This window comes from Lithobates pipiens, unplaced genomic scaffold, assembly GCF_037356315.1.
Source record: "Lithobates pipiens isolate NorthernLeopardFrog02 unplaced genomic scaffold, aLitPip1_a1.2 Scaffold_1, whole genome shotgun sequence".
Lineage (NCBI taxonomy): Eukaryota > Metazoa > Chordata > Amphibia > Anura > Ranidae > Lithobates > Lithobates pipiens.
In genome coordinates, this window is record NW_027507685.1 from 137,500,399 (window position 1) to 137,607,644 (window position 107,246).

At 43.0% G+C, this 107,246-nt stretch overlaps 2 protein-coding genes across 5 annotated transcripts; both read left to right on the plus strand.

Moving 5' to 3' along the window:
- Nucleotides 1-3,593: 3,593 nt before the first annotated feature.
- LOC143988434 (olfactory receptor 1M1-like) lies at nt 3,594-4,919 on the plus strand. Its single transcript, XM_077488018.1, has one exon. It carries the CDS (start codon nt 3,594-3,596, stop codon nt 4,533-4,535), a length of 942 nt encoding a protein of 313 aa, XP_077344144.1. The 3' UTR covers nt 4,536-4,919.
- A 20,013-nt stretch (nt 4,920-24,932) lies between these two features.
- Nucleotides 24,933-88,220, plus strand: LOC143975226 (HEPACAM family member 2-like). Of its 4 annotated transcripts, none has more exons than XM_077477399.1 (5): nt 24,935-25,115; nt 43,393-43,770; nt 75,385-75,412; nt 80,818-80,846; nt 87,850-88,220. In XM_077477399.1, exons 1-5 carry the CDS (start codon nt 25,067-25,069, stop codon nt 87,954-87,956), a joined length of 591 nt encoding a protein of 196 aa, XP_077333525.1. In that variant the 5' UTR covers nt 24,935-25,066; the 3' UTR covers nt 87,957-88,220. The 4 variants fall into 4 exon arrangements, with proteins under 4 accessions (XP_077333535.1, XP_077333553.1, XP_077333525.1 ...); XM_077477418.1 differs by having other exon boundaries at nt 87,895-88,220; XM_077477409.1 differs by lacking the exon at nt 75,385-75,412 and having other exon boundaries at nt 24,933-25,115.
- The last annotated feature ends 19,026 nt before the right edge of the window (nt 88,221-107,246 follow it).

The following is a 107,246-nucleotide window of genomic DNA, read 5'->3' on the forward strand; positions in this document are numbered from 1 at the left end:
CAGGCCTTTCTCATATTTTTAAGTGGGAGAACTTGCACGATTGGTGGCTGACTAGATACTTTTTTGCCCCACTGTATCAGATTGTTACTGATTGAAGTATTAAATAGTAAATAAATTATGTGGTGCTACCTATCTGATAGATAAATAATGAAGATAAGCATACATTAATACCAATAAAAATGTGCTATATAAGCAAAATGCAATATTAAATAAAGTGCAAAGTGCAATTATCAAAAAGGTGCAATATTACAGTGCAAATAAATTTGACATGCAAAAAACTCCAAATAGACAGTGCTACAAATGAGTCCAAAAAAATCCAAAATAAATAAATAAAAGTCCTTGATCACAATCAAGCAAACGTGCTGTTCAAAGTGAAATAATTATGATAGTCCAAATTCATAAGGTCTTCATGCAGTGAAATTCCAAATGGCAACATCCACCAAAATAGTGACCATCCACCACTAGCAGTAAACTTCAGTGCACCCCTTATTTCCCCCAGCCTCTCACCTCACATCTGAACCCCTTAGGGTCATATAGCGCTGTGTATGACCTGATATTCTTTCCAATCTTTGTTTACTCCACTCAGCAATGTAATCACCACAGCGAAAAAATCTCATAGAAATGGAAGCAAAAGAGGGGGGGGGGAGGGGGTGTAGTGTAGTATTAAAATATAGATTTTATTTAAATAATATCCACACTTACATATCAGACTCAAAACTTTTGTATAAACAAATGAAATTCCAGTATTGGCCACGACCAGAAGTGACGATTGTAACACCTGGCTCCTCCCTGATGCGTTGCGTCACAACGTCGTGACTTTTTCAAATGGCTTCAGTCAAACACTAAACATGAGTGAAAGAAATGTTTTTGTGTTGTCATGCATATTCTCTAAAAAATTACCAAGAAATCATAAGTTCTGCCAGGGTGTGTAAACTTATGAGCACAACTGTATATACAGTAGGATCTTCTTACTTTTCATGCTGCCCTTGGCTGAGGACCAGTTTAAATCACTGTGTACATATCGCACAATGCTTTTATAGGATGCTTTTGCATTGTTTGTTTCTCTCTTTCAGGTACATCTTCCTAGGCTAAGGAGAGACGGATCTATCCGGATAACAACACTAACCATTTGTACATTGTTACAACTGTATATATTAGATAGTCAGGGAGCAATGCTATTGCTTTACTGCCTTGAAATGTAAATAATTATTTTTGATATCTAAATGTCATACGTGACTAACTATTTTCTGTTCATTATAATGTTTATTTATGTGGTACGCCACATATGCTTGTGGTCTTGTTATACTGTTAACCCTTTCCTGTTTCCCTACCCATCCCAGTTTTTGCCAGGACATCTGATCTCAGGCTTGGGAGCTGACATTTTTATTTTTTTATGCAAACTCTGAGATGTTGTTTCTTGGGCTGGGGGAGGATGTAGCACCCTGGGGTTTAGTCAGAGAGCTCCTTTCCAAATTCCTTGTCAAGAATAGCTACTGTAGTAGCTACTGTAGCTATTGTAGTGGCTACTGTAGCTACTGTAGTTAATTACAAGGAATCCATTGACTTCTCCCTAAGTTTGACCTGGTTGTACTTTACTCTTCTACCACCAGGTGGCCAGGTACTTGGAGGTATTAAATTGAGAAGGACAACTCAAGGCCAGTTTATGGGTATATGGGGTATCTCAGTCAATGGGCATGGATTTTGTTGAATCCCTTGGCCTGCTGGGAGAGCCTATAAATGCGGGTGAGGTCAGGTGATTAAGGTTCTTGTGTGCCATCCAGACCGCCATCTGAATAAATGTGTGTCATTTGCCCCAGGCTGCTAGGTTGAAAAATGGGCTTATCCCAGGGGCATCAGGCTGCCAGGTTGTGTGAGGGCCTATACAGGAGTAAGAGGGCAGCACAGGGTTGAGACTGCGGCTTGCAGTCAAAACAAAAGTGACAGTTCTTTCGGCCGGAGAACCTGTCGTGGTTGGGGGTAAAAGGGAAGCTGTCGCCACTAAGGGGCAAACCATCTTTACCAGGGACCACAGTGAGTAACTGAAGCAAGTACCAGAGCAGTATTCTCGGCAAACGGGCAGGGTGGAGAATCAGGAAACTTCAGGTGGTGATCAAGTCAGGGACCTCTTTCCCTTCCGAAATATAAAAACGACTGTCAGAGAAATAAAACCTCTTTTACATCTAAGAATTGCCTGGTGCCCAATAACTTTTACCACCTTTGCACCCACTATGCCTCACAACCCACCACATATTGAAGGATTTCAGCTATTTTTGGCCTTGAAGGTTCTCATTAGACTGGAAGAGGTCAGATATTCTGTATCGCACCTCTGCTAGGAACTGCATTTATTTAGAATTACATAGATCCTTCAAAAACCCGGAGAATTTGGCATATCTTTGAATTACAGAGAAATATAAGCACTAAAGATTTAGTTCTAAGGTAGCTCTATATTAGTCTATAGCCTGTAGCAACATTTGAGTGGGGAAAATCCAACAGGATGGTTGTACAGAAGTCGATTGTTGAACCAGCCAAGTTTCAATCCATGTATGGGCAGCTTAAAAGAGAAGTGGGGCCAAAGCTCTTTTGGCTCTATATCTCCTATGGATCACAGAAATGCAGTTCACGCTACACTCCCGTGACTCATTTTCAGCTATCGGCTGACATTACTCAGCTGATCCGGGCTCTAGATTTATCCCGATTTTACAGTCTGGATCCACCCAGATGCATGGAATGGAAGCTTGATCAGCCTCTCAGTGAGCAGATGGGAGACTGAGACAGCCACTCCCGCCCTTTCCACAGTACAGGGCTTTAGTGAGCACTGGAGGGGCAGAGCAGAGAGTTGGTGACTGACAGTCCTCGGCTCTCTGCAGGCTGAAGTCCGAGAGCTTAGCAATTAGCAGTGTGTGATCGCTCAGTTTTTGATCTTAGAATTTGCAGGGGGCAGATGCAGCATCCACCTAGGTGAGTATAATTTTTTTTTTCTGTTAAACCCATACTTCTCTTTTAAGGGAGTGCAGCAGGAAAGAGTCCCAGTCTTAGAAAGGGTCCCTTCACACAGGTGATCAAACCATGGACTCTGTTTCGCTCAGAGGGGGATCGCTCCGCTGATCCTCACTGAGCAGGCGGATGACAGGTCCGTGTCCATACACTGAGCAGAGGTGGAATTGTCAGAGCCCCACTCTCCTCTATGGGGAGATCGGATAAAAACATTGTCATCCGATTCCATCTGATCTGCCATATGGATGGAAAATAGGGTTTCCATTCGTCTAGATTTCAGACAGGATCGGATTGGATAGCAGTGGGTGTCAGCGGACATGTAACCACTGACATCCGCTGCCCCATAGAAGTGAATGGAGTGTCCGATCAGGTTTGCCTGAAAAACTGACAGGTGGACCTAATCAGAAAGCACGCATGACAGGGGCCTAACATTTAAGGCTAAATGGTCTGGGTCTTTTACAGCCAGTATTGCCCCTGTGGACAAGCAAGATTGATTGTGACAAATTGTCTGTGTCTAAAGGAACAACAAATGTATTTAAAACCTGAAGTATTTATTTTCTTTGTGGTTCTTTAAGATAAGAAACAAGAAATCTGAAAGGATGTGTAATGCCAATGAAACTGGGTTTTCAGAGTTCCTCTTGCTTGGATTTCATGAGTTCCACGACCTTAAAGTTCTGTTGTTCTTCCTTTTCCTTGTCTTTTATCTTTTGATGGTGACTGAAAACTGTTTGATTATCACACTTGTGTCATCTTGCCCCCACCTTCATGTCCCCATGTACATCCTTCTCCGGAACCTGGCACTGGCGGACCTTCTTTTAACTTCTAACATCATGCCAAAATTGTTAGAGGTGACTTGGTTAGGTGGGACAGTCATCTCCAAAACAAGCTGCTTCCTACAATTCTACTTCCATTGCGCTGCAACCTATATACAATCTTTGGTTCTTACAGCCATGGCTTTTGACAGATACCTAGCCATTTGTCACCCTCTCCAATATTCCTCTACTATGAACCAGAAACTCTGCTTCCACTTGGCATTTTGGCCTTGGGCCATCCCCATCATCCTGCTTATAAGTGAAACAGTTTCAGTAATCCAGATGGGTTTTTGTGGTTCCAAAGTCCTAGACCATTTCTTCTGTGATGTTGTTCCCATTTTGGAAATTGCCTCCACAGACACTTCCGAAGCGAAATTCGAAGACTTTTTAATGACAGTTCTTTTATCTTTTATACCCTTTGTTTTTGTTGTTATATCCTATATATGTATAGTAAACGCTATCATCAAGATCAAGTCAAGTGACAATAGACGGAAAGCCATCTCAACAAGCAGTTCCCATCTTGCGGCTGTGTGTACCTATTTTGGACCTATAATCACCATCTATATGTTTCCAGTAGGGGGGAGCTCACCTTATGAAAATAAAATGAAATCTTTTCTATATACAACCATAACCCCTTTAATTAACCCAATGCTTTATAGCATGAGAAACCATGAGATCAAGAGAGCAGCACGGCTACTATTTCAGAACAAAGTGCTTTTCTCAAAGTGATTCTAAAGAACCACCCAGGAAGAGGAGGTTCAGGTCTGTTCTGCGCAAAACCATTGAAACCAATTTTTGACTTTACAATCACTTTAACACATTGCTTCACCACTTTTAGTTACAAAAGTAACAATTTTAGATGTCACCTGCCACCTGCTTGTGAAATCAGGCAATGTGGATCCCCTCAGTCACATATAATGGCAAAGTATGAATGTGGTTGAGTTAGACTCAAATGGTACTTGTTAATTTATTCTGTTTACCATTCAGGACAAAGAGACAGATTTTGTTGAATCCCACCCTCATTCACTAATACTTCCCTTTGCTGAGCTTACCCTTCTGGTTTATTTTTCTGCTAGAGCAGTGGTTCTCAACCCTGTCCTCAAGTACCCCCAATAGGCCATGTTTGCAGGTTTTCCTTTATCGTGCACAGATGCAGAGTCAAAGGCTTGCTATTTTGGAAAGCTATTTTATCTAAGAGAAAACATGGCCTGTTGGGGGTACTTGAGGACAGGGTTGAGAACCACTGTGCTAGAGCATTCAGAAATACTTTGTACTTCAAGGTAAAGGGAGCATGTGTTCTAATTCTCTGCCTCACATGGCTCTTGGCCCAGGCCTGAGTGGACAATTGCCAGGTCTGTAAAATGTCAAGTGCAAGGTAAGACAGCCCCAGACCGCTCAGGTCTGTAAATTGCCACATGAGGTTGGGGAGCAGATCATTAGTCCTGTGTTGCTATAAAAATACTAACCCCCCCCCAAAAAAATATATATTTTAACAAAGCAAAGTCCATGGAAAATAAAATGGTGGGTGTTACAATTTTTTATGTCACATGATATCTGCACAGTGGTTTATCAAATGCAAATTTCCAGGGAAAAAAAACACTAAACAAATTTTTAGTACACAATATATAGTGATATATAAAAGATTATGTCACACAAGTAAATAGATACCTAACATGTCAAGCTTTAAAATTGGGTGGAACGGCGACAAACTACAATACCTAAAAATCTCCATAGGTGATGCTTTAAAAGCCTTTACAGGGTACCACTTTAGAGTTATGCCCCATGCACACGAGCGGCATTTCCGACAGAAAAAGTCAGACGGGAGCTTCTCATCGTATATTCCGACCGTCTGTATGCCCCATCGGACTTTTTATGCCGAAAAATTCTGACGGACCTAGAAAGAGAATATGTTCTATATCTTTCCGACGGAACCAATTCCTATCGGGAAAATTGCTTGTCCATATGCTGTTCCAACAGAACAAAAACTACGCATGCTCTGAAGCAAGTACGAGACGGAAGCTATTGGCTACTGGCTATTGAACTTTACGTTTTCTAGTCCCGTCGTACGTATTGTACGTCACCGCGTTCTTGACGGCCTGACTTTGGTGTGACCGTGTGCACGCGAGACAGCTTGAGCGGAATTCCGTCAGAACTCCATTGGAAAAACCTTCAGAGTTTATTCCGACGGGAAAACCGGTTGTGTGTACAGGGCATTACACAGAAGGTCTAGCACTATAATTATTGTTCTCATTTTGATGTTCATGACAAAACCTCACATGTGTGGTGTGATCATCGTTTACAAATGCGTGCACATTTGCAGAGTATGGGGTACAAGGGTGCTTTACATTTTTTTTCTTTACATTTATTTTAATTGAAATTTATTGCTATCACAAGTAAGTGATGACCAACATCCCTTTTGATAAAAAAAATAACCAAATTCCCTCTGCATAATTACCAATGTGTTCGCACACCTCAAATGGTATTATGCATTCTGAAAATGCTGCACAACCAAACTATATAATTGCATATCATCTGTATTAATACACCATTATATACATAAAAAAAACTGAAATAAAGTGACCTGCGTGCTGGCAATTATATAAAACATTTATAAATATATATATATATATATATATATATATATATATATATATATACACATATGCGACCAAAATGTTTTTCTCCTTTTATTCAGATTGACAAATTATGTAAATACATTTAATTTATTACTATACATTCAATATATAGTACCTTAAAAACTATTCATACCCCTTGAAAATTTCCACATTTTGTGATGTTACAACCAAAAACCTAAATGTATTTTATTGGGATTTTATGTGATAGACCAACACAAAATGGCAGATAATTGTGAAGTGGAAGGAAAATGATAAATGGTTTTCAAATTATTTTACAAATAAATATGTGAAAAGTGTGACGTGCATTTGTATTCAGCCCCATTTACTCTGATATCCCTAACTAAAATCTATTGGAACAAACTGTCTTCAGAAGTCACCTAATTAGTAAATAGAGTCCACCTGTGTATAATTTAATCTACAGTGGTGTGAAAAAGTGTTTGCCCCCTTCCTCATTTCCTGTTCCTTTGCATGTTTGTCACACTTAAGTGTTTCGGAACATAAAACCAATTTAAACAATAGTCAAGGACAACACAAGTAAACACAAAATGCAATTTGTAAATGAAGGTGTTTATTATTAAAGGTGAAAAAAAATCCAAACCATCATGGCCCTTTGTGAAAAAGTGATTGCCCCCAAACTTAATAACTGGTTGGGCCACCCTTAGCAGCAACAACTGCAACCAAGCGTTTGCGATAACGTGCAATGAGGCTTTTACAGCGTCCTGGAGGAATTTTGGCCCACTCATCTTTGCAGAATTGTCCTAATTCAGTTACATTAGAGGGTTTTCGAGCATGAATGGCCTTTTTAAGGTCATACCACAACATCTCAATAGGATTCAGGTCAGGACTTTGGCTAGGCCACTCCAAAGTCTTCATTTTGTTTTTCTTCAGCCATTCAGTGGTGGACTTGCTGGTGTGTTTAGGATCATTGTCCTGCTGCAGAACCCAAGTTCGTTTCAGCTTGAGTACATGAACAGATGGTCGGACATTCTCCTTCAGGATCTCTTGGTAGACAGCAGAATTCATAGTTCCTTTTATCACGGCAAGTCTTCCAGGTCCTGAAGCAGCAAAACAGCCCCAGACCATCACACTACCACCACCATATTTTACTGTTGGTATAATGTTCTTTTTATGAAATGCAGTGTTCCTTCTACGCCAGATATACTTGGACACACACCTTCCAAAGAGTTCCACTTTTGTCTCATCGGTCCACAGAATGTTGTCCCAAAAGTCTTGGGGATCATCAAGATGTGTTGTGGAGAAATTGAGACGAGCTTTGATGTTCTTTTTGCTCAGCAGTGGTTTTCTCCTTGGAACTCTGCCATGCAGGCCATTTTTGTCCAGTCTTTTCCTGATGGTGGAGGCATGAACGCTGACCTTAACTGAGGCAAGTGAGGCCTGCAGTTCCTTGGACGTTGTTGTGGGGTCTTTTGTGACCTCTTGGATGAGTCGTCGCTGCGCTCTTGGGGTAATTTTGGGCGGCGGGCCACTCCTGGGAAGGTTCACCACTGTTCCATGTCTTAGCCATTTGTGGATAATGGCTCTCACTGTGGTTCGCTGGATTCCCAAAGCTTTGGAAATGGCTTTATAACCCTTTCCAGACTGATAGATCTCAATTACTTTCTTTCTCAATTGTTCCTGAATTTCTTTGGGTCTCGGCATGATGTGTAGCTTTTAAGGATCTTCTGGTGGACCTTACTGTGTCAAGCAGCTCCTATTTAAGTGATGCCTTGATTGTGAACAGGTGTGGCAATAATCAGGCCTGGGTGTGGCTATAGAAATTGAACTCAGGTGTGGACAACCACAGTTATAGTATGTTTTAACAAGGGGGGCAATCACTTTTTCACACAGGGCCATGATGGTTTGGATTTTTTTTCACCTTTAATAATAAACACCTTCATTTACAAATTGCATTTTGTGTTTACTTGTGTTGTCCTTGACTATTGTTTAAATTGGTTTTATGTTCCGAAACACTTAAGTGTGACAAACATGCAAAGGAACAGGAAATGAGGAAGGGGGCAAACACTTTTTCACACCACTGTAAGTATAAATACAGCTGTTCTGTGAAGCCTTTAGAGGTTTCTTAGAGAACCTTAGTGAACAAACAGCATCATGAAGGCCAAGGAACACACCAGACAGGTCAGGGATAAAGTTGTGGAGAAGTTTAAAGCAGGGTTAGGTTATAAAAAAAATACCCCAAGGTTTGAACATCTCATGAAGAACTGTTCAATCCATCATATGAAAATGGAAAGAGTATGGCACAACTGCAAACCTATCAAGACATGGCCGTCCACCTAAACTGACAGGCAGTGCAAGAAGAGGAGGTGCAGAGATCCACAGCTCAGGTGGGAGAATCTGTCCACAGGACAACTATTAGTCGTGCACTCCACAAATCTGGCCTTTATGGAAGAGTGGCAAGAAGAAAGCCATTTTTAAAAGAAAGCCATAAGAGGTCCTGCTTGCAGTTTTCCAGAAGCCATGTGGGGGACACAGCAAACATGTGGAAGAAGGTGCTCGCAGGGGCGGGCTGGGCCGGGGGGCAGGGATGCAATTTCCCCCAGGCTGCTCTCTAAATCCCCGTAAAAAGGCCGATGTGCTGCCAGCTGAGAACTGTGCATGTGCAGTTGGCCGAGTGTTACTGCTCGGGTGACTCTGGAGGGAGTTTAGCAGGGCTGGATAACAGCCCAGAAGCATGCAGGAACGTTAGCGCTGTGAGAGGACATCTGTCATGTCAGAGTGCTGTTCCCTGCTTCTGAGCTGACAGTCTTTGTCCATTCCATTCAGATTGAGCACGGCCGAATGGAAGAGGGTGGATCCGCTCTGCCTCCTCCAGCCCCCTCTCTCACTGTGCCCGCCCACACTCTGGGCAACCTGTGTGCTGCGTCTGTGAATCGGACGTGTGGGTGGGAACATTCAACCTGAGATCCGTCGGTGATCTGTATGGGAAGCTCTGATAACCGAGCCTTCTGCCTGCTGGGTCCTTCCTTCCAAGTGAGTAAGCTGTGACCGGTGTTCTGGCAGATAGTGTCCTGCCATCATATAGTGTCCGCAGAAGAAGCTTCGGAAAATCTCCGAAGCTGAACGGCGCCTGCGCCGTGAGTGGAGGTGGTAGCCCCACCATCCAAGCGGACATAGGGTTGTGAAAATTAGATGGCCTCGCTGCGCTCGGCTCTTTTTTATTCCTACTCTATGTCAACTTGGATGGTGGGGCTAGAACCTGGACTCATGGCGCAGGCACCGTTCATCCTCGGCTATTTTCGGAATCTGTGTTGCTGTGTACTGCGCATGCGCAGTACACAGCGGACACTATCTGATGGGGGACCTTATATGATGGGACACTGGCCTCTCCCCACTTTCTCTCCCAAATTCCTCTACCCCTCTCTCTGCAGATAAGAAGCTTTCTTTCAGCAGCCTGTGTAGTACCTACTCCTATGTACTATGATATGGGCTCACACTGGTCTGTTGGTGATCTCACTGTCTTCCTGCATGTCCCATAGACACTATTAGTTTGCACATTTTTGCTGCATTTTCTCAACACACTGAGCACAAAAACGGCTGCATCTTTGGTGCACTATAAAAAAAAAAACTGCAGCAAAAACGCACAACTTAAAATAAGCCTATGAGACTGCGGCTAAGGAAAACTGTGTACATAAGCACTGCGGCTAAACTGCAGCAAACCAGTGTGTGCCAAAGGCTTGCACACACTTGCAGCAGGCACTGCCACTCCAATGAAAAGTGAACAATGCTCAGGTTACTTTTGCTCATGCTCAGCAGCTCCAACCAGAGCTGTCAGTTTTTTTTTTTTTTTTGTTTTTTTTTTTTGTTCAGCTTGCTGGATTGAGCAAAAAAATAAAAAATATTGGTGTGTACAATCTGTACTATGTTGATAAAGGAATCAAGAAGCAATTTTCTTGAGGAGTGGTCTCTCTGTGCGGACAATTTGGAGCGATGTCTCTCCTTGTCTGGTGGCTGGTACTCAAAATATTTTTTTTTTGGGGGGGGGGGGGGGGGTGAAAACTAAACCCCATCAATTGCAGCCTCACTGTGCACCATCAAATGCAGCCTCACTGTGCCCCATCTAATTCAGCCTCACTGTGCCCTGTCAAATGCAGCCTCACTGTGCCCCATCAGTTGCAGCCTCACTCTGCCATTAAATGCAGCCTCACTGTGCCCCATCAAATGCAGCCAATGTTACCCCCCGCCATCAGAATTTAACAGGCTCCCCACCTCCCCCGCTGTCTGACCAGAACATACCCCCTCTTGGTGGTGGGTCAGGCAGCGAGTGATGGCAGGGAGCTGTGGGACAGGCAGCGGCTCCTGTGTTCTCTGTGCTTACTCCTTGCTTTTCCTCCTGCAAGACATCCAATAGGAGCGCCTGTCCTTTCAGCCAATCAGGTGACGAATATCAGACCCACTCTTCCTGGCAGAGAGGCGGTTCAGGGTAAGAAAAGCAAATATTCATTTGCTTTTCGAACATGCCTGGGTGGGCTCTGAGCACAATGCTCTGTGCTCCGAGTCCACCCTATTTTGATGCCTATTAGACCCTATGGTCAAGCTGAGGTGAGGTTGGGAGAAGTGAATGAATTAGAACATACGTGTGTCATGGGAGCATGAGCCGGCAGCAGAGGAGGAGACCACATCCTTAAATCTCAGCCAGGGTTCATGCTGGGACTTGTAGTCCTTTAATTTTTGGGATGTAACACCCCGAAAGTGAAGGACTAAAGGTCCCAGCATAAACCCCTCAGAGCTCAGGATGTGTCACACACCCCTGCCCCCCCCCCCCCCCAACTAGTGAAGGACTACAGGGCACAGCATGAACCCGTGGGATCTAATGGGACACATCCTTATATCTCAGGGGTTAATGCTCGGACTTGTAGTTTGTCCAGTTGCAAGGGGGGCGGGGTCAGGTGCTCAGCTCTGAGGGATTCATACAGGGATTTGCTTGCCGTTTAGTTCCTGGTGGCCATGGTAGTACAGGTCCCCCACAGGCCCTGGAGGGCCACATTGTCCTCCCTGCCCCCCCCCCCCCCCGCCTTTGTGATCATTAAAAACTTTAGAGACTGTTTTCCTGATCCATCACTTTGCCACCACCAGTTCTATGGGCCACATGAATGGACTTGCCCACCAGGCCTAAGGCTGCCAGCCCTCCCCTGCTCTGGTCAGATGAGACCAAAATGTTACCTTTTGGTCTAAAAGCAAAGCACTATGTGTGGTAGAAAACTAAGGCTCGGTTCACACAGGGGGCGACACGACTTGCCGCGCCGCGACCTGCCGCGACCTCAGCGGCGACTTACAAATGACTTCTGTATAGAAGTCAATGCAAGTCGCCCGAGGTCGCCCAAAAGTAGTACAGGAACCTTTTTTCTAAGTCGGAGTGACTTGAGTCGCTCCTCTTAGAACGGTTCCGTAGTACAGAACGGGGGCGACTTGTCAGGTCGCGGCGCGGCAAGTCGTGTCGCCCCCTGTGTGAACCGAGCCTAACACTGCACATCACTCTGAACACATTATGCCCACCATGAAACATAGTGGTGGCAGCATCATGTTCTGGGGATGCTTTTCTTCAGCAGGGACAGGGAAGCTGGTCAGAGGTGATGGGGCGACGAATGGAGCCAAAAACAGGGCAATCTTAGAAGAAAACCTGCTAGAATCTGAAAAAGATTATACACTGGGGTGGAGGTTCACCTTCCAGCAGGACAATAACCCTAAATATACAGCCAGAGATACAATGGAGTGGTTTAGATCAAAGCATATTCATGTCTTAGCCCCTGTACACACGGTCGGAGATTTCGACAACCAAATCCATCGGATTTTGTCCATCGGATCTTGTCCGAAACTGTTGCATACACACGGTCGGACAAAGTTGTGGAAAAATCTGATCTTTCAGAACGTGATGATGTAATTTCGTTACGATGGGACTACATTCAGGCTAGTAGCCAATAGCTTTGATGTAGGAATTTGATCTGAGCATGCGTGGCACTTGGTCTGATCAAAATTCTCTATACATGATCGGAGTATGTCCGATCGGACCAGTTTGTCGGAAAATATTTCCAACAAGTTGGAAAAGTGGGTCCGACGGATATTCCGACGGAATCAGTCCGATGCATACCACACACATTCGGATTATCCGACAACGCGGTCCGAAAGGACACATTCCTACGGGTTCTCCGACCGTGTGTACAAGGGCTAAGAATGGTCCAGTCAAAGTCCAGACCTAAATCTAATTGAGAATCTGTGCCAAGACTTGAAAATTGCTGTTCACAGATGCTCTTCATCCAAGCTGGCAAAGCTTGAGCTATTTTGCAAAGAAGAATGGGTCACTCTCTAGATGTGCAAAGCTGGTAGAGACATCCCGAAAAAGACTTGCAGCTGTAATTTCAGCGAAACGTGGTTCTACAAAGTATTGACTGCGCACCACACTTTTCACATATTTATTTAAAAAATGTTAGTGTTTGTCTATTTTATTTTTTATTTTTACAATTTAACCTTTTAAATATTTATTACAATTGTTAATTTTTTTTCATGTATTTTTTTTTTTAATCAGCCCTGTTGGGGGGCTTTGGTGAGATATCAGGGGTCTAAACCAGCCTTTCTCAACCATTTTAGCCCAGGGGAACCCTTACATTTTCAGGTCTCAGGGAACCCCTGATAAAACCTATTCATTGAGGGTCAGTGGGAGCAATGCCCCTTACTTTGGTGGTCAGTGTAAGAATAGCCCCCTTGCAGAGAGCTATAAAGAACATTGGTGTCATACCACTGGCTCCTCCAAGTGGCATTGGCTCAAAACTATGTAGTCACCAACAAACTGGAGGTAAATTAGCCACAGCTCAAGGAACCCTGTTTGAGAATGGCTGGTCTAAACAGTCCCCTGACATCTCCCTTTTGAGACCGGGAGAGGCACTGAAGACATAGACTCCCCAGTCCTTTTCTCTGCAGTCTCAGCTGCACTGAAGATGAATGGACATGAGACAAAGGCTCCTGTTCATTCGTAAACTGAAACACTGTAAACACAGTTTTCGATGCTCAGTGACAGTTATGAATGGACATTCAATAATCACTGACTCGGGACCTGGGGAGTCGGAGGAGGACACAGGGGACAGTCGGGATGATCGGTGGGGGCAGTTACAAGCACCGATCTCCCTGTGTGGCTTTCAATAAAGCAGATGACAGCCATGGGAGAGAGAGGAGGAGAGGCGTCTGTCAGCTGCTTTATTAAAAGCCACACAGGGAGATTGGTGCCTATAACTGCCCCCACCGATCATCTGTGAGGCTGCCCGGGGCTCCCTGCTAGCTGAGGAAACAGGTATCGGATTAGGCATTGGAGCATTTGCATGAGTACAAGTTCTCATGCAAATGCTCAGTATCGGCACCCATACTAGTATGGTGCAACCCTAGTGCATGTGTGTGTGTGTGTATGTGTGTTTGTGTGTGTGTGTATAGGACAATACCAAGATTATCTTTCTTCATTCTTGTCTCAGTGCTCAAAGCACAGAAAGAAACAGGATTTCCTAATAAAGCCACATGCAGCTCAAAGGGACCTCAAAAACTTTTTCACTTTCAAGGAGAGAAATGAGAGAGAGAGACTATGTCTCAGCCACATGTCCTGCCCATGTTACTAATACCAGATCAGAAGAGATGATTAATAAATAAATAAAGTCGCGCTATGGAAAAATCAAATCTCCTAAGTGATAGAAATATGTGAAATAAATTGAAATTAAAAAATGGAGAGAGAAAAGGAAATATACTGGGTTAGAGCTGCCTGTGCCTGAAGCCCTCACTTCCTTATTGGGGAGGAGAGGGAAATGAAAAATGTGAAATAAAAAGGTTATGGCGCTAAACCCTATTAGTGATGAGATGAGTTAACTTATCAAATCCTAGTGTTTAATTTTTTATATAAAAGGAAAAAGAAAAAGAAAAAAACTGTTGGTGATACCGTGCAGAGATATCCTAAAGCAATTTTATCCAAAACAAATTGTGTGTGATTAATGTGGAGTCAGCATTCATGTTCCATTATAATTAAAACCAAAAATGGGTATTAAATTATCCTATACGTATCAACCTACTAAAAACATGTAAACCTTCATTAAATGTGCAAAATAGTGAAAATAATGTTAATATTCGACAATATGTTAGTGTAAAACAGATTGTGCAAACATGTGCAAAAAATGTGCAAAAAAGCAACTAAAGGTCAGAACAACCAAGGATCAAAAATAATTCAACCATAAAATCGCATGAAGGCGCTAAATGTGCGAATAGACAATATTTTCAACCAATAATCGCATGAAGACGCATCTGTGTCCAATATAAGTCCAAAATTAATATTTGGCTTGATAGTACTGCCTCTTCAGACTATTGTTGTAATTGTTACAAAAAGTCAATGGGGGGTATTTGATTCACTCGTGCAAATAGTGCGGGCTTTCAATTAGAGAACTTCATCCCCGGTGCGCCACTCTGTGCTATAGTATATGAATGCTCTCACCAGAGTTAATGCCCCTGTGGGGCTGGATGGACCTTCACAATGTAAGCCACTGTGTCGCTCTCTGGCTGCTGCTGGTGCACTGGGTGAAGCTTCGTTATTCCGTCCGTATGGTATTCAACGTTAATTATATAAGGGAAGACATATCCATAGTGTAATACGTTCTTAACCAAATCGTTCGTTTATTAATATTAAAATCTACTCACATTTTACATTAAAAGCATGTGCATATAGTAAAAACTCCGCCGTTCGTCTCAAACGAGTGCACACAACGTGGCCACGCCCTACGCGTTTCGTCACTACGACGTCCTCTGGAGCCTTTACTATATGCACATGCTTTTAATGTAAAATGTGAGTAGATTTTAATATTAATAAACGAACGATTTGGTTAAGAACGTATTACACTATGGATATGTCTTCCCTTATATAATTAACGTTGAATACCATACGGACGGAATAACGAAGCTTCACCCAGTGCACCAGCAGCAGCCAGAGAGCGACACAGTGGCTTACATTGTGAAGGTCCATCCAGCCCCACAGGGGCATTAACTCTGGTGAGAGCATTCATATACTATAGCACAGAGTGGCGCACCGGGGATAAAGTTCTCTAATTGAAAGCCTGCACTATTTGCACAAGTGAATCAAATACCCCCCATTGACTTTTTGTAACAATTACAACAATAGTCTGAAGAGGCAGTACTATCAAGCCAAATATTAATTTTGGACTTATATTGGACACAGATGCGTCTTCATGCGATTATTGGTTGAAAATATTGTCTATTCGCACATTTAGCGCCTTCATGCGATTTTATGGTTGAATTATTTTTGATCCTTGGTTGTTCTGACCTTTAGTTGCTTTTTTGCACATTTTTTGCACATGTTTGCACAATCTGTTTTACACTAACATATTGTCGAATATTAACATTATTTTCACTATTTTGCACATTTAATGAAGGTTTACATGTTTTTAGTAGGTTGATACGTATAGGATAATTTAATACCCATTTTTGGTTTTAAATATAATGGAACATGAATGCTGACTCCACATTAATCACACACAATTTGTTTTGGATAAAATTGCTTTAGGATATCTCTGCACGGTATCACCAACAGTTTTTTTCTTTTTTTTTTTCCTTTTATATAAAAAATTAAACACTAGGATTTGATAAGTTAACTCATCTCATCACTAATAGGGTTTAGCGCCATAACCTTTTTATTTCACATTTTTCACAGAAGAGATGATTATTGACAGATAAATAGGACTCAATTCCTGGTTGGCTGGGTAATAGCTGGAGGGTCTCCTCATCATCACAGATCTTGTCTTCAGGTCTCTGACACAAAGACAAATGCTGCATCATCCTCAGGAGCCTCTGCAACGGGACTTTGCTGTAACATTCATCTAGAGGCATTTCTATTAATAACTATATATATATTATACAGTATATATATATATATATACCGTATATACTCGAGTATAGGCCGACCCGAATATAAGCCGAGGCCCCCAATTTACCCCCAAAAAAACTGGCAAACTTATTGACTCGTGTATAAGCCGAGGGTGAGACATGCCTGTCCATCCCTGTGTGTGTGTCCGTCCATCCCTGTGTGTCCGTCCATCCCTGTGTGTCCGTCCATCCCTGTGTGTCCGTCCATCCATCCCTGTGTGTGTGTGTGTCCATCCATCCATCCATCCCTGTGTGTGTGTGTCTCCATCCATCCATCCATCCATCCATCCCTGTGTGTGTGTGTCTCCATCCATCCATCCATCCATCCCTGTGTGTGTGTGTCTCCATCCATCCATCCATCCCTGTGTGTGTGTGTATCCATCCATCCCTGTGTGTGTGTGTGTGTCTCCATCCATCCATCCATCCGTGTGTGTGTGTCTCCATCCGTGTGTGTGTGTGTGTGTGTGTGTGTGTGTGTGTGTGTGTGTGTGTGTCCAGCCTACCTGTGTCCCGAGCCTTTGTCCCGAGCCTCCGTCCCGTGTCGTGCCTTGCCTTCGTCCCGTCCCGTCCCGTCCCGTCCTGTCCCGTGCCGTGCCTTGCCTTGCCTCCGTCCCGTGCCCTCTTCGTCGGCGGCCATTGTAAAATTCAAAAGCCGCGCCTCCTCCTTCGCCTGTGATAGGCGGAACACTGAATTTCCCAGCAGCCTGTGTTCCGCCTATCACGGACGTCGTATCATCCTCGTCCGTAGTACGAGGATGAGACGATGCCCGTGATAGGCGGAACACAGGCTGCTGGGAAATTCAGTGTTCCGCCTATCACAGGCGAAGGCGGAGCCGGAGGCGCGGCTTTTGAATCATAGAATGGCCGCTGTCTGTCTGCTCGACACGCTGATCGAGCGGGCAGACAGCGATGACTCGAGTATAAGCCGAGGGGGGCACTTTCAGCCTCAAAAAAGAGGCTGAAAATCTCGGCTTATACTCGAGTATATACGGTATATATATATATATATATATATATATATATATATATATACACACGCACACACACAGTGCCTTGCAAAAGTATTCACCCCCTTGGCTTTTTAGCTATTTTGTTACATTACATCCTTTAGTTCAATGTTTTTTTTTAAAATCTGAATTATATTTCATGGATCAGAACACAATAGTCTAATGCCGCGCACACACGACCTGACTTTTTGATGGACTAGGTCCGACGGTCTTCCCGACTGACTTTTGGCGGAGTTCTAACAGACTTTCCAAATGAACGGACTTGGCCACACACAATCACACCAAAGTCAGACGGATTCGAACATGATGACGTGATGACCGGACTAGAATAAGGAAGTTCATAACCAGTAGCCAATAGCTGCCCTAGCGTTGGTTTTTGTCCATCAGACTAGCATACACACGAAAGCATTTCTCTATAGGAACTGGGTCCGGTGGATTTCCGGGCGAAAATTTTTAAACATGTTCTATTTCTAAAGTCCGTCAGATTTTTGGACAGCAAAGGTCCGATGGAGCCCACACACGATTGAATTGTCCGTCTGACCTTTGCTGTGGAAAAAAGTCCTATCATGTGTACACGGCATAAGTTGGTGAAGTAAAATTAGAAAAATATATACATAAAACTATTTTTCAGAAATAAAAGACTGATAATTGGCATGTGCGAATGTTATGAAGCCCATAAAAAGCTCTGGTGCAACCAATTACCTTCAGAAGTCACATAATTAGTGAGATGATGTCCACCTGTGTGCAATCTAAGTGTCACATGATCTGGCATTCCATATACACACCTTTTTGAAAGGCTCTAGAGGCTGCAACACCTAAGCAAGAGGCACCACTAATCAAATACTGCCATGAAGACCAAGGAACTCTCCAAACAAGTAAAGGACAATGTTGTTGTGAAGTACAAGTCAGGGTTAGTTTATAAAAAAATATCCAAATCTTTGATGATCCCTAGGAGCACCATCAAATCTATCAAAACCAAATGGAAAGAACATGGCACAACAGCAAACCTGGCAAGAGACGGCCGCACACCAAAATCCACGGACCGGGCAAGGAGGGCATTAATCAGAGAGGCAGCACAGAGACCTAAGGTAACCTTGGAGGAGCTGCAGAGTTCCACAGCAAAGACTGGAGTATCTGTACATAGGATGACAACAAGTTGTATGCTCCATAGAGTTGGGCTTTATGGCAGAGTGGTCAGAAGAAAGCCATTACTTTCAGCAAAAAACAAAATGGCTCATTTTGAGTTTGCGAAAAGGCATGTGGGAGACTCCCAAAATGTATGGAGGAAGGTGCTCTGGTTTGATGAGACTAAATTTGAACCTTTTGGCCATCAAAGAAAATGCTATGTCTGGCGCAAACCCAACACATCACATTACCCAAAGAACACCATCCCCACAGTGAAACATGGTTACGATCGTCACTTCTGGCCGCAGCCGAGACCGGAAGTTCTTATGTTTACAAGCGCAATATTCGAAATTTCATGTGAGTGGATATTTTTTATTATTTAAATAAATGATATGATTTTACATATGAAAGTCCCCTTTCTTCCCTTACGATTACTGGCACTGGATCACCTTGTGAGATTACCCTGTGAGATTATCTTGTGAGGAATACTGAGAAGGAGCCATATCATCTATTTCCCCTACATGTGTATTTGACCCTGCGGGGTCGACCATTGAGGTGAGAGGCTGGGGGAAACGGGGGGTGCACTGGTGGAGCACTGAAGGTGGTTTGTGTAGCACGTTTTCATCTGAGTGAATACGGCATGTTTTCATCAGCACGTTTGGATATTGAATTCATTTATTAAGCACTGGAACATCAGTTTGAACATTTTATTGGACATTTTATTGGACACTTTGTTTCTTATATTTTTTAGCGATTTTTACACACTATACTGCGATTTTTTGCACATGATATGCGATTTTTTGCACATTTTATGCGATTTGTATTTATCACATTGCTATAGGTGATTTGCACTTTTCAGTCATTATACACATTTGTGTTGTGCATGTGTATGTAAGTATAGAGCTTTGCTATTTGCACATTTATTTTGATCATCTTAGTTTGTTTTTTCACATATTTTGGTATTTATTTTAAAGGTAGCGCCACACACTTTTATATGCAATTGCTTAGATAGTGTTGAGAACATTATTTGTGTTGGCAGCTTCCTCTGTTCCTTAGTTACCAATTAGGCATTTGTTAGAAATTAGTTAATTTTTAGGGGTTGTGCGCACTAGTATCTTACTTTTTTCGGAGACCTAAGGTAACCTTGGAGGAGCTGCAGAGTTCCACAGCAAAGACTGGAGTATCTGTACATAGGATGACAACAAGCCGTATGCTCCATAGAGTTGGGCTTTATGGCAGAGTGGTCAGAAGAAAGCCATTACTTTCAGCAAAAAACAAAATGGCTCATTTTGAGTTTGCGAAAAGGCATGTGGGAGACTCCCAAAATGTACGGAGGAAGGTGCTCTGGTTTGATGAGACTAAATTTGAACCTTTTGGCCATCAAAGAAAATGCTATGTCACATTATACATTATATCACATTACCCAAAGAACACCATCCCCACAGTGAAACATGGTGGTGGCAGCATCATGCTGTGGTGATGTTTTTCTGCAGTCAGGACTGGGAAACTGAGTTGAGGGAAAGATGGATAGTGCTAAATACAGGGATATTCCTGAGCAAAACCTGTACCACTCTGTGTGTGATTTGAGGCTAGGATGGAAGGTCACCTTCCAGCAGGACAATGACCCTAAACACATTGTTAAAGCAACACTTGAGTGGTTTAAGGGGAAACACGTAAATGTGTTGGAATGGCCTAATCAAAGCCAAGACCTCAATCCAATAGAAAATCTGTGGTCAGACTTAAAGATTGCTGTTCACAAGTGCAAACCATCCAACTTGAAGGAGCTGGAGACTCCTATTTCTATATTTCTGACAATAACTGAATCTCATTCTATATCATTGAGGTATGACTCCATTCAGGGAACTTTTGCTAGTGGGGGGGGAGATGTATTCATGTATTTATTCTCATAGTCTTTGATATGCATAGTGATTGTATTTATTGATATGATAATCTATGCACTTTTTCTAATTGACTTTTGCTCATTCATATAGTAGCTACGCTTGTCTCTGAGGAAGCCATATAGCGAAACATGTAGAACTAAACATGTGGGAACAACTATAGGAGCTACAAAAATATGCCTTGAATGACCATGAAGCTGTTCATGTATTGTACAAATAGTTTTTTATATGTGTATTTGTGAATTTAATAAATTGTGGTTTTATTGAGAATACTTTATGTCATAGTACTAATTGCACCTATAAAATACCATCCCCTCTACCCTGTATGTTCTATGTTATCATGGGGACATTGGTGGCCCCATGATAAGACAAGATTCTAGACAACACAAGAAACCTGTTATTAAAATATAGTTTTGGGTCAGTTGTATTTTTATTACTTTGTTTTCTAAACTGTTTTATATATTTTTACAAATAAACTTTACATTTAATACAGGTTGCACTCATGATGTAGGATTACCATTTCTAAAGAAAGAACACATCATATGCCACATACACACGATTGGAATTATGGTGGCCCCAAAAAGTGGCCCCAAACATCTTAAAATGACTAAATCTCATCCACAAGGGAACAGATCATGGTAAGATGCTGCATACCTACTCTCACTTTATCACTGGTGTCAGGCTCCCTTGGATTACCACAAAATGGCCACCATCATGTGGGTCCTTATATACTGCTCCCTATCCTGCTGCAGCGTATGACGTCACAGCATTATGCGGACGAGGGGATCAGCATGCAGGGCTGTCCCAGATAAACCTCCACAGCAAAAACTGCCAGTCCGTAGATCAAAACCAGCATGTGGGGTTGATGTCCATGGTCAGGTCTGCCCATAGGGCAGGACCATGCCCGGGGAAGTCTCCACAGCCATAGGAATGATCAAAAAAGGAAGGCAGAAATGCCAAGGGGCCACCACAGACAGACACCTCCGCAAGCAGGAGCCACTCCAATGTGGGTGTACCCAGGGGCCTGCAGACCACGGTCACCATCACCCAGATTTTGGCAGGATAGGGCACATAGGGCCTCACCAATGTCCCAAATGGGCACCCTCGGACGTCAGTACTGGCCAATGGGCAGTACAATCATCCAGACAACTCAGGCCAATCAGGACAAGACTCCTATAGTGAAAATGTAAAAAAAAAAAAAAAAACACAGAAAAGACCCAAAAACAGAATGCATGATATACAAACTTAAAACCCTGCCAGATGGGTGGATGCATTCATATCTGCAACAGAAAACAAAAGAGGAAAAACAATATTATAAACAATTGCTTATACTACTACTAATACTATACAATACAATAATACATACATCAGTTAACAATCCTTACAAATAATCAACCAAATAGATAACAAAACACAGCTGTAATGATGCTAAAATATGTATATACCACCCCACAGGCAGTACAGCAAGATTTTCTCTATTTAAAATCAACCATATCATAACTGAAAGTTGCTGTAAGGAAGTTTATAAATGATATTTAGTGTCTGTTGTTTCTTTATGACTCAGATGAGGGCTGTACAGCTAAAAACCACAGATGAGCTTTTTCCATTACAAAAGTGACTGCAGCAAACCGTAATATACATGGATTGAAATTCAGCCAGTCCCTGCTGAACCATACATGGATTGACTTCTATACAACTATCCTGTTTGGTTTTATCCCATCAATCAGTGCTGCAGGCTAAAGCCAGCAGCCCTGATCAGTGTGTTCTGGCAGTGGGGGAAGTTTCCGCTGCCAGAATATAATTACTCAGCATGAAGGATTCGGGGTAATCAGATCATTGTTGTTCCATTCAAACCCGCTGCAGTTGTACTAATGCTCAGTGGACAGGACCAGATCTATTATATTGTATAATGTATTATACAGTAAGTAGTAAGCGTTTTATTTTATTACTAACTTATTTAATTAAAGCTGTGGGATTTAATTAAAGTGGGAGGAAAATCCCACTGGTGTTTTGTACCTACAGGTAAGCTTATAAAAAGATAGAAAATAATTAATAAAAAAAAAATGAATTAAACCGCACTCTCTATAGAGTTTGACATTTAAAGTGAAAGTGCTCAAAAGCAATAAGCAATATCTACATTCAAATATATATATATATATATATATATATAAACTCAACATCAGATATACCAATGTGTAATATAGATTGTATGTGACATCACAAAAAAGTGATCAATTACATTATTACAGTGTGATAAAAGTTAATTCAATTTTTTGTGATTTATTCCTGTGATTGTCCAAACACATGGATGTGTCAGCTGCTAGGAAATGTTTGATTTTAAACTTTTTTACTTGTTTCTATTGGAATTTTTTGTAATAAATCACAACATACTTCATTATGGAAACCCTATCTTTTTTTATTTTCCACCTGGATACCTGCTGAAGGGTATGGTAAATATTATCCATCTTGAGAATACCCATTTAACATCCTCTGTAAGCTGCCGATTGTATCCCGTTTGATCATCCACTTGGACCAGTGTTGAGGTTGTAAGGAATTCCAATCTGGATTGTCGTTTAAGCGTATATGACTTCCTGTAATGGGTGTCATGGGATTTCGGTGGGTAGGATGTGTGGCGGGTAGTGATGGTGATGAAAAGATCCTTGTTTTACCAGGACCCGGAATGAATCACAGGAATAAATCACAGAAAATTCAATGAAATTTTTATCACACTGTATATGGACGTGATCACTTTTTTGTGACATCACATACAATCTATATTACACATTGGTATATCTGATGTTGAGTTTATATATATATATTTTTGAATGTAGAGCTTGCTTATTGCTTTTGAGCAATTGAACTTTAAATCTCAAACTCTTTATAGAGAGTGCATTTTTTATTTAATTTTTATTAATTATTTTCCATATTTATTTCTGCTTACACCGAGCTGCTCTCACTTTGTTTGATTATTTATCACCAATTGGGCAGGTTGAGTGCTATCTTCACTTATTGTTATATAATAAGCTTATAAAAAGGCTTACCTGAAAGTACATTAAATATCTCCTAAACATGCACTGTTTAGGAGATATTTACATGTGTAGCAACCAGTGATGTCACGGGTGCATGCTGGCTGTGCTCTCAATGGATGGCATTCCGACCATTGAGACAGTCGTGCTATGGCTGTGACTCCTGAACATTCAAACAGCTGCAGCCCACAAACCTGGAAGGGAGACAGGTTGAAGATGGATTCCCTATCAGCGGTGACTGGGCACCATTGGAGGGATCCATTTTTTAGTTAGTATGTCATAATGTGCTAGTATGGAGTCCTTCCCAGCCAGTGTCATTAGTACAGTGTCAGTGTACAGTATTATCACTGTATTAGTGTCACTAGCAACATCAATGTCAGTTAGTGACCCTCCCAGATAGCGTCTGTTAGTGCCAGATTGCCCTACCTGATCACCACCACTAGAGTATAGTGTATATAGCGGGGTAATTTCCAGTATATAAGTATATCATAGCTTGTATTCGCTATAACGTATACACAAACCAATTAATATACACTTATTGGGATTTATTTTCTTACCAAAGACATGTAGCAGAATATATTCTCGCCTCAATTTATGAAGAAATTTGATTTTTTTTTATTGGATATGTTTTATAATAGAAATTACAAAATTTCTTTGGTTTATATAATGAAAAACCCAGTGGTGATCAAACACCACAAAAAAACTCTATTTTTGTTGTAAAGTGGTTTACAACCACTTTAAACTCCAAAAATATCAAAAATTTACCCTTGTGGTAGGGTCCCCCCCCCCACAGCAAGGGTTAAATACCTGGTAAAGAAGGTTTCTCTAGCAGCCTGTCATTAAACGTGCATGTGTCAGGTGAGACAGCTTCTTGCAGCGAGGGAGATGTTCTTGGCACTCCTTCAGCAGTGATCTGTCTCTCACAGCAACAGGAGCAAATCTGCACCACCGGGGCCTTGATCCTGTACACAGGTATGGAATAGAAAGAGTTAAGTGAAGTGCACGCATGGAGTCCACGCTAGGTGCGGTGCTAGGTGGGACTCTGTACCATTACTGGGAGTGAGGTAGCGGTGGAGAGGGCATTGGCTCTATGTGTCCCTCCTAAATCCATGGTGATGTACAGTATATTATATCAAGAGAGTTTATTAGAGTTCAGTCAGCTGTTCAAGTAAAGATACCCCATTTGTGAGACGGTAACCCTAACCAAAGGGTTTAGTGTAGCCCAGAAGAACCCACCCTGGGGTAAGCCTCTCCTTGGTGCCCAATGAGGAGGAAAACATGGAGGACATGACATCCACCACAAAACCTCTACCATACAAGTCTTTGGACACTGTGGGAGCGACTGACAATATTCGTGCGACACCTTTATGAGTGCTAGCTAAAACTATCATTTTGTTATATTCGTTTTTTCTAATTGATGCTTTACAGAGCATAACTTTTTCAGGTAAAATATGTGTGAAGTTTTACTTCCTGTCCTAAACGCCCACACTGAGTTTGGCATCCTGTTTGTACACTTATTATAGCTGAGTCCTTTGTTTTACAGAATAAAAATTTTCAAGGTAACAGAAGCGTAAAGTTTAAGTTTGTGCCAAAACTGCCCAAGCTGAGCTACTCATCCTCTATGTCCACGTATCGCTCTAACGGAGTCTGGTCATGAAACATCTAATCTGCGCTTTCATTCTCATCCAGATCCTGATATTGGGTAAATATCTAAAAGATAGAACAAAAACTGACAATGTCTACCTTCAAATTTTTTTTTATTGTATTGCCTAGTATGCAGCCTTATGCAACTTTTCTAAACATATATAATTGTTAACCATCAGTGCCTTTTTTCCTTGTCTTTCGGACCTTAACTGTTCTTTCCATTTCTATCACTATGACTTGGTAGCTGCTCCTGAGTAATATAAAAATCTGTACAGAAAGCACAACAGTCTCATCGGTATTAAAAAAAACAAAAACAATGAAACCCGGTTATTCAGATTTTTTTTATTAATGCATACAACAATAATAGAAAAAAATCAAACAAACTTTCAGTTCTCTGGATTTGTTTTATTCAAATGTAAAATGTGTATGTAAAACCCCAACTTTTTGGGTTTAGATAAGATAGGAATAGGTTTAAAACGATTATCAAGTTATTTTTTGTTGCCCGTGTCTTGATTGATAATAATAAATATGTTTCTAATGCAGACAGGGATTTCCACTATACCTATATATCGTTCCACAATCCATACTAAAATCCTTTATTGGGACTTTCAAGGCATCCAAACAAACTTCATAGTGTGAAAAAAGAGGAAAACTGGCAATAAAATTACAACAATCACCTTGTGGCGCTTAAAGAAAAAAACTGCTAGAATAACAGTGTACTAAAGTGTTCAAAAATAAACCACGTGAAAATGATAAACACATGTGCATAAATAAAGTACAATAAACGTTGAAGTAAATTGTGATTAAATATCCAAAAATAATACTAAGCAATTACATATGGATAATTTGATTGTTTTTTTTGTTTGATTATTGAACCTTGGGATTTTTTTGGGACTTTGATCACTATTGCTCACACCGATATTAGATCACTATTAGAGGATATTATTCATCTTTTGTATTCATTTTTTGTTACATATATTTTTTTACATTTTATTATCCATATGTAATTGCTTAGTATTATTTTTGGATATTTAATCACAATTTACTTCAACGTTTATTGTACTTTATTTATGCACATGTGTTTATAATTTTCACGTGGTTTATTTTTGAACACTTTAGTACACTGTTATTCTAGCAGTTTTTTTCTTTAAACGCCACAAGGTGATTGTTGTAATTTTATTGCCAGTTTTCCTCTTTTTTTCACCTTCTGTGATATATATTCAAACATTTAAGTGGCAGCTGGGGGGAGGGGTGATTGAGCGCTGTGATGATATACTAGAGGGGAGGCCATTAATAGTGTATCTTGAGTTTTACTAAACTTCATAGTGTATTGGCTGAAATGTACATTCGCATAGATGGTACTTCCCAACTCATTTTAATTTATTTTTCTTGGTCTTCCTCAGTGGGGAGGATGTACAATTCTGAAATTTAACAAAGAAGCAAATTCAAAATCTAATAACATAGCGTATAATTAATTTTACAAAACATCCCCTAACACTGTTGTACATATAAAATGATGACAACTATGGTATATTACCAATTTGGTGGCCTTCAAAGTCTCAACAGAGGATTTTTGTATAGATTGAGTTTTGATTGGGAGATTCTCACTGTCCTAAAGGATGCATCAGAAAATGAGATGAAATCTCCCCAAAGTGAACAGAATTTCCATCTTGGAGAATTGTCATAGGATGGATTGTACTTCACCTCTTGCTCTGATGACAACCCAGAATTTTTGAATTTCCTATCAATATCTCAGCGACAATGATCAGCAGGGCAAAAAAAGGGTAAGCCTCCAAACAAATAATAGAAACCCAACTGGCGATCTAACCCTTCTCTAAACTATCCAAAATGTAGAAAATGTATTTTTACTTGCAAATATTTTAATTAATCTTTATATAGATTTTAACCTAAAAGAATGTAGCAGGTGAAGCTCAGATGGCTAAAGTCATCTACAGTGGTGTGAAAAAGTGTTTGCCCCCTTCCTCATTTCCTGTTCCTTTGCATGTTTGTCACACTTAAGTGTTTCGGAACATCAAACCAATTTAAACAATAGTCAAGGACAACACAAGTAAACACAAAATGCAATTTGTAAATGAAGGTGTTTATTATTAAAGGTGAAAAAAAATCCAAACCATCATGGCCCTGTGTGAAAAAGTGATTGCCCCCCTTGTTAAAACATACTATAACTGTGGTTGTCCACACCTGAGTTCAATTTCTCTAGCCACACCCAGGCCTGATTATTGCCACACCTGTTCACAATCAAGGCATCACTTAAATAGGAGCTGCTTGACACAGTAAGGTCCACCAGAAGATCCTTAAAAGCTACACATCATGCCGAGACCCAAAGAAATTCAGGAACAATTGAGAAAGAAAGTAATTGAGATCTATCAGTCTGGAAAGGGTTATAAAGCCATTTCCAAAGCTTTGGGAATCCAGCGAACCACAGTGAGAGCCATTATCCACAAATGGCGAAGACATGGAACAGTGGTGAACCTTCCCAGGAATGGCCGGCCGCCCAAAATTACCCCAAGAGCGCAGCGACGACTCATCCAAGAGGTCACAAAAGACCCCACAACAACGTCCAAGGAACTGCAGGCCTCACTTGCCTCAGTTAAGGTCAGCGTTCATGCCTCCACCATCAGGAAAAGACTGGGCAAAAATGGCCTGCATGGCAGAGTTCCAAGGAGAAAACCACTGCTGAGCAAAAAGAACATCAAAGCTCGTCTCAATTTCTCCACAACACATCTTGATGATCCCCAAGACTTTTGGGACAACATTCTGTGGACCGATGAGACAAAAATGGAACTCTTTGGAAGGTGTGTGTCCAAGTATATCTGGCGTAGAAGGAACACTGCATTTCATAAAAAGAACATTATACCAACAGTAAAATATGGTGGTGGTAGTGTGATGGTCTGGGGCTGTTTTGCTGCTTCAGGACCTGGAAGACTTGCCGTGATAAAAGGAACTATGAATTCTGCTGTCTACCAAGAGATCCTGAAGGAGAATGTCCGACCATCTGTTCGTGTACTCAAGCTGAAACGAACTTGGGTTCTGCAGCAGGACAATGATCCTAAACACACCAGCAAGTCCACCACCGAATGGCTGAAGAAAAACAAAATGAAGACTTTGGAGTGGCCTAGCCAAAGTCCTGACCTGAATCCTATTGAGATGTTGTGGTATGACCTTAAAAAGGCCGTTCATGCTCGAAAACCCTCTAATGTAACTGAATTAGGACAATTCTGCAAAGATGAGTGGGCCAAAATTCCTCCAGGACGCTGTAAAAGCCTCATTGCACGTTATCGCAAACGCTTGGTTGCAGTTGTTGCTGCTCAGGGTGGCCCAACCAGTTATTAGGTTTAGGGGGCAATCACTTTTTCACACAGGGTCATGATGGTTTGGATTTTTTTTCACCTTTAATAATAAACACCTTCATTTACAAATTGCATTTTGTGTTTACTTGTGTTGTCCTTGACTATTGTTTAAATTGGTTTGATGTTCTGAAACACTTAAGTGTGACAAACATGCCAAGGAACAGGAAATGAGGAAGGGGGCAAACACTTTTTCACACCACTGTAGGATAAGAAGCTTAATCTATTCTTTACTAACACATTTTATTAGGTTTAGTCAGGGTCTTATAAGACCCTGGATTCCCTAGGCAACTATACTGAAATTTTGGGGCTTTTAGTATAATAAAGCCCCGAAAAAAATGGAAGCCTTGTGTACATTTATCTCCTGCAGCCAATTTGCAGATATGTCATGCTACATGTACGCCAGCGCTGGCTGCTTGGCATTTCTCAGGTCAAGATTCATGATAGTGGGATCTATGGAGCATGTCTGAATAATAGTGAAATAGCTACTCCCCATTTGTGAGTTAGGGGGACTTTCCTCTGCCTTCACACTGAACAGAGGGATGACACAAGGTTGCACACTATCGCCTTTCTCCACTACTTTTTTTTGTCGATACTGAGCCCTTGGCAGTGATGATTTGCACAGAACAATATTGTGGGCTTTAGCTATGAGGATATACCTGAAAAAATTATGCTCTATGGCATAGAGTCTATGCAGATGATATGCTTTTGCTTCTGAGTGTTACATGCCTTTCACTTAAAATAGTTATGGGTATCATTACTAAGTTTCGTAATGTACCCCGGCCTCACTATTAACTGGTATAAGTCTGCTCGATGCTGCTCGATGGCACAATCAACCCATTGTTTTTTTTTTGTTTGTTTTTTTCACAATCAAGATTTTATTGGGTTCAAAAGTTGTAAACAATGATGTAGTAAATATATAACATACAAATGAAAAACAAGATTGGTTTGGTTCATTACAATATAAGTTGCTGATAAGAAAACATATTGAGCACAATGAGTCAAACAGTGAATGGTTGGAGGGGACATTAGGGAGTTGGGAATGTGGTGGGGGAAAGAAAATAAAAATTGCAAAAAAGAATAAAGGTAATAATAGAGATAATAATAAAAGAGAAAGAAAAAATAAGAAAAAGATAAAGGCAAGGGAACGGGTGGGGAAGGGATTATATTGTTTGAAGACTCCACAGAGGAGCGGCATTTAAAGGAACAAGACATTATTGTACAGCATATCAGGTTGTTAACAAATTATATATCATATATCATGTATAGGTGAGTCTTACACGTTTAGAGAAAAATATAGTAAAACAAAGGGAGAGCGATGTTTAACGGAGTACAGAATACTAGGGATATTCCAGTTAACATAAAGAGCTGTCACCCGTCATTCAAGGATAACTTGATATTCATTTGAGAGGGTGAAGAGTAACCAGGGTTGCCAAGTTTCATGGAAGGTATTACTACTTTCCCTTTTCATTGCCAGAATTTCTTCCATCTTATGTATATATTGAATTCTTTCAACCCATTCTTTAATTGTTGGGACCCTAGAAGTTTTCCAGTGTAGGGGGATTAAGCTTTTAGCTGCCGTTAGAAGATGTCTACATAATGACTTTTTGTATTTGCTTGTTGTGTAGGTATTAATGTGTAGAAGACAAGCCGCTGCGTCTAGGTTCATTGTCGTGTTAGTTATTTGTCTAATCCACTTAGAGATTTCATTCCAATATGTCCTGATTACATTGCACTCCCACCAAATGTGTATGAAGGAGCCTATCTCATTCCCACAACGCCAGCATGCGTCTGAGGCTGTGGGAAGCCATTTTTTGGTGTTTAGTGGCGTTATATACCATTGCGTGAGGATCTTGTATGAAATTTCTTGATATTTGGTGCTAAGTGAGCACTTATGTGTGAAAATGCACGCTTTCTCCCATTGTGTATCTTGTAAATGAGTGTTTAGGTCAAGTTCCCATTTTTCTTTGTGTTTGTTTCTATCATTGTGTGTTGGGAGGGTCAACCATCTGTATGCAGCCGATGTTGTTTTAGAGATCTGGGCGCCCTTATAACAAATGTCTTCCAGTGGTGTCAAACGTTGGGTAAAGGAGAGTTTAAATGTGCTGTTAAGTAAATAGTCTTTTATTTGAATATAAAACCAGGGGTTTATGAAAGATACACCATATTCAGAATTAAGTGTGCTTAGCGATTTAAGTTTGTTCTGGTGAAAACAATGTGTGGCTAGAAGCTTCTTGTTATGATCTGGGGTTGGTAAAGTGTTATGGTATAGTCCGGGCAGGAAGTCTGGGTTATTGATCAGGGGAGTCAGCGGGCCTGGTATGGTTGCCAATTTGAATTGTTGGGCAATCTTGTGCCAGATACTTAAAGTGTTAGCTACCAAGGGATTCTTCATGTGTCTTGTAGATTTAGAATGTAACGTCCAAGGATAAAATAACGCCTGTCTTGTGTTATTAGCTAGTTCGAGGCGTACCCAGTCCTTAATTTTGATTTGACAGTGCCAGTCAATAAGTCTAGTAATATGGGTGGCGTAATAATATTTTTTGAAATCTGGTAAGCCCAATCCTCCTGCATTTTTAGGGAGAGTAAGGGTCCGGAAATTAGTTCTAGGTCTCTTGTTAGCCCAGAGGAATTTTCTTTGCAACACTTGTAATTTGGAGAAAAAAGAATTGGGTATCGCAATAAGCAATGCGTTGAAAACGTATAGTAGTTTGGGGAGAGTGGTCATTTTTAGGATGGCAGCTCTACCGAACCAGGAAAATGATTTGGTAGTCCATCGAGTGAGGTCTTTGGCTATAGAATTTAATAGAGGGGCGTAGTTTGCTGCATAAAGAGACTCTAATGAGCGGGTAAGTTTGATTCCCAGATAATGAAGTGTGTTTTGTTCCCATTTAAATTTGTAGTTCCCTTTGAGATTGTCGAATTCTGCTAGTGGGAGGGTGAGGTTAGGAGCTTCAGATTTTGTATAGTTAATTTTAAAATTTGAAATAAACCCGAACGTCTCAAAAATTTTCAGGAGGTTCGGGAGGGAAACGTGGGGTTGCGTAATGAAAAATAAAAGATCGTCTGCATAAGCGGCAAGTTTGTATTCGCGCCCGTGGGCAATAAGGCCTTTGATATCTGGGGAGAGGTTGATGGTTCTATTAAGTGGTTCCAAAGTTAAAATAAATAGGATAGGGGACAGTGGGCATCCCTGGCGGGTGCTGTTGGATATCTGGATCGGGTGAGATAGGATATTGTTAATCTTAATTTTAGCCTGTGGGGACTTGTAAAGGGCCTTGATCCAATTCAGCATTCCCCCGCCTATGCCTATATGAGCACAGGTAGAGAACATGTAGTCCCAGGAGACCCTATCGAAGGCCTTCTCGGCGTCTGTTGACACCAAGAGGCCTCCCATTGTAGAATCCCCTCTGTGGTGGATCAGATTCAAGGCTTTAAGAATGTTGTCCCTAGCCTCTCTTCCAGGCATGAAACCAGCCTGTTCGGGGCCAATAATTTTTGAAAGTAGGGGTTTTAGCCGATTCGCGATGATTTTTGCCAGTAATTTCACATCAATATTCAAAAGTGAAATTGGTCTAAAATCAGCACAATAGGAGGGGTCTTTATTTGGTTTAGGTATAACCGCTATATGCGCCATGAGGAAGGAGTTGGATTCATTTTCATTGCTGGCTAAATGATTAAATGCCTTTAAAAGGGGCCTGGAGAGTAGCTGTGAAAACGTTTTGTAATACTGGGATGTGAACCCGTCTGGACCCGTGCTTTTACCAGATTTCAAGTCTTGTATTGCAGTTTGTATTTCAATTGTAGTGATTGGGTCGTTTAGTTGTTTGGCGTCAGAGGGAGATAGAGAAGGGATTTCACTATTTAAAAGGAACGTTTGGATCATCTCCTCACGTGTGTGTGGTATATGGACGGGTCTGTGCTGTGGGGGGAGCCTGTACAGTTTGGAGTAGAACTCTTGGAAGAGGTCTGCGATTTTTTCAGGTGTGTGTTCAAGGAGGCCTCTATCGTTTCGTATCGCATGGATGTGGTTAGCCATCTTTGCATCCCTTAGGGCTCTAGCGAGCTGTTTTCCGCTCTTATCACTGTTTTCATAAAATATGCTTTTGCGAAAAAAGAGTGCTTTCTGAGTTTGAATTTGTAACATTTGTAGTAAGGAATGCCTGCAGTGAGCGAGCTCTTCTGCCGCTGTGGCCGTAAGGGATTGCTTATGTTGTGCTTCAAGTATTGAGATTTTATTGGCTAACTCCATTATACCGGCTATTCGTTCTTTTTTCCTCCTGGCACCCCATTTTATAAATTCGCCTCTAATTACACTTTTATGGGCTTCCCAATTAGTAAGTGGGTTGGTATCAGAATCATCATTGTTGAGAAAATATGTATTGATGGATTTGTGAATGTCGTCGCAAATGATCTGATCTGTCAGTAGTGCGGCATTCAGTTTCCAATTAAAAGACTTATGTTTGCGAGAAGTCAGTTTAAGAGTGACGGCAGTAGGGGCATGGTCTGAGATGGTAATAATACCAATGTCTGCCCTATCTAAGTGAATGAAGTCCCTCTGAGAAACAAAAATCAGATCAATCCTGGAATATTTTTTGTGTGATGCTGAGTAAAAGGTATAGTCTTTCCCTGTTGGGTGCACGGATCTCCATGAGTCCACCAGGGAAATAGAGCTCAATAGGACCTTGATTCTCTTTAGAATTTTGTACGAAATGTGAGTGTGGCCCGTGGACGAGTCCTGAAGTGGGGACAAAGGTATATTGAAGTCCCCTCCCAAAATAATACAGCCCTCTGCAAACCACTTCAGTTCATTTATAATTACATTGCAAAAGGTAATATGAGCCTTATTCGGGAAATATACATTCGCTAATGTAATTGGGGATCCTTCCCAAGTGCCTTTAAGAAAAATATAGCGTCCCTCCGGGTCAATTAGTTGGTTGGTCAGATCAAATGGTGCATGTTTGTGCAGGAGGATGGAAACGCCTTTTGTCTTAGCTTGAGGATTCGTGGCGTGGAAAGCTTTGGTGTAAAGATTGTCAGTAAGTTTAGGAACGTTTTGACCCTTGAAGTGCGTTTCTTGTAAGAAGACTATGGACGGATTCGTTTTCTTGAGTTCTTTAAGTAATTTGGTTCTCTTCTCGGGAATATTGAGTCCGTTAATGTTGTGCGAAATTAGGGTTGGGGACTTGCCTAAAAAGGAGTAGGCCATGATAGTGGTGGTGGAAGTAAAAAAAAAAAAAAAAAGGGGGGGAGGGGTGGGAGAGGGAAAGGGAAAGATTAGAATAGGGGTGGTATGGGGAGTAGGTTAAAGGGGTGGTATAGACCAACTGGAGGTCGTATTGAGATGGATTGAGAGTGTCTCTCTGGAGTCGTGTTACTGATCTACGTCAACAGCTGACGTGATGTCAGTGAAAAGGTGTGGCCAGCCAAACACCTAGGTCGACTCTTGGGGGAGAGTGGGAGGCGCACCGGTGGACGGAAGGTGGGGTTTTGTTAACAAAACATCCAAAACATGGAGTGGAAGACCCCTGGGGGTTCGGTAGTGAGCAAGATAAAAGAAATTGCTAAATCTCTTGGAACTTTGAAAAATCGGTGCAATGCTTGCCAAGAAAATATATTCGTACGTTATGCATGTGGTATACAATTAACATAGCTAGGTGTCTAGTCAATAACAGGTAATATGAAAGTTTGTGATGCGTCTGTAAGTTAAGCAAAATAATTAGTTAGCTGGTTGTTATGCACCGCCTCTAGGTAGTGCGCTCTGTCTGTACCTTCTGCGTAGGGTTCAGCTACTGCATCACCATTTTCGCTGTTGGTGCTTAGAATCATCCAAAAGCTCAGTGGCAACATGCTGAGCCAATGGAGGAAAAACATTTAAGACTTTTAAGAATAACAAAACCCTTAAGGAAACAAACAAAATAAAATAAGATACCCATAGATATGTAGCCGCAAGGGCAACAACCCTGTAGCGGTGTGAGGACCTGACTCATGAAAAGCGTGTAATACACTTTGTATAGCCGGTGTAGATTCCTGGAAGCGAGGAGTCTTGTAAGATCTGCAAGTTGTGCTGTGTTAGTCAAGATCACCAATATCTCATGAGGTGAGAACATGCTTGAGTAGCTTAACGAGTCTTACCCTCGAATATTGAGTTCAATGTCCCCGTGGCTAGTCTATCAGCACTCACAGCTTGTATAGTCCTTGCAATACGGTGAGCTCCCGCTTGTTGGGAGCGGGGTAGATTGCCATGGGTGAAGGCCCAGAAATCTATCGGCAGTTGCTGGTGTATAAAGTTCTACATAGCATATTTATATCAAACCTGAATCTTATATAAACGGATCCCTGAGAATGTAGGGGATACAAAAAAGAAAAGAAAAAAAAAAAGGGAAAAATAAACAAACATAATCGACGGATCAGGAATGAACTAAGAGCTTGGTAAACAGGGTAGAAAAAATGAGGTCCGACTGATCTCGGTGAATGTCATGCATTAAGGAACAACCGCATATCCGCTGATGTATTACAGTCTAGGGTTGCTGGCGTATGGAGAACCATGGTTGGTTCTATTCACGTTACCTCTTTTCCTCCCGAGATGATAAGGGGATTGCGCAGGTGAAGGGCCTGCCATAGAGGGGCAGTTGTTGACTGGGGGAGGCAGTTTATATTCTGCATACCAATCAGGGAGATTGACAGGAGCTATCTGTAGATGTTCACAGAAAGAGAGCAATTCCTCAGGGACTCTAAGCAAGTGCTGTTTGCCATTATAAGTAGCCTGCAGTGCAAATGGAAACTTCCATCTATATGAGATCCCTTTTTCCTTGAGAACTTCTAGTAACGGTCTCAAAGCTCTTCTGTTCCTCAAAGTTATGGGGGAGAGATCCTGGAATAGCTGTACATTGACGCCATTAAAGGTTATTTGCTCGTTTGCTCTGGCCTTCAGTAGTATTTCCTCCTTCAGGGGGAAATTAGGCAGGCAGCATATTATGTCCCTTGGTGGATTGTTGTCAGGTGCCTTGGGTCTCAGAGCCCTATGCGCTCTGTCGAACTCTATGGGTGAGTCGTCAGGCCTTTCTATGAGTCTGTTGAAGATGGCGGACAGGGCCGGTTTGATTTGTTCTGGAGCAATGGATTCAGGTACACCCCTCACTCTGATATTATGTCTCCTTCCTCTGTTATTGAGGTCTTCGATCTGCCTATTCACTTCAACCATCTGTTGGGAGTGAGTTGTTGTAATGTCATCTAGTCTCACTAGAGCTCTGTCTCTCCTCTTGCCAGCCCTGTCAATAACCGCCATTTGTTCAGACAGTCTAAGCAGTTCAGATTTGATGTCTGTGATAGCTGCTGAAAAGGAGTTTTTAATATCTGCAGTGATTTCAGTCATTGTTGCATAGGTCAGAGGGGGGTCATTGGTGTCAGTACCTCTGAAGGAATCCTCCGACGCTGAAATGGATATTTCGTCGTCCTCCCTGTCATCTCTGCCTTCTCTCTCCGCGGGTCTGTGTGCCGGCGCCATCTTGGGACTGCAGCTCCCGTCGTTGTACCAGTATTTACTGAGGTTTGCCGGTGAGGGCTTACTTTTCGGTGTGCCCGATGAGCGGAGGGGACGTAAGTGTGTCCCTTTCTTCATGTGGTTTGGCATTATCGCTCCGTTTAGCGGTCCGTTTTCGAACCGAATCCCCAGTGTCCTCGGAGCTCCTCTATTCAGCGTCCATCCACGCTGCTCGCCAAGCCACGCCCCCCCCATTGTTGTCCTCCTACTGCCTCGTGTCAATTATGTCATCATTTAAATACCTTGGGATTATGATTTCCCCCAATCAATTGGATTACAGCCAACTAAATGTAATGCATCTGCTGTCTCGATTTCTATAGAAAGTTAAACTTTGGAACAAATGATTGTTGTCTCTCATTGGTAGGACAAACTTCATAAAAAAGATTTTTATTCCTCAGTTATTGTATTTTTTACATAATACTCTTGTAGTACTTCCACTAAAAAAATCTTTTGATTTAGAACACAGGGTTATCCATCCAGGATTAAATGAATACAACTCCAATGTCCCAAAGATTCCTGGCTATACTACCTGGCTGCTGAGCTCCAACATATGGTTTAGTTGAGTGGCTAGCTTCATCACCAGTGGGCAACGCAACTAGAACGACTCATTGTAGTATGTGATTCTACATTTCACTAAGTCGCAATTCTTGCCTGCTGGTCTGGAATCTCATCCTTTTTGTAGGCTTATTAAAACACTTTCTAAGTAGAAACTGATGCATAAAGCCTGGCTAAAAAAGTAATTGCAACGTGTGGCATGTTTTACAAAATGTAGTTTCTGTTTGGTCAAATAATACATATCCTGAATTGGCTAAGCTTTAAGTGGTTGTTAACCCACTTCTACAAAATCATCTTATCTCCTCTGTTCCATAATAACAAGTGTCCCTGTGTCTGTGTAATGTAGAAAATCTGTACTTATATAAGCTTGGCTCCCGGCTCTCAGCTGATTTGTCATCTATCTTCTCCCTCGGGCTCACAGCTCCAGTGGGCAGGGCCAAGCACTCCCACTGATGTCAGCCAGGGAGGAGGGGAGGGAGGAGAGAGAGCTGGCAGTCAGCTTAGCGCCAAAGGTCACGCTTATATAGGTGCACCATTACACAGACACAGGGACACTTGTTATTATAGTATAGAGGGCATAAGAGGATTTAGTAAAAGTTATGAGAGCAGCAGGAGCGGGGAAGGGGGGTTGCGGGCGCTGGTACGAGCAGACAGGCAGGGAGGGGAGGGAGGCGGAGGACACAAGATAGCAGGGCTGCAGATGACGGAATCACGTTACAAACCACAATGCCAGGGTTCAGCAGCCCTGAGTATTGTGGTCCGTTTACAGGGGGGAGAGTATAGCCAGGCAGGATCAACCAGATATTTCAGGTGTTACAGGAGTCCAAACGACACAGCACAAGCACTGTGCTTTACAAAATGCTTTAAGGGAACAGGATCTGTTCTTTTGGGTTAACAAATGCTTTCAGTATGCTGTAAAATGGCAAACCTTTGGGATTACTCACTTGTCACATATTTTTAGTAAGGGCATCCCTGTTCTGTTTTCTATTATACAATCTCAATATAATTCGCCTGATTATATGCACTTCTATTTTTTTCTGCTTAAACAGGCAGTGACATCTGAGGGATCCCTTGATGCCTGGCATCTTTCTCCCACTCTTATTTTTAACCGTATGCAAAATACTACCTCGTCTAAAGATTTATTTTCCAGCTCTGCTCTTGAATGCCTACCTGGAGGACTACCCATTTAAAGTACTGGAGAGGTGGGAGACAGATGTAGATGTTCTGGTGGATGATCAATGATAAAAGGCATTACAACCAGTCCATTTGAGTTCTAGAAATGCTTCCAAAAGACTCTCTCAATTACACATTCAATTATTTGTTCATCATATCCCTGTCAAATTGTATAAAATGGGCTTAATGTAAGATCCTATCTGTTTTAAGTGGTATAAAGACTACGAAAGATTAATTCATATGCTATTGAGATGTCCCAAGCTTCATAGAAACTGGGTCCAAGTTGTTGATATGATCAATGGAGCCTTACACTCCACGGTCCAATTAGACCCTATGCAGTGTATTTTAGGTATTTTAGAAGGAGTTGTTTCACCAGACCACACTAGAGATGCAGGATCTAGGGCTCTGTTCTAAAGTCAGACATACATGGGTCCAATTCCAAAATAATTTTTTTGCGCATGTTGAAAATTTAAAAAAAAAACTAATTTCAAATCAATGATGGAAGAATCATGTGAGCAATACAATCAAAAAAGAAATGTGAATAAGTTGTGACCTAGAAAGAAAAGAAAATACCCATCCACAAAAATTCAATTCTGTAGTAAAATGAGGTGAAATTAAAGGCTTGGTTGGTCAAATTTCGAAAGCAATGGTGGCACCATCAGATTACAAAACACACAGAATGTTTTGATTTTCAAAAGAAAATTTGTTTGGAATTTGACCCATGTATGGCCTGCATAAGGCTATAAAGTTATCTTCAACACTGGAAATCTGATAAACCCCCATCCTCCAAGGAGTGGCTACTCCACATGGTAGACACTTTGAGCCTAAAGCACCTTATATATTTACACAGTGGATGCCCTGTCAAATTTGAAAAGGTGTTGGAGGGAAGGGTAGAGACCCCTGGTCTTTCCTCTATCAACCCGGTACTTCATAGACTGCTTTGAGGTACTACAAGCCGTGTTTCCTGACATGACACTGGTTCATGTTGTGCTTGCATGTTTAACAAAGGGTTAGCGGCAATATACACTTCTTGCTTCTGAAAAGTCATGTTATTCTTATACGTGATTTTTCTTCTCTAGATCTCATATTTTTTTCAAATAAACTTCAGTTTAATAAAAAAAAAAATTAAAATAAAATAGCTGTTTGTAGTCTCCACTGGAAGCACATGCAACAGGCTGACAAGGCATGAGAACAATTAGGGGTCCCAATATAGTGTTTTCACCCTGAATAAGGACATTGATAGGAGATTCATCGGGTATTATTTACTGCAGATTTCAAAATGATTGAAAATATTAAAAAATTACTGGTTTTAGAACTACTTTAAAAAAAGGTAAGTTCAAAATAAAATGTATTACATAATGCACCAAAATCATAAAATGCATAATCTGATTGTTAAACAATAATCAATTAAATGATAACTATGAAATGGAGCAAGCCCCAACAGCTAGTAATTCATTTTAAAATAAGCTATATTCTCGAATTCACTAAATGACCTACCTAACAATATTGCTAAGACCCGTGAGGGAAAAATAGAGTTACTAGCGGAGGTGTGAAAACAGTTATTTTATAGACTATATAGAAAAGATTAGAACTAAAGCACATATATGGTTTTTCTTTGTTTTGTCATCAATGACTTCAATTACTTCAAAGGAACCCTGTGTGCCATAGAATAGCTCAGCCCCACATTTGATGTAAGGCATGGCTTTCTTGTTCCATTTGACCTGCGCAAGTTTTTTTAATGTGCATTGTATGCAAAGATGGGGGAGAGGAAATTTAGCCACACAATTAAAGTGGAGCTCTCTTAATCAGCATTGACCATTTTTTAAGCCCTATGCTGCTAGCATTAATAAATAGATAGGAAAGTATATCATATTTACTTTTAAACTTTTTTTTTTTTTTTTTTACATTTCATCAGTTACTTCATGGTTTTCATGCCTGAGCAAATTATGTCATACATCCCAAGAGCCTTTATGAGATGTGCTCAGCTAAGCACATCCTCCTGCCTGCGTGTATGAGCTAAGGTAAATTATATGTACAAAATGCAATACATGTAAATTCATACATATGTGCAATATGTGTAAATCCATATTTTTTATATATACATATATTGTTTATTGATTTACACGTATTGCACTTTGTATATATAATTTACCTGCACATAAGGAATTGATGCACATATATGCATGGCATACCATACAGTATGTACAGTATATCATGTTAGAGAATGCAATAGGAATAGATATTCTGTTTTTATTTGTTTAGTGGTTTGCACATACAATATGTGAAATATTTTTTGCTATATATTGTTTTTGCGTGGCACGGTTTTTAATATTTATTCTTTAATTAACCTCTCCCCTTCTCCAACCCAACAACCCCTCCAAGACATAAGATGTACCTGTCCTCGCTTCTACCAGATACTACATTTACAGCCCACTAGGTGATGCACAGCTTCCACTGCAGGAGTCTTGTAGCCAGGTTCTTCCATTCATTCCTATTGAGAGGCTATCCATATTTTGAATCCATAATAGACCCCGTCTCCATAGGAATGAATTGAGATTCTAAGCTTCATCGGACTATAAGGATTAGGTTGAGGTGTTGGCTGTGTGGTTGAAACCAGGCACCAAAAATGTTATTTATATATATTCCTGACTACCCAGTATGTATATAAATCCACTTTGTGTGCACGAAAGGCCTTTGAAAACCCATGTATTACCTTATAAATGTAGCATTGTCCCCATCACAGCATTGTACATTGCTTGTGCAAAGACCAGAGCTATGGGAGGGGTCCAGCAGGTCCACTCACTATAGACTACAGAAAACTAATGCCGCGTACACACGAGCGGACTTTTGAACATCCAAAGTCCGATGGAATGATTCCGTCAGACTATTCGATCGTGTGTGGGCTGCAACGGACTTTTGATTCGCCAAAGTCTGACGGATTTTAGAAAAATGGAACATGCTTCAAATTTTTCCGACGGAACTCCGCCGGACCCGGTCCCTCCGAAATATTCGCTCGTGTGTATGCTATTCCGACGGACTAAAACCGACGCTAGGGCAGCTATTGGCTACTGGCTATGAACTTCCTTATTCGAGTCCAGTCGTACGTCATCACGTTCGAATCCGTCGGAGTTTGGTGTGATTGTGTGTGGCCAAGTCCGCTCAGTCGAAAAGTCCGTCAGAACTCTGTCGGAACTCCGGCAGAACTCCTTCGGAAGTCTGTCGGACATAAGTCCTCTCGTGTGTATGGGGCTTAAGGAGGGGGCAGATAATAGATCAGACACTCTGCACAAGGAGAGAGAGCAGTGACCAGACCTTATTACAGGAGGCCCCTGTACATACATGACCTGTATTACACATGGCTCTTGTATCTAGACAATACCTTATCTCTTGAGTTCAACTTTAAGGTAAAGGGTTAGGCCCAAGGGATAAATTAATGTTTATGATTGGGGGATATTTGAGGTTAGAGGATAGGTTTAGGGGGTTTGTTGAAATTGAACCATTTTAACTCCCATGGCTTTAACTCCCTCAGATTCAACGCAAAGCTGCAGGAGAGTAGAGTTGCAGAAAGTACTCTCCTCTCCTCATACTAGATGTCCTTCCTCCTTTAATGTGTGTTCTGATTCACCCCTATTGGATACTTTTACTGGTTGTTCTTTTTATAAGAAAAACTCCACTCTTCCTTTATGGAAAAGTGCATCAATGTATTTTACAACTCATCAGGTGAGTAGACAGTTGAGGAGACTTATGGCAGTAAAATCAGCAGGCCCTGATAAAGTGTTCTTGAACAGGTCTTTAACTTAAGTCTCAGTCTACGAAAGGTTCCTGTGATGTGGAAGACACCATGTCGTGTCCCTGTGCCAAAGATACCACACCTTTGGGGCTGCAAGGATTATAGACCAGTGGCTTTGACCTCCCACATTATGAAGACCCTGGAAAGACTTGTTTTATATCAGTTATGACCCATGGTTAATAAATGTTTAGACCCTTTGCAGTTTGCATACCAGCCAAGACTGGGGGTTGAGGATGGTCTCATTTTCATGGTCAATTGCATGTATGTACACCTGGATAAGTCAGCAAGTACTGTGAGGGTGGTGTTTTTTTACTTCTCCGGTGCTTTTGATACTATCAGGCCTGGATCTTTTGGGAAAAAAGCTAGCAGCAATACAGGTTGATGTTTCTCTTGTGTCATGGATTGTGACTACCTGACAGCAGGACCGCAGTATGGGCGTTTGCAAGACTTTGTTTCAGATAGGGTGAACAGAAATATCAGGATTCTACAGGGAACAGCTCTCTCTCCCTTTGTTTTTACTGTCTACACCACTGATTTCAGCTACCAGACAGAGTCTTGCCATCTTCAGAAGTTTTCTGATGACTCTGCAGTAGTGGCTGAGTATAGAATTGTGGTAGAGAACTTTGTCACATGGTGAGAGGTTAATTATCTGTATCTAAATGGGACAAAAACAAAGGGGCTGGTTGTGGCTTTCAGAAAGAAGAAGCCACTAGTGACCCCAATCTCCATCCGGGGAGTGGATGTGGAGAGTTACAAGTATCTGGGGGTGCACATAGATAATAAGCTGGGCCGGAGCAAGAACACTGAGGTGCTCTATAGGAAGGGTCAGAACCGCCTCTACTTTTTGAGGAGACTGAGGTCCTTTAACATCTGCTGGATGATGCTGAAGATGTTTTATGAGTCTGTGGTGGCCAGAGCTCTCCTGTATGCAGTAGAATGCTGAGGAAGCAGGCTTAGGCTGTCCGACACCAACTCAACAAACTGATTTGCAAGGCCAGTGATGTTGTTGGATTGGAATTGGAGTCTTTTACAACAGAGAGGAAAATGTTGTTCAAGTTACGTTGAATCTTAGACAACTCCTCCCATCCACCCAACAATATGCTGCTCAGTCTGTGAAGAACCATCAGTGACAGACTGTTACACCCATGATGCACCACAGAGCGACACAGGAAATAATTTTTGCCTGTGGCAATGAAGATAAATCTTTTCTGTGAGGGCTGGAGGTGAAGATTTAATTCTGGTTTATGATCAGGATTTTGTGTTTTTATAGTATGTTTGTATCATGTTGGTTATTATTTGGGGTGGTGTTAGAGAAAGTGGTGTATTATTTGTATTTGGTAGTTTGCCTGTTATTTTAATCTGTGTTATTTATTCTATGTTGTATTTTAGTTGTATGGATGTTTTATTTGTAGTGTAGTTTTAATTTTGTTATTTGGTGTTAATGGCTGTTATTGGTAATTTTTTTGTGTTTTTGCACCTTGTTCAGTTTATTGTTGTGATCTGGTGTTGTTTTGTTAAGTTTGTCTGTGTTGTATCAATTTCCAAATTTCCCTTTGGGATTAATAAAGTATTCTGTATTGAGAGTTAGGTTGAGGTTTAGGGGATAGGTTGCTGGTTGGAGCTAGGTTGATGTTTAGGTTGGGGTAAGGCTTTCATTAACACAGTGTCAGGGTTTCAGGTGTGATAATATTTTTTTAGGTGTGTATAAATAGTTATTTCACATCTGCTGCCCTAATTGCTTTTTAAGTAAAACAAACTTATAGCATGTAGCACCTTTGGGATTGGGGATCTATCTACTTACAGAAAAGAGGGCCTGTTTTGTAAAAGATGTTTAAGATTGTCCTACTTCTATCCAATCCAGCATAAGAATTTTGTGATAATAGGACATTTATTGTATATCTTCTAGGTCCCTCCAAAGGAATGGACATAAATGTCACCAAAAGTTCAATAAGTGCCACAGTTGGTCAGTCAGTGCTCCTAGAGACATTGTACGCTCTGCCCCGTCACATGAGCAAATATACGATCCGATGGCTATTCAATGACAAATTTATTTTGTATCACGACTTCTCCGCTGCAGCTGAAGGACTTTCTGGTGGCAACAAAGGAAACCCCAGTATTTTTCCAAACTTTACCAGACGGGTGGCGTTCTACCCAACAAATGCGTCACTATTGCTACAGGACCTCCAGATCAGCGATGCTGGGAATTATGTTGTCATCTTGTCTGCTGAAGGCAAAATATATAGAAGGAATATCACCCTCTATGTCACTAGCTTCACTTCTTCTTGTGAGTATCATCATTATTATTACCTCCAATACAATACAATGTAAGCAGGAAAATGCCAGATTATTTTAATGTACTACCTGCGTATATTTTATAATACAAGCTTTTGAAAAAATACTTAAACATGGTTTTTTAGAGCCAAATTGGGATAATATCTACTTTATATTTGTTATAGATAGCAAAATAACTAAGTATTAAAAATTGCACCTTACCCTTTTAGATGCTTTCTGGAAATTCCAGCAAGGAAAAAGTCTTCTTAGTTCCCTTTGCTATAAGGGGGGTGCTGGGAAGCTGTGTTTTCTATAACTAATGCTGTACTGTGCAGGCAAATGTCATCTCATCAGTTGTAGTAGATATGAACACTGTCTGCTTTAACAAAAGGCTCAAGCCTCAGCCACACCTGTGCATCACACTCACGTAAGTTCTTTTGTACTTTTTTTTATGCGTTTGACCTGCAACAGCATAGGGCAGCCTATTTAATTGAATGGACTTCCCTACGCATTTTTAAATGCACCAACGTAACTCTTGTACCCTTTTTGGGTAGTAAGCCTCACACATTTTTATACTGCATGTTTGTCGTGCATTTTTTGCCATGACAAAATGTGTGTCTGTTAGCTACGTTTGGGGTACCATTACCATTAAGGATTCTGGCACGATTTTTGCACATTTCCAGGAAAGATCACAAAATCTTGTGTTTCTGCTCACATTCCTGGAATGCACAGGTTTAAATGGGGCGTAAAGGTTTAAAGTGGTTGTAAACCCTAAAAAAAAAAAAAAAAAAAAAAAAAACCTGCAAGACATAGGCATAATGAGCTAGTATGCATAGCATACTAGCTCATTATGAATTACATACCTTAGATCGAAGCCCCCCAATCGGTCCTCGTTCACTGCTCCGATGGCTGCCATTGCTCCCGGGGGTTACCTCTGGGTATCCCTGCTCCAGCGCTGTGATCGGCTGGAGCCGTGATGATGTCATTCCCGCGCATGGGCAGAGGAGTCGCTGGTAACAGCACAGTATAACTTCAGTTTTCTTAAAGTGGTTGTAAACCCTTACAGACTACTTTGACCTACAGGTAATCCTAGATTAAGGCTTACCTGTAGGTGAAAAAAAATATCTCCTTAACCCACACAGTTAAGGAGATATTTGCAAAAAAGACGGCACCGTTGTCTATGGCGCAGGCGCACTGAGCGTGCCGTTTAATGTATGGGATCATGCCGTCACTGATGGCTCCCGCTCGCATGTGTGGGAGTGACGTCATTGCGGCTCTGGCCAGTTGCAGTGCCAGAGTCACGATACACGGAAGTCCCTCTGGGTATCATGGCGGCAGCGGAAGAGGTGACTGAGGACCACTGCGGGGGGGCATTGATTTCAGGTAAGTAACAAGGCACATGCAAATACAAGGGATATCTCTTAAACCGTGCAGGTTTAGGAGATATCCAGTGTAGCTAGAGGTAAGCCTAATTATAGGCTTGCCTGTAGTAAAAAGTGGTTGTAAAGGGTTTACAACCACTTTAAAGAGGAAGTAAACCCTGCTGGGTTTACTTCCTCTTTCATTCCCTGCAAAGGTAAAGCATAATGGACTACTATGCATCGCATAGTAGTCCATTATGTGTCACTTACCTTACCTGGCTGTCCCCTGTAGTCCGGAGCATCCATCTTCTCGGTGGGTCTCTCTGCTCCGCCGCTGTCATTCAGCGAAGCCGCGATGACTTCACTCCCACGCATGTGCACGGGAGCCGCCACTCGTGGCATATCGCCATTGACCGCAGCGCGCTCAGTAGACAGCGGGCCTGTCTTTCGGCAAATATCTCCTACAAACCCTTACAAACCCTTACAACACACTTTGACCTACAGGTAAGCCTAGATTAAGGCTTACCTGTAGGTCCAAGAAATATCTCCTAAACCTACACGGTTTAGGAGATATTTGCCAAAAAACAGGCACCGCTGTCTACGGCGCAGTATTTTGTCTAAGTATTTTGATAGGAATTTTCCATTTTCCTGACAGACTCCATGGCAGCAACGTGTGGGAAATAACTCGCCAAACACACCCGGTTGGGCAAAATGCTTAACAAAAAGATTTATTTAACACTGTCAGCCGACAGGACTTTCAAACCAAAATCAACAGAGGATAAAGATGCTGGCTCAACACAATAGTGAGACATGAAGGTATGAATTGAAGACCAGGAGGCCGCTCTGCAGATTACATCAGGCGCAACATGACGCGAAGCCGCCCATGAGGTTGAGAGACTTCTGGTAGAGTGAGCTGTAACCGCCTCAGGAGGTGCCAAGCCCTTCTCTTTATAAACCCATTGGATTGCCTGGACCACCCAAGCAGCGATGGATCTAACGGAGGCCTTAGCGCCTCTATTTTTCCCATTAAATAACACGAAGAGGAAGTCAGATTGACGAAAAGAAGCTGTAACATCCAGATATTGTTTTAGAGTAACTCCCAAATCGAGTGGATGTGGATCTGGACTTTCAGCAGAATTGAAGGTAGGAAGAGTTATTTCCTGGTTTTCATGGAAAACAGAGGTAACCTTGGGATTTGTCCCCAACATCGGAATTAGGACTACCCTATTTGGAAAGAAGGTGAGAAAAGGTTCCTTTGCACCTAGAGACTGAATTTCAGAGATTCTCTTCGCCGAAGTTATGGCTACCAAAAAAGAGGTTTTAAGGGTTAATTCCCTGATTGAGAGCGTTTTGTCAAGTTGAGGGAAGAAATCTAGAACCAATGGAAGGTCCCATTTGGGGAATCTAGGCTTCCTTTGTGGCCTAAGCCTGACTGCTCCTTTGAAGAATTGTTGGACCAAGGGATTATTGGCCCATGCGACTCCAGAAAAAGCTGATACCTGGACCCGGAGAGAACTAACCGAAAGGGAGATATCCAATCCTGATTGTAAAAAACTTAAAACGTCCCCGACTGCCAGGGTATTACAGGAACTGGACCTTGAAGACAAGTGATTTGTAAACTTCGCCCAAATTCTCTCATATACCCGGTTGGTACTACTTCTTCGTGCACTAAGAATAGTGGGAATGACTTCTTCAGGACAGCCTAAAGCCTTCAAAGGTCCCCTTTTAAAAACCAAGCCTTTAGGCGCAGGTGATCCAGGTAAAGGAATTGGATCCCTGACACTGAGGAGCATCAGAAGCGGAAACCAGGGTCTGTTGGGCCAATAAGGGATTATGGCTATCACTTCTGCTGTCTCTGACCTGAGTCTCCTCAGGAACTGATGAATGATAGGAGTTGGTGGAAAGGCATAGGCCCTGTGGAACCCCCATTTCTCCGTCAAGGCATCCACCCCGTAGGCTTGAGGATCCCTGTACCCTGAGTAGTACTTCTCCAGTTTTTTGTTGCAGGGAGAGGCAAACAGGTCGACTTCCGGGGAGAGCCCCATCGTCAGGATCAAGTTGAACACTTCCTCGTGAAGAGACCACTCGTTGTTGTCCAGAAGTATCCGGGAAAGAAAGTCTGCCTGAACGTTCTGAATCCCCGGAACATAAGTTGATGTCAGATCCTTCAGGTTCCTCTGAGCCCAGGTCATGATCGGTTCCACCTCCTGGAGAAGGGATAGACTTCGGGTACCCCCTTGCTTTCTTATGTACGCTACTGCTGTGGTATTGTGTAGCCTGAGTAAGACCGAGGCTCCTGAAATCAGATGCCGAAAGGCTAGCAGAGCTTGAAAGGCTGCCCTTAACTCCAGGATGTTTCCTTCTGGAGGGGAGAATCCAGGTGCCCTGAGCCACTTCCACCAGACAGTGGGCGCCCCAGCCTCTGTTGCTGGCATCCATTGTTATGGTGACCCATGAGATGGGGAGAATGGAATGGCAATTGCAGAGATTTTCCCATTGGAGCCACCACAGAAGGAAATTCCTCATGGATAGGGTGATCCGAATCAGCTGAGTTTTGTTGCCTGACCATTGATGAAGGAAACCCTTCTGAAAGGGCCTCATCTTCCACTGTGCCCACGTCACCATCGGAATTGTCGCTACCATAGTGCCTATAATTTTTAGGCACTGGAGAGCCTGGAGATGAGAGACAGAGAGGGCTGGACGGATTCTGTCCCTGACCACTGACAACTTCTCTTCTGGTAATGAGATGGTGCCTCTGACAGTGTTGAATAGGGCCCCTAAGAACACCAGCCGCTGAGATGGGTCCAGCTGGCTCTTCTCCAAGTTCAAGATCCACCCGAACTCCTGTAGGGTGGAGATGACCTGCTCTCTGTGTACCAGGAGTTGATCCTTGTCTTGAGCCAACAACAGAAGCTCGTCTAGGTAGTGATGTAGGCAAATCCCTTTGGTTCTCAGAAGAGCTACCACTGCCAACAGTACTTTTGAAAATACACGAGGAGAAGTTGATAGCCCGAAGGGAAGGCATGTGAATTGAAAATGGCTTTCGTCCACGGAGAAGCGGAGATACTGCTGGTAATTTTCTGCAACTGGGACATGAAAATAGGCGTCCTTGAGGTCTATGGAGACCATCCAATCCCCTGCTTGAACAGATTATTGAATTGTGGATAATGTCTCCATCTTGAATTTTTCTTTTTTGATAAAACTGTTCAAGTGAGTTAGATCTATGACCGGCCTCCAGGCCCCGCTCTTTTTCTGGACCATAAATAGAGGAGAGTAGATTCCCATGCCTCGCTGAATGACTGGAACATGGATAACGGCGCCTTGAGCCAACAAAGATTCCACGTAGGCTAGAAGAATTAGCCTTTTTTCGTCTGAAGTCGGAAGAGAGGTGGGGACCCATCTGAGCCTGGGAGATTCCTTGAAGGTCCAAACATGACCCGAGGAGACAGTCTTGACGGTCCAGAAGTCTTGGATTGAGGCCCGCCAGACATGGCGAAAGTGGAAAAGACGAGCCCCCACCTGCCCTGTCTGAGCGGGCCCAACCTCAAAAGGATTTAGTCGGTTCCCTCTCTCCCTTTAAATCACTTTTTGTAGATTTTTTAAAAGAGGATTGTCTTGATTTCCAGGACCTGGAAAATTCACGGACTGGTCTGTAACTGCGAGCTTCCCTGGCTCGTTCCTGGTACTGTCTCTTTGGAAAAGACCTTCCCTGGGCTTGCAAACGCCGGTCCTGGGGAAGGAACCCCGGCTTCCCACCAGTGGCTCGGGTAATAGCCTCATCCAACTTATTGCCGAAAAGGGAGGACCCCTCAAAGGGGATACGGCACCATACTTGTTTTGAGGCTGGGTCCGCCAGCCAAGGGCAGAGCCACAGAGCCCGTTTGGCCGTAACAGAAGAAAGCATTACCCGAGCCACCAGGCGTATGATGTCGATAGAGGCCTCCCCAAGAAAGGCGGAGGCCAGCCTAAGTTTTTGGATAGGCGAGCTCTTAGCCGTATCTTCAGAGATATTTCTAAAGCCCCGTACACACGAGAGGACTTATGTCCAACAGACTTCCGAAGGAGTTCTGCCGGAGTTCTGCCGGAGTTCCGACAGAGTTCTGACGGACTTTTCGACTGAGCGGACTTGGCCACACACAATCACACCAAACTCCGACGGATTCAAACGTGATGATGTACGACTGGACTCGAATAAGGAAGTTCATAGCCAGTAGCCAATAGCTGCCCTAGCGTCGGTTTTAGTCCGTCGGAATAGCATACACACGAGCGAATTTTTCGGTAGGAACTGGGTCCAGCGGAGTTCCGTCGGAAAAATTTGAAGCATGTTCCATTTTCTAAAGTCTGTCAGACTTTTGCGAATTAAAAGTCCGTTGCAGCCCACACACGATCGAATAGTCTGACGGAATCATTCCGTCGGACTTTGGATGTTGAAAAGTCCGCTCGTGTGTACGGGGCTTAAGTATCTCATCAACACTATCCATCCATATCTCCATTTCTTTGGACATAGCGGCCAGAGCTTACGCTGGCTTACAGGCCATTCCTGCTGTGAGATACACTCTCTTCAAATCAGCGTCAATCCGTCTGTCCAGAACATCCTTAAAAGACACAGTATCCTCTAAGGGAAGTGTGAGGTGTTTCACCAGCCTGATGACTGCTGCGTCTACCAACGGCGCTGACTCCAAATGCTTCACCTCTTCTTCATTGAAAGGATAGAGTTTTGAAACCTTAGATAGCATGGAATTTTTCTTTTCCACCTTGCCCCATTCATCTGTGATAATCTCACCTAGCTCAGAGATAAAAGGAAAATTAATCTGTTCCTTCTTTAATTGCTTAAAGAATTTTCTCTGTTTGGAAGGAGCAGTCACAGAATCTTCCCAGTTCAGTGTCTCTCTAGCAGCTCTGACCAGAGGAGGAAGTAGAGCGAAATCAAAACCCACACAGGGATCACTTTCATCAGAGTCACTGTCAGATATGGCAGCTTAGGGGTGGCTATGCACAGAGGATTCCCAAGTATCCTGCAGCTGAGTCTCCCTTCCTGGAGAAAGTGGCAGCTCTGCCGGGGGAACATAGGACTGGCCCTCAATATTTCTGAGGGACTCCTTAACAACTTTTTCCACCAGGGTTTTAAGTTGTTGATCCGCGTCACCCCTTTCATTGGAAGCCTTGGTGTAGCAAGGATCGCACAAAGATTTTCCTGCCAGTACAAGAGCTCTGCACCCCCAACAGGCACTAGCTGAGTGACTAGATTGAGTCCTCGAGGAATGCTACCGTTCCTCACTACGGTGTCCTGATCTTGAGGAGGAACCATAATGTTTTGATTTGGAAGAGGAGTGCCGGTGGTGCAACTTGGAGGAGTCGGTCCCTCTATGAGAGCTGCGATGCTGTTCTGACCTGGAAGGGCTGAAACAGGAACAAGACAAGAAACCACAAGAGACAAGATATCAGGACAGAGCTAACAGAAATATACCCCTCCCCCACCAGACCTTCAGGTGATCATTAAAAATACCTTTTATGAGAGGGCTGGCCACAGACAGGCGGTAGAGAATCCATGTCCTCAGCGATATCCATACGCGCTGAAAAGATGACAAGGGATCAGTGCAAGGGACAGGGAAGGGATAGCCACCCTGTCCCAGAATGCCACTTACCAATAGATGCAACACAGAGGCAGGGGGAAGTCACCGCAACAGCCCGCAAGCATTCCCAAAGCTTGCAGACTAATTCCCCGTTTAAATAGCCCGCCCTGTGATGTCACCTGTGATGTGCCTGTGCGCATGCACGAAATAGCGGCAATTTGCCGCTATCGCGCATGCGCGAAACCAAGCCTCGATTTCAAACCGCACTCGCGCATGCGCAGTACGGCCGAGAACGCAAACCCGGAAGTAGAATGGCGGCTGGAACGCGGAAGAACCAGCCGCCATGCCTGCACATACAAACAAACTGAAAAAACTAGGACAGATAAAAGATACACAAACTGCTGCCATAATGATCTATAGAACCTCTCACCACTCCCACCACGATCGATCACTCGGCCGAAGGTAAGGTAAGATGACACCGGACTTTCCAGGGGGAAAAACAGGTCACCTGCTAATAGCTGGCTATCCGACCAATGCGCAGCCTGCCTGCCAGTGGCCAGGACATGGGCCTCTTCACAGCGCCTCTTCCACTGCCCACTCCATACCCTGCTAATAGCTAGGGCTTAGCGGAGTAATGCGACTTTCCAGACCCAGAGTCGCAGACCGGCCGACCTCGATCGTAGGGATGATAAATCTTCAGGTAGAAAGACCACCTCTGGGTCCTTCGGAGGAGGACAAAAAAAGAACACGGCCAGTGGCAGGGAGCAAAGATTTATGGGAGTAGTGTCCTATAGGGTAGTGGAGGCGGGACTTAACTTATACGTTGCTGCCATGGAGTCTGTCAGGAAATCTTTATTTTCTTTTTAGGCCACAACTTGAAATATGACATGTCTGTATATATTTGATTGCCTTACTTCCTCTGTGGTTTAAAGATCCCCATAGTGACCCTCATACTGTGTGGTTGGCTATGCAAAAACATGTAGTCACTGGAAATTCCCTTTTGCTGTTCCTAAAGGGATCATAAAGTGTTTTTGTATATATTTTCCTTTTGATTACTTATTATGTTCAGAACTATAATATACACTCAAAAAAATGCATTTTCTTTTTGTGATCAGGTAAATATGAACCAATACGAATGATTAACTAATATGCAAAAATATCCAGCCAGCAAATTGAGTTTCTGACTCCTTTTCATTTTTACCTTAGCTGCTTAAAAAAAAAAAAAAAAAGTGTTACATAGTTACCTAGTAGGTGAGGTTAAAAAAAGACACAAATCCATCAAGTCCAACCTATGTGTGTGATTATATGTCAGTATTACATTGTATATCCCTGTATGTTGCTGTTGTTCAGGAGCTTAGCTAATCGTTTTTGAAACTATTGATGCCACCGCCTGTGGAAGGGAATTCCACATCCTTACTGCTCTTACAGTAAAGAACCCTCTACATCGTTTAAGGTTAACCCTCTTTTCTTCTAATTTTAATGAGTGGCATGTCTTTTTAAACTCCCTTCTGCAAAAAAGATGTATCCCTATTGTGGGGTCACCATTACTGTAATTGTAAATTGAAATCATATTCTCTCTCAAGTGTCTCTTCTCCAGAGAGAAAAAGTTCAGTGCTCGCAACCTTTCCTCATAACTAATATCCTCCAGACACTATTAGCTTTGTTGCCTTCCTTTGTACTCACTTCATTTCCAGTACATCCTTCCTGAGGACTGGTCCCCAGAACTGGACAGCATACTCTAGGTGCTAACAAAGTTCAATAGCTCAAGTTCAGATATAATTGCATCAGATCAGTGAATCCTTCCCATCCCTCCCTCCTTGTCTCCTCTTTTAGAATGGGACTGTACTGAGATTCAGATAGAATGTGACAGCTTCTTCTATATCCTCTCTCTCTATAAACTATTGGGGGACATTCATCATTTCTGTTACACTGCAAGGCAATTCTAAATAGCATAAGAATGATATGAGGGGCACTATACTCAAGTATATGGTGCAATAGTAGCTAAAATGTGCAATAAATAAAATTATAGCAAACACAGATGATAAAGATAAAGTGAAACCATAAAAAATGAAATATTCCCTAAAAATATTGTGCCTTGGGGGTCCCCTTAGTCTGCCTATAAAATAGCGCATCTGTGTGGTGAGTTTTACAGTTCCGCAGCAAAATTACATTTCTAAAGGAAAAAATGTCATTTAAACTTGCTTGAGGCTGTAATGTATTGCCCGGTAATATAGATAAAAATCAAGTAAAAAAATGGCGTGCCCCCCCCCCCCCCCCAGTCCATACCAGGCCCTTTGGGTCTTGTATGAATATTAAGGGGAACTCCATGCCAAAATAAAAAAAAAACTGATCCCCAAAATCCATACCAGACCCGGCACATGACGTCAGAATCAGCGGGGTCACTCAGTTACGTCACAGGGTGGCCCTGCCCTTACCTATATAACAGCTGTCACCACAAGAAGACAGCAGTCAGCGGGATACCTCCCATTAAGGCAAAGCTTTTTTTTTCTTCTTCTCTATTTTTCGGGTTCGTCGGCGCCTTGACTGAAGAAGGATGGACATCGCGGGACACTTTTTTCTTTTTAATAAAGGAATTGTCAAATTGTCTTTTGTGTTTTTTACTTTTTGACACTTTGTTTGGGTGAATGGGTAGGGGTATGATGTTGAGGGCAAGTGGCCTGGTATGGTTCAGGAGGGGCGCTCGCTTGTCCCTCCCCCCCATCCTCACCTGCCAGGTTGCATGTTTGGATAAGGGCCTGGTATGGATTTTGGGGGGGAACCCACGCCATTTAAAAAAAAAATTGGCACGGGGTTACCCTTAAAAGTGATACCAGACCTGAAGGGCCTGGTATGGATTTTGGGGGCACCCCGCAGAATCATAATTTTTTTTTTATTGGAGCGGGGTTCTCCTAAAATCCATACCAGACCTGAAGGGCCTGGTATGTATTTTTTTTTTGGGGGGGGGGGCCCACACCATTTTTACATTTTGCCGTGGGGTTTCCCTTAACCACTTCAATACACGGTGTTATATATACTACACTGCCTGCACTGACTGAATATAGATCTACACTGAATATCTAGTCTACACTGAATGCATATATATATATATATATATATATATATATATATATATATATATATATATATATATATTAGACTGTATACATAGCATGGGAAAGACACATATAGGGGAGGTGTAAGGGCTGCACACGACACCCCAAAACAAATAATGTAATATGGGAAAATTCCCTCAGAGGACTTTAAAGCAGCAGTACAAGCAAATTTGATTGTATAAAAGTATTTTATTTGAGAATATATGAAGGTCAATGGCATGTTGCCATTAAAAATGTAGAATCTGGTAAGGGGATAACAAAAACATTCTGCATTACAGAAATGCAAACACAAAAACGAAATTACAGCATCACATATCATTGGTCTGTAGTGATGATGCCCTAATGTGTTTTGGCCATTGTGGTCTTCTTCAGGGGTTTGCTATAAAGAGATATATTTAGTATCTCAAAAAAATGTTAAATATCAAAGCGGATATTCCAACATATATTAAATTACATATATACAAGGTATAGTTACCACTGAAAGGTGAAAAGAGATCTCCTGGCCAGAATTTTAAAATAGTTGGATGATCCCTGTGGGTCCAAAGTCCTCCATGTCTCAAGGGTGGAATAGGCTCCATCCGATACAGCCTACAAGCAGTCACACTAGGAATGCCCTCGGAGGGTAAGGGAGGCCAACACTTACAGTAGAAAGGGAGGGCGGGCTGTTATCAAGGCCAACCTTGGCCAAATTACAATCAGGGTCCCCATCAGAAATCCCAGGAAGCCCTGCAATGGATACAGCGGGACGCACCCCCTTGGGATTATGGTACCCAAAGAGATTCAGTAGAGGCAAGAGAGGAGGAAGGAAGAACAAAAAAAAGAGAGACCAATAGGTGAGGGCATCTTCAACCTTAGTGGTGAAAGCTTTACCACTAATGAACTGAGGGTGTTGGATTTGGGTTTAAAATATGCCCATGATGTAGGGTTTAATAAGTTTGATGCTTTTATTGACACTGAGAAATTTGTGAGGCAGTTGAATATTAAGAAACATTTTTCTGAAAAGCCCACTATCGGAGGGATTAATCATACTGTTTTCCAGAATAGTGGTTTGAGGTATCGTTCTACTTTCAACCCTAAATAAAACTCCAATCATTTTTACAGTCATGGTATAACAAGATATCAGACTGATCCAAAGTAAGATTGGTAGAAGAAAGGGGAATATACAAAAAGGAATAGAGGCTTTGGAAAAAAGGGAAAATATAGCCATTAGAATGTCAAACAAAGGGGAGGAATTGTTGTATCAAAGAGGGAGAAGTGCAATAAGGAACTTAAGAGGTTGGTGATACAAACACTTATTAAAAGCTTAAAGGAAAAAGGTCTGTTAAGCAAGCTCACAAGAAAGGAATTCTAACCAAAAAAGAAGCCAGATACCTTGTCCCTGATACCCCAAGGTTGCCTGTAATATACCAAATACCTAAGATACATAAAAACAAAGCGTTTCAACCTGGAAGATCCATTGTAAGGGGCATAGACTCTGTTTTTTCCAGCATAGGTGAATATGTGGACTGTTTTTTACAGCCCATTGTGCAAACCTATCCGGCGTATTTGAGAGATGGTAAACATTTAATGAACAAGTACTGGTAGGGAATTTAACATAAAGAAGTTCATTACATGTAAATCCACACATGTCACATATGTTGTGGCATGTCCTTGTGTATATTGTGGTGTGTCCTTACAGTATATTGGGCAAACTACAAGGTCTTTGAGTATTAGAATCAATAAACACCTCAACAATATCAGGAAAGGGTTTCCCAAACATAGTCTCTCAAACCAATTTAGATTGCACCATAACAGGGACCCAAGCTTGGCTACTTTCTTTGGGATAGACAAAATTGAGCCCCACTTGAGAGGAGGAAATATGACTCAGAGCATTTCAAAGAAAGAAACTGAGTGGATTTTTAAAATGAACACACTTAACCCTGCATGTATTAATGTTGATATTGATTTGAATTGTTTGTTATCAAATTATTTGTTTATATTTGTTTATTTTCTAAAAAGTGTTCTATCCAATTCAAACTTCCTGTGTCTTTTGGGTATTTCACTTTGGTTGCCACAAGATGGTGACATCCCAACTAAATGTATTGAAACTCATTGAGATTTATCTCCTGGCTGTCACATGTTGGCGTCATTAAGGAAATTTTATTTCTTTGGTTGCCACATAATGCTAATATTTTAATTATAACCTTATACTTGGTTCCATTCCTCTTTTTAGCCACACATTTGCGTGATTTTTCACAATTTTTCACCATCCATGATATGTTCCTTTTCCAGCAGTAGGTGGTGTGACAGGCATCTATACTTCCTTTATTCTGCCTTTGCCCAAAGGTCTGTTTTTTTTTCATGGCATTATCCATGTTATGTGCCTCCTTCACCATTAGGTGGTGCGTTTAATGTACTAATTCAATTTCTTATTGTAGTACTAATATTCACCACAAGATGTGCTGTAACATTTTTGATATGTCTCAATGTCATTTAATAACTAATTTTTAATTAGCCTTGAATTTTTAGTTAATATAGTAAATTATCTTTTTAAGACCATCTGTCAGTTTGAATCCAATGAATTTGTCACCATTGGAAAGGATTGCATTGGATTGGATATTTTGTAATGGGCGGTAATATTTAACCACTTCCATACCAGGCACACCTTCCTGCCCAAGCCAGTTTTTTGAGCTTTCGACGCTGTCACAATTTGAATGACAATTGCGCAGCCTTGCTACACTGTACCCAAACAAATTTTTTATCATTTTGTTCCCACAAATAGAGCTTTCTTTTGGTGGTATTTGATCACCTATTTTTTGCGCAACAAATAAAAATATACCGAATTTTTTGTCTTTTGTTTCTGTTAACATTTTTTGTAAATAAGTAAGTTTTCTTCTTCAATGAAGGACACTGATGGGCACCAATGAAATGGCCATCAATGAGGTGACACTGATGGGTACTGATAGGCGGCACTGATGGGCACTGATAGGTGGCACTGGAATGTGGCACTGATGGGCACTCATAGGTGGCACTGATGGGCACTCGTAGGCGGCAGTGATGGGTACTTATGGGTGGCACTGATGAGTACTTATGGGTGCCACTGATAGGTGGCACGGATGGGCACTGATAGGTGGGCACGGGTGGGCACTGATAGGTGGAACTGATGACACTGACGGGTGGCATTGCTGGGCATCACTGAATTAATTTGTTTCATAATGGTGTCAGTCAGTGCCCATTTGTGGGCACTGATTAGCTTAGATTGGGCATTCATTTGCACATGTGGATGGCCATGGGGGATGTACCTGGCCATCCACATGTTATGTGCTTCCCTGGTGGCCCTGGCGGGTTCCCTGGTGGTCCAGTGTGGGCATCCGAGGGGGAGCTGTGTTGATAAACAATCAGCACAGACCCCCCCCCATCAGGAGAGCCGACGATCGGCTCTCATCTACTCGTGTCTGTCAGATGCGAGTGAGGAAAAAACAATCAACGGCTCTTCCTGTTTACATCATGATCAGCCGTGATTGGACACAGCTGATCACGTGGTAAAGAGCCTCTATCGCACCGATAGCTGCGATGCATGCCCCCATGGGTGTGCAGCAACTGTTATCCTGCAGGACATCATATGACGCCCAGTCAGGATAACTGAACCACCACCTGGTCATCATTCTGCTATAGGCCAGGCAGGAAGTGGTTAAACATGGAAGTGAGATATCTGGTCATGTAACCCCTGAAGACGTCAGACGCTCTGACGAAATGCATAGTGTGTAAGCGTGATAAGTCACTTCCGCCCAAGTGGAACACAGGTAGGGTGCTCCACAGCATCCCTGCGTCCACTTGTTTGTAACTTTTAATGCTAGTTGGCGTTTGGCGCCATTTTTAGCAATAAACCCCATTTTTTTTACATACTTCAGCATGGGAGATTGTGTCTCATTCTATGACTAACCTGGATATGCGTGGCCTTTCTTATTACTGGAGAAACTATTTGGATCAACAGTGATGGATTCCTGGCAGAAGCTTGATAACCTTAAGGCATCTATGATCTCTGTAATGGGGATCATCTCCATCTGTGACGGATTCCTGGCAGCAGCTTGATAACCTTAAAGCGGTTGTAAACCCGCTGTTGTGTTTTTTGTTTTTTCCCACCTGCAAAGGAAAAGGCATAATGAGCTAGTATGCACCGCATACTAGCTCATTATGAAATACCTTGGAACGAGGCCCCGACATCTGTCCCAATCCACGCCAAGGGAGCTGACATGTTCCCTCTGCGTTTCTTCCGGGTATGACGGCTCCGGCGCTGTGAGTGGCTGAAGCCGCGATATCGTCACTCCCACGCATGCGTGCGGGAGATTTCTTCCCGGCAGGGTCCAGCGTCTGCCGGGCTCTCAGCCGAGAATCCCCTGTGCGCATGCGCCGCTGCAGTCAGCGGCGCATTGCGAGGGGAATTTTTTTTACCTACACGTAAGCCTTATTATAGGCTTTCCTGTAGGTAAAAGTCCCCAAAATGACTATACAACCACTTTAAGGTGTTTATGATCTCTGTAATGAGGATCATCTCCATCTGGTGAGTAGGCTGTTTGCTCGGTGTTGGTGGAGGATTTTTCTATTCACGCAAGCATTGGAAAAGTCACCTTTATATTTGAAAATTTTGGACATTTTTCTTCACTTTTTTGGACCTGTGTTTTTGATTTTTTATGCAATTTTGTGTAAAAATGGAAATCAATTGAAAAACGTGTGGTGAAAATACTGGTTAGAAAATGAGTTAGTAAGAAAAGATGTCAGACAAAACCATGAGGGATGTGGTTTTGTCTGACATCATTTCTTGAACGAAACTGCATGATACACACTCTCCCTAATTAGATTTCATATGTTGACTCCCAGCACCACCTCACTTCCCAGCATCATTCATGCCTCACACTTCTATTTTTATTTTATTTTTTTTACAGCTAATTGTACTTTCATTCACCACATTTTTCCTACCTTCACCCTGGCCATCCACATGTTATGTGCTTCCCTGGTGGCCCTGGCGGGTTCCCTGATGGTCCAGTGTGGGCATCCGAGGGGGAGCTGTGTTGATAAACAATCAGCACAAACCCCCCCCCGTCAGGAGAGCCGACGATCGGCTGATTATTCAGACAAACAACCCTTAATATCCACAAATATCACCTAATTACTTAAACAAATAATTATATATCAATACTAAATAAACACTTGGAACCTTATTGGCATTAACAACAAACATTTATCAAAATCTTCATAAAGTAGACATATATTAATAAATCAACATTTGGAATCCACTTGATACCCTGCAACATGTTAGGACCTTTCATAACCCCCTCTTGATATGATATAATTGGGAATTTACTGTAGGTGTTGGCCTCCCTTACCCTGTGAGGGCATTCCTAGTGTAACTGCTTGTAGGCGGTATTGGGTCAAGCCTATTCCACCCTTGAGATGCGGAGGACTATGGACCCACATGGATCATCCAACTATTTTAAAATTCTGGTCAGGAGATCTCTATTTTCACCTTTCAGCGGTAACTATACCTTGTATATATGTAATTGAATGTATGTTGGAATATCCTCTTTGATATTTGATATTGGACATTTTTTTGAGATACTAAATATATCTCTTTATAGCAAACCAACCCCCTGAAGAAGACCACAATGGTCGAAAAGCGTTGGGGCATCATCACTACAGACCAATGATATGTGATGCTGTAATTTTGTTTTTGTCTTTGCATTTCTGTAATGTGGAATGTTTTCATTATCCCCTTACCAGATTCAACATTTTTAACAGCAACATGCCATTGACCTTCATATATTCTCAAATATTTTATACAATCAAATTTGCTTGTATTGCTGCATTAAAGCCCCCCTGGGGGAACTTTCGCATATTACATAGGCTATATATATATAATATATATATATATATATATATATATATATATATATATATATATATATATATATATATATATATATATATGAAATACACTGCCTGCACTAAATAACCTGTCTGCCTAATTTAGCTCAATCTCTCTCTCTCTCTCTCTCTCTTTCTCTGTCTATGCCAACAACACTACACCGTTGGAAGCAGCCTTATATAATGTGGGGCATGGACTTAGTCCCCCTGAGCCATGATTGGCCAAAGGCACCCAGCATGCCAATTTCCCATTTGGCCGATGAGTGTCACATCATCTCATTGTGAAAATGAATAGTGAATGTTTGATACCCACCCTGGGGGTGCCCTCTGGGTTCTTCAAGGGTGCCTTGGCCTAAATATTGCCTTAAATTTATCAAAAAATGTCAGCAACCTGTCGGGTAAGCCACGTTTGTCTTTTTTTTTGTAACACAAAGCCACAGGTCCACCTGCCAGCCTCTTAACACCTGATGATATCATAGGTTGATAAGAACCATTTCTGGCTCCTGAAATCACCCTCGTTTGCCCCACCCTTGCCTCTTTCTGTCGGCAATGGGATCACATTAGCTGAATGAGGAAAGAAACAGAGAGAAAAGAAACACCGGAATACTAGTCAGTATGCAAAGGTATATTGCTTTGTAAGAATAAATCCCCGCTAATTTTAGGTGCCCCACATGTGTAGAGGCCAGTGCATTATGCAAAACTATTAGTTTAGCTTTTTCACATTTTAGAATGGAATGCATGGAGTGCAGAATTTTAAAGGGTGTCTTAACTGAAAAAAGGATGAGAAATACTGATTTCAAGAATGCAACAATAACATTTTAGTTTAGAAAATGTAGCACTTACACCCGGAGGAACTCATTGGTATGACACGTATTTTGTTCTTGCACAATTCTATGAACTGCTTCATCACCTCTGACACACCTAGTTAAATAATAGACATGTGCAAAAGGAAAACATTTGTTTTGTTTCGTTTTAATTCGTTAATTAATTAATTTCATTTAGTTATATTCGTTAAATTAATTTTCGGATTTCGTTTAGTTTTCTACCAAATTAGAAAAATCGGTTGCATTCGAAAATATTTCAACCAAATTTGAAAATATTTCTACCGAATTCGAAATGATTTCAACATGATTTGAAATTATTTCAACCGTATTCAAAACTATTTCAACTGGATTCGAAAATATTTTCTGACCCGACTTTAGGGCCATGTATCTTGGGGTCACTTGGTGCTAGAAACCCCAAGATGTTGTAGTGCTAGTTCTATTGTGTTTGTATACCAAATTTGGTGTTTCTAGCTATAAGTAACCCCGAGATATGTGGCCCCAAATTCGGGTCACAAAATGTAATTCTCTGCTGCAGAAAAGTGCTTGACATTTTGTGACTCGAATTTGGGGCCACGTATCTCGGGGTCACTTGGTGCTAGAAACCCCAAGTACTTGGCATATTGCCCATATCTGGGGTCACTTGGTGGCAGGTGACGTGGCAAGTGGACATTCCACAACTTGGTCACGTGGCACTCGTGGCCGGTCACATGGCACTCATGTCAGGTCACGTGACACTCGTGGCCAGTAACGTGACACTCCTGTCAGGTCGCATGGCACTCGTGGCCGGCCGCGTGGCACTCATGGCCGGCTGCGTGGCACTCATGGCCGGCTGCGTGGCACTCATGGCAGGTCACGTGGCACTCGTGGCAGGTCGTTTGGCAAGTGGACAATACACAACTTGTGGCAGGTGACGTGGCAAGTGGACAATACACAACTTGTGGCAGGTGACGTGGCAAGTGGACAAATACAATACACAACTTGTGGCAAGTGGACAATGACATACAGCATATGCACTTGCCTTGCGATCGACATCTGTGACTTCTTCAATCAGGCATGCTGACAACTTCATTGATACCATAAATATAAATGAAATAAGATGTGTGTGTGTTTTTTTTGCACTGGTACACTGCAAATATGAAAAGTTGATGTGTCAGATATATATAAGTAAGTATAAGTAACTAACCATCTTCCAAAATTTCTAATTCAAATAGAAAAGATTAGAACAGAATAGAAAAAAAATATAATTTAATAGAATAAAATAGAAAGAATATACAACCATCTTCTGAAATTCAAATTCGAATAGAATAAATGTGAATTTCGAATAGTATGAATTCAAATTTTTTAATTAATTAATTTTAAATTTGGATAGAAAAGATTATAATAAAATAGAAAATAGACTAGACAAATGATAGAACAGAACAGAATAGAATATATTATATTTTATTCCGTTCTGTTTTATTGTTTTTCTAGTCTATTCTTTTATATTCTATTAAAATCTTTTCTATTAAAATCGAAATCATTATATACTAAATTCGAATTTCGGAAGATGGTTATATATATATATTTCCGACATTTGAATTTCTTATAGAATGAATTTGAATTTGAATAGAAAAGATTAGAATAGAAATAGAGAATAGACTAGAACAACAGAACAGAATAGAATATAGATACTATCTATTTCATTTTTTTTTTTTTTGCAGATTACTATTTGTTTTAATAAGATCTCCTGCAGACTATTAGCATCTATTTCATTTTTTGCAGATCTCCTGCAGACTATTAGTATCTATTTCGGTTTTTCATCAGATCTCCTGCAGACCATTAGCATCTATTTAATTTTTTTTGCAGATCTCCTGCAGACTATTAGTATCTATTTTGTTTTATCACCAGATCTCCTGCAGACTATTAGCATCTATTTCTTTTTTTTAGCAGATCTCCTGTAGACTATTAACAGCCATTTCACTTCTTTTTTTTTTTTCAGATCTCCTGCAGACTGTTAGAATCAATTTCATTTTTCTTTTTTTGCAGATTACTATTTATTTCCATCAGATCTCCTGCAGTATATTAACATCTTTTTAATTTTTTTGCAGATCTCCTGCAGACTATTAGCATCTATTTAATTTTTATTTTTTTGCATTAGAACAGCCATTTCCTTTAGGTATAGATGCTAATAGTCTGCAGGAGATCTGCAAAAAAATTAAATAGATGTTAATATACTGCAGGAGATCTGATGGAAATAAATAGTAATCTCCAAAAAAGAAATGAAATTGATTCTAACAGTCTGCAGGAGATCTGCAAAAAAAGAAGTGAAATGGCTGTTAATAGTCTACAGGAGATCTGCTAAAAAAATAAATAGATGCTAACAGTCTGCAGGAGATCTTATGGAAACAAATAGTAATCTGCAAAAGAAATTAAAAATGAAATATATAGTATCTATATTCTATTCTGTTCTGTTGTTTTTCTAGTCTATCCTCTATTTCCATTCTAATCTTTTCTATTCAAATTCATTCTATAAGAAATTTGAATGTCGGAAAAAAACAAAAAACAGAAATATATATATATATATATATATATATATATATATATATATATATAAAACCATCTTCCAAAATTCACATTTAGTATATAATGATTTCGACTTTAATAGAAAAGATTTTAATAGAATATAAAAAAATAGACTAGGAAAACCATAGAACAGAATAGAATAAAAAATAATATATTCTATTCTGTTCTATTGTTTTTCTAGTCTATTCTCTATTTCTATGCTAATCTTTTCTATTCAAATTCTAATTCATTCTATACGAAATTCGAATGTTGGAAAGAAATATATATAAAACCACCATCTTCCGAAATTCTAATTTAGTATATAATGAGTTCGATTTTAATAGAAAAGATTTTAATAGTATATAAAAGAATAGACTAGAAAAACAATAAAACAGAACAGAATAAAATATAATATATTCTAGTCTGTTCTGTTCTATCATTTTTCTAGTCTATTTTCTATTTTATTATAATCTTTTCTATCCAAATTTTAAATTAATTAATTAAAAAATTTGAATTCATACTATTCGAAATTCACATTTATTCTATTAGAATTTGAATTTCAGAAGATGGTTGTATATTCTTTCTATTTTATTCTATTAAATTATATATTTTTTTCTATTCTAATCTTTTCTATTTGAATTAGAAATTTTGGAAGATGGTTAGTTACTTATACTTACTTATATATATATCTGCCACATCAACTTTTCATACTTGCAGTGTACCAGTGCAAAAAAAACACACACATCTTATTTTATTTATATTTATGGTATCAATGAAGTTGTCAGCATGCCTGATTGAAGAAGTCACAGATGCCGATCGCAAGGCAAGTGCATGTGCTGTATGTTATTGTTCAATTGCCACAAAATGTGTATTGTATTTGTCCACTTGCCACGTCACCTGCCACAAGTTGTGTATTGTCCACTTGCCACGCGACCTGCCACGAGTGCCACATGACCTGCCATGAGTGCCATGCGGCCGGCCACGAGTGCCACGCGACCTGACAGGAGTGCCACGTGACCGGCCACGAGTGTCACGTGACCTTGATATGAGTGCCATGTGACCGGCCACGAGTGCCACGTGACCAAGTTGTGGAATGTCCACTTGCCACGTCACCTGCCACCAAGTGACCCCAGATATGGGCAATATGCCAAGTACTTGGGGTTTCTAGCACCAAGTGACCCCGAGATACGTGGCCCCAAATTCGAGTCACAAAATGTCAAGCACTTTTCTGCAGCAGAGAATTACATTTTGTGACCCGAATTTGGGGCCACATATCTCGGGGTTACTTATAGCTAGAAACACCAAATTTGGTATACAAACACAATAGAACTAGCACTACAACATCTTGGGGTTTCTAGCACCAAGTGACCCCAAGATACATGGCCCTAAAGTCGGGTCAGAAAATATTTTCGAATCCGGTTGAAATAGTTTTGAATACGGTTGAAATAATTTCAAATCATGTTGAAATCATTTCGAATTCGGTAGAAATATTTTCGAATTTGGTTGAAATATTTTCGAATGCGACCCATTTTTCAAATTCGGTAGAAAACTAAACGAAATCCGAAAATGAATTTAACGAATATAACTAAATGAAATTAATTAATTAACGAATTAAAACGAAACAAAACACATTTTTTCCTTTTGCACATGTCTATTATTTAACTAAGTGTGTCAGAGGTGATGAAGCAGTTCATAGAATTGTGCAAGAACAAAATACCTGTCATACCAATGAGTTCCTCCGGGTGTAAGTGCTACATTTTCTAAACTAAAATGTTATTGTTGCATTCTTGAAATCAGTATTTCTCATCCTTTTTTCAGTTAAAGCGGAGGTCCACCCTAAAGTGGACCTCCGCTCATCGGAACCCTCCCCCCCCTCTGGCGCCACAATTGGCACCTTTCAGGGGGAGGCGGGTGCAGATACCTGTACAGTACAGGTATCTGTACCCACTTCCGGGATAGCTCTCTGCGGAAAGGGGCGTATATTACGCCCCTTTCCGCAAGTGCCCGCCCCTTCCCGCAAGTGCCCCGCTGCCTGCTGGGAAAACACACAGATCCCAGAGGCAGCGGGGACCGTCCTTATTGCGCAGCACGGCTCGCGCATGCGCAGTAGGGAACCGGGAAATGAAGCCGAAAGGCTCCATTTCCTGATTCCCATACCCAAGATGGCGGTGGCAGCACCCGAGATACGATCTACAGATCGGCCTCGGGTGCCGACATCGCGGGCGCGCTGGACAGGTAAGTGTCACTATTTTAAAAGTCAGCAGCTGCAGTATTTGTAGCTGCTGGCTTTTAAAAAAAAAAAAAAAAACGCGGAGTCCCGGTGGACTCCCGCTTTAAGACACCCTTTAAAATTCTGCACTCCATGCATTCCATTCTAAAATGTGAAAAAGCTAAACTAATAGTTTTGCATAATGCACTGGCCTCTACACATGTGGGGCACCTAACATTAGCGGGGATTTATTCTTACAAAGCAATATACCTTTGCATACTGACTAGTATTCCGGTGTTTCTTTTCTTTTTTTTTTTATTGAAAAAGCCAACTTTATTGAGGTACGAATGCTTGGTACATAAATTGACGGAGGCCAACATGGCCAAAACAATAGCACATATATAGATACATTACAGTAACCGTGTAGCATAAAACAAACTACCCACAAGAGGTAGAGCCATCACATAGTATATATGTATGTATAAAAAAAAACAAAGGAAAAAGGGAGAGACGGAGAGGGAGGGGAGAGGAGAAAAAAAAAAAAAAAAAGAAAAGAAAAAGGGGGGAGGGAAAGGAGAAGATGAAGGGTGAGTATATCAAGTACACGTTTCACCATCTGCCAACCATCTACCCCAGACCTTTTCGTATTTAGGTGAACACCCCCTATGCACATAAATCAGCTTCTTATATGGAAGAGTATCATTTACCTCTTTTTTCCAACACTGGATTGTGGGGGGCAGGGCCTGCATCCACCTTCTAGCCACCGCTTTCCTTGCCAGGAATAGGGTCTCATGCAAAAAGGTGCGAAGAGATTTATCAGCTTCTAAGCTAGGCATCAGACCGAGCAGGCACATTTTGGGGTCTAGGGTAGCAGGTGAACCCATCTGGTCGTGCAGGAATCGTATCACTTGCATCCAGTATGCTTGAATAGTGGGACAGGTCCATAGAAGGTGATAAAGGGAGCCCGGGGTATGACCACATTGACGGCATCCCGGATTGTACATGGGCTTGAAACGTGCTATCTTCTGGGGAGTTAGATATGTCCTGTGTATGATATACAGCTGCGTGAGGCGATCTGACAGCCGGGGGGATACATATTTCACATCCCCCAGAATGTCATCCCAATCCTCATCCGCAATAAGCCCAACGTCCACCTCCCATCTGGCCTTAGCAGCATAGGCCAAGGCCATGACACCAGGGAGACGGATAGCGGAGTACAAGGTGGAGATTAATTTAGCTGGCTCAGTACCCGTAACTGTATCTACTATAGAGGGGACTGCCAAGGATGGGTTAGAGCTAATAAATTGGGTTTGTATAGCATGGCGGAGCTGCAGGTATCTAAAAAGGAGACAGTTAGGGAGGGAAAATTCGTCTTTGAGCATTTGAAACGTTTTTATTCCCATATTAGTCATGACCTGATAAATATATAAGATCCCATGGCGTATCCACACCACAGGATCTGGAATGGACAGCAGTTCAGGTAGGTGCATGTTGAACCAGAGAGGCGTGTGGGAGTGGACCCGTGGGATCCCAAGTTTTTTCAGTGCCACCCCCCACACCCTCCGGTGATGTGTCAGCATGTCTGCGTTATGACGGGGGGAGCAACCCGTCAAGGGGGCCCTGAGTACTGCCTGAAGGGGGGTGTGGGCTGGATTTTCAGGATGCCCACAGATTAGTGCCTGATAAAGTTGTAGTTCGCTTTTATCGAAATAATAAAAATGGGATAATTGTGAGGCAAGGTAGTACTCCTGAAAGTCTGGAAGAGCAGCTCCTCCCAGCGTTGCCGGGTTTTTCAGGAGCTTCCAGGATAATTTATGTCTGCTGTGTCCCCATATAAATGAGTTAAGAATAGACTCAATCGTTTTGAAAAATTTTTGTGGTATATATAGGGGGGCATGCCACACGAGATAGAGTATCTTTGGTAAAAGTATCATTTTAACCAAATTAATGCGTCCCATAACCCCCAGTGGTAGTCTGGCCCAATTCTGTGTCTTAGTCTTGATCAGGGTACATAGGGGTTCAATGTTAAGGAGTGTGTAGTCTGTGAGCGACCTGGTCACCTGCACCCCAAGGTACTTAATCGAGGAGACCCTTGGGAGACTCAGAGGTGGAGACGTGAACGGAGGGGGGAAATGGTCAATGGGAAGGATCTGAGATTTGGACCAGTTAATACGCAAACCCGAATGGCCGCCGATACATTCTATAGAATGAAGGGCAGCGCACAGGGAAGGACCCGAGTCTGCCAGGTATAGGAGGGTATCATCGGCATACAGCCCGATCTTCTCTTCCAGGTTACCAATCTTAAGGCCGCGGATATTAGCATCTGCCCGAATCATGATGGCCAACGGCTCCACCGCCAGTGCATACAGCATGGGGGAAAGAGGACAGCCCTGTCGGGTCCCCCTCTCAAGGGGAAATTGGTCCGATAACCAACCATTCACAAACACCCTGGCCTTGGGGGATTGGTATAGGAGTTGAACCCAACGAATAAAATTGGGGCCAAATCCAAATCTCGAAAGGCACTCCCATAAGTAGTTCCACTCCACAGAGTCAAAGGCCTTAGCGGCATCCAGAGCCACCACGACCCTCGAGCCGGTGTTTCTTTTCTCTCTGTTTCTTTCCTCATTCAGCTAATGTGATCCCATTGCCGACAGAAAGAGGCAAGGGTGGGGCAAATAAGGGTGATTTCAGGAGCCAGAAATGGTCCTTATCATATATAATATATTCTATTCTGTTCTGTTCTATCGTTTTTCTAGTCTATTTTCTATTTTATTATAATCTTTTCTATCCAAATTTTAAATTAATTAATAAAAAAATTTTAATTCATACTATTCAAAATTCAAATGTATTCTATTTGAAATTTGAATTTCAGAAGATGGTTGTATATTCTTTCTATTTTATTCTATAAAATTATTTTTTTTTTCTAATCTTTTCTATTTGAATTAGAAATTTTGGAAGATGGTTAGTTACTTACTTATATACATCTGTCACATCAACTTACCAGTACCAATGTAAAAAAACACACACATCTTATTTCATTTATATTTATCACTACAATGAAGTTGTCAGCATGCCTGATTGAAGAAGTCACGGATGTCGATCGCAAAGGCAAGTACATATGCTGTATGTCTTAGTCCACTTGCCACGTCACCTGCCACAAGTTGTGTATTGTCCACTTGCCATGACACCTGCCACGAGTGCCACGTGACCTGCCACGAGTGCCACATGACCAAGTTGTGGATTGTCCACTTGCCACGTCACCTGCCACAAGTTGGTTCCTAGCACCAAGTGACCCTGAGATATGGATAATATGTCAAGTACTTTTCTGCAGAAGAGAAAGACATTTTGCGACACGACTTTGGGGCCACGTATCTCGGGCCACTTATAGCTAGGAACCCAAATTTGGGTCGCAAAATGACATTTTTCGAATTTGATTCGAATTTCGTTTGAATTCGTTAGCATTGTAATTCGGTCATTCGGATGCATCTGAATGTCCGAATAATGAAAATTTGTCAGAATTTCGATTCAGAACGAAACGAAATGCACATATCTATTAAATAATGGGATGCTGCAAACACCTACAGTATGTGAGCTAACACAGTAGAACTAGCACTACAACATCTCCAAATTTTGGGTTTCTAGCTCCAAGTGACCCCGAGTTACAGGGCCCCAAATTCGGATTGCAAAATGTGAAGCACTTTTCTGCAGCAGAGAATGATATTTTGCGACCTGACTTTGGGGCCCCGTAACTCACGGTCACTTGGAGCCAAAAACCTCAAATTGGAGATGTTGTAGTGCTAGTTCTACTGTGTTTGCATACCAAATTTAGGTTTTCTAGCTATAAGTGCCCCCGAGATACGTGGTCCCAAATTCGGGTCGCAAAATGTCATTTTTCAAATTTGATTTGAATTTAATTTGAATTCGTTAGCATTGTAATTCGGTCATTCGGATGCATCCGAATGTCTGAATAATGAAAATTCGTCCGAATTTCGATTCGGAACGAAACTAAATGCACATGTCTTTTAAATAATGGGATGCTGCAAACACCTACAGTATGTGAGCTCAGGTATTAGTATCCTGCTCACAACTATATTAGCAGTAAATGGTCAATAGATGTCTGAGTTCAATCTCTGCATATTACCATATGTATGTGTAGAAATGTATGTACCCTTGAGAGGGGTACAACTGGAAAGTAGTTGGTCAATTTCTGTCTCCTGACCTGAAACCTTCAGCTGGCTAAACAGTGGGGCCCAGTCTTTAAGGTGGTACACATCTGTATTGTCCCTTTAAACTCTCCATGCAGTGATTCTGGAATTACGAGGTAGATAGGTAGACTCCCCTTTTCCTGGTTAGCAGCAGTAAAATCAACATGTCAGCAAAAGCTCATAAGTCTTGGTAACCCAGTGAACCTTGGCCAGGACACTCATCTGTTTCTAGTCCTTCAGGCACTGTCCTGAAAAATCCGGTCCTCAGCAATCCAGCCCCCTGTAACTCAGTCCTCAGTAGCTCAGTCCCCAGCACTCTGGTCTTTGGGCTGTCACTGGGAGTATGCACACACAAGCACAGAGGTGTGTGTACCACCGCAGTCCCCAGCAGAAGCTCTTTTCCTTTCTGAAAGCCCTGGAAACAATTTCTCTCTCTCTCCTCCTTTTACCTCTACAGCACAGTGCTCCCTGCAAACCACATTTCCAATCATCCCATGCTGCTGAATCATAGTCCTTTCAGTTTCTCAAGTCCCACTGACTCCCTCTTGTGAGTGGAGTCTGAACAGCCAGCAAAAGAATCTGTCAGAAACCATGAATCAGACTGAGACAGAAGTACAGTTAAATCACACTTGTTTAATAATAATAAAAAAAGGTAAACTGAGTAAACGTAGTCAAACATAGCCAGAGTTCAGGAACCGGAATGGATAGTCAGACAAGCCAAAACGTCAGGGAGCCAGAGATGAGCGTAGTAGAACAGCAAGCGGGATCTGGAGCCAGAAGGAATGCCAGCCAAGCAAGTCTTTAACAGGAACACAGTAGAGCGTCTCTAGAGATGTGACCAAGGCAAAGGCAGAGATCATCTGGACTGGATGGCTTAAGTAGGCAGGACTGATGAGCAGGATATCATCAACAGGTGAGTCATTGTGGAGAGATAGGAGCTGGCAATTAGCCGACAGCTGAGCGGCCAGCTTTGAGAAGGAAGGGCTGAGCCCAGCCCTGACAGAATCCTGTTTGGGCACATAAGGATGCTGCAGCACAGTGCATGTACTGTAGTTGCTCTTTTTTATCGGCTAAACACCTGGCTACAAAAAAATAGTTTGTGAACCAAAGAAATTTACAGTATGCACAAAAATACCTCATGCCCTAACTCTTCAGAGCACTGCTAACCTCAGGTTTATGTTTTGGAAAAAATCACAAACAGTTTCAAATTTTTAAACACGTAATAAAAGAATGCCCCTTATGATCATACTGTCAGTTTGGATGCTTGATATTGCAATCTTGTGACCTCAATGTGGTTATTGGGCTGCTCTTTGGGCAGTAGGTGTCCATCTTCCACCAGGGAACTTGAAATGTAATAGATAATGAAACACCAAACAAATGAATCACAAGGGTGAACAGTTATGGTGAAATTGGTCTTTATTTAACAATGATAGCTAGTGCATTTCAAAGATTACATAAATCCCATATTTCAGGGCTAGCAAAAGTGGTAGATTATTTAACCACTTGACCACTGGGCACTTAAACACCCTTAATAACCAGACCAATTTTCAGCTTTCGGTGCTCTCACATTTTGAATGACAATTACTCAGTCATGCAACACTGGACCTATATGAAATTTTTGTATTTTTTTCACACAAATAGAGCTTTCTTTTGGTGGTATTTAATCACTGCTCGTTTTTTTATTTTTTGTGCTATAAAAGAAAAAATACAGAAAATTCTGTAAAAAAAAAATGAATTTTTCTTTGTTTCTGTTATAAAATTTAGCAGATTAGTAATTTTTTCTTCATAAATTTTGGCCTAAATTTATACTACTACATATCTTTGGTAAAAATAAGTACAAATTGGTGGATATTATTTGGTCTTTGTGAAAGTTATAGAGTCCACAAGCTATGGTGCCAATATCTGAAAATGTATCACACCTGAAGCACTGACGGCCTATTTCAATTCTTGAGACCCTAACATGCCAGAAAAGTACAATTACCCCCCAATGACCCCTTTTTGGAAAGAAGACATTCCAAGGTATTTAGTAAGAGGCATGATGAGTTTTTTGAAGTTGTCATTTTTTCCCACAATTCTTTGCAAAATCAAGATTTTTTTTCCTTTTTTTTTTTTTCACAAAATTGTCATATTATCAGTTTATTTCTCACACACAGCATATGCATACCACAAATTACACCCCAAAACACATTCTGCTATTACTCCCGAGTATGGCGATACCACATGTGTGAGACTTTTACACAGTGTGGCCACATACAGAGGCCCAACATGCAGGGAGCGCCATCAGGCGTTCTGGAGCACCCAGGACAATTCTGACATTTCTCTCCTACATGTAAAAATCATCATTTATTTGCTAGAAAATGTTCATAGAATCCCAAAACATTATATATGTTTTTTTAGCAAACACCCTGGAGAATACAATGGTGGTCGTTGAAACTTTTTATCTTGCACGGTATTTGTGCAGCAATTTTTCGAATGCCTTTTTATGGAAAAAAAAAAGTTTTGTGCTTAAAAAAAAAAAAACACAGTAAAATTAGCCCAATTTTTGCATAATGTGAAAGATGAAGTTACGCTGAGTAAATAGATACCTAACATGTCACTCTTCAAAATTGCACACGCTCGTGGAATGGCGCCAAACGCGCTACTTAAAAATCCCTATAGGCGACGCTTTAATTTTTTTTACTGGTTATATGTTTTGAGTTACAGAGGAGGTCTAGGGCTAGAATTATTGCTCTCGCTCTAACGTTCGCAGCGATATCTCATATGTGTGGTTTGAACACCGTTTTCATATGTGGGCGGGACTTACGTATGCGTTCGCTTCTGCATGCGAGCACATGGGGACAGGGGCGCTTTAAAAACATTTTTTTTTTTTATTGTTCATTTTACTTTATTTATTTTAGTTTGACATTTTTTTCCCCAAAAATACATTTTTTGATCACTTTTATTCCTATTACAAGGAATGTAAACATCCCTTGTAATAGGAATATGGCATGACAGGTCCTCTTTACAGTGAGATATGGGGTCAGTAAGACCCCGCATCTCACCTCTAAGCTGGGAAGCCTGAAATAAAAAATAAAAAAAAAAGATTCTGGCTTTGATCGTATTGGCAAGTCGATAGAAGCACCGGAGGGCGGCGGGAGGGGGGGGATGTCTATGGCTGGGTATTGCAGGGTATCACCGACTATGGCTGGGTATTGCAGGGTATCTCCGAGTATGGCTGGGTATCTCCGAGTATGGCTGGGTATCTCCGGGTATGGCAATTTATGGCAGGGTATTGCACAGTATTGGCTGGAATTGTACTGCAGATTATTGGAGGGTAGTGCAGAGTATTGGAGGGTAGTGCAGAGTATTTGTGGGTGTTTCAGAGTATTTGCGGGTGTTACAGAGTATTGGCTGGTGTTGCAGAGTATTGGCTGGTGTTGCAGAGTATTTGCGGGTTTTTCAGAGTATTGGCTGGTGTTGCAGAGTATTGGCTGGTGTTGCAGAGTATTTGCGGGTATTGCAGAGTATTTGCGGGTATTGCAGAGTATTGGGGGGTATTGCAGAGTATTGGGGGGTATTGCAGAGTATTTACTGGTACTGCAGAGTATTGGGGGGTATTGCAGAGTATTTGCTGGTACTGCAGAGTAATGGCAGGGTATTGCAGAGTAATGGCAGGGAATTGAGGGGTTCAATTTCGGTGAGCAGCGATATGGGCAATGCAGATGCAGCCCACAGCGCGGCTGACACCGATCTCTTCCCCCTCCGCTGTACTGATCGACCATTTGACGGAGCGATCACGTGGTAAACGGCCGCGATGAGCGGCCGTTTACCGTGATCCGTGATGCGCCGGGTCCTGTGGACCCGCCGGTCACTGATGCTCTCGAGTGCGTGCCCCAGGGGGCGCGTGAGAGCGGAATTCTGGGAGGACGTCATATGACGGCCTCCCAGAGTTAAACAACCGCCCTGTAGCCGTCATTCGGCTATGGGCCGGTTGTTAAGTGGTTAAAGAATATGTTACTTCAACATTTCAAATCCCTGATATGTGCCTGCTGTACCATGTACTTTTATGAAAAAGTATCCTATTCTCTTTGCATTGCTTTCTTTTTATGAAATAACTGGTGTTCCTGCCAGTCTCTCTGAGCTACGAATAAAAACTGACCACACTAGACCTGAGAGCACAGCATGGACAGTTTTCTGGCTGTGGCAGGAACACAGCCAGTTCTCTAATTATCAGACTTGTGCTGACACATCCTCCCCTACATAGCCATTCACTGGAAAGATCAATGTGCTGCTGTTTCTCCTCCCCTTGCTCCTTATACAGTACAGAAGTTACCCTGTTTCCCCTAAAATAAGACCTAGCGTGATTGTCGGTGATGGCTGCAATATAAGCCCTACCCCCCAAATAAGCCCTAGTTAAAGTCCTTGTAGGTCTTATTTTCAGGGTAAGGCTTATTTTCGGGGAAACAGGGTAGGGCTTATTTGGGGGGTAGGGCTTATATTGCAGCCAACACCGACAATCACGCTAGGTCTTATTTTAGGGGAAACAGGGTATGTGGTCACTTCTAAAAAAGAAAAAAAAAGTATCTATAATGTTTTTATATACTGTACATACACAAATGTGTAGCCTTTAATTTCTATTTTAAATTGAATGGGTTGTTTTACAAGGTGATGGTTCATATATACTTTAATTTTTCCAAGCTTCGAACCCCCGAAGAAGGGACACATATGTAGCACACAAAACATGTTGGCCCTTCCTTTGGTGCTCATTTCATTGCAATTCACTGTGTCTTTATACTGATTGTATTGTAGTTTCACTATTCACTAAAAAAGCTAACCTGTCCCCAATAGAAAAGCTCATGAAATGCAAGCCCATGAAAGCAGATACCACATGGCGCAGCCTTGTACATGCAAATTTTGTCAAAATTTATTGATACTCCATTCTAAGGCCCTGGTGTATGAGATCCTGGTGTTTTGATGCGATTCTCAGCAGCGGGCAGTCCATAAAGAGCGCAAGGGCTATGCCCCCCTAATCTCCATGTGCCAGCCCCTAATTTCCAATGCAGGGAGACGGACGCATGGATTTCTATGGGTTTTAATTTTTGTGAAGCACATGATTAAAGCCTGAGGCTCTAATTGGCTTCAAAAAAGTTGATAAATAATAAATAAATATTTATCCGCCATTTTTCATATTTACCAAATTTTTAATACAATAGTTTTTTTTTTTTTCCTGAATATAGTAATTGATCACAATATATACAAAAACACTATACAATACATTCCATTTAACCAGTGTGTGATGAGAGCAATGTGGATATACATAGTGGAACCTTGGAGAATGCTTGTAATCCAAAGTGCTTGCATATCAAAGCGAGTTTTCCCATACAAGTCAATGGAAACTAAGATAATTCGTTCTGCATTGACTTCTATTACATGCAATAACACATGTGGCCAGAGGTGGGGGGCACCGAAGAGCCTTGGAAATACTCGGGGACAGCTTGGCTGAACTCAGAAAGCCTCGGAAATGCTCGGAAACACTCAGGAACTGAATATTTCTGAGTGTTTCCGAGTATTTCTGAGTTATTCCAAGTATTTACGAATGGCTCCGAACCGTTCCGAGTGCCTTGGCGCCCCCGCACCTCTGGCTAAATGCGATATTGCACCGCCCATTAGCTTGAATTCTGCTTGTTTTGCGAGACAACACTCACAAACCGAGTCAGAATAAAAAAAAAAAGTTGCTCGTCTTTCAAAAAGCTTGTTAACCCCATTACTCAGTTCCACTGTAACACAAATATATATTTCTGGTATGTTCAACATGCAGAGAATTCTGAAAATGCAGAGTTCCTTTTCTTGAGGTTAACCCTGATATTATGAATAACACATTTTTTTAAATATATTGAATAACTTTTTTTTTTTTCCCGCAGGCTTGTCACCTATAACCAGTGCAAATGGGTATTCACTTTTTACTATTATTTTTCAGCATTTGATATACCGGACATTAATAAAAAAGAAGCCCATTTGGCCAAACATAAACTCAGTTACTAAATGTTAAACAAATGAACACTTATTTACCCCAGGCAGCTTTTAAATGCAGTTAAGAAGAGTGTAAAATTGGCTCCATATATTGTGAAATATGAATAGAAAGAACAATCTGCTTCTGTGAGTTTCATGCAGAATTCTAACTTTTAAACTCATAATACCCCATGATATGATATACATAGCCCAACATCCAGGGGCCTATGAAACATTCGTTGGATAAATGCTTCACACATTCATGGAGACTGTACAACTATAATTTCTGCAATGGTTTACTTCCTATAATCGCCAGCTCCATCTAGTGTCCAAAATATCATATCATTTTTCTGAAATACCTCAATTAAAATATACAGCATACTGCATTTTGGCCTCTAGATGGACCAGATGACCATAGGAATTAACCTATTACTGAAATGACTGCCAAATGCATGCAACCTACACAAATGTGTGTGACATTCGACCAAAGAATGTTTTATAAATAGACCCTTTAGATTCCATTCACACAGGGGCAACTCAGGATCCGACATCAGGTCGCCCCTAGTCACCTCAAGTCGCGCTACATGTAAAAATCAATGTAAGTGAATGAGAGCCGTCTTAATGCACGCTACTGAAGTCGCTCCAACTTCAGAAAAGGTTCCTGTACTACTTCAATCAGACTTCTAGGCGACTGGTACCCATTGATTTCAATGGAAGTTGCCTCCAAGTCGGATCTCCATCTATATTGAAGCGACAATGTCACCTCTCACAGAATAATCAGCTCAGAGGGGGAACTCCACACCAAATTTTAAATAAAAAACCGGCATGGGTTCCCCCTCCAGGAGCATACCAGGCCCTTAGGTCTGGTATGGATTTTAAGGGGTCCCCCCAAAATCCATACCAGACCCTTATCCGAGCACGCAGCCTGGCTGGTCAGGAAAGGGGGTGGGGATGAGCGAGCGCCCCCCCCCCCCCTCCTGAACCGTACAAGGCTGCATGCCCTCAACATGGGGGGGTGGGTGCTTTTGGGAAGAGGGGCGCCCTGTGCCCCCCCACCCCAAAGCACCTTGTCCCCATGTTGATGAGGACAAGGGCCTCTTCCCGACAACCCTCGCAGTTGGTTGTCGGGGTCTGCGGGCGGGGACTTATCGGAATCCGGGAGCCCCCTTTAATAAGGGGGCCCCAAAATCCTGGCTCCCCACCCTATGTGAATGAGTATGGGGTACATCATACCACTACCCATTCACCTGGGGGAAAAGTGTCAAAAAAAAAACACAACACAGGTTTTTTAAAGTAAAGTAATAATAAATTATTAATCAGCTCCAGGGGTCTTCTTCCGACTTCTCCGTTCTGTTCGGCCTCTTCTCCCGCTCTTCGGCGTCGTCTCCCGCTCTTCTGCCGGCTCCTCCGCTATCTTCTTGCAGCTCTTTTTTTTTTTTTTTAACAGAAACGTTTTTATTGATAAAATAAGGCATCATTACAACTTATGCACCATTCTCAATACACAGATAAGTACAGAGATCAAACCTTCAATCTAGTTCACCATAAAGGAGAGAATAGGGGAGGTGAAAGGAAAAAAAAAAGAGAGTTACCGAACCCAGGGGAGGAAGAGACATGAATGCCGGGTAATTAAAGTATTACAAACTCACTTCAGACACTAAGAGAGCGAGCACTCAACCATGGGTCCCAGATACCACCAAACTTCTTGGGGCATTTCCACCCCATATATGTCAGCTTATAGAGCGGTAGCACCGAGTCCACCATTGAGCGCCACTGGGAAAGCGTGGGGGGAGAGCTGCTTCCACATCTGTAATAGCACCTTTCTGGCATAATAGCAAAGATAAAACAGTAAAAGACTCTTATAAGTGGCCTGTACCACTGGGTCTGTTATTCCCAGAAGAAGCACCTTAGGGTCCATTGACACTGAAAGATCAGTGACCGCATTGATGTCTGCTAGCACCTGCTGCCAGTAGCCCTGTATGGCTGGGCATTCCCATGTAACATGGTAGAAGGTACCAATTGCCTGCTGGCACTTAGGGCAAAGCTCAGACTGGGCGGGATATATTTTGGCTAAGCTCTGAGGGGTATAATAAGCTCTATGTATAAATTTCAACTGGATGAACCTGTCCCTTGCAGAGATTACCTTGGGGATATAGTGTTGCAGGGCTAAGTCCCATTCCTCCTCTGTAAGGGAAGGGATGTCCCCCCTCCAAACCTGATATGAGGGCGATTCCCCCCCTGGACGCTCACAGGTCAAGCGGAGATATAGGGAAGAGAGAATTTTGTCCACCCTACGAGAGATGAGAAATCTCTCTATCACGTGAGGCTCCACCAAAACCTCCCCTGGAAATTGGGCCTGCGTTGCATGTTTTAACTGGAGGTACCTGAATAGCATCCAGGATGGAAGTCCATAGGCCTCTCTAAGGTCCGGAAAGGGGAGGAGAGCCCCAGTTGGCATAATTTGTTCAAGTTTGTATATTCCAAATCTGGCCCAGAGGCTGGGGTCCGGAATAGAGCTAAAGTGTGGGAGTCTGGGGTTGCCCCATAGCGGGGTATGAGGGGAGACAGAGTCCGCCGCCTTAACAGTGGTGGTGACTTTTTCCCAAACTTGAATTGTGGTCCGCATCGGGGTCGTTAGCTGTGGGCTGGACTTGGCTCCCCTATAAACAAAATTTGTCAGGGCTGCGTAGGAGCCCAAAATCGCTGCCTCCAACGTGACTGCAGGGTTAGATTTAGATTGAGTAAACCACCATCGGACTGTGACTAACACCGCCGCCCAGTAGTACCGACGGAAACAGGGCAGCGACAAGCCCCCCAGAGACAGTGGAAGCTGCAGCTTGGCCCTAGAGATCCTCAGAACCCTGCCACCCCAAATAAATGAGGAAACTACCCCATCCAGCTTGTGGAAGAATGTGGCAGGGATAGGGACGGGGGTATTTCTAAATACATTTTGTAAAAAAATTTAGGGAGGAACGTCATTTTTAATAGATTGACCCATCCCACCGGTGTCAAGGGCAGTGACTTCCATATCTGGCATTTCGCCGTTAGAGCGCGCAGGATTGGGTAAAGATTATCTGCCAAATATTGGGAGAGGTCTCTGGTGATCTCAATCCCCAAGTATCTAAAACGGGCAACCTTTTGCAGAGGAGAAGAGGGGGGCGGGGGGTTGTTGAGTCAGAGAGTAGAAACAAGCTGGATTTACCTCAATTAATCCTGACTCCCGAAAATTTACCGTACTCGTCAATGATTGTTAGGGCTGACGTAAGGGAGCCCGAAGTGTCCCCAAGGTACAAAAGTGCATCGTCCACATATCTTCTTGCAGCTCTTTTACTAGCGGAGGAGCCCGGTCTCCTCCGTCCTTCTTCCCTCTTCTCTCTTCTGTCTCCTCTCTTCTTCCGATGTTGACACGATGCTCTCTCCCGCTGAAATGCAGTGTGCAACGTGTGCGGAAATTATATAGGTATGGGGTGTGGTCACCGGGTGATGGCGTCTAGTCCCGGGGCATGCTTGGAATGTGACGTCATAAGGGGTGGGGTCACCATGTGACATCACCGGGTGACCACGCCCCATACCTAGGGAGGGGAGGACTTCTCGCCTCCCGTAAGAACGATCAAGCAACGGAACAGCCGCTATGATCATTTTTATGGTGTATGGAATCGCTGGCTGAAAAAGCTGATATCTGAATGATGCCTGTAGCTACAGGCATCATTCAGATATCCCTGCACAAAGTCAAGGACTTCATATGATGGCCAGTGGGCAGGAAGTGGTTAAAAAAAAATAGAACCCCAAAATAGATTCTCCTACTCCTCCTGAGTACGGCGATACCACATGTGTGAGACTTCCACAGCCTGGTCACATACAGAGGTCGAGTACAGCCAAGCATGGATGAGCATGGCCGAGCATGGCTGGTTATCACCGAGTATGGCTGGGTATTGCAGGGTATCACCGAGTATGACGGAGCATGGCCAAGTATGGCTGGGTATTGCAGGGTATCACCGAGTATGACTGAGCATAGCCGAGTATGGCTGGGCATTGCAGAGTATGGCTGGGCATTGCAGAGTATGGCTGGGTATTGCAGAGTATCACCGGGTATGGCTGGGTATTGCACGGTATCACCGACTATGGCTGGGTATCGCTGAGTATGGCTGGGTATTGCAGGGTATCACTGAGTATGGCTGGGTATTGCAGGGTATCACTGAGTATGGCTGGGTATTGCAGGGTATCACCGAGTATGGCTGGGTATTGCTGGGTATCACCGAGTATGGCTGGGTATTGCTGGGTAAGGCAGTTTATGGCAGAGTATTGGCAGGGTATTGCAGGCTATTGCAGAGTATTGCTGGGTATTGCAGATTATTACTGGGTATTCCAGAGTATTGGCAGGGCATTGCTGGATATTGCAGAGTATTGGCAGGGCATTGCTGGGTATTGCAGAGTATTGGCAGGGCATTGCAGTGTATTGCCAGGGAATTGCAGTGTATTGGCAGGGCATTGCTGGGTATTGCAGAGTATTGGCAGGGAATTGCAGAGTATTGGCAGGGAATTGAGGGGTTAATTGTCGGTGAGCAGCGCTGTGGGCACTGCAGATCCAGTCCACGGCACTGCTGACACCGATCTCTAACATCCGATCGGTACAGTGGGGAGGGAGGAACCGACGTCATAACATGACATTGTTCGCTCCGTCATTTGATGGAGCGATCATGTGTTAAACAGCTGCGATGAGCCGTGTCATGGATGCTCTCGAGTGCGCACCCCAGGGGGCGCACGAGAGCGGAATTCTGGGAGGACGTACTATGATGTCCTCCCAGAGTTAAGAATCCACCCTATAGCCATCATTCGGCTATGGGCCAGTTGTTAAGTGGTTAAAGGGGTCTCCAGGATTCCGATAAGCCCCCGCCCGCAGACCCCGACAACCAATGGCCAGGGTTGTCGGGAAGAGGCCCTTGTCCTCATCAACATGGGGACAAGGTGCTTTGGGGTGGGGGGGCCACAGGGGGTTCACCTTAAAATCCATACCAGACCTAAGGGCCTGGTATGCTCCTGGAGGGGGAACCCATGCCGTTTTTTTATTTAAAATTTGGCGTGGAGTTCCCCCTCGAGAGCTCATTATTCTCTGATTGGCCACGGCCAAAGTAGTGTTGTAAGTCGCTCCAAGTAGCGCTGTTATTCATACTCAAGTCATTTCCAAGTTGCCTCCAAAAGTGGCGCTGAAAGTCGTGTTGCCCCTGTGTGAATGGAGTCTAAGTGTGTGCTGAGTTTGATCCAGAATAAAGTTCTTCTTTAACTATATACACACATATTTACTACGCTAACACAGCTTTTATTCTATTCTATTTATTTATTTTTAGGTTTGCTACTGACAACTCTACCACAGCATGTAAGTTATTGCTTTTCATTTTCTTTTCCTGTTTAAAAGAAATACACCATATTACCAAAAGTATTGGGACGCCTGCCTTTACACACATATGAACTTTAATGGCATCCAAGTCTTAGTCCGTACGGTTCAATATTGAGTTGGCTCACCCTTTGTAGCTATAACAGCTTCAACTCTTCTGGGAAGGCTGTCCACAAGGTTTAGGAGTGTGTCTATGGGAATGGTTGATCATTCTTCCAGAAGCGCATTTGTGAGGTCAGGCACTGATGTGGACGAGAAGGCCTGGCACACAGTCTTTTCTCTAACTCATCCCAAAGGTGTTCTATTGGGTTGAGGTCACTCCACCCCAAACTCACTCATCCATGTCTTTATGGACCTTGCTTTGTGCACTGGTCCAAATTATTTGGTGGAGGGGGGATTATGGTGTGGTGTTGTTTTTCAGAGGTTGGGCTTGGGCCCTTAGTTCTAGTGAAGGGAACACTTAAGACGTCAGCATACCAGAAGAGTTGAAGCTGTTATAGCTGCAAAGGGTGGGCCAATCCAATATTGAACCTTATGCATACCCCCCAACATTTTGAGATGGGAATGAGGGACACCTACTAGCAAATGTATATAGGCATAGGACATGTCCCCTGCCACACCCCCTTAAAGGAGAAATAACCAACAAAAAAAAATGTATTTAAAGCTACAAGTGTTTTTTTTTACCACTACTATTCCTTTTATATTGGCTTTTAAAATTTACAAAGGCAATTTAGAATTTGAATGAAAAGTTTAGCACTGGGAAACACTATTTGAAAGCTAAAAAGTGCATTTTATATGTAGCACTGACTCCCGAAGGAGCTGCTGGTTCTATTGGGCTTACCATTACCTTCTTGACCTCGCCTCTGTCTAGGAGTTTCCCATGGTAGATGGCCCAAAGAAATGCAGAAACTGACACTGGATCCTCTTTTGGGTTATTTATTTAGAAAAAAACACAGTTTCTTAATGAAGGGTAGAGGGTTAAGAGGGAAGTTCAGGTACTTTTTGGAACTGCAGAAATAGAAAGTCCCTTATAGAAGAAATCCAGAGAATAAACGTTTCATAGCTGGATTCTCACAACCCTCCGGATAGACCTCCGTTCACTAGGCCTAGCAGCCGGCAGGGTGTTAAGTAAAGTAAAGTCTCTGCCACAGACTTGGATGTAGAACACTTGAAAAGCAAAAGTCTCTGCCACAGACTTGGATGTAGAACTGAGGGACATAGATAAATTAAGAGAGCTATCATACGGTACCAGTATCTCGCAGCCGGTCCGGCGATACCATATGAGTGTAGATCCATTTAGTGTCCTTCAACTGAGCCTCCAGGCTCCTTCTGTGAAGCCAGCCTTGTGCATGACCTCCTCCCGAAGAGTCCTCCCCTGGATGCTTCTCCAGTTTCTGGGCCTCTCCTCAGATGAGACGGCACCGGACCACCTTCGTTATGGCCTCATATCCATTCAGGCCTGTCCCAGCAGTTGCTTCGCCTTGGGCTATTCAGCCCCGAGACTCGGAATTGCATGGATCCGCACCCCAGGCCAGGAGGGCCATGGGGGCTGGTCAGGAGGACCAGGACCAAACAGACAGAAGATATCTTCTGGACCGGAACCCATAAGCATATGAACTCAGTACCTTAAATATCACCTCCCAGAATGCACAGCAGGATGACACTCCCACAGGGCTGGTTCCAAGACAAGGATGGCACTCAATACACCCAGCTAAACTACGTTCTCACACTTGACAGCGGTGACAGCGACACCTGCAGCCAAGGAGAACCCAGTGCAATCCAGCTAGACTGGTACTGAAACCATAAGGCTGCATTCACACCTGAGTGTAGCGTTTTCAAGCAGAAAATCGTGTGAATTTACTGCGATTTTGCGGCAAAAGTTCACCAATGTTAAAAGAAGAAAAATGCCCAAATCTGCTCGATTCGAGCGACAAAAAAGGGTCCGGAACTTTTTTGAGCTTCAGGCGTTTGGCTTCAGGCGACATGGAGTGGAGATGTGAACCATCTCCATTGAGAATAATAGATTTTTTCCCCTCTAGCGTTTTGTAGCTTCAGGCTTCAAGCTACAAAACGCTCAGGTGTGAATGGGGTCTAATTTAGCATAATTAGCCCTGAAACCCAACTGTGGTTTTAGGAATATTAATTTTCAAAAACATATAGCACATGTTCGTCAGGAGCCGGCGCTACATATATATACTATATAGATCAGACCAAAATGAGGGACAAATGAGGAGGAATGAGGGACAGAGGGAGATTGCTCCAAATCAGGGACAGTTGGGAGCTATGCATACAGACTAAGACTGGGATGCCATTAAAGTTCATGTGCGTGTAAAGGCAGGCATCCCAATACTTTTGATAATATGGTTTATGTAACGAGGAAGTATGCAGGCTGCCATTGCGGACTGAACATACTTGGTCCCTGGCTGTCAATGGCTCCAGTACTTGCACAGGCACCCACCTGAAAAGAGAAAACAGGTTAAAGTGGTTGTAAACACTGAAGGTTTTCTAAGCATGAAAAGTATAAAAAAAACAGTGTACTGTCCCCCCTACTGCCCCTCTCTTATACTCACCTGAGCCCCTTATGGATCCAGTGAGGTGCATGGGAGCCTCGGCTGTCCCAGATCTTTCATCCCTCATTGGCTGAGACACAGCAGCGGGAGCCATTAGCATGTCAATCACAGCCAGTCAACCAATGAGGAGGGGGCAGGGCTGAAACACAGCTCTATGTGTCTTATGGATGCAGAGAGTGTGGCTTGAGATTGAGCACGCACCAGTGCTCCCATAGCAAGTGGCTTGTTATTGGGGGGGCACTGGTTAATAGGGAGGAGCCAGGAGCACAGGCGGGGGACCCGAGAAGAAGAGAATTGGGGCTGCTCTGTGCAAAACCATTACACAGAGCGGGTAAGTATAATGTGAGTTATTTGTGTGTTATTTAAAAAAAAAAAAAATCTTTAAGAATCACTTTAAGATTTCTGTTATCATATAGTTTCCTAATCAAGAACTTGGGCCCCAGAACAAATATGTCTATCAGGAATGTCGCTGCCATGTCAGAGGCCCTTATTTAGACTGGTGTTCTAGGTCAGTGGCTCAAAGTATTGAAGCAAGAAGTTCTGTATGACAGCATGTGGGTAAGCTGCATTTTTACTGCTCCCCAATCAGTCTCCCTTTAGTTTCAGGGGTAGTGGGAGTGTACACATTCCACAGAGCTTCACTTTGTGGCTGCGGAAGGAATTATACCCCCCCTGTCCTGTTGCTTTAAGGAAGTAAAGGCTATTTATTTTTATTTTTTTAAATGCAACCTGCAAGGCAAAGGCATAATGAGCTAGTATGCATAGCATACTAGCTCAGTATGAATAACTTTCCTGAGAACGAAGCCCCCGAAGCGGTCCTCCTCCTTTATCTTCGCCGCTGCCATGTATCCCGGAGTGACTTCCGGGTCTAACTGCTCCGGCGCTGTGATTCGCCGGAGCCGCGATGACGTCACTCCCGCGCATGCGCACGGGAGCCGACACGAGCGGCATATCGCCGTGATCTGCAGCGTGCTCAGTGCGCCTGCACGCCACTGTCTACGGCGCATGCACCATAGACAACCGTGCCTGTCTTTTTGTAAAAATCTCCTAAACCGTATAGGTTTAGGAGATATTTCTTGGACCTACAGGTAAGCCTTAATCTAGGATTACCTGTAGGTCAAAGTGGTTTGTAAGGGTTTACAACTTTAAGTGAATTGCACTGCTCTGAACGCACCTTGCAGCCTTTTGCAATGCACATGGCTGCAGTCTGCTGGTATAGGATTCTAGGGGTTAAAGCAGGCAGTAAGGAGGCGATAGGAAGCCTTCTTGCTGCCTGTCAAATGCTCTCTGAAGAGCAACCTGAATGTGGGTCATTCTTCAGAGATCATAGCTAGTGTGAATGAGCCCTAGGAAACTAGAAGTCACTGCAGCACCACTAAATGGTCACAGCTCAGACAGACCATGGGCTACTACTGCCAATTTAGTGTCCCCAGCAGCCTTATGAATGTTCCGTAGCAATCATTAAAATTAATCATGCTGGCCTCATCTACAAATGTAAAAAATATTTTTTTCCTGGAATTCAGTTCCTTTACGGTTTGTTAACATGTAAATAATTGCATGCCCATAGTGTGGGCACAGGTACACTTTAAAGCTGCCTTGCAGAGATTGCCTCCAGCTACTATCAGTCAAGGGGCTGAGCCACCCAGCCTGTGCCAACAGACACAGACAGGGTGGTTTGGGTGTGAGTTTACACAAGTGCCTATATATAGAAAGCAGCTTACTATAGGGGCACTCACCAAAAAGGAAAAGCCAGGAGCACTGATGGAGAACCAGAGAAGAGGAGGATTGGGGCTGCTCTGTGCTATACCATCGCACAGAGAAAGAAGTAGGTATAACATGTTTACTATTCAAAGCTTTAATATAACTTTGAGTGCCATCCCAAATATTTATAGACCTTGATGCTTAACCACTTAAGCCCCGGACCAATTGTCAGCCTAAGGACCAGAGGTCTTTTTACATTTTCGCACTGCACTGCTTTAACTGGTAATTGCGCGGTCATGCAATGTTGTACCCAAACGAAATTTGCGTCCTTTTCTTCCCACAAATAGAGCTTTCTTTTGATGGTATTTGATTGCCTCTGCGATTTTTATTTTTACGATATAAAAGGAAAAAGTCAGAAAATGTTGAAAAAAAAAGATATTTTCTACTTTTTGTTATATGAAAAATCGAATAAACTCAATTTTAGTCATACATTTAGGCCAAAATGTATTCAGTCACATGTCTTTAGTAAAAAAAAAGTCAATAAGCGTATATTTATTGGTTTGCGCAAAAGTTATAGCGTCTACAAACTAGAGTACATTTTCTGGAATTTACACAGCTTTTAATTTATGACTGCCTATCTCATTTCTTAAGGTGCTAAAATGGCAGAGCAGTACAAACCCCCCCCAAATGACCCCATTTTGGAAAGTAGATACCCCAAGGTGTCTACTTTCCAAAAGGAAAGTAGACACCTTGGGGTGTCTGCTCCAAGGAAATTGCTGAGGGGCATGTTGAGCCCATTGAACATTATTTTTTTTTGTCCCAAGTGATTGAATAATGACACAAAAAAAAAAAAAAGTTTACAAAAAGTTGTCACTAAATGATATATTGCTCACACATGCCATAGTTATATGTGGAATTGCACCCCAAAATATATTCTGCTGCTTCTCCTGAGTACGAGGATACCACATGTGTGGGACTTTTTGGGAGCCTAACCGCGTACGGCACCCCGAAAACCAATTACTGCCTTCAGGATTTCTAATGCCGCGTACACACGATCAATCGGGTGGAAAAGTGCGGCAAACTCAAGTCTGCCGGACAATCCCCCCGTGTGTAGCCTCCGGCGGACTTTTTTTACCCGAAAGTACAGCGGACTTAGAAAGTAGTTTTGCACTCCAATCTTCCCACCGGACTTGCATTTCGGCGGACAATCCGGCCGTGCGTATGCCAGTCTGCCGTACTTTTGAAATTAATGGACTTTTCCCGCCCGGAGAAAAGTCCGCTCATTTTGAGCGCGTCTCCAGGTAGGCGGGGCCCGCGAAGGAGACGTCGCTGGCCCCCCTACCTGGTATGGACTTAAAGGGGAACCCCAACGCCGAAAAAAATCGGTGTGAGGGTCCCCCCAGGTCCACATCAGACCCTTGTCCGAGCACGCTACCCGGCTGGCCAGGAAAGGGGGGGGCGAGCAAGCGCCCCCCCCCTCCTGAGCCGTACCAGGCCGCGTGGCCTCAACATGGGGGGTGCCTTGGGGTGCCATGTTGATGAGGACAAGGGCCTCTTTCCGACAACCCTGGCCGTTGGTTGTCGGGGTCTGCGGGCGGGGGGCTTATCGGAATCCGGGAGCCCCCTTTAATAAGGGGGCCCCCAGATACCGGCCCCCCACCCTATGCCATTGTGCCTACGTACATTGCCATGCGGCGGTCCTTAAGTGGTTAAGTGGTTAAAGCCAAGATAAGCAGATACACTATATTACCAAAAGTATTGGGACACCTGCCTGTACACACACATGAACTTTAATGGCATCCCAATCTGAGTCCGTAGGGTTCAATATTGCGTTGCCCCACCCTTAGCAGCTATAGCAGCTTCAATTCTTCTGGGAAAGCTGTCCACAAGGTTTAGGAGTGTGTCCATGGGAATGTTTGACCATTTTTTCAGAAGCATATTTGTGAGGCCAGGAACTGATGTTGAATGAGAATGCTTGACTTGCAGTCTCCACTCTAATTCATCTCAATCGGGTTGAGGTCAGGACTCTGTGCAAGCCAGTCAAATTCCCCCACCCCAAACTTGCTCATCGATGTCTTTATGGTCCTTGCTTTGTGCACTGGTGAGCAGTCATGTTAGAACAGGAAGGGGCCATCCTTAAACTGTTCTCACAAAGTTGGAAAAATGAAATTGTCCAAAATGTCCTGGTATGATGATGCCTTAAGAGTTCCCTTCACTGGAACTAAGGGGCCAAGCCCAACCCCTGAAAAACAACCCCACACCATAATCTCCCCTCCACCAATTGATTTGGACCAGTGCACAGAGCAAGGTCCATAAAGACATGGATGAGCAAGTTTGGGGTGGAGGAACTTGACTGGCCTGCACAGAGTCCTGACCTCAACCTGACAGAACACCTTTGGGATGAATTAGTGCAGAGACTATGAGCAAGGCAGCATCTAGAGCCTAGAGACACTAAAAAATGGCCCATTCATGGAATATGAGCCTCAGTGCCCCTGTGACCAAGGCCTAATAAGTGTGAAAAAACACCTGTTGATTATAACATAAACCTTGTGAGCTGATAGCATTCATTGCTCCACCTGGGCTGCATCCAAGAAACATTTTTTATATGTTTAAACAATAAATCAGGGTTTAATGTTTATTGGTTATTCATAAATGCTGTATGTCATAGGCACCATATTTCTTGCCAATTTACTTCACACTCTCACCTCTTGCAGGTGAACACACAACAAAGAATGTTATCATTTTCTCTTTACGAACAGCCCTCTGTTTCCTTCCGATCGCTGTGCTTGCGTTCATTTTACGACGCTGGGGGTGTGACTGAGGATCGTTGATGCGGATGTTTCTGCTTCTATTTGGGACAGGAAGATTTCATCTTTAAAAGAAGTTTACCTGAAGAGTCTTCAAGCATTTTAGCACAACAAAGAAGGTCGTGTTCATTTGCAGCTTTATTGGACAATGGAGTATTGAGATACATCAATACCCACAATATCACCTTTACCTTACGTCTTATTTCTAGCCAGAACTCCAACCAAAATGTGCTTTTTTTTTTTAAGTTGAGCATAGAATAAAGAAATGTTAAATCTTAGTTATTTGTATTTGTCCTACATGAAAAGAGTATCTGGACTGGTGAAACACAACACCAGGATAAAATTAAAGCAAAGCTCCTACTAGGGATACAGAAAGCAATTAAAACCTAACCTAGATTGAAACCCCTTCGTAAGCCTTGTAAATCCTGTGTCAATGGGCATTTTTTCACCTCAAATAGGCTTGTATGGAAATGCAAAACCTATGGGAATTCAAAACCAGTGTGAAGATCAAACGCATGCTTGTCAAGCTCTATCATAGGACTAAGGCAATATGGCACTCTCCTGCACACTGTTAAGTCACAACGATGTTAAAATGGCTTCAGCCTAGGCTCCACCCATGGTATAACCCCCTCTAGAGGCCGGTCTTCACCTAGGACAAAACCTCCTTGGGGTGAAGAGTAGGCTGAAGCCATTTTAACAGCGTTGTGACTGGTAGTGTGACTTAACAGTGTGCGGGAGGGCACCATTTTGCTATAGTCCTATGATCGAGCTTGATGAGCCTGTAGCCAGCCCAATCAGTACCTGGAAGCAGTAGGAACCGGCTGGAGTAACATATCAGGGCATTTTGATTGGTAGTGTTAACTTTGCTGTTGGATGTTCAAAGGTTAAATGCATGTTAGAAGGAGGTCAAATGTAAGTCAAATGCACCATTCAATTAATTATGAATTATCCCAGAAGCATCTTTAATCAATTTCAAACTTATGCCAACAACACAAGCCCAAAGTCCATCAAAAAAGGCCCTTGGGGGATTTGTCCTCTACTCATTTTTCCTGTGACAGGAAGAGAAGGAAAATTTCCCAAACGGGGAGAAAGGTAACAGATAAAACATGATAAAGGTTCCTCTGTCTACTCAAAACAGATAAACATGTGCATAGTGTTGGGCTTTTCAATACATAGTTCCCAAATGTTCCCAAAGGGTTTTCATATCAACCAAACATTTTTGTTAAATAATTAATAATTATGTAATACTGCCTCAAATATTGGCATCTGTTGTATTCCTCTTATTACAATCTGAAGTAGAGTTTCCCGCATTTGTATGTTAAATAAAGAATGAAGATACAATGGCTTTCTCAATACCTATCTTATGAATAAACAGAAAGAAAAGGGCACATTTAAAGCCGGCAATAGATGGTTGGCAGTTTGAAAGAAAACTCTTAGGAAAAGTCTTAGAAAAATTAGTTAAAACAGAACATTCAAATGTTGTTCAAAAGATTTCATTTGCTTTTAACATTTGATTTTGAAATGAATGGCCTTTACCAAACGAAAACCACATACAGTTAGAAATTTGTTCATTCCACCCCTCTCCTTCGAATTTTCCAGTCACTGTGGTTAAAAACAATCGTTGATTTTATCCACTATTGATTTAAATAGCGAGTGAACTTTCATAGAATATTCTTTTACTAAGAGTTCTTGCTTGAAGTTCTACCAATCTATGGCCAGCTTAAATTAAAAAAAACACAAACATTTCTGGCTGTAACAGTCCACTACAATTGAGCAAGGCTTGCTTTGCACACTAGAGCTGGAGGAAATGGCTAGATCTGCACATGCTGTATACACCTAGTGCTGGGATACAGGCACTTATACATGTGAGTGCATTACTTACATTACTGCTTTTATATCTGTTGTGAGAGTGGTATGGAATCTTAATGATAATAATTATGGGGAATTTTTATTAAAAAGTATTTAGTGTTTTGGCGAATGGTAAGTTATAAAGAAAGGGGTAGTGTCTGACTATAAATATAGTGGATTTACAGTGCCTCCAGCCAGTTAAGGCAATTAATAAAAAAAAAAATTGAACTTTGTTCATACAATCAGTAACATACCATAATAATTTCCTGAGTTTGTTAAAGTGGTTGTAAACCCTCCCCCACAACTTTATCCCATGTAAATCAGCATAAAAACGCTAATGAACACTGCTTGTAGATATCTCCTTACTTGCTTAGTATTGTTGTAATCCTTGTTGTTCTGTAGAATTAAGTCACTGAGCATGCCCAGATCTGCCCTGATTTAAGGCACACTCTCTATGTCTTATCTATCTGTTATCAGGACTTCCTACGCACAGCTCTGAACTCTGCTAATCACTCAGAGCTTCCTCCTACACACCATGTGACCATGTGACCTCACATGGTCTAAATATTGGCCATTACTGCAGTCTTATCAGCTGATAAGTCTGACAAAGGTAAACATTAGACATCGTCACAAGTAAATACTATGAAATAAACAAGTCAGCTATGAACAGGGAAGCAGGGTTGCCATAGAAACTTTGGATTGAGAAGGAGGCTTGGTTAACAGTACAGGAAGTGCTCAATGTAAGGGCGGAAATACACTCCACTGTGGACTCAGAAAACAATACTTAAGATGGTGCTGCCTAACCCCTGGAAACAAGTTTTTTAAAGTTTCTTTAAACAGTAAGTAATATGCGATTTGGGCTGGATTACAGTGGCTATAATTTGATAATGTCTTATTATAATGGACTAAATGAAAAGAAGCATCAGAGTGGGAGAGTTTACTTCCTCTTTAATCTATGAGAAATTCTTACCAATGTATAAATATATCCCAATTAAATGAATAAGTAAATACATTTTATTAATTTCCAAGTATAATTATACAACTTCATACAAAATCGGAATTTTTGGTAATTAATATTTCATACACATACCAAAGACATCAACACAACAATCAAACTATCTTCCTTAATATTTGACAAATAACCCTAGGGTAGCCCCAATCGACTATGTTAAAAAGGGTGTGGTTAACCGTGCCTTAAATTAAAATAACACAATATCTTTTGCCGCTCGGAAGACAATTTTCTGACTTTCTCTGGCCAGAAGAAAGTCAAAATATGTCTTGAGGAGCCAACAGTTAGATATTATCAATTTGAAGGAAGTCTTAATTTAACAGAGCTACCAGATTTGATTGGGCAATAAATAATGTCCCTGGGACCACACTAGCCAAATTAGTTGCAATACAGGTTGATCTTATTTTCAACCACACACGGCATCAACACATGGCAAGACAAATAATTTGGGACAATTATTAAATAATAAACTACCCTTCACACAGTACTTGATAAGACTAAAATATAAACAATAAAATACAATTCCTATAATTTTGGGAAGAAAAAGTTGATTAATATTTATATGGCCAGTATCTCACCACTGTTTAAAAGGAAAGAATGTATATTCGATTCGTCCTAACAGCAACATCCAACGAGATGGTAAGTGGTCACTTATTACCAAGCTTGGGTGTATGTCAGCACGTGGATCTGTGGTCCTCGGTCCCTTGACTCATATCTGTGTCCCATTTTGTAGGGTGCAATGTCATTTTTGAAAGTTTACCTCACTCTCCTCCTGTTTACCATCTAACATGGGAGGTAACTGACCTAATTCTCATCTGCCCATCTGTGATCATGGTAAAGGTCCCTTTTCTCCCTCCTTTCCCCACATCCCCCTCCTCCCCTCTCGCTCCTTCCCCCCTTTCCTTTCCCATCCCTGGTTTCTTTCCTCTTTCACTGTCTTTCTTTTATCTTCCCTTTCCCTCCCTTCCCAGTTCCCTTTCCCCCCTTTTTCCCCCATTATTTTTCTTGTCATCCTTTCTATAAACTTTTTTTTTTAGTTTTGGATATAGTGGAGACGGATTAGAACATCTGACAGTTTGTAATGCTGTCTGTGCCCCGACTATGGAAATTCACCCTCTCTATTTGTCATGTTTACCCTTATCATTGAAAGTGAAAGCAAAAGGAAATCTCATATTTTGGATTGTCCCCAATAATAGAGGGGAAATCTTCCAATGGGGACACTAGTTCTGGTGACCTGGGGATTCCCCAAGGAATTCCCTTAATTTGCAGGGATTTCCTCTCACTTCCTGTTTGGCTATGGGACAGGAAGTGATAGGAAATCTCCACAATGGGACACAGATGGCAAAAATAAAACTGACAGGGGTTATAACCCTCCCTTACGCTATCCAAAATGGAAAAAAAAAGCTTTGCCTATAGTTCTACTTTAAACAAAATCTTTACCTTTCTGATATTTCCCCCTACTGGGCAACCTCCAATTTCCCAAAGGCCATGCACACCAGGCATACAGGCTCTGGGAACAAAGGGGTATTTATCAAATCTGACATTTTATTTTAGCTAGACACTCTGAGACACATCATTCTCAGATCTTTGTTCTTAATATTGTCTGCCAATAAGCCACTTCCTGTTTTATGCTCAAATTACCTACTTTTGTGAACAATAAGCCAAGGAGTATGAATCTTTCATGAAATATAACATGATGGACACTATGACCAAATGAGGACAATACTTTATTCTTACTTTATTCCCTCATTGTAATATGGTTCATGTACACTTACTCCACAAAACCAATGTCCAAAAATTACATACACATTTTCCCATGGAGAACATCATGGGCAAAATTTTACAAGGTTACTTTCAAAGTAAAAAATGTATCATAAATGTAGTAAGGAGAGAGACAGAGTTCAAGGTCATGCATAAAGTCTAATATTCATATAATCCCTTCGACAAAATTAATCTTTCGGTCACTATCATAACAGCTCCCCTAAATATGAGGGGCTATATTGAAACAATCTCTGGAAGTGCCCAGCTATTTGATTCCATTGGGCAAAACACTACTGAAGGGGAAGCTTGCTTATTCTGAAATGAAGCCATTTTCTTGGTCAAAGAAGCAGGAAGAACATCTCTGGGCATTGGAAAATCCTCTGCTGCCAGTTAAGCACTTGTTTCTTAAGTAATCTTCCTCTTTCTGTATCGGGGTTAGGATCTTAACCTGGGACGTCTGCTGTGTCTAGCTGTAGGTCTTCTCACTGTGCCACCTAAGATGCTGGTATGCTCCATTGGCCAGCCTTGCTTTGTATTTTATTTCTCTTTGCTCCTCTCATGAACTTCCTAACTGAAGCCATGTCTTTTTTATCTTCCTCATTGCCAGATTATTGTGCTCTCCCCAGCCAATTTCTTGCTCTTTTGTGTACATGCAGCTGTCCTTATCGTCACTACCACTCATACCAACCTTTGGATTGTTCTTTGGTTACGCCTCAGCTTGACCCCAACCCTGCATCCACTCATTACCGACCTTTTGTTTGTATACTGACTATGCTTTTGTATCATCCCTGCCTACTACATATGCTGCTGGAAGCTGACTTGCTCATCTCCTGGTGGGGCAATCCTGAGGACAGCAACTTGGCACTAGCACACAGTGAAACCCAACTCTACCATTAAAAGCACTAAAGACTGGTTAATGCTTAGAACCTGCGCCTCAGGTGAGCCCACCTCATCCGCTAGGGTGACCTGCTTGTGTACTTATCCTGCTGGTTGGTGTGAATCTCTGTTCTGCTTTAGCTACTGGTGTCCGAGCCTGACCCCTGACCATGACATAGTCATAAAGATATTTGATTGGTTTGAGTTTTTGTATGTCTCATGTGATGTCTCACTGTCTATAAAAACTCTTACCCATCTTCAGGAAAATGAGAATTGCTTTTATATACATCTTGGTGTGTGTCTGTCTTTTCTCTTTAAATTGCAAAAATGATATAAATTTTTGTCTGCTAACTAACATTATAAAGTAGAATTTTAGGATTATAACTACCAAAAGACCCTTCAGAGCTGGATCTAGCCTGTCTGATGTGGGGGTGCAGTTATAAAATGTCAGGGGGCAGAGGATGCAAGGTCACTAGGGCAGTATATAGAAATCAGTAGGGCAGCGGACAGGGGGCAGCATGACAAAGGACAGGGGCTCAGTAGGGCAGTGTACAGGGGGTCAGCAGGATGGAGGACTGGGAGTCAGCAGGACAGAGGACAGGGAGTCAGCAGAGAAGTGACAAGTGCATAGGACAGCGACCAGCAGGGCAGAAGTAAGATGTCAGAAGGGCAGTGGAAAGGAATCAGCAGGATGGAGGACAAGGTTCATCAGGACAGAGGACAGGGGGTCAGTAGGGCAGTGTACAGGGGTCAGCAGGACGGAGGACAGGAGGTCAGCAGAATGGATGACAAGAGGTCAGCAGGACAGTGTACAGGGGTCAGCAGGGCAGGGTACGGGGGGTCAAATTCCCCCTCTCAACCAAAATCCCCATACCCATCTAGCACAAATTCCCTCAATCCCCCTTTCTAGCGCATATCCCCCCTCCATTCCTCCCCAAAGGACTTACCCTCCATTACCCTTCCCAGCACAAATACCCCCCATTCCCCTTCCACCATAAACCTTTCTTCCTACTGAAGCACATATGGTTCTTACCTCCTCTTCTTTCCCCATTATGGTCCCAGTACAATTCCCGCACCTGTAAGTTTCAGCACCCCCCCCAAACTTACAGCAGGTGAGAATATGCTACAGAGCCAGGAGGAGGTGTGCTGTGCTCTCCCTCCTCCTGTCATAACAACAGAGGGCGACACAGGATTTCCGGGCTGTTCATGCAGTGCTTGATTATCTTTCCCCTATGTCCTCCGAGGGCTGCCCTTCTCCCGGCAGCAGGAAATGTGGATGGGGCGGTAAACCAAAGCAGGCATAGTCCGACATAGTGATCCTGTGTTACCTACTGTATAGAGGAGTGCTGATATGACAGAAGGGGGAGAGCACAGCACAGTCTGCACGTCCTTCCCACTCTATCCTCTCTGTCACTTTTCTCTGACTTCACTTTAGTGCCCTTCTCCAGTCTGAATGCAGGGGTGAGGAGAGGAGCTCAGTGGTCAAGCAGAATTTCCATGGGGGGGCAAGCACCCCCCCCCCCTGGATCTGGTCATTTATGTTATGTATGTTCAGCTATTGGGCCTCTTCCCACTCACACCCATAGAATAACAGTGGACTGAATACATACGTGCTTCTAAGGGCCGTTATGAAAAACTGGCTAATCCCACAATCCCCCACACCTTTTTACACAGAGGCAGATCTCAAAACCTAAATATGGAACAAAGATAAACTCATGAAAGGGTCTTCTTTAAATGTAGACTTTTTTTGATAGGCACAATTAAAAGAGGACCATCAAGCTTTTAGGCTCCCATTTTGTTTTACTAAATGTAGCGGGTGCCCCATGGGCCCGCATCTTTCTCTGGCCGCCTCCAGGATTAACACACACACACACAGGCTCTCGCAAGAAGTCTGTCAGCGCCTGCTTCCTCATTGGCAGGGGGAGGGAACCAATGGGACTCCAGCATAGGAGGAACAAGGCATCATGGGATATGTAGTCCCCATTGCAAAATGGCCCTAAGCTTTCTGTAGGGACAATACTACACAGACCAGCTCCCCCCAGGATAAAAGAAAGAAAACATCTTGTCTGCCTGGGGGAATCAGACACCATGAGGCAGAGGAGAAAACTGGACCCAGGGGGGCGCTATTGCCTTCTGGGTCAGTCCACCATTTCTTTACAAGCATCCACGGACATCCAGCCTGAAGGGGGGATCCCAGGAGCATATCCAGATCCACCTGCACCGACGTTGTAAAGAGTTCCAGGGTGAGGTGTCCAGTCAGGTTATCTGAAGAGCCTGCCTGTTCCAGGACGTTCGTTTAGGCCTTGACCGCAAGATTGGTGAGAGGGCACTTGTCCATTTGCAGTAAACAGGGACACTGCATTCAGACAGCATTGCTTCACTTTTGCCAACACTTGCCAGAACCTGGGTCTAGTTGACGCCCTGTTAACCACTCACAGTGGCCACCTTGCTATCCGGGAACTGTCAGCATGCTGCAGTTACACTTTACTAAGCAGGAGTTATAAGTGCACCAACTAAAATGGCTAGCCGAAGATTCAAGGTCTCATTCTTCTTCCAAGGGACTAAAGTTACCGGTGCCATACAGGCACCCACACACATACTCAGGGCTCTGTATATGTAGTGTATGAGTGGAGTAATCGACTGTGGTGTCAGGGGACAGTAGAGAAAGGTTTGACATAAGAGAAGATCATTCTTCTGCTCTCCTCCTGCCTGGACTCATAGAGCCAATTTAAGGAGAGAGGTAACCAATCCGGTATAAAGTTGCCTTATGCCGCGTACACGTGATCAAATTGTCCGGCGTACTTAGTCCGCCGAAACGCATTTCACCGGACAATTCGATCGTGTGTGGGCTCCAGCGGACTTTCTCAGCGTAAAGTCCGGCGGACTTAGAAAGTATTTTTGAAGTCCAATCTTTCCGCCGGACTTGGGTTTCAGCGGACAATACGTTCGTCAGTATGCTAGTCCGGCGGACTAAGAATGATGCATGCTCAGAAGCAAGTACGAAAAGGAAGCTATTGGCTACTGGCTATTGAACTTCCTTTTTCTAGTCCCTTCGTACATGCTGTACGTCATCGTGCTAGCAAACGCTGGACTTTCTGTGTGGCCATGTCCGTTCGGTAGAAAGTCCGCCGGATTGTTTGTCGGACTAAGTACGCCAGACAATTCGATCGTGTGTACACGGCATTATTGTGAATTATTGCTATTGAAGTGTTTGCCTCCGCTCCTGGGTAAGGTGACCAGATTTTTAAAATGTAATCCAGGGACATATTCTTTCTATTTTTTATTGGCAAATAGTAAACTATTTGATAAGCATATTTCCCTCAAATTATATATGCAGTGTATGTGGAATGTGTTTATGGAATGATTGTATGATATATACATTTTTTTTCTTTTATAAAAGATATTTCTTAGAATTTTTTGGGATATGACTACCAAGTGTTAAGAAGATAAAATAGAGAAAAAAACTTTTCAATCCATATTTTGTATTTTATTCTTACCAAAGAAGCGCAGAGATGTGCTATGTTCAGGGGTGCACTAATAGATGGTTTGAATCTTAACCTGTCCTTGCTAAACCAAGCATGGTTCTGATCATCTATGGCTTGCTTACCTGAATAACTGACACTGACATAAACAGTGACACTAATATAATGGTCAGCTAAGGTAGAGGAGTGCAGAGTATATAGCAGTGGGTAGTGTGTGCAGGAGAAGAGTATGGAGTATATCGTGGTGGGTAGTATGTGCAGGATGGTGTCAGTAGGGCAGTGGATAGTGTCAGTAAAGCAATTGACATTGTAATTTTTTTTTTACAATTCTATATATATATATATTTTTTTTTTTTACAAACATTTTGTGATTGCACTGGACACACTGTCCAGTGAAATCACAAAATGTTTGTAAAAAAAAAAAAAAAAATTACAATGTCAATTGCTTTACTGACACTATCCACTGAAAAGCTGCTCAGTCATGAATGGACAGAGTCAGTGATCAGTGACTTACTGGCTCCTTTCTCCACTCTCCATCCTGACAGATTCAGGATGGGGGGAGGGGGTGGAGGAGCACAGAGGAGGACCCTGGGAGCTGGAGGAGGACCCAAGGAGCAGGAGGAGGACACAGGGAGCCAGAGGAGGACACAGGGAGCCAGAGGAGGACACAGGGAGCCAGAGGAGGACACGGGACCCAGAGATTAGGGAAACTTGATGGGCAGTCAGGAATGATCCGTGCGGAGTTGGGGGGAGTTACAATCACCGAACTACTTATATGGCTTTCAATGAGGCAGCTGAAAGCCCACGGAAGAAGTGGCTGTCAGCTACTGCATTGATAGACACAGGAAGATTGGTGATTGTAACTCCCACCGCCGCCATATCGATTAGTGTCGGGGACAAAACTGGGAACAGACTTGGTTCGGGGACAGTAGCCTCAGTCTGGGGACTGACCCCAGGAACTGGGGAAGTCTGGTCACCCTACTCTTGGGGTCGTTCGCCATTGTGGAATCCCCTGAAAGCAGCCTCACTACAATATTGAGTTATAATACTCTTTATCTCAGTCATTGCTCTCCAGTTACTTCACTTGAAACTATACTGTTACTGTCTGTTACTTTTCCACAAAAACCTTACAGTAAAGAGGATTTCTGTGTTTTATCATAACGTGTGTTTTTCATTTGTCTGCCAGAGGGGTCGAGATTGTTCTTGGGGTTGAGAGGAAGAGTACCAAACCCAGTGGCGGCTGGTAGGAGAGCACTTACCCCAACACCGGCAACTTCCCCCTGATTGACTTCTTGTTCTCTTGCTCTCCACGCGGTGGCTTCCGTTTCCTCTCTCCTCGGCAGCCAATCAGGAGTCTTTTCTTCTCGGCCAATCGGAAAACGGGTCTCACACGTGCTTCTGATCGGCCGGATTGAGGATCAGTGTTTAAACAGTGAATATTAATTCACTGTTGTAACACAACTGGGTGTCTCCAGGTCGTATGCTCCGTGACCTGAGCCCACTGGATTTTGAAGCCTATTAAAACCTCTGGTTCTAATCAGGTGCCAAAAAAAATAAAAAATCCCCTGCCGCTGTATTTCATGCGCCTGGTGACCCGAAAGGGGCCGGACGCAATAATAGGGGTTGTCCATGGCGGCCATGGATAGATTCATGCTATGCATGAATCTATCTATTACCAAATAGGGGGAGGCCTGGAGAGAGGGGACAGCACCTGGGCGCCTGTTGGAATCAAACAGGAATTAATATTATACATCTACACAGCTGTTTGTACAGCCGAACTCAGCCATATTGATACCATGCAGTCCCACGTGTGTAAAAGGAAAGAATGTGACACAAAGACACAATCTGGATAGCAGAATGAGTTCTATTCAGCCCACCTGGAATGTACTGAACTTCAAAGACAATATGGTGCCGGCTTGTCTGCAAGAACAAAAGACAGCTGGTGAGCGGGAGGGGCGTCCGAGATCGAGCCACAAGATGGGAATCCAGTCGGAGCAGTTGCAATTCATGGGCAGACACTGCCCCCCAGAGGCCAAGTATGGCAGGACTGTCCGAGGTAATTAGCCTGGGGGAGGAAACGCCCCAGAGACGCTGATTGGTCTACGGGAAAAGTAGGATGGGCTATGGGGTGTGGTATGGCTGAGGTATGTTTAACAAAAAGGGTTGCAACCTGAGCTCTCTCTCACTTCCATCATGAGGCTTAGCTGCGAAGGTCTAATAAGTATGGCTTATATTGTACTTTGATTGTATGCTATGTATTATTGTAACTTCTATTGATACCTTATGCACGCTTTATTATTTCCTTGGGAAATAAATGAGATTTAATTGATCTTAGACTGTGTATTGATTTCTAGTGATGGCCGAACGGTTCGCCCGGCGGTCGTTTCGCGGCGAATTTCCGACATTCGCGGTCCGCACGTTCGAACGCCTTTTTCCGTCGTTCGCCGCGGCGGACTTACGTGTTTAATGTATACAAGAACTTTAACCTTTGGTGACACGTTTATCATGTGATACAGGACAGCCAATTGAGACATGACAGCACATGGACACTTGTACATTCCCCCTAACCTATAAATACACCCGATCCGGTGGCCATTTTACATTCTTTCTTCTGTTAAGATAGGGACAGGTTCCTGTGTGGAGTAGGGAGAGATAAACCACTAGCTATTTGGTACACAAAAGTTCTTTTCAGGACTGGTATAGGTGTTAGGTGTTGATAGGTTTGCTGTGCTGCTGATTCTTGCAGCAGCCTGAGTGTCTTTTGTTAGTTTAGAGAAAGGGAAAGGACGGTGTATGCTACAGGGACAGCCAGATTAGTCTTTCATCATCATCATCATCATCATCATCATTAGCTGTTACTATCAAGGTCCACAAAAGAGCTGTTCCAGTAACCACTAATCGTTCTCTTTTTTTGCCAATTTGTATAGGGACAGGAAGGAAGCAGTGTTGTCAGGCAGTGAGGGTAATTTTAAAGACTTGCTGTTATTATTAGTTCCACAAAGGTTCTTTTCAGGACTGGTATCAGTGGTACAGTAATAGGCTTGTACATGTATAATATTCTTTCTTCCAAATATAGAAAGGATATTATACTTGACTGCTGCCCTTCTGCTGCAGTCTGCTAAACATTCACAACTCACTTGTTCCACAAAAGTTCTTATAAGGACTGGTAACTTGGTATAGGGTGCTACGGTACATAGGCTTGAGTGCGGTACAGTCTGCTGTTCTGTAAGGACCGCTATCGGTCCACAATAGATAGGGTTGACGTGCACCACTGCTGACCGCTGCCCTATACTGCAGCAGTCCTTCAGCGGTATAGGGACTGACGTACAGTCTGCTAATCACTAACACACAACCTGCTTGTTCCACAAAAGTTCTTATAAGGACTGGTAACTTGGTATAGGGTGCTACGGTACATAGGCTTGAGTGCGGTACAGTCTGCTGTTCTGTAAGGACCGCTATCGGTCCACAATAGATAGGGTTGACGTGCACCACTGCTGACCGCTGCCCTATACTGCAGCAGTCCTTCAGCGGTATAGGGACTGACGTACAGTCTGCTAAACACTAATACACAACCTGCTTGGTCCACAAAAGTTCTTATAAGGACTGGTAACTTGGTATAGGGTGCTACGGTACATAGGCTTGAGTGCGGTACAGTCTGCTGTTCTGTAAGGACCGCTATCGGTCCACAATAGATAGGGTTGACGTGCACCACTGCTGACCGCTCACCTATACTGCAGCAGTCCTTCAGCGGTATAGGGACTGACGTACAGTCTGCTAATCACTAACACACAACCTGCTTGTTCCACAAAAGTTCTTATAAGGACTGGTAACTTGGTATAGGGTGCTACGGTACATAGGCTTGAGTGCGGTACAGTCTGCTGTTCTGTAAGGACCGCTATCGGTCCACAATAGATAGGGTTGACGTGCACCACTGCTGACCGCTGCCCTATACTGCAGCAGTCCTTCAGCGGTATAGGGACTGACGTACAGTCTGCTAATCACTAACACACAACCTGCTTGTTCCACAAAAGTTCTTATAAGGACTGGTAACTTGGTATAGGGTGCTACGGTACATAGGCTTGAGTGCGGTACAGTCTGCTGTTCTGTAAGGACCGCTATCGGTCCACAATAGATAGGGTTGACGTGCACCACTGCTGACCGCTCACCTATACTGCAGCAGTCCTTCAGCGGTATAGGGACTGACGTACAGTCTGCTAATCACTAACACACAACCTGCTTGTTCCACAAAAGTTCTTATAAGGACTGGTAACTTGGTATAGGGTGCTACGGTACATAGGCTTGAGTGCGGTACAGTCTGCTGTTCTGTAAGGACCGCTATCGGTCCACAATAGATAGGGTTGACGTGCACCACTGCTGACCGCTGCCCTATACTGCAGCAGTCCTTCAGCGGTATAGGGACTGACGTACAGTCTGCTAAACACTAATACACAACCTGCTTGGTCCACAAAAGTTCTTATAAGGACTGGTAACTTGGTATAGGGTGCTACGGTACATAGGCTTGAGTGCGGTACAGTCTGCTGTTCTGTAAGGACCGCTATCGGTCCACAATAGATAGGGTTGACGTGCACCACTGCTGACCGCTGCCCTATACTGCAGCAGTCCTTCAGCGGTATAGGGACTGACGTACAGTCTGCTAAACACTAATACACAACCTGCTTGGTCCACAAAAGTTCTTATAAGGACTGGTAACTTGGTATAGGGTGCTACGGTACATAGGCTTGAGTGCGATACAGTCTGCTGTTCTGTAAGGACCGCTATCGGTCCACAATAGATAGGGTTGACGTGCACCACTGCTGACCGCTGCCCTATACTGCAGCAGTCCTTCAGCGGTATAGGGACTGACGTACAGTCTGCTAAACACTAATACACAACCTGCTTGGTCCACAAAAGTTCTTATAAGGACTGGTAACTTGGTATAGGGTGCTACGGTACATAGGCTTGAGTGCGATACAGTCTGCTGTTCTGTAAGGACCGCTATCGGTCCACAATAGATAGGGTTGACGTGCACCACTGCTGACCGCTCACCTATACTGCAGCAGTCCTTCAGCGGTATAGGGACTGACGTACAGTCTGCTAAACACTAATACACAACCTGCTTGGTCCACAAAAGTTCTTATAAGGACTGGTAACTTGGTATAGGGTGCTACGGTACATAGGCTTGAGTGCGGTACAGTCTGCTGTTCTGTAAGGACCGCTATAGGTCCACAATAGATAGGGTTGACGTGCACCACTGCTGACCGCTCACCTATACTGCAGCAGTCCTTCAGCGGTATAGGGACTAAGAGTTTTGTCACAGGGTCATTTAAAAAATGACATGCAGAGGAAGAGGCAGGCCCTTCCGCAGGGGTGGTAGGGGTAGGGCAGGAGCAACAGGCTTGAGCCAAAGTGGGAAGTTGCAGAAGGTGCGTTCAATTACTTTAAAGGATGCACCAGACTTGGTTGAGTGGCTCGCTCAGCCTTACTCTTCTGCACCCTCCTCATCCTCTCGATCTGCACCCTCTTCTTCACTCTCTGCTATGTGCACCCCCAAAGACACTACCACCAACAACACGACCACCACCACCACCACCACATACCTTCCGCTTGAGTCACTGGAATTATTTTCCGATCCATATCAAGAGGACATTTCTGATGCGCAGCCACTCTTGGTATTGGATCAGGAAGAGGAGGTAGCAACAAGCGCTACTCAGCAGTCTGACGCCAGTACCCAGATCAGCCCAAGGAGGAGGTTGGTCCCCGGTGTTGCTGCCTACTCCGAGATCTCTACTTATAGCGGTGGGGAAGGTGACGTTGATGATGACGTGTCTAGTGATGTCACGTGGGTGCCCACAAGAGAGGAAGAGGAGGGGAGTTCAGAGGGAGATATGGACCAGCAGATAGGGAGGAGAAGCAGCAATGACTTACATTGCACAGCAGGGACAAAGCAGACTGCAAATGTATCAGGAGCGAGTCATCGACCATGTACGGTCACATCTGGCGCTCCCAGGACACCGGCACATGGCTCCGCAGTGTGGGCTTTTTTTAACGTGTCCGCTGCTGACAATAGCGTTGCCATCTGCAATCTTTGCAGTCAACGCGTTAGTCGCGGTAAGCCCAATACTCACCTAGGGACGACCGCCTTAAGAAGGCACATGAGCAGCCATCACCGAGCCCAGTGGGAGCAACGGAACACACAAAGCCACACTGCAGGCTCTCACCGTCCAGCCTCGTCTTCTACTTCTCCTTCTCCTCTCTCCTCACAATTGTCCTCCACTCCACCTTCCATCACGCCAAGCTCACATTTTTCTGCAAAAAGGCAGGCTTCCGTGGGCCTAATGTTTGAGCGTAAAAAAATGATGATGCCGGATAACCCTCTTGCCCAACGGTTGGCGGCTGGCTTGTCAGAACTCATAGCCCGCCAACTACTGCCATATAAACTGGTGGACTCGGAGGCCTTTCGCAAATTTGTGGCCATTGGAACACCACAATGGAAGGTCCCAGGAAGGAAGTATTTCTCAGAGAAGGGCATCCCAGAGCTATATGGCCATGTTCAGCGGCAAGTGAATGTATCTCTGGCACACAGTGTCGGTGCCAAGATACATCTGACCACAGACACGTGGTCTAGCAAACACGGGCAGGGAAGGTATATCAGTTTTACTGCCCACTGGGTGAACCTTCTGACGGCCGTCAAGCATGTAACCCGTGGCACCCGTGTAGATTTGGTTTTACCGCCACGGATTGCATGCAGGCCTGACTCTTCTTCTCCTCCTCCTACTCCATCCTCCTCCCTCTCCTCCTCAGCTGCCTCCTCCTTTTCCGCTGCTAGCGTCTCTTCCACTGCACCGCCCAAGCTCCCCAGAACCTATTCCACATGCCAGGTGAGACGTTGCCATGCCGTGCTGCGTCTGTTGTGCCTGGAAGCAAAGAGCCACACTGGCCCGGCACTCCTTTCAGCTTTGCGTTCACAGGCAGATGAGTGGCTAACACCGCTCAATTTGACAGTTGGTAAAGTGGTGTGTGACAACGGTGCCAATCTGCTTAGCGCATTGAAACAGGGCAAAATCACGCACGTGCCGTGCATGGCACACGTCTTAAACTTGGTCGTGCAGCGATTCCTTGTCAAATACCCTGGGGTCCAGGACATCTTGCGGCAGGCAAGGAAAATCTCGGCCCATTTCAGAAGATCTTACACGGCCATGGCTCGCCTTGCTGACATTCAGCGGCGACACCATCTGCCGGTCAGACGTCTTATTTGCGATTGCCCGACGCGATGGAACTCAACCTTCTATATGCTTGATAGGCTGCTCCAGCAGAAACGTGCAGTTAACGTCTACCTGTATGAACTCTGCGAAAGAAACGGTTCTGGGGAGCTGGGTTTTTTTTCACCGCGCCAGTGGCTGCTCATGCGCGACACATGCAGACTTCTGCGGCCATTTGAGGAGATCACCAAACTGGTCAGTCGCAGCCATGGCGCCATCAGTGACATGGTACCTTATGCCTTCTTTCTGGAGCGTGCATTGCGTCGTGTCATTGATCAGGCTGTGGAGGAGCAGGAGCGGGAAGATGAGGAAGTCGCAATGCTGGATGAATTCCCAGGGGGGGCTACTCTATCTGAGACAAGTCAACAACAGGAGTCTGATGAGGAGTCAGAGGAGGATGGTGCCGGGGCGGATGAGCAGGAGCAAGAAGAGCATGCTTTAAACCTTTCTGGGATCCCTGTTGTGCGAGGATGGGGAGAGGAGAATGAAGAGGACGACATTATCCTGGATGATGAGCAGGAGCCAGGCCACCACACCGCTTCCACTTTAGTGCAAATGGGGGCCTTCATGCTCCAGTGTTTTAATAGGGACCCCCGTATAAAAAGCATGAGGGTCAAGGACCAGTACTGGGTGGCAACGTACTTAGACCCCCGGTACAAACACAAAATGGCGGAAATGTTACCGCCGTCGCAGAGGGCTGTCAGAATGCAGCACTTCCAGGCCTTGCTTCGAGAAATGCTGCATTCTGCTTTTGCGTGCGCTGGCAGAGGAGCAATTCCCACTCCCAGAGAAGGATTTGCGGGTACCAATCCAACAGCGCCTGCAAGAAGAGGCCGGTTTGAAGATGTGTTGGTGACTTCGGATATGAGGTCATTCTTTCAGCCGACCCATCGACAGGTGTCATCCGGATCCAGCATCAGGGAACGCCTAGACCGTCAGGTGTCCGACTACATTGGGTTAACGGCCGATGTGGACGCTCTGAGGAGTGATGAACCCCTAGACTACTGGGTGGGCAGGCTTGACCTCTGGCCAGAGCTTGCCCAATTTGCAATCGAACTGTTGGCTTGCCCCTCATCCAGTGTCCTGTCCGAAAGGACGTTCAGCGCAGCAGGGGGGATTGTGACCGATAAGCGTACTCGCCTAGCTCACCACAGTGTTAACTACCTCACATTTCTAAAAATGAATGAGGCATGGATCTCGGAGGAATTCAACACATGTGACCAGTAGACCATGTATATGTCTATAAACTATTTTTTTAATCAAGCACACAGACCTTCTTAATTCATTTGGCTCACTTCCTTGACCCAAAAAAGCACACCGTACTATATGCCCCTACCCTCCTCTTTGAAGAGGTTGAGCGGTGTCATATTTCTACTGGGGCTGCTTATGATATCCCTGTGCTGTGCTGACTTCCTCCTGGGGGTTCTTATTATGAAGGGATCACACTATCCCTGTGCTGTGCTGACTTCCTCCTGGGGGTTCTTATTATGAGGGGATCACACCATCCCTGTGCTGTGCTGACTTCCTCCTGGGGCTGCTTACGGTGCTGCTGTCAGTGCTGTATGTCACGGTGCTGCTGTCAGCGCTGTATGTCACGGTGCTGCTGTCAGCGCTGTATGTCACGGTGCTGCTGTCAGCGCTGTATGTCACGGTGCTGCTGTCAGCGCTGTATGTCACGGTGCTGCTGTCAGCGCTGTATGTCACGGTGCTGCTGTCAGCGCTGTATGTCACGGTGCTGCTGTCAGCGCTGTATGTCACGGTGCTGCTGTCAGCGCTGTATGTCACGGTGCTGCTGTCAGCGCTGTATGTCACGGTGCTGCTGTCAGCGCTGTATGTCACGGTGCTGCTGTCAGCGCTGTATGTCACGGTGCTGCTGTCAGCGCTGTATGTCACGGTGCTGCTGTCAGCGCTGTATGTCACGGTGCTGCTGTCAGTGCTCTGTATTACGGTGCTGCTGTCAGATGCCTCTATCACGGTGCATGTGTCATTCCGGTATGTCACGCTGCTGGTGATCATCTCCTGCACCCTCTTCTTTGCCTACCCTGGTCCCTGACCTTCCCTCTCCTCCATTGCCTTCATTAACTCCATAGTCCTGAATTGTTAGAACAATTTCCCAAATAAAATAAAAATGCTTGTAGTTATCGATCCCAAATTCACCTCATACATGTATTATGTCATTGTCCAGATGGTGGGACTACGTTTTACCCCCTAATAATTACCACGTGGCCGCAAATTCGACATGAAGGTTTGCAAAGTTCGCCTCCCATTGAAGTCAATGGGGCCCGCGGCGAACGGTCGGTTTCGCGAACGTTTGGGTCCGTTCGCATTTCGCGTTCGCGAAACGTCCCGTCGGAAGTTCGTCCATCACTATTGATTTCATAGCCAAGGGTGGTAGTATTGTGATATTAACAATAACATGGGCTTGGCGTATTGATTGTTAGCTGAACTATAGGGACTAGACAAAGGAATACATAACTGATGATAATAATAATTGATGGAATTGATCAGTTACTTCAGCACCCCTAGTGGACGGGGCGCCACTGAACCAAACATACTTAAGCGGCTCCTTCAGGGCTACATAAATAATACTTCACAGAAGCCCTTAGTGGATACTTAGGCATTTTGTTTCAAGCAGGCCCATATGTGTGACCCTCTATACATGGGGGTGGAGGTTTGTGCATCTAGGGTGATGGGACCCTTATTGGAACACTCATTCTTTTTACATTAACTATGCCAAGCTGCACCAATTAAGTTACAGTTACAATTTGTATATGATTAAATGTTTGATCCATACTGCTGGTTGTGAACTTGTGTTTTATATTGAATTTGTTATTTTGACAAATCTCCAAAAAAAAAAAAAAAAAAAAAAAAAGTTTTGAACAAAAAAAGCATTTTTTATTTCAGACTGAATTCTAACCTCCCCCCTCTCCAAAACACAAAAAAAAAAGCAAACATGTTTTCACCATCATGTTCCAGCAACTTCTCAAGTGAATAAAAAAAGTTTCTGTTAATGAAATGTTGCTGTTTAACCGCTTATTAATCTTATGCTGGCCATACACTATACAAAAA

What these genes read in the sequence shown, in the direction of transcription:
- LOC143988434 (XM_077488018.1), top strand. Translation starts at nt 3,594, where the DNA reads ATGTGTAATGCCAATGAAACTGGGTTTTCAGAGTTCCTCTTGCTTGGA.
- LOC143975226 (XM_077477399.1), top strand. Translation starts at nt 25,067, where the DNA reads ATGAAACATCTAATCTGCGCTTTCATTCTCATCCAGATCCTGATATTG. An exon ending in CCTATAACCAGTGCAAATGG is followed by an intron (nt 75,413 to 80,817) that starts GTATTCACTTTT and finishes ATTTATTTTTAG; the next exon opens with GTTTGCTACTGACAACTCTA. An exon ending in TGACAACTCTACCACAGCAT is followed by an intron (nt 80,847 to 87,849) that starts GTAAGTTATTGC and finishes CACCTCTTGCAG; the next exon opens with GTGAACACACAACAAAGAAT.